Below are 125425 nucleotides of genomic sequence, written 5' to 3'. Positions count from 1 at the left end.
ATCCCTTTGAATTTGCTAAAAAAAGGATTTCAAGAGTTTTGTGTTGGAAGTAATAACTATATCATAATATTAAATGAATTTAGTTTTGGAATTTCAGATTGTTTTGAATTTAATTTTTTTATTAAATGATAATTATTATTTTTACTTAATTGTTTTAAGTAAATTATAAAACTATTTAGGTAATATAAGAAAATTCCGGAAAACAAAAATTTAATTGAATGTTATATTTTTTTTATCAAAGAATTGAATGTTATATTTGGGTAGGTAAGAAGAGTTTTTTTTTTTTTTTTTTTTTTTTTTTTTCCATTTTTATCTCTTTGTTCTTATTTGTCTTTTCATATGTCTTGACAAAGTCTAATAATAATTGAAAAAAGTTGGAGGTCCAAATATCAAATTTGGAGGTTCAACTAGAACCACCTGAAAATTCAAATTTTGGATTTACATGTAAATAGATATAATATCAACTTCATCTACATCCAAAAAGAGATTTTAGGTGGTTAAAAAGATGCTCGTTGGTCTACGAAAGTACAATGATTAGATCAAGACATATGATCTATATATGACGAATTATAGTGAGGAATATAATAGTCATACATCTCTTTTGAGCTACTGACTGTTTCTCTTATTGATTATATATATATATATATATATATCCATAAGAGTTATAGTCAAATTCATTGTTATCTTCATCAGATTCAATTGAAGTCCCACTGCGCTATGTGCCTAAACTGATAGAGTCAAAACTTAAAGCAAGTGAAGAAACATTAGATGAGGAGATCATTAGTTACACCACTAATCGTCATCCCATAAACAATCTTTTCTTGAACACCATGACCAGCTGTTTTAGCTCCATGGTCTTCATCTTGGGTAACATGATCAAAATTACTTTCACAGGTATATTGGTTCAGTTTTCACTCCTCACTCAGAATCCCTTCGAGGATTTCTACTCTCCTACATTCGTTTCAAGGGGATTACTCCTCACCTAAATTTTTCTTGAGGGGATATCTCCTCACCCAGATTTCCTTGAGGAGATTGCTCTTCACCCATATTGACCTTGAGGGGATATCTCCTCACCCAGATTTCCTTGAGGAGATTACTCCTCTCTCATATTGACCTTGAGAGGATTTCTCCTCACACATATTATGATTTAGAGAATTACTTTACTGCTCATTTAAATTTGCCTTGAGGGGATATCTCCTGTGATGACTTAGATTTTCGTTATTAATTCCTTGCAATTAATAATGAACCAATTTGTACAAATTATTGTTCTTATGTCTTGTTCATATGTTATTCGTGAAATAGAATTAGTTCGGACAAATATTGCTGGGAAACGGTTTGCTTTCGGGAGCTTAAAGGTTGACTTTTTAATTCATTATTATTTTGTAGAAACTTCCTTCATGAAAATTGTAGAGCGCATCGATACGAGTTCGTGGACATACTGCACGTGAAAATCGTAGTTCGTATGAAAAAGTAATGTTAGCGGAAGTTATTTCGTTTTTTAGAAATTTTTGTCTAAATATGGAATTTCCTGATTTGTTTGCACACAAAACAAAACTTTCCTTTTTTGCCAGATTTCCAAAAATTTCGAGAATCCTAACTCTCTCCAGAAACCCGGTGACCTGATCCGACTTGTCGATATCTTCGTCGTCAGGCGTCCTCCGCCAACGCCACCAACCCAAAAGTGTTCGCCTCATCCTTGCCGTCCTCCCTACCGGTGTAGTTGCCTCCGATTCATACCGTACATGGTGGATCTACAATAGCTTTATGGTTTGTCAACAATAACTTTTCGAAAGATGTCAATAGTTTTTGAAAATTTTATCGTTAATGATAGTAGTGTTTTTTTTTGGAAGAGGACAGTAACATTTTAGTTTGTCGGCAATAGCTTTCTGGTGTGGGACAATAACTTTGTTGAATGATAGTAACTTTTTGGTTATTATGCAGTAGCTTTTTCTTTCGTCGGTAGTGCTTTTCAGTTTATCAGTAATTTTTTTTTTTTTCAGTTAATAACTACCTATTTGGATGCAGTGACATCTTCATAAATAAATAAAAAATTTGAAAATGCAGTGACATTTTTGTAAGTATTTATATTTCTTATATTTAGGTCTCTTTATGAGAGGGAAAGACGAGAAGTTTTAAATACACATCCCTAATTACTTAATACACAGTCCCTACTCAATTCACCAGTCATTTAAATTTCCCATTTTAATATTTTACTAAATACACAACCCAAAGTATCTAAAAAAATAAATCCTCAAATACTCTAAAAGTCGACCTTTTCTCTCTGCTAGAGTTTTTTTTCTAGCGGGGAAACTGATTGAGCTCTGATTTAATGGTGGCGAAGGAGACTATAGTGCATCTCGTTGGAGGTGAGGATGCAATCCAAGATCCTTTCTTCTATATATGTGGCTGCTTGCTCTCTCGGATACGGGTGTTGCTTCCGTTGTTCTCTGCAGTGATTTCAGGCATCTGGGGGTTAAAAGAGCGAGTTCTGATTCGTAAAGAGGAAGGAGGGTTCCTTGTTTTCCAATTCAATGAGTAGGAGACGAAGGATCACATCCTAAATGGAGGATCGTAGTTCTTTAACAATTCGATGCTTCTCTTGGCGGATTATGACCGCATCCATGATCTGGCGGAGGTTCCGCTGAATTCAATTGAGGTTTGGGTGGCAGTGAAAGGGTTGCGCATGGCTATGCCCAATGCTCATGCCCCGACCTTTCTTGGGAATGCCTTGGGGTGCTTTGTAAGGTATGACCAAGCTGCGTTGCAGAAGAAAGATCTCGTTCAAAGGATTCAGGTTGCGCATGACATACACCATTGTGTATGGGCTCGACCTACATACTCGTTTTTAGCATAGGTGGCGATGGACTTGGAGTTGAGGTACTAGAAATGCCATGGAATTTTTCGGGGCTGTGGCTTCTTCGACCAAGGCCTGGGTAGTTGTGACAACGTGTTGACGGCGGCGGCATCGGGAGCACTGCTCCAACGTTGGCAGCAGTGTTGCGGGCGATTGACGAGTCCGGAGATGGGTTGCTCGGTCAGTCTGAGGTGCGGCCAGCGGTAGGTTTAGTTCCGGAGTTGTGAATGGAGGAGGTTAGGGCTGCTGGGTCGGCGTCTTCAAATCCTGGGATGAAGCATGCGGCCGATCCAAATTTCTCAGTGGGAAACCCTATTTTGAAAATAGGGTTTTCTGCTGGGCCGGGTAACAGTGAGCTTGAAGGTGGGTCTGGGGGACTGAATTTGGACTTGGGTGGTGAGTTGGATGGGCTGGTGGATGAGAATTTTGGAGGTGGCCCTAATCTTTTAAATTGAATTACTATCTATACTCGAGTAGAAATGACACTCCCTCCATGCTTCATCTGTCAGATTTTCTCATAAGCATCATGAAAGCTTAATTCTTTGCTCATGGGTAGATTAGAGTGTGATGTAGATTTCTACTATTAAGTGTAACGTCCCGAACCTAAATTCACCTGTTTACTAGTCATTTGGACGGTAAACGACAATTACTTTCACTTTTTATTCTGTTTCGATACTTTTAGTGGCCCTAAAAGTTGACTTTTTGTTCGGGTCAAAATTTGAGAAAATGTTCTTCATGGAAGTTGTAGAGGACGTTAAACCAAGCGCGTGCATATGTGGTACGTAAAAATCGGAGCTCGTATGCAAAAGTTATAAGCGAAAATGTGAAAATTACTGTTCATGGTAAGTTGTATATATATATGGAAATTTACTGTTGGTAGATTTCTATATTTGGAAACCTACCCAACCGGGTAAGTTCCCTCTTTCTCTCTCCCCGACTCTTTCTCCCCTCTCGGCCGGTTTCTTTCCCCCTCCCGTTTCTTCCTCCTCCGGCCGACCCAGGACACAATCCGGCCACCCCCAAGCTCGGTTTCTTCCCCTTGTCACGTCTGTGGAGGTATTTCACGACGATTTGCCCGGAAAACCTCGATTTGGAGCAGAGGAAGCTACGGTGGCAGTTGGGTGCTTTTGCCGATTTCCGGCGATTCCGGCCACCTCCGGTCCTCATTCCGGCGTCGAAGGTTCGGTTTTCATCACTGATCATTTCCCCTATGGCCTTATATCACGATTTGTTGTGTAGATGCCGAATCGACGAATTGAAATTCTAGGGTTCTTGAGGATTTCTGGGTTTTTGTTCATTGATCGATTTCGGCCGTTTTTAATTGTTATTTGGGAATGTTGTAGTTGAGAAGTTGAATCAGTGTGTTGAGAAGGTGCTACTGTCAAATTTTGGTGGCCATCGGAGATGGTGGCGGCGGCGCCGCCACTGTGGGCGGCGGTAGCGGCGGCTAGGGTAGTTTATAAATTTTAATTTTTAGCTAGTTAAATTCTATAATTATCATAGAGCTTATATATGAAGTTTGGTGAATTTTGGAGGAGTTTGGAATTGTTTGTGAATTTTCGAAGTTTGGAGTTTTGTGGTGGAATTATGGGAAATCCGGCCGTCGGATTTCCCTCGTTTTCATTATGGAATATGTAAATTGAGGAATTAGAATTGTGGAAGAGATTTGGGTTGAATTTGAGAAGTATTGGAGATAGGGATTTTCGGATTTCGTTTAAGTTCGTAATTATTTTATCGGATTGCCATTTATGGAAATATAATTGTGTACAGGGCAATGTCGCGAGCTACGGTTAGATGAAGGAACTCGTCTGCGTGGTTGCCCAATAGTACTGTGAGTGGACGTTTGTTTTTAAATAAGTGATGCATGCATTTATTTATTAAAGCATGTTTTATTTTATCAACATATTATTTTCCGAGCATATAAAGTTGATTGCAAATGATCTTATGGATTTGCTTTTAAATAATAATTCTCATGAATAAGTATGATTTATACCGGTTGTGAGTTTTGGTTATGAAGATGTTATGCTCGGATCCGAATTTATAAATGATGTTGATTTTCGACGAATTGATTTTCGATGTGATTTTCGAGATTTATACTGTTTATATTATCTTTATAATCGTCGATTTGAGATTTCTGAAAGATTTTCGAAATGGGATTTCGATGGAATAAATTCTTGTTTATTTATTCGATTTTTTTGGCATTGGGAATGCCTCATTGACAATCTACTTATTTCTTTAGCGTGTGGGACACGCTGTTAATTTATACGACTTTACGAGAATTTCCGGGTGCGGTTGGGAATCGTACCCGTGTTGTCTTTATACGTGGACATGGGGAAGCTTTATTGATTTATCGGTTTTTAACCACCATACCCAGGGTCGTTATATATATATTATATTACTGGCTAGCCTATTAGTACTCCTCCCTACTTACTATGTGTTCGTAGGCGAGTAGAGGAGAGCATGGGATGCTCTAGAGTGTGGGACACTCCGACCCGAGCCAATAAGGCTCCCTTCTTTTGTATGGTGAAACTTCTTCCCCATATATTATCGTTGCTTGACTAGCGGGGCTAGTCCGATTTTCACTGTAGCCAGCGGGGCTGGTCGTATTTTCTTGAGAAATGAGATTTCGGTTTTACGATATAGTTTTCGAATGTGGTGACTAGCGAGGCTGGTCGATTTATCGTTTTGGAATTCTTGGATTTAAAGCTAAATGTATTTTTTTCTAATTGTTGCGTGCATCGGTTGTTAAAGAGAATAAATGTGGGAAAGTATGAAATCCTTTTTCCTTTAAATTGTTTATTTTTGTCCACTCACGCTAACGTTCTTTGTCTACTTTCCCCTGGGCCTTTCGGTTTCTAATGCCCAGTTTGCAGGCAAATTAGTGGAGGTCGGGCGTACATGACATTTGAGGCATAGTTGTCACTACTTCCGCAGTGTAGGATCGCTTGATCCTTTACTCTTCTTTTATATCCCTGTGTATAGTAGTATTGCTCTGCATAACCTTGGGATTAGTATTTTTGAGTTTGTGTTTTGTGAAAGTGGAGTTGTTGGTAATTGGGAGCAGGGTGGCTCCAGGAGTATAAGGTTGATTTGCTTGAAGTGTTTAGTGTGTTTTACAGGTTTTTGGGTAGTCCATTTTAGAGGTGACTCTGCCAAATTTTTGGTAGAGTTATCCCTAACGTGGGCCCCACAGGGCCACCTCGGATTTCAGGGTGAAAGTCGGGGCGGGTCCTGTCATTAAGTCACTCATCAGATGGGATGAGCGCACTTAATTGACATGTAGGCATTAAAGAACAATACTTTCAAATCAAGTACTCAACCATAAATTGAACCAAAATTGACATGCTCAGCAGACCAGACCCCAAATAAAGTATATTTTTGCAGGAAAAAAATTAGCAAAGTCAGATTATCTCTAAAATTAAATTAAAAATTCTTAACCAAAAAAAAAATTGAACAAAGAAATGGAGAAAATGAAATTCCTTTTCCATGTTTTATGATGAACAAAAATTAAAAACAAGAAATACAACCTTGAAGTAGTAGAATAGGCTCCTTTGAATCTCAAATTCCTTTTCCATGAAAAAAAGAAGAAGAAAAAACTCATACCAACACCAAAATAGAGATCAGGTACAGAGAAAGTAGAGACCGTGAAGCAAGACGTTGGTTGAAGAGTGGAAGCCCAACATGTTGGGTAACGGTACCCATTGATCAGTGGGCTTAGCAGTCTTTCTCTTTTGACACCATCAATAGACCCATCAACATGTTGGCCTGTTGGGTAACAGCGGAATAAACAAATTATATCAACTAATAACCACTAATAGACACTGAAAAGAAAAAACAACCCACCAAAATTTCATAAAGGTGTATCAGATCTGCAAAGCTACCGATAAATTGTGGCGGACTGGTGGGTAGAAAACAGATGGCATTGGGGAAATTTCTAGTAGTGGGTGAAGGTTCTGGAGTACTCATTTCTAGTATGAAAACTATTCCATGCACTTGCTTAAGCACTCCGTTGTTACCTTTTCTACTTAATATTATGTCATTGATGTGCTCGTTTCTACCTAACATTCCCTATGTAGACGAGGCACTAAAACAAGTATATAGTTCTTAGCCCCTAGATCCACCAGTTGAGCTTTTTTCATCTCCAATGGCAAATCCAAATCCAGTGAAAGTAGTTGAAGTTTGCAGGGTAGCGCCACAACCGGCCTCAGCGGCCCCAAGTCACTTCCTAGGACTATATACCTGCAATTGAAGTTTGTAGAGAGGCCTCTAACCTTCTTTGATCTACATTGGCTGAGGTTTGCACCCTTCCAACGCCTTTTCTTTTATGAAGCCTCTAAAACAGCACTCTTCTTCGACTCCACACTTCCAAGGCTCAAAAGCTCTCTATCACTCACTCTTCACCACTTTTCACCTCTAGCTGGATACCTCACCTGGCCTGAAGACTCCCCCAAGCCGATTCTCAGCTATGTCAAAGGTGACAGCGTCTCGCTCACAATGGCCGAGTACTATTTTGATGATGAGGATGCTAGTCATGATCATTTTCACCGTCTTTCAAGTAGTGACTTCGTTGGAGCCAAAGAATACTATCCTTTTGTGCCCCAACTAGATGTGTCTCACGATCGAGCCGCGGCACTGGCACTACAAATCACCCTCTTTCCAAATCGTGGCTTTTCGATTGGACAGCCATGCACCATGCAGTCCTTGATGGCAATTCTTCAACCTTATTTTTCAAATTGTGGGCTCACATATGCATGCATCATGAGCAACTCACAAACTCTTCGTCTTTGTTAGCGGATGACCTAAAACCGTGTTACACTGACAGATTGATCATCCAAGATCTGTTAGGGCTTGAAGAAATCTACTCGAACCAATGGCTCGACATGGGCGGGCCTAATAATCGAAGCTTAAAGGTTTGGGAAATTAAATCTCCATCTTGCTCGATTAGAGCTACCTTTGAATTCACAAAAGCAAAAATACAAACAATTAGGTAGCATGTGAAGACTGTACTGAATTCTGATTCACTTCATTTGTCAGCGTTTGCTCTAACATGCGTGTATACTTGCGTTTGCTTAGTCAAGACAGTAGAAATCAAATGTGAGAAAGTATTTATATTCCTCAACGCCGACTACAGGTCTCGCTTAGATCCTCCTATATCTGCTAATTACTTTGGAAATTGCATCGTGGGATGTGAAGCAGTTGCAGAAACAAAAGGGCTACTAGGAGAAGATGGGTCGGTCGTGGCTATAAAGGCAATTAGTAAGGCTATTATGGGTTTGAAAAATGAGGGGTTACTTTTCGATGGGGCTGAGAGCTGGGTTTCAAGATTGTGTACTGTGCAAGGTAGTGATCATAGGGTTTTTTTTTTTTTTTTTTCCACCGCTGGCTCGCCTTGGTTTGGGCTTTATGAGACTGATTTTGGATGGGGAAGACCAAAGATGTAACGTCCCGAACCTAAATTTACCAGTTTACGAGTCTTTCGATGGGTAAACGATATTTACATTTACTTTTTGGCTATGTTTCGATATTTTAGGGGGCCCTAAAAGTTGACTTTTTATTCGGGTCAAAATTTGAGAGAATATTCTTCATGAAAGTTGTAGAGGACATTAAACCGAGCGCGTGCATATGTGGTACGTAAAAATCGGAGTTCATATGCGAAAGTTATAACCGAAAAGGTAAAGTTACTGTTCATGGTAATTTTCTATAAACAGCCAAGTTACTGTGGTAAGTTTCCATTTTTGGAAACCTACCGGCTTTTCTGTCTCCTTCCCCCCGACCCTTTCTTCCTCTTCGGTCATGTTTCTTCTTCCTCCAATTTCTCCCTTCTCCCCCACGACGGAATCCGGGCACTGGCAAGTTCGCCTCCTCCTCCTTGTCACACCTGTGGTAGTGTTTTGCGGTGGCTCGGCCGGAGGAGCTTGGAATTGAGCCGCAAAGATTATTGTAGCCGAACGGAGGTTTCGTCGATTTCCGGCGATTCCGGCCATCTCCGGCCACCAAACCGGCGTCGAAGGTACGGTTTTTGCCAAGGATCATGTTGCCCCTAGCCTTGAGCTACGATTTGCAGTGTGGAGATCGAATCGAAGATTTGAAATTCTGGGTTACTATTCACAATTCGGGTTCAAACTTCTCCTTAATTGTTGAGGTACTTCTAGTCGTTTTCTGGATTTGTTGTTGTGAAAGATGCTTAGAATGTTGAGATGATCTGTGGATGAAATTTGGTAGCCATCGTAGGTGGTGACCGGCGGCACGTGGGGCCCACGCGCTGCCACTGTAGATGGCTCGTGGAGACGCATAGAGCAGGTTTTTAATTCTTGTTTTTAGCCAATTAAATCCTATAAATATTGTAGAGCTTGTTTATGTGTTTTTGGTGGACATTGGAGAAGTTTTGTATCGATTGTGAATTTTTCCAAATTTTAGAATTTCGGTTAACGATTTACGAGAATCCGACAGCCGGATTTCTCTTGGTTCTGCCCTAGAACCTTTAAATTAATGAATTGGTATTAATGGTGAAGTTTGGGTTAAATTGGAGAAGAAATGAAAATGTTGATTTATGAGAATAGGACATTAGAATCATATTTAAATTCCGGATTGTTATTCACGAATTATAATTGTATACAGGGCGACGTGCCGAGCTACTGCTCGACGTAGGAAACCGGTAGCATGGTCGCTTAAATAGAACTGTGAGTGGACATTTATTTTTAATTAAATGTGCATGCAGTATATTATTATTTTCCGATTTAGGTTTAATTTATTATTTGAATTATTGAGTATTATGATTTTATGAGCTTGATTTCTTGAGATTTATTATGCTCTATGAGTTACGGGATGTTTTAGTGGATTTCCTTCCCGAGGGCTCTCAATAGATTTTTCAAGCTATTTATTTATAAGTTATTGAGTTGGGAAACGATTTTCAGGAAGTGACTGATTCAGAAAATATTATGAGAATTATTGATTTCGAATATCAGTTCTTATGATGATATACGAGTACGAAGGATTTAGCAAATATTTGAGCATGATTGAATTATCGAGATTTATTGAGTTTTGAGCTCCACACTTATCAGCCTTGAGTTAGATTGAGATTTCTTTCCGAAAGCATTTATTGATTTACAGAGTATTTGATTTATGCTTTCGATGATTTATTGAGATATTGAGATTTGAGTTAGCGAGATAATCCTGAGTTATACTTTTGGTGAATTATTAATGACTTATTGAAGTAATATCGAGTTTCTTTCCGAAAGCAAGTAATTAAAAGAGGTTGTTTCCAGTTTATTGAGAAGGCTATTAGTTAGCGCATGCATGCATTACCTAGTTGGCAGTCCCTTCTAGGTAATAGTCTGGTTGGCAGTCCCTTCCAGACTACATCCAGGTTGGCAGTCCCTTCTGATGCGTCACCTGGTTGGCAGTCCCTTCCAGATGACATGAGGTAGTTAGTTGGCAGTCCCTTCTAACTACCTGTGGTTAGTTGGCAGTCCCTTCTACCCACTGCCTCCTATTCCGGTTGGCAGTCCCTTCCGATGTGTCACCTGGTTGGCAGTCCCTTCCAGATGACATGAGGTAGTTAGTTGGCAGTCCCTTCTGATGTGTCACCTGGTTGGCAGTCCCTTCTAGATGACATGAGGTAGTTAGTTGGCGGTCCCTTCTAACTACCTGTGGTTAGTTGGCGGTCCCTTCTAACTACCTGTGGTTAGTTGGCAGTCCATTCTATCCACCGCCTCCTAATCCAGTTGGCAGTCCCTTTCGATGCGTCATCTGGGTGGCAGTCCCTCCCAGATGGCATGAGATGACTAGACAACAATCATTTCTAGTCATCAAAAGAACCTCTTGAAAAGGATGTTTTAAAAAGGATTGAGGATGAGATTTTAAGAGATTGCAAGATGCTCTATTTTTTTTACTTGATTAAGATTACAGTAAAGATGATGATTGAAAGTATTTCCAAGATTGTTACTGCATGCGAGGTGGTAGAGAATAACTTGGGAAAGCATTAAGTTTCACTTGTTCATTTGAAATTATTTATTTTTCGTCCACTCACTCTAACGATTTTCAAATGCTTTTCCCCTGGGCCATTCGGTTTCAAATGCCCAGTTTGCAGGCCAGTTTAGCTTGAGGTCGAGCGTACATGGGGTTGAGGCATAGCTGTCGTAGCTTCCGCATTACAAAAGTATCGGTCCTTTATCTTATATTCTATTCTTTTTGTACGCCTGTACATTAGATTGCTATGATAACCCATGAGATTAAATTATGGGAGATGTTGTGATTTTAGGGAGCATGGGGGCTCCAGAAGTTAAAGGGTGGATTATTTTAGAAGTGTAAATGTCTTTCTATAGGTTTTTGGGTAGTCCACTTTTAGAGGGAGTTCCGCCAAATTTTTTGGTAGAATTTCTTCTGAGGTGGGCCCCGCATGGCCACTTTGGATTTCAAGTTGAAATCTGGGGCGGGTCCTGTCAGTTGGTATCAAAGCATTAGGTTGTAAGATTTTGTAGACTTGTTTCGATCTAGTTACCTTATATGCTTGATGTTGCTCAGTACCTCCCGAGTGATAGCCCGACTGCAGCGGTTCCCCATCGTTTACTCTTCGGTGCTGAAGTATTCATCAAGTGTGTAAGGTACATGGTTAGTGATTTTCCTTCAGGTGCTATGCCTCTTATACGCCGACCTCATAGGGATTTCTCTGCGTATCAGATTGATTATGTGTCTTGTACCTTTTCTTGGTGATGGTGATGTTAGATTACCTTACAGGTTTGAGTTATGCTATGAAATGTGATCCGAGGGAATGTGGTGGTTATCTCTCCCTCGATGTCAACAAGTTTGTTGGGGCAAGGTTTCAGGTGCAAGACTGGAGTTTGATTTTGTGTTTGATTGTTAGAGATGATTGGGCATAGCTTTGGGCTGTCTTTGTTTGCTATAAATTGCTTTGGAAGCAGAATTGTTGATGGAAATGGAATTTGTAATATTAGTGGTTCTGACGTTGAACCAAGTTTCAGGAGTTGTATTACATGATGTGATATGTCATGTATGTGACATTTGTGATATCATTGACAGTTGTTGGAGATTACTTGGAAATCATGACCTTGGGCCTTTGACCTGACCATGATATTTGGATTTAGTTTTGTTCGGATTGGAAGAAATAGATTCTAGATACTTTGACTTATAATTGATCCTTTTGAAGTTTTGGATTGTATTGAGTAAGGAGATAGACAGAATTTAAGTTTTTGAAATAGTTTTATGTTTGAAACTTGAGTATTTAGTTGGACGCTTAGAGGTTTACAATCGAGTTACGATCTTTGGCAATATTTAATTGAGAGGATTAGAAACAACTTTTGTATATGAGATTGTACGGATGCGTGTACTTAATTGGTTATTCATTTTTGGCTGAAATGGTTATATCTAAAAATTGGAGAATAGCGGTAGTGATATCGTTGGGTATTTATAATGGTGCAAGTGGAATTACTTGTGATACAGAGTATGATTCGAGTTATAAATTGAGGAGCCTTGAAGATTAATTGTGATAGATTCTTGGTGAAGCTTTTGTTAGACAGTTGGATTGTGATTTTGTAAGAGTGGTTAGTGGAATAACTTTAAGGAAATAAGTTTCCCAGTTGGCTCCGAAAATATTTATAATTAAGGTTTGACCAGAATTCTTGTTATATGTGGGTCAAATGTAATGCGGTTTGTCTTTGCAGTGACGTATTTCAACGGTGATTAAATGCGGGAATTCGATCTACATGTGGTTGGATTAATTTCAGATCCAGGTACCGCTTCGTGTGATACGAGATGTTGGACGGGTGTCTGTTTTGCATCAAGGTTGTTGTTCGAGGAAAGACTCTGTGAACGGTGTTTCATGAGCTTATTGGCGCCATGAACGTAGCTGCAAAGCACGACAACATACTTGTGAAGAACTATAATGCTAGACCCGTGGGAACTAAGTCTATTCCGGAGTCTAACTATAGTCACGCCCCCAAGGGAGGACGCAAGGAGCAAAACCCTAAGAGTAGGGACAATTCTGGACGTTCTGGTCCATATTCTCTCCCTAAAGAAGAAGGAAATCGCCAAGAGAGGCGTGCACGGAACCGTGGAGGTCAACGTGTGAAGAGAGAGAGAGGTGGAGCCTCCGGCTATGGTGGTGACGCCACCAAGAGTAATAGTCGTCCAAATCATGCACCAAAAGCATCTCGATCAAGGGAGCCTGACCATAAAGATGTTTGTCTTCGATGTGGATCAAGTGGATATTGAGAAAAGAAGTGTACTGCATCCCAGAATGTTGCAAACGCATACAAGATGTATCGTGAAGCAAGGGAGGCAAATTACATGGAACAAGAAGATCAAGATGGCGATCTCAATCTAAGGGTGGAAGACTACAAGGATCAAGACCCAGAAACTGGCGATTTTGATTAAGTCTTTTTATTTTCCAAGAGATGTAGGCAATTGCCATATTACTTTTGTAGTAGATGCCAATGATATTAGTCTTTCTTCAAAGTAGGCATACTCAATGTAAATGTGATGTCTAGAAAAGTTTTGAGATAAGTGGTACTTAAGCGAGCTTTGCTCCACCGACATCTCTCTACTCGCCTGGTCACATTTACATTGGAATTACTGAAAGAAGTTAGACGACTACCATTGTTTTGCATTAACTAGTTTATTGGATTAGATTTTCTTTGGTTAAAGAAATGATGATGTAATTCTGTTTGGCTTATTAATAAAAGTTGAGTTCTTTTCTTTATGACTCCTTTTTAATTACGGGCTTTTCTTTTAGGAATGGATGAACTTCAATGTCTTGCGGATAGTGCGACTACGCACACCATTCTACGACATAGGCAATTATTCTTAGAGATGTTGCCTACATATTCCTCTGTGACTACGATGGCTGGGCCATCAAGTTTAGTTCAAGGGCATGGAATGGCCCAATTCCTTTTGCTCAATGGCACCTTGATTAAAGTCATTGAAGCTCTTTATGCTCCTAAGGCAAATCGAATCTTATTAAGCTTTAAAGATATAAGAGCCAACGGATTCCATGTGGAAACCCATAGTGAAAACGAATAGAATTCATTTGCATTACCTCTAATGATTGCAGACGAAAGCACATTTTAGAGAAGCTTATGTGTCAATCTAGTGGACTTTATGTCACTGCAATTCGACCAATTGAATCCAATAATGTCATAAGAGAAGATCTCTTGGATTCCGACACATATTGGCTTTGGCATGACCGACTAGGACATCCTGGTCATGATATGATGCTCCGTATACTTAAGACTTCACACGGGCATCCTTTCTTCAGAATGAGAAGAAGCAAGAATCAAAATTTGATCCCAGGACTTAACAAGATGCAAAAATTGCAGCTTCTGGCGCTGCTGCTGTCTTGGGCCGCTGAAAGGCCGCCCCTGTCCCTAGTGATGACGCCATAAATGGCGCCAACCATGAGCATGACGCCATGGTTGCTCCTCCTAGTGGCCATTACGCCACACAAACCAATTTTCATGGCTCTAAAGCCAAAATGGGAGATGTAGTCACACACTTTGCTTCTAATAGCGCTACAGACGCTCAGGCCCAACCAAAATCCTCATTGGTTGCTTCTAAGGCCCCTCGCACATTTTGCAAAGCCTGTTCCTTCGGGAAATTAGGACCGAGACCGTCCTACGCAAAGGATCCAAAAATACTCATTCCGTTCTTATAGAGAATCCAAGGGAATATCTGTGGACCAATTCAACCATCATGCTGACCTTTTAAATACTTTTTGGTATTGGTTGATGCGTTGACACGCTGGTCACATGTCGCGCTATTGTCCACTCGAAATGCTTCTTATGCTAAACTCCTCGCCCAAATTATCAGTCTACGGGCTCACTATCCTGACCATCCTATTAAGTCGATTCGACTTGATAATGCTGGGGAGTTTACATCGAAAACTTTCGATGACTATTGCATGTCACTGGGGATTGATATAGAGCATCCAGTTCCCCATGTTCATACCCAAAATGGTCTCGCAGAAGCCGCTATCAAACGACTACAGATGATAGCACGTACATTGGTTATGCTCACCAATCTCCCTGTTTCTGCTTGGGGATATGCAATATTGCATGCAGCGACGCTCATTCGTCTACGACCCACTGCAACCCAATCTTATTCTGCGTTACAGCTAGTGACTGGGTACGAGCCTAATATCTCACACTTACGCATTTTTGGGTGTGCCATTTATGTGCCTATTACGCCGCCACAGCGTACTAAGATGTGTCCACAACGACGAATGGGCATTTATGTTGGATATGAATCTCTAACCATCGTCCGCTATCTTGAACCCTTGACAGACGATCTCTTTACAGCTAGATTTGCGGATTGTCACTTTGATGAGACAATCTTCCCATCGTTAGGGGGAGATAAGAACACAGATGTTCAACAGGAACGACAGGAATTGTCGTGGTCTGTCCCCACTATGTCTCATCTCGATCCCCGTATCGCACAGTCCGAACTTGAAGTGCGAAGAATAATCGAGCTCCAGAACATAGCAGACACTCTGCCTGATGCGTTTTCTGATGTTGCCAAAGTGACAAGATCACACATACCTGCTGCAAACGTGCCTGCAAGGATTGATGTCCCCAATACTGGACATCATGCCACTCCTGTAACACCAGGAGATGGCGCCATTGCCCAACATGGCAATGATGTGGCATCTATGGCCGCAGGTCCCGCAAGGAAGCGTGGTAGACCAATTGGTTTGAAGGATACTCGCCCTAGAAAGAGAGCGAATAAGGCACAAACAAATCCTTTGATCATCGATACTCAAAATCCGTCCCATGAGAATGTTCCGGATTACGGTTATGTCCAAGAGACATCATTGGGGGACGCCCCAATGTCAAAACCTATCCATGAGAACGTAGAGATCTCTGTAAATTATACTAGTGTACATGGGACGTGGGAAAGAAACTCCATCATCATTGATGATGTATTCGCGTATTCAGTGGCGTGTGAGATTATTGAGACCGATGACATCGAACCACGCTCCGTTGATGAATGCCAACGTAGAGCTGATTGGCCAAAATGGAAAGATGCGATCCAGGCAGAACTTGATTCTCTAGCGAAAAGAAAGGTATTTGGCAAAGTTGTACCAATACCGCCCAACACCAAACCAGTTGGTCACAAATGGGTATTCGTTAGAAAGCGTAATGAGAAAAACGAGATTGTAAGATACAAAGCTCGCCTTGTGGCGCAAGGCTTCTCACAACGCCCTGGAATCGACTACGAGGAGACCTATTCTCCTGTAATGGACGTCATTACGTTCTGCTACCTTGTCAGTTTGGTAGTTTCTGAAAAACTGAACATGTAGCTTATGGATATGGTTACTGCGTATCTATATGGGAATCTAGATACGGAAATATACATGAAGATTCCAGATGGAATTCAGTTACCCAAATCAAGTGGCTCTAAACCACGGAGCGCGTTTGCGATTAGATTGAAACGCTCACTATATGGATTGAAACAATCCGGACGGATGTGGTATAACCGTCTAAGTGACTACTTGATTGGAAAGGGATATGTCAACAATGAACTATGCCCATGTGTGTTCATAAAAAGAAGAAGTTCCGGATTTGCAATAGTAGCGGTTTATGTTGATGACATGAACATAATTGGCACCCTTAAAGAGTTAAGGGAAACCGCTGAACACTTGAAATCTGAGTTTGAGATGAAAGATCTTGGGAAAACACGGTTTTGCCTCGGTTTAGAACTTGAGCACCGTAGAGACGGTATCCTGATTCATCAATCAGCTTATACCCAAAAGATGCTTAGGCGTTTCAACACTGATAAGATTAAGCCTTCAAGCACCCTAATGGTCGTCCGTAGTCTTGATCCAAAGAAGGATCCATTCCGTCCAAAAGATGATGACGAAGAAGTGCCAGAGGCAGAAGTGCCCTATCTAAGTGCAATAGGCGCATTATTGTACTTAGCACAATGCACAAGATCGGATATCTCATTCGCTGTGAACTTGTTAGCTAGATATAGCTCTACGCCAACACGACGCCATTGGACTGGTGTTAAAGATATCTTTCGATACCTAAGTGGTACGATCGATATGGGCTTGTTCTATCCCTACAGAGAGAAGATGGAGTCGGACCCATCTAGTGTCAGGGACGCAACATATGGTGGACCGCGTTCCCTCTCCCCACCCCAAAACAATGTAAGTGTTTTGGAAGGTTTTGCTGATGCTGGGTACCTCTGTGACCCACACAAAGGTCGCTTCCAAACTAGTTATGTTTTCACCATGGGAAAGATCGCGATATCTTGGAGGTCTACAAAGCAGACCTTAGTCGCTACCTCTTCGAATCATGCAGAGATTATTGCTCTTCACGAAGCAGTTCGTGAATGTATATGGCTTCGATCCATAGTTACGCTTGTTCGAAGTAATTGTGGTTTGAAGTCTACCATAGATGAGCCAACGAGCATTTATGAGGATAATGCTGCCTGCATTGAACAAATGAAGCCAGGCTACATCAAAAGCGACAACACCAAGCACATATCGCCCAAATTCTTCTATAATCAGCAACAACAGAAGCTCCTCAAGATCAAAGTGAACCAAGTTCGATCTGAGGACAATGAGGCAGACTTGTTTAGTAAGTCATTGCCCAAATCCACGTTCGAGAAACATGTGGCAAGAATTGGCTTGCGGAAATTATCTGAACTCCCATGATCGTAGTCATCAGGGGGAGGCACAGACATCAGGGGGAGATGTCTACATGTTTGTCTAGAAACGTGAAGGGTGTGTTGTGCTCTTTTTCCCCTTCGACCGAGGTTATTTTTGTCCCACTGAGTTTTTGTTACTCGGCAAGGTTTTTAACGAGGCAACGAGAGGGAGTGTTTAAGGATATCTCTATTTGTGTTTGGCCCAAACTCTAGGTTGCTTGACCTAGTGGTAATAGGGTTTAATTAGAAGAATCTAGAGATTATCTTTTCTTGTATGATTCAGACTCTATGTATTGTAATCCTCTATATAAAGAGGCCCCTATTATCAATGAGAATACACAGAAAATTTCTCTCAGTTTCTGATTCCCTAAAACAGATAAGACATTTTTCATTTTTTACATCTCTATTTGTATACGAAAAACGAAAAATTATTTCGTTACCAAATATGTTCTTTTTTTTTTTTTGTTGTAAAAATAGTATTTAGGTAACATGTTGAAAATGCTTTGATATTCTTAATGAAAATTTTTTTTTACATCATTACTTATTCAAAGTATAAGACAAAAAAGATGGACTATTCATAGTTACCAGCACCAAGAACGTAACAAGAAATTAAACTCCATTGACGATGAGTGGTTTCTACGGGGAGTTTAATTTCTACAGCAATGAGTGGGGTGGGTCGTTATGTGTAATTTCACTAATCAATGATAGGAGTTAACATTTTCTCTCAAAAAAAGAAAAACCACTTATTTATATCATAATACGTTGAATTTATTTTAATTTTAATGGTTCAGTTTTATCAGTTTATCATAAAATCTTAGCCACAAGGCTACAATGACCATGCCGTTGAGGTTTGAGAGTTTTTTCGAAGGTGGAATGACGACGATAAACTCTCTAGAGTCTAGTCTAGGTCATAGAGAAAATTTATCTCTTGATAATGTTTTCGTTTTCGGGAGAACCTTGTGAAGGCGTAAAACCTAAGTGACTAAGGGCTAGTTTGGGATTGCTGTGACTTTTAAAAAAAAAACTGTTGCTGCTGCTGCTGTATTATGAGAATAATCAGTTGTGAATTAAAATAATTTCGTGTTGTTAAAGGAAAAACATATTGTGTGCCTTCGTCAAAGCAACTGACGGAGAGGGAATCAAGGAATCAGTGATTACCATCAATCAGCACAATTATAGATCAATCAGCATTCAATGTATTTAATGTAATTAATATTTCCGTTGTAATTAATATTTCCGTTGTAATTCTATCCCTATATAAAGGGACTATGAAATGAAATGAGTAGACCAATTCCAATTGTCATTTTACTTTAACAAGTTATCAGCACGCTCAGAGCAAATAGCCAATAGAAAAAAAATCTTAATTTTCTAGTTTTCTTTCTAACGAAAAGAAACAAACCCTAGAAGAAAAAATATTTTCTTCTGTTTCTGCCACCACCACCAGCCAAAAAAAAAAAAAAATCAATTCCCAGCAGCAGATCGACCACGTCCAAGACCGGCCTTACCTCTTCCCGGCCTCTTCCTTCTGCTGCCAGACCACCTGCAGCCTGCCCATCCCCTCGCAGCTGCACCACAGTAACAACAAGCACACCAACGCACACCTGCGCGCGCTCTAGCCTCCATCAGACCTGTGCATCACCGCCTTCGATCCGACCCAGCGCTGCGCAGATCCCATCGCTGTTACTCCTCATCCCTGCCTCAGCCCCGCGCGGCCCACTCCCTTGCAGTAGCTGCGCAGCCTCCCAGCCAGACCGGACGCAGATCCCAGCGCCCTCAGTCCACAATCCCAATCTTTCCCGGCGGCCTCCACTCGATCTCAGCCCGATTCCTGCACAATTTCAGCCGGATCCCCTTCGTCTTCTCCAGGCCATCTTCTCACCTGCAGCACCAGTCCTGCCGGAAACTCCCTGTTCCGTTGGAGGAGCCCAGCTCGCCTGCATCACCGACTGGCCTCGTCCCTCGTCCCAGATCAGCAACCCATCTGAAAAAAAAAAAAAAAAAAAAAAAAAAAAGAACAGAGAACCAGAAAGAAGAAGACACGAAGGAGGAGGAAGAGTGAAAAAAAAAAAGAGAAGAGAAACATACAAAAAAGAGGTGACCGGGCTCAAAGATCAGACCCGGCCCAAAGAAGAAAAAAAACAGTGTGACCCGGCCCGAAGAAAAGGACCCGGCCCAATCAAAAAAAAGAAACAAAAAAACAAAAGAAGTAGGCCTGCGGCCCAGAAAAAAGAGAAAAAAAAAAAAGTCTTTGTGGCCCATTGCTGAAAAAATGAGAAGCGGCCCAGTTTTTCTCAAGTCCAAAAACATCGCTACGCACGCCTGCATCAACACGCGCATGTGCTAGGATTGTTTTATTTTCTCGAAATCAAGTATGTTTTCTATATTTTATTTTATGATTTTAACAAAGCATGCTTTATAATTTATTGTTTATGCTTTTATTATATTTTGTTATTAAGCATGTTTTGTTCGATAATATTAATCCTCTTACAGCATGCCTTGTTATTTATGTTTTAAATAATTATGTTTAAGCATGTTTCAATTATGCTATAGTTTATACTTTATTTTGAACATGCCATATATATTTTGTTATATATTATTTATGCAATTCTGAGCATGTTTTGTGAATTTTATTTACGCTTATATAGTTATTCCTAAGCATGCCTTTAATTATGCTATTGTTTATATTTTATCTTACGCATGCTATATTATTGCTATTATTATGTGTAGTATATAATTTGTTGTATATTTGTGAAATTTGAGCATGCCATGTAGTTTATTTTTATATGCTATATTTAAATGTGCTATGATTATTTTTAATACAACATATCAGTACCGTTTGGCCATGATAATGAAAATTCATACGCATTATACACACACTTACTGTGATAAAGTATTTTCACATAGCATCGAAAAAAAATGTGACCATTACGAATCTTGGTCTTGAAATCTAATTCATACGTTTGGAAAATAATTTACGTGGATGTCTTTATGACTGCGTAATTTATATCTTCCCTCTTGTTTTATGTAGATGGTTGATCCAACTCAACTTGAGTTTGACATTTTGAACTCAGAAGGACTTGAGTACCATCGTTGGGTTTCCGATATGGAAACTGCCTTTGTGGCAAAAGATTACACTGCCACCATTACTGACCCCAAAGATGATGAACTATCTAATAAGGTGAAAGCAGATGCCTTAATTTTTCTGAGGCGACATATTGATCCTAGCCTACGCTGAGAGTACCTTCAGTTGAAGACACCCAAAGCACTGTGGGATGCCCTTAAAGGACGTTTTGGGAACATTCACGATACTTTGCTCCCAGGACTGGCTGTTCAGTGGAATGGAATCCGCTTGCTTGACTATAAAAAGGTCAATGACTTCAACAAGGACATGTTGCGCTTAAAGGCACGTCTCAATTTCTGTGGAAGGGAAATCACAGAAGATGATATGATCTACAAGACTCTTACCACCTTTCCTAATTCAGCTTTTATACTAGCGAACCAGTATCAGTTGGAGTATGACAACAAAAGAATCACAACCTTCAATAAGTTGATAAGCCTACTGCAAGTGGCTGAGAGACAAAATGAGATTCTCTTGAATAATAATGCCAGGCCCACTGGGACAAAGAAAATTCCCGAGGCTCATTATGGAAAAATGAAAGGTGGAAATAACTCCAATGCAAGGGGGTTTAGACGTGCTGATCCCTACCCACGTGGCAACAATGCACCACGTGGAAAAGGACATGGGGATCGTGGAAACAAGATGCAAAAGGAAAGAGTTGACAATGAACCATGCTATAGGTGTGGATTCATTGGGCATTGGTACAAGAACTGCCAAGCAAACAACAGAGTAGCAGCCAGTTACAAGAGGTATAGAGAGTCTAAAGAACAAGAGGCTCACTATATGGAAGAAGAAGGTCATGACCTAGACGTCAACCTTACAATTGCAGACTTCAATGGCAAAGTGGAACTTGCTAAGTCAATGGAAGCTTTCAATCTTGACTGATCTGTTTTTATTTTGCAAAGACAGTTGTGAAGGCATAATGCCTCACTTTTAATTAGACTATTGTTTGGTCTTAAAGTTTATTTTCAACCATGAATTGATGAATAAGATTTCTGAACAAGACCTTGATTTGATTATCGTTGGCTTATTAATAAATTTTGAATTTTATTGTAATGTCCCGGACCTAAATTTTACCGTTTACTAGTCATTTGGACGGGAAACGACAATTTCTTTCACTTTTTACTTGTTTAGATACTTTTAGTGGCCCTAAAAGTTGACTTTTTGTTCGGGTCAAAATTTGAGAAAACTTTCTTCATGAAAGTTGTAGAGGACGTTAAACCGAGCGCGTACATATGTGGTGCGTAAAAATCGGAGTTCGTATACGAAATTTATGAGCGAAATAAGGAAGTTACTGTTCATGATAAATTTATATATATTGAAATTTTACTGTGGTAGGTTTCCAAAACCGGAAACCCACCCTTTCTCTCTCTTTCCCCCGATCTCTCCCTCTTTCCCTTTCGGCCTCTATCTTCCTCCTCTCAATTCCCGGCCGTCCGACCACCTGGGGACGGGTCACCGATCATCACCGGCGCGCCTACTCCCCCTCTTCACGCTAGTACCTGTGAGTCACGCCAATTTGGCCGGAGAAACGAGAATCGACGGCGAGAAGCAAACTGTAACAGATTGGGGTTTTCCGGCAATTCTTTCGTTTCCGGCCGTCCCCGGCCACCAAACCGGTGTCGAAGGCTCGGTTTTCGACGGAGATCATTTCCCCTAAGGCCTTGCATTCCAATTTGCCGTGTAGAGGCAGAATCGACAACCTAGGGTTCTTGAATTTCTGGGTTTTCTTCACCGGTTGATTTCGACTGTTTCAAGGTAAAACTAGATTGTGTTGTTGTTGAGAAAAAGATTGGGCGTGTTGAGTAGTTGTTGCTGCCGAAATTTGGTGGCCATCGGAGGTGGTGGCCGTCGGCGCGTAGGGGTTCTTTTTAATTTCAATTTTTAGCTTATTAAATTCTATAATTGTTGTAGAGGTTAAATATGTGATTTTGGTTAATTTTGGGAGAAGTTTGACATGGATTATGAATTTCCGAAGTTTGGGAGTTTCGGTTGTTGAATTGTGGGAATCCGACCTTCGGATTTCCCTTGTTCCGATATGGAATACATTAATCGACGAATGGATATTAATGGTGAAGTTTGATTGGGTGTGGAAGAGGATTGGAGAAGTTGAGGTTATGGGTTTTGGAGATTAATTATTGATTATCGTAAATATTTATCAAATTGTTGTTTACGGATTATAATTATGTACAGGACGTGATACCGACCTATCGCTCGACGAGGATCCTTACGCTTGGATACCACGTTAGCCGTATATCGTGAGTGGACTTTTATTTTTCAAAGAATGATGCATGCATTTATTTAATCGGTTTCGAAGTTATAATTTATTTATCAATTCACTTTCTCGAGCATATGGTTATTTTGGAAACGGTTTCGGTTAATTGATTTACTTGAAGATTTTATGGCGTGCGGGGTCACGTCATTGGATTACGCTTATCTTCTTTTATTTATTTATTTCCGATATGGTTTCCGGATTTATACTATTTATATTATACTTATTTTCGGCGATTTGAGATTTCTATGAGATTCGATAAAATTAATCTTTATACTTATTTATATCCTATTTATTTTGATGATGAGATTATCCTGGCGTGTGGGACACGTCGTTGGACATTCATTTACGAGAGTTGGGGAAGTTTTATGGATTTATACGGTTTTCGGATTTTCTTATGCCATACTTTGGGTGACTTATCATTGCTAGCATTGATTTTTCCGCCTTTGTGGCGCGGTGATGGGATCACCGTAGCCATTCCGCCTTTGTGGCGCAGGTTACTGTCTCTGTGACAGTAATTCTGTAGCCCGGTATCCTATCGCTACACTTAGTGGCGTAAGGGTATATTACGGGAGTATTTTTAGCCTGGGAGGCTATCACCCGAGCCTGGAAGGCTCACTCGTATGGCTATCGCCTTCCCCTACTCACTTTACTACTTAGGCTAGCGGGGCTAGCTCGATTTTCGTTTAACCAGCGGGGCTGGTCTTATTTTTTTCCTTGAGTATCAGAGTTCCAACTTTTTCTTTTAAATCGTATGTGACTAGCGGGGCTAGTTGGTTTTCATGAGCGGAACTCCTCTTATTTTATTTTTTGTTAATCATTGCATGCATCGGGAATTTTTAAAGAAATAAATGTGGGAAAGTATAAAATCCCTTTTGTTTGAAATTGTTTATTTTTGTCCACTCACGCTAACGTTTTTATGTACTTTCCCCTGGACCCTTCGGTTTCAAATGCCCAGTTCGCAGTGTAGCTGTTCGGCTTTAGGAGTTGAGGCTTAGCACCACCGCTGTCATCTATCCCTCGTAGGTTACTTGCTAACCTACTATGTATATCGTTGTTCTTTTAGTTCTAGACTGCTCTGATAACCTTGAGATTTTTGTATTAATATTGTAACCTATGACTTGGTTGTAATTTGAGTTAATTGGATAATTTGATACTCTAAATTGTGGAGTTGTGCGGTTTTGGGAGCAGGGTGGCTCCAGGAGTTTTAAGAGGGTTGTTTAGAAGTGAAATTGAAATTCTACAGATTTTGGGTTGCCCATTTTTAAGGGAGGTTATGCCGAAATTTTTGGTAAACCTTCTTTAAAGGTGGGTCCCGCGGGGCCACTTCGGATTCCAGGGTGGAATCCGGGGCGGACCCTGTCATTTATTTTGAAGCACTGAATTTATTCAAATTTATTTACTATACACATATTTACATGGTTCGACATAGCACTATAAAGATGTAAAGCAATACATCTAGAGAAAAATTATTAGAATGAAAAGAATACCATTCTACGCAAATAGAAATACTCTAAAGAATATGAGTTATATTTTCTAAATACCTCCCATTTATTTGTAGGAATGAATGGAGGAGAACTTAAGTGCTTAGATGATAGTGGGACTACCCACACAATATTAAGAAATAGACAATTATTCATTGAACTAATAGCCTATAATTCCTCTGTCACTACGATGATTGGATTATCACAACTAATAAAAGGGCGAGGAACTGCCAACAATTTTTGCTGCCTAATGGCACAACATTTAAAGTCACAGACGCTCTATATGCACCAAGAGCTAATCGAACCTTGTTAAAGTTTCAAAGCTATTTGTGCCAACGGTTATCATGTAAAAACACACCGTGAGAATGGAACTGAATACCTTGATATTACATCTAATGACTGTGGAAGGAAACACATCTTAGAGAAACTTATGAGTCAATCTAGTGGACTGTACCTCACTACGATTCGGATCATTGAGTCCTATACTGTCACCAACAATGAAATGTGGGACACTGACTCATACAGGCTTTTGCATGACCGCCTATGGCACCGAGGTCGTGACATGATGATCCTTATTTTTAAAGAACTCACACGGACATCCCTTCTTTCGAGTGAAAAATGGGAGAAAAATCCGCCACACTGCAAGGTGTCGGTTATAGTATTGCTCAAATGCAGTCATTGCCTTTTGAAGTACCGGAAGCACTACCTCCCTCCCATTATGCCTCATTGACTATTTCAAAGGCACATCACTCGTTTTGCAAAGCCTGCTCTTTAGCAAAAACATGATCGAGACCTTCCTATGCTAAAGATACAAAACAAAAAATTCCATTCTTACAAAGGATACAAAGAGATGTCTGTGGACCTATCCATCCAGAATGCGAACCATTCAAGTACTTTATGGTTCTGGTGGATGCTTCGACAATCTGGTCACATGTCGTTTTATTGTCCACAAGAAATGCTGCAATACTCCTAGCACAGATTATACGTTTAAGGGCTCACCACCCTAATCACCCTATCAAGTCTATAAGGCTTGATAATGCTGGAGAGTTTACATCAAAAGCATTTGATGATTATTGCATATCTATTTGGATAGATGTAGAGCATCCTTTACCCCATGTGCATACACAAAATGGTCTTGCAGAAGCCACCATCAAAAGGCTACAGATGGTGGCTAGGGCATTGGTTATGCGCACTAACCTGCCTATATCTGCATGGGGTTATGCAATATTGCACGCAGCTTTACTTATTTGTTTCAGACCCACAACTAGCCAACCATCTTCTGCGTACCAGTTGGTAACTGGATATGAGCTTGACATTTCACACTTACGCATATTTGGTTGAGTAGTATATGTGCCTATTGCGCTCCCACAGCGCACTACAATGGGTCCTCAGAGACGATTAAGTATTTATGTTGGATACGAATCCCCAACAATTATCCGCTATTTGGAAACCTTGAGGTGATCTATTTACCGCTAAATTTGCGGAATGTCACTTTGATGAGACAGTCTTCCGGTCGTTAGGGGGAGATAGGAAAAAGGATTTTCTAAGGGAACGACATGAATTGTCGTAGTTTGTCCCCACTCTGTCTCATTTTGATCCCCGCACTTCACAAAGTGAAAGTGAAGTGAAAAGAATAATCGATCTTCAGAATGTAGCAAATTCGATGCCTGATGCGTTTACTGATATCGTAAAAGTAACGAGATCACATATACCAGCTGCAAATGTGCCTGCAAGGTTAGAAGTCCCCAACAAGGAGCACGGTGTCGCAGATAGAGGCACTGCAACCGCACTTAGTGGAGGTGTGGTTGATGCCATGGCTCCCCAAGGAAGAGGGGGAGGTCACTTGGTTCGATTGACACTCACCTAAGGAAGAAGAGGGTGAGTAAGGCACAAACCAATCATCAATGTATAGAATCCCTCTCATGAGATTATCTCTGATTATAGTTATATCCATGAATCAATACTGGAGGACGCTCCGATGTTAAAAATGATTCCAAAGAACAAAGAAATCGCAGAGGATTATGAGAGTGCGTATGAGTTGATAGAAAGATCTTCCATACACATTGATGATATATACTGTTGCTCAAGGAATCATAGAGCACGATGATATCGAACCACGCACTGTTGCAAAATGTTAACAAAGAGCAGATTGGCCTAAATGGAAAGAAGAAATCCAGGCAGAATTAGATTCTCTGACAAAGAGATAGGTATTTGGTCAGGTAGTGCTAACCCCACCAAGTGTAAAGCCTGTAGGACATAAATGGACCTTTGTCAGAAACCGTAATGAGAAGAATGAAGTCCTAAGGTACAAGGCTCGCCTTGTGGCGCAAGGTTTCTCACAACGCTCTGGAATTGACTACGAGGAGACATTCTCTCACAAAATGGACGTTATAACGTTCCGCTACTTAGTTAGCTTACTAGTTTCCAAAGGACTGGAAATGCAGCTCATGGATGTGGTTACTGCATATCTTTATGGGGATCTAGATTCAGAGATATATGGGGCAAGTGCCTGATGGCCTTACATTACCCAAGTCAAGTGACTCTAAACCACAGAGTGCGTTTGCAATTAAGTTGAAACGCTCACTTTACGGATTGAAACAATCCGGGCGGATGTGGTATACCCGTCTAAGTGACTACTTGATTGGGAAGGGATATAAGGACGATGAATTATGCCCCTGCGTATTTATAAAGAAAACAAGTTCCGGATTTGCAATTGTAGCAGTATATGTCGATGATATGAATATAATAGGTACTCTTGCTGAAATAAGAGAAACCGCGAGCTACTTGAAATCCGAATTTGAGATGAAGGATCTTGGGAAAACTCGATTCTCTCTAGGCCTTGAACTAGAACACCGAGTTTGTGGAATACTAATCCACCAGTCTGCGTATGTCCAAAAGTCAGGCGATATAACATGGACAAAGCGCATCCTGCTAGCACTCCCATGATCGGTCGAAGTTTGGATGCAAGGAAAGATCCATTTCGTCCAAAGGAAGATGACGAAAAGGTGTTGGGAGCTAAAATTCCCTATCTAAGTGCAATAGGCGCATTATTGTACTTAGCCAAATTTACTCGACCAGACATTACATTCTCAGTGAACTTGTTAGCTAGATTTAGCTCAGCGCCAACGCAGCGTCACTGGAATGGTATCAAGAACATCTTCGATACCTAAAAGGGACCATTGACTTGGGACTGTTCTTTCCCTACAGAGAGACAAGAGGGACCGCATATGGGACTGCAATCCCTAAAGGAAATGTTGATGGCGAAAGCGCCACTCACTACACTGAAACACCAAATGATGTTTTGGTTGGTTTTGCTGATACTGGGTACCTCTATGACCCACATAAAGGTCGTTCCCAAAATGGTTATGTACTCACCATTGGGAACACGACGATACCTTGGAGATCAACCAAGCAAACCCTTGTGGTTACCTCCTCGAACCACTCAGAGATCATTGCTCTACTTGAGATGGTTCGTGAGTGTATATGGTTAAGAGCTATCATTACACAAATTCGAGGGACTAGTGGTTTGAGTTCTACCACTGAAGAGCCTACTTGCATTTATGAAGATAATGCAGCTTGCATTGAACAGATGAAGCTAAGATATATCAAGGGGATAATACAAAACACATATCGCCAAAGTTTTCCTACAATCAGCAACAACAGACCCTCCTCAAGATTCAAGTGAATCAAGTAAGGTCTGAGGAGAATGTGACAGATTTGTTCACCAAATCACTGCCTAAGGTCACAGTTGAGAAACATGTGAAAAACATAGGAATGCGAAGAATTTCCAAGCTCACTTGATTAATGTAAAGATCAGGGGGAGGTGTAGACGTCAGGGGGGGTCTAACACACACATGTCATTCTCAAATGTAGAAGGTGTGTTGTGCTCTTTTCCTTTGACCAAGGTGTATTTTTGTCCCACAGGGTTTTTATTGTTACTTGGCAAGGTTTTTAGTGAGGCAACAACTCATGCACCATTTCGTCTTTGACTTGACACAAGGGGAAGTGTTAAAGGAAAAACATATTGTGTGCCTTCGTCAAAGCAACTGACGGAGAGGGAATCAAGGAATCAGTGATTACCATCAATCAGCACAATTATAGATCAATCAGCATTCAATGTATTTAATGTAATTAATATTTCCGTTGTAATTCTATCCCTATATAAAGAGACTATGAAATGAAATGAGTAGACCAATTCCAATTGTCATTTTACTTTAACACGTGTTTGGTAAATAATATTTTTAAAAGTGCTGTCAGTACATAAAACAACTAAATAGTCTGTTTTGATCCACAACAGCTTCTAAAAGCAACCTCTGGGCTGCTTTTAAAATCTGTTACCAGTGACCTATAACTTTCAATTAAAGCTGTTTTTATTTATTTACCAAACACAATAAAATATAAAATTTTGAACAAAAACTGATTTTTTTAAAAGCGAAGTAATCCCAAACAGGACCTAAAGTTATACCCTTTAATTTTTAGAGTCATCCGTCACACTCGTTCAATTTTGATTAAATTTTCATCAATTCGGTTCGATATCGAAAGTCTCATTGCCAAAAAAACAAAAAACCATGCCACATGCACCGTTGATATTTCGGCCCAATCGTCCTTCATAAACATAAAACAAGAAAATAAAAACAAAGACTTATTTTCCAATTGTTTTGCTTTTGCCTCGTCTTCTTCTTCACAGCAGCAGCAGCGAGAAGAATCCTCAGCTAGGGTTTCTGAACCTCTCCAAGCTCGAAACGAGCCCAGAACCCATGACTGGAATCCCCCCCTACCAATGAGCCTCGCCTCCCTCTTACTTCGCAAAGGTCTGTAATTTCTATAACTCATTCCCCTATATCTACGGTTTCAATTACAGTCGTCGAGTTTCGCTTACTTTGCCGCGAAATCAGATTCTTTAATCCGTTGTGATAAAACGAAGCGATAATGCATAATCTTGGAATTAGTGGTTGTAGTTTGTTCTGAAAGTTGGAAACTTTGGTTTTCTTGAGTTATAAAGGTTTGATTTTTTTTTTTTTTTTTTTGGATGATGAGTTTGATTTGTTCTGCTTGGTTTTCACTGATGACTTGGGAGTTGAGGGTGTTAGAGACGTACTAGATTTTTAGATAAGTTGGGTTGAGTTATGTTGATGGTGGCTGTGTGAAATAGGTTGATAGAAAATTGAGCTTAGTGTTCATGTTATCCAGGTTTGAATTTTAGAGTGGTCGCGGTTGATAGTTTTGTGGAGGAAATATTTTGATTGCTGAATTGTTGAGTGAACGAAAACCATGTCTGGAAGAAATCGTGGACCACCTCATGCTGGACTACCTCCTCCCATGCATGAAGTGCCGTATGGAAGAGGACATGGGCCGATGCCCCATCCTGCATTACTTGAGGAAATGAGAGAATCCCAGCATGGTATGGGTCCCAGATCACTTCCCCCTCACCCTGCGATAATTGAGGAGCATCTCGCCGCCCAGCTTCAAGATATTCAAGGTCTTCTAGTTGATAACCAGAGGCTGGCTGCGACTCATGTTGCCCTTAAGCAGGAATTGGAAGCTGCCCAATTTGAGTTGCAACGCATGGCTTACCATGTTGATTCAATGCGGTCAGACAAGGATGTTCCAATGAGAGATTTGTATGACAAGTCTGTGCGTTTGGAAATGGATCTTCGTGGGGTTGAGGCTATGCGGGCTGAGCTTCTTCAGGTTCGCGCTGATATCAAGGAACTCACTGTTGCGAGGCAAGAGCTCTCTGGCCAGGCGCAAGCGATGACCCAAGATTTGGCTAGAATCAATGCTGACTTGCAACAGGCACCAATATTAAGAGCAGAAATTGAATCTATGAAACAAGAACTGCAACGTGCTAGGTAGCTTTTGTGTAATTCTACTGATATGTTTATTATTGAGTATAATGTTTATTTTTAATTATTGTCTCTTGCTCTGTTAATTTTATGAACTTATATTGGCATGTAGAGCTGCCATTGAGTATGAAAAGAAAGGGTATGCAGAGAATTATGAGCATGGTCAGGTAATGGAGAAGAACTTGATCTCAATGGCTAGGGAGCTGGAGAAACTTCGTGCAGAAATCGCTAATACTGAGAAGAGGGCACGTGCTTCAGCTGCAGTTGGAAATCCCAGTGGAGGTTACAATGCAAATTATGGTAATCCTGAAGCTGGATATGCAGGAAATCCTTATCCTGCCACCTATGGCATGAATCCTGTAAGTTTCATATCTTTGAGGTTTCATTATGGGAGTGTCTGCATGCTTTCTTAAACATTAAAGTTTGTTGTTGTTATGTTTCTGTGTGTTATTGCATATCTCTGTAAGCTGCAACTAGTGGCTAATATATAGGCACTATTTCTTTCTGAATATCTGGAAGTGTTAATTAGTTCCTCCCTTACTTTTCAGGTACAGGGTGGTGCTGAAAATTTTCCTCAGTATCCTATGCCTGGTTCCTGGGGTGCATACGACATGCAACGAGCTCAGGGACACCGATAAGCTAGTTCATCCGTGATCCTGAGCTACGTTCTGATGGTATCTTGGCTTCAGCTAATAGATATTTAGGTCTGTGATTGAAGTGTTATCTCATTATAGACCTTTTGGAAGATTTTCTTGTTCATTTAGTTTTTAGGAATTCTACCTAAACATTTCACAGATCATATTACCTTGTTGGTGTAGTACACTACTTATAGTATGGTTTTCTATGATGCTTTGTCTGCACCAGCTTCTCTAGATGCATTTCATAATGATATTAATGAACTTTGTTTTTATTGCATAAACTCTGTCGACTGTCATATCTAAATCGGATCCATTTATTTTCTCTCTTTCAAACAATATTATAGAAAATACAAATGTGCTATGTGTATGTGAGATTTTGATTATTCAGTAAATATATATGTATATGTCATAAACTGAATAGAAAATTTCAGTATAAGAACACTTACTACTGCTATCTTAATAATGTGAAGAATAAAATTTGTGAATTACTCAAGCTTTATTAATCATACACATATGGCTTGATCTGGAAGACCGGAAGAATTAGACATGCAAATGTAATGTTTGCAATGGATACTTGATAGTTTCCATTTTTGTTAGTCAGTAGTTTGGTTTTGTTTTAGTTTCTTCAACATCGTTAGTGATTTATGCCGCTCTTTTGGGGTCTTAGACTGCACCAATGAAGTGAGTATGTGGGTTTTGATCGAGTTATGTTGCTCCTGAAAGGATGCAGTCCATCTCTCCTCAAAATTATATTCTTCAGTGCAAGCTCTCTGCTGATTTTGAATAATTGGGAGCTGTTACCCCTTGGTTGGTTTATTATACCAAGACTTTGGGCTGAGCAGAAACTTACAACTTTTCAAGTTGACTTCTAGTTCTTCTGATTTGAGCTTTATTCCTTCCGTCAAATTTATATGTAGCGGAATAAAATAGTATGTTTGGCATGGCTGCAAAAGTCGTAGTACAGTACTTCCTGTGGACTACTCAATCCAACTTAGGTTCTATTGTCATATTGTCTTGTTCAGCTTACTATGACTGGCAAGATCTGCTCCGCGAAAACCAGAGGAGTTGACTATTTGGGATATGGGATTTTTAATTGTGAAAGGTCACCTCAGTTTTCTTATCTTGGGATGTGCACAAATTTTAGTTCAAGAGATGTTTTCAAAGGAAAGGAACAGTTTTTGATTGTGAAAAGTTCATCTCCTTTATCCTTATTGAGTTGTCAATTAGGTTTAGTTCAAGAGAATGATCTTTGATGGTGAAAAGGTCATCTCCTTTCTCCTAAATGGGTTGTCTATTGAGTTTACCAAGAGTTGTTCTTTAAAGAGGAAGTTTGTGTCTTGTTCCATTTAGAGGGTTAGCAGCCAAATATAAGAGAAGCTTAGTCATACCTGACGTATGCTGTTCACTGGGAGACACTCAACAATGGAGCTCCACGATGGTTTTCTGGTCAAGTAAGTGATTTAAATTCTTGACTTTTCACCACGTGTTATTTCTTTCTTCATTTCTTTCACTTTTAGGAAAAAGGTAAAAATAAAAAATTATGCCCATCTCTTGGTTGTGACTGTACCACCCAAAAAGAAACAAACCTAGGTTCTTTTTCATTAAAACTAGACTGATGGATTCTCCCACTCTTAGTGGCATTTTGTAGGAAAGTCCTTTTGTTCTGTGATATAGGTAGTTTGATGCTTCATTTCCTGGACTATTTCTTTTGTGTCTAATGAGCCTTAGACTTCAAATCATGGAATAGTGTTTTTGTAGTTGTGTTGATGATTTTGCAGTAGCAGCAATTAGGAGATTTGAGGATGTTCTGATTGCTTGTTATGATGTGCAAACTTAACTGGTTGGTAGATTATGCCTGTCATCTGTGTATTTTAGTTTACATGAGTTTAAATTAGGTCGGAGAAGCAGCTGAGATGTTTCTCTGTAGAACATATATATCATCAGTGAAGTGATGAGAGTTTAATTCATGACTGAATTAATCATAGGACTCTCATGAGCAGCATTTTTTATTTTTACTTTTAGCTTGGCATTTAACTTTGCCTAGCTTGGACCGCGGATGGGCCATTGAAAGGCTGTTTACTACCTACCTGTCACCACAGGAACTGGTGGTTTATTCCAAGATATATGTCAAATTTAAGCTTTTGAAACCACAAGGTTTTTCTTTTGGCTTTTCAGACCAGAAAGGAATAAAGCTTTATGTAGACTATTTGCTTAACTTATGATTCCATATCTGATGTGATGGTTAAGCTCCAAATATTTGCTGCCTGTTTTTGGTTCTCTGTGTAATAGGTTTTCTTCTAATCTTGTTGTCAGAAGTGCATTGATTTTTTAACTTTATTTTTCGTTATTTAGTGTTCTTTTATGTTGGAGTATATTTTAGGTTCAATTAATAACTTTTTGTAGACTAGTGTAATGGATGTAATAAACGTGGAAGTAAAAGTATCTCCTTTTGAGTTTCTGGTTTAACTAAATCTTAATTTATTTCTGTTCTTCTTTTATGATCATGTTTGCTGTTTGCCTTTTAAATCTGAGGAATTGAATTCCCGTATTATCTGCCTTGGTATTGTGTTTGCTTCTGTTCCTTACTAAAATATTTAGTGTTTCTTTCTCTGGTTTCTAACATGCTCTATGTATGTTTCATCTCTAGGTTTGCAACCTTTTGGCTGTGTAAATCTGCTGCATCATCATGAACTGAATTTTTATGTGATGTCCTGAGGTACGTTTAACTGTTCAACATTTTACCTTTTCTTTGGTGATGTTTATTATATGGGTTTAAAATCAAACAAGATATAACATTAGAATTGATGTGTAGCACTGGTTGGAAATTGATTGAAAGATAAGACAGAGAGATAGTATAATTAAGGCATAGAGAGGGATACAGAAGAGAGAGTAATTAACCTTCATGTTGAGAATGCCTTTTATTTATTTATAATTGGATGTGAGGTTTATCTAGTCATTTTAATATTCAGCGCTTTGTTTCATATTGGGTTTGCAGAAGTTTGAAAACATACTTTGCTACATGGAGCTAAATATAGTCTCAATTAATATTCCCCAAAATCAGAGGTATTGACAAATGGGGTTTGAAGCATAGCCCAATAGTGAATGCTTCATTCAGTAACCATGAAAAAAATCTTATTGACCAATTGTTAATGATAGGTGTGGCTAACGTATTGTATGGGTTGTGTATCGGTAGTGATTGATAGTGAAATGAAACCAAACCTGCAAATGCATTTCAGATGGATTTCGCTTTGTGTTGGTCCAAGCCTGATGTCTTATACTGAAGTATTTAGAAGGGTAGAGCCATGGAATAGTTGTGATACAGTTTAGTTAGATGATGCTTGCAGAAGCTTATGAGAAGTGTGTGATATACATCTTTGAAAAGGTAGAACAGGGGACGTAAGGGCTGAAAGAGATCCTCTAGTTCCTGTCTATGGAGTTTGGGGGAGATCGTACATTTTATACTTTTGAGCACCCGCGAATCCTCAAACCCACTTCACAGACCCAGTCTCGAAACTGGTGCTTGCTGTCTCCTGCCGAACCCTCTTATCTTTTTCTAGCGAATAGCTAGCTAGATACCATGAGGGGTTTTGAAGCCCAGGGTCTGTCCATTGAAATAGGGTAAAAAGAACCAGCTCCAGGGTGCTGGTTTGGCTGTGCAAATGGCTCTTGAGAATGGTAAAGCTGATACTTATGGTTGCAAGTAATGAAACAATATCCGGGTCAAGCATTTACGGTTCTAGTTAAATCTAGATATAGATAATTTACATAGAGCTAGAAAGAAAACCTCACCCTAATGACACTTTGATTCTTAGACATTGTGTTGTTTCATTGAATAACTCCTAATGGGTAAGTTAGAAAAAAGGAAAAGGACAAGAGAGAGGACGCTTGGGTTAGATTAGGGCTTTTGCCAACTGCATAAATTAATTAATCTTGCCTTGAAATTGGTTCATTGAATAACTCCCAATGTGTATGTTAGAAAAAAGAGAAAAAATGAATAGAGAGGAGGCTTGGGTTAAATTAGGACTTGTTCCAACTTTAGAGTAATTATATGCATGCTGTGCAAAGAAGACTGCCTATTGAGTACTGACAAACTTAAGTTTTGGCTCTGGTCTGGAAATGCATGATAACTCGTAATTTTGGACTCAGTTGATGATCCTTTTCAGCTACAGCATTTTGATTGCTTTGTATAAGCTACTCAAATTCTTGTACCGTCTTCTCTGGTCTGGAAATGCCTGTGGACACTTCCATGTAGTGTATAGCTTGCTTCAACACTCTTAGACCAAAATATGCCAATCAAATAAGCTTGGCTCTGTTTCTTATGGGTCAAAAATCTGGATAGAACAGGTTTAGATTGATATGCATTGAAGAGTTATGTTTGTATGCAATCTTACAAAGTTTAATTTTATTTTCAGTTGGTGATTTCTCACAAGCCAAGTGTTGAGTGGCGCCATCTGAATTGAACAGACGCGGAGCTTTGAACTTTTATGATGGCCCTTTGGTGGCGGTCACAATGTTAGATGACCATAAATCACTCACAGTGCATACCAGTTTCACAGCCAGCCGCTAGGCAAGATCAAGTATCTCTTGCCAAATGCAAACATTTTCACTGAAGTTGAACAAAGTTAAAAGATAAAAAGCCATTAGAGGCCCTAATGGTTTTTGGTTTTACTGCTCCTTGCCTGCATAAACCATGCAAAAAGTTATTCCAGTGAATAATGTTATACAATACGAAGAGTCGGACTTAATCACATGTTTTGGTTTTGTAAGCAAATGTTATACAAAACCATAGATAGAAATAACCATTTCACAATCTACTCTTCATCAGATCTAATGATGCGCAAATCCAGATTATAGTACGTTTCGGAGCATGGTGAGATATTAAGATATGTGTTGGATAAATGAGTTGGAAGGGCATATTCAGTACAGGAGACTTGAATACCTAATTTTCGCAAATTCATCAGACCCTAGCCTATTCAGTATGCCATGGTGAACAAACCAGCGGCCCTTTAGGCCATCTTCAATCGTGCAGGTCTAAAATAGACCATGGTTTAAAATTTTAGACCTTTGAATGGTATTATTTATCCAAATAGTGAAGTCTATAATTTTTCCAACTCCAATCGTTTGAGGTCTAAATTATAGACTTTAATATATTTTATTATTTTTATTTTGTATACTTCAAAATTATAAGTGTTTTCAGTTATATTACTAATTCAAGTATACTTAGAATTATTTTTAGAGACAAAAATATAATTTTAATGCAGTAAAGTATTATTGAAGCAAGTTCACCCGTTGGGTCACCGGGTCACTTACTATTCACTACTTTTTAGTGTATATTTTCATTCTCTGGGTCACGAAATACACTGTGCTTGTGACCCAGGGCACAAAATACACTGTGCAGGTCACCATGGTGACCTAGAACACTGTACAGGGTGACCCAGGGCACGAAATACACTGTGCTCGTGACCCAGAGGGTGAAATTAACACTAAAAAGCAGTGAATAGTGGGTGACCTGGTGACCCAATGGGCTCGTGACCCAGAGGGTGAAATTAACACTAAAAAGCAGTGAATAGTGGGTGACCTGGTGACCCAATGGGCTCGTGACCCAGAGGGTGAAATTAACACTAAAAAGCAGTGAATAGTGGGTGACCTGGTGACCCATTGGGTGAACTTGCTCTTGTAATGGCTCATTTTGTATTATACTTCATAATTATATTTAGTTGATGTATCATACCACTAATAAATAATAATAATTATAATAAACCATTAGGTCAAATTTATTTCATAAAATTAAAGATTTCATAAAATCAAATTTATTCAAAAAAAAATTTTGGATTAATTATGCAATCGTGCAACTTGAAGCTTGAAGTTGGCCAACTTTGGTGGTCTAAATGGTGGTCTATATTTAGACCAAGAAATGGACTTTAGACCACCATGGAAGATTTTTGTAATAGACCTAATGCATGATTGGAGATGGTTTTTGCTCAGCCATGGTCTAAAATATAGACTTTGAACCTTCTCTTGGAGATAGCCTTAGGATCTGTAAAAAGTCTCTCTTCCTTCTCTCTAAAACTAGAGAGAGAAAGTAGATCTCGTCCTCTCCTCCCCCTTCTCTCTGGCTTAGATCTAGATCTCTTTGGATCTTGATTGCCAGCTAGAGAGTAGGGGGAGTGTGTTCGCCGTTCGGGCAGCTAGTCCTAGTGTTTGTTTTCTTGTTTTACGGCTTGTTTCCCAACCCAACCTCAGAGATCCAGTTTGATCCATGAAGATCGTCGCCGGAATCATCACCTCAATCCTCTTTTCATCCTTTTTCTTACTTTTCTTCAACCCACCCTACCCACATCTAGAAATTGTTCCTCCTTCCTTGGCCAACTGCAACAAGTCTCATACCTTCTATTTCGCTAGAAGAAAGTCCCCGAAACTGTACGGTGCTATGGACTCTCGAATGACCTAGTCCCTTCGAGGGACAAGTGTGTGGGAGATCGACCGAGATTCCACCATGGGTGCTGGATAGAAGGCTTGCAACTTCATGCTACCGAGTAGGGGAAGGAAGACGATAAAGGATCCATCTCGACCTCTCCGACGACGGCATCTTCCCTGATGGAGAAGATGTGTTCTGTGTGGTTCTCAGTTACCACCGACTTGGACTGGGCCCTTGTATTTCTAGGTTGTTTACTGGGCCATGTTTGGACCCATTATTTCTGTTGTATGTCATTTGTTTGTATCACTTTGGGGCTGGTTATCCGTTTTAATGGATTTTCCTTCCTTTGATACAAAAAAAACAAAGTATGCCGTGGTGAATTTTCATTAGCGGGTCAATCACCATTCACCACTAACTAACCGAAGATTTGAATATCTATGTTTTTGCAAATTCATTAGATCCTATTCAATACACTGTAGTGAATCCTCACTAGCGGGTCAACCACCACCAGAACGGGTGACTCAGTTTTTTCTCCTCCCCCGCCCCACATTCATCCATGGAACCGGTTCCAAGAGAACCATCCGGTCTCATGTAGCCGCTGCTAGAGCTCCACTATCTTCTATAACCACCCACGGCGGCGTGTCGAAGAGGAAACCAAAACGAGTTGTAAGTGGGTTATTTCTGTTCCGGCCACCTCGAGATTGGTCAAATACAGAAGCATATTACTTCCCCAGAAAAAAAAAAAGAAACGAAAAGAAAAGCAGAAGCCTATTTTGCCTGGAGTGTCTGAGAAGGTCTCTCAAACTCTCAAATAGGGAGAGAAAATGCAGTTGACAGTACTTCCATACTTCCATGGCAACAGAGCCTTCAGATTCCAAGTAAACCCAAACCCCATTTCGAACCAATCACCACTCAGAGCTACTAAACCATCACCTTCCTCCTCTATTCAACTCACACCAAGATCCCACTCTCACCCACAATCGCCGTCTCTCCAAAACCCCAAATGGCCCCTCCCCTCAACTCCCTTCTCCTCCATCGCAGCCACCACAAAGAAGCCGCAGTCATCAGTGGCCCCAGTTCGTTCAGGCATTTCGTCGAACAGCTTCAGTGCCAATGGCAAAAGGAGCTTCAGGGACTGGGTTGAAGCGGTGAGTGAGGCTGTCTCCAATGCATTTCCGATATGGGTTGCTTTGGGGTGCCTCCTGGGCCTCATCAGTCCCGGTTCCTTCAACTGGGTCACACCCAAGCTCAATTTTTTCGGCTTAACCCTCACTATGCTTGGAATGGGTATGACCCTCACTTTCAATGACCTCAGGGACGCTTTGGCTATGCCCAAGGAGTTGTTCTCTGGCTTCTTTCTTCAGTACTCGGTCAGTCATTGCCTGAATTTTGGTTGCCTACATTTTGTTTATTGCATATATGATCCATTTGGTACTTATCAGTCTCTGTTTTTGCTCTTGGAAAATTGGAATCTTTGCTAGAACTTGGCAATGTTGACTCTTGTGGGTGTCTCAGAAGATGTCGATTTTTGTTTAAACTCCAAATCCTTTTAGCAAGAGTAAACATTGCTCTATTCAGTATCAAAGACCTCATTTGTTGATTAGTTCCAACTCAAGTTGTTTGTTGGAATACAGATTATACATCCTTCAATGTGTTTAGGTTCCCCATTTATTACATTTATGGTTTCAATGTGACCTTTTTTTATTTTTTATTTTTATCAGGTGATGCCTTTATTAGGATATTTTGTGAGCAAGCTTTTGAATCTGCCATCGCATTATGCAGCTGGTTTGATATTGCTTGGGTGCTGCCCGGGTGGTATGTCTGATAGTCTTTTTATACTATTTGTGTATTTATATCCTTCTTTACTTCATCCTCTTTCTATCTGGAAATAAATTTTTTGTTTGTTGACTTCTTGCAGGAACAGCAAGTAACATTGTCACTTATATTGCACGGTATATATACTCTTCTTATTTAGTTGTTTGTGTCAAAAGGTCTAGTTTTATTTTCTGTTGCTGAAAGTTTCAGTTTTCTGTCAGTAGTTTTGACACAGTCATTGTCAATTTGTGTCCATCTATCCCACCTTCCTCAGCTTTGTTAATTTGATTGGACAAGAAAGGCATCTGGCTATCTCCAACATGATCTCAATTTCGCATGCCTTTGTATTTTCTTAGGTCCAAATCGTCTATTTCAAAAAAAAAAAAAAAAAAAAAATTCTGACTGTGTAAGCAGCATGTGGTAATCATCGCACTCCTCTATGTTGCCAGCAATAAAGTTTAGGCGAATTTGATAAGTATAGTTATCTTCCTATATATTATAGGATTGAAACACTATGATTCTCGGTAACCATCTGAAATTCTTGTGGTGAATTAGGATTGGCTTACATGCATGAACTTGAGATCACATTGAAATCTTACCACTTTTTCCTTCTTACTTTTCTGTATAATATAGTCAATAGCAATAGATAGAGGGCAGGGTTGATACATATTAAACGGCAGAGGATTGATGTCCAAGTTGACACAAATTGAAACTTTCAGCGCTATCGTTATTGAAACTGAGACCAAAGGGATCAAATATATTTAGAAAAACTAGGCGGACAAAAGTGAACTTTGCCTTTTACCTTTTTCATTTCACTCTACATGGCCAAAGCATCTGATGCCCTTTATGTTTTTTCCAGTGGAAATGTGGCACTTTCAGTGTTAATGACAGCAGCGAGCACTCTATCAGCCGTGGTTGGTAAACTGACATGACTTTCTAGAAGATTAACACATCTTCTAGAAAATATTTAGATAGATAGTTTCGAAGCCCCCTTTCTAGTAACCTTTTCTGAAGTCCTCATCTTCTTTTTACCCATTCATGTTGTAGATCATGACCCCTTTTCTCACGGCCAAACTTGCTGGTCAATATGTTGCAGTAGATGCACCTGGAATGTTATTCTCAACACTGCAGGTGTCATTCTTAACTTACTGCCATTTCTTAGTTGTTGTTGTTGCTCTGATAAATTTTATGAGGCTACAATATGCTTTGAATACAGGTTGTGCTTCTTCCTGTGATGGCCGGTGCATTTCTGAATCAGTACTTCCAAGGTCTGGTTAAATTTGTCTCCCCCTTGATGCCACCCATTGCTGTGACAACAGTAGGTGTTCTTTGTGGGAACGCAATTGCCCAAAGTTCCTCCGCAATCCTCAAGTCTGGTCTACAAGTTGTGCTAGCTTCCTCCCTTCTGCATGCATCTGGATTTTTCTTTGGTTACGTGCTTTCAAGGTTACTTGGGCTTGATGTGGCATCATCAAGGACTATCTCAATTGAGGTTGGCATGCAGGTTAGCAACATTTCGCTTTCTCACGTAGAGCTGGATTTCTAAAAGAGAGTTGCTAATAATTTTGACCAGTAAATCATTCTAGCTTTCCACTCTTAATTACCGTAGAGATAATAGACATTGAACATCTGTACTCATTCGGTAACCCACATGTCTTCTTGTTTTGCTTGGTCGCAAACACTGTCCATGTAAACATTCTTGCCAGAATGTATGTCATTATATGTCTCAAAGGGTATTGGTTCGGTGAGGAAGTCAAACCATGCTATTGTGTGTTTTTGTATTGACCCAGTGTTCTTGTCGACTGTTATGTTTCAGAATTCGGTGCTTGGAATTGTCCTAGCTACTCAGCACTTTGGAAATCCTCTTACTGCAGTGCCATGCGCTGTTTCCAGCGTTTGCCAATCAATCATCGGTAGTGCCTTGGCAGGAATATGGAGGCGGAGCATGCCGAAAAAGGAAGAATGAAATGTGAATGTAGAAACTTTAGACGATCAGTGTAAAGAATTCTTCTGTTATCATATGAGCTGATAGTTGTGCCCCTTGTTGGCATTGCATAGCACTTTAGCTATGAGCACTTGGATTTGCCATTTATATTGGGTGTCTCAGTAACTATCGAAATAAACTACGGACATCGAAACAACACAACGAATACATAGAAAGAGTCGAGTAACCCACATACTGTACTGCCTCCCACTGTTCCCGGGTCATAACCCGACTCGATTCTTCGGATTTGACCCATGTACCATTAGAGCAAACGATGTCGTTTTTGTAGCAAAGTCTGCTCGTTCTCTTAAACCGCGTCAAGAATTGTGTAGCAGCTACTGTAGAGTTTTGAGTTTCTCTCTTCGTTTTTGTTTTCTGGGTTGAAACCCACCGCCGTCTCACCGGTCACAACCGTGACGTCACCGCGCGATACCGGCGGCCGTACGACCGGTCACAACGATTTCTGAAAACGTTCGGTGGGTAAAAGAAAGACTACTTTCAATTTATGGGTTACTGTTATCTGGCTTTGTTCTCTTGTTTTTCTTGTAACCTAATATGTAAAAATATATGGGATTGAAATGGTGATTACAAGTCATTTCGCTGAAATCTGGGATGAGTTACAGAAGGGAAAATCCCACTCCTTTCGTTTTGAGGTTGCTAAATTTTGAAGGGAATATGTTGTTATGGTTTGATTAGCATCACCACATTTACAACCATTTAATTTGATTGTTGTTTCCTTGTATGTATAGTTGAACCAGAATCGAGTCTTCTTGCACTTTTGGCTAGTCCTCGTGATTCTGCACCAGTGTTGATCACCTTTCAAGTCTGAAACAGGTATGGCGCAGTTGTTAGACAGTGTCTGATCCCCCCCCCTTTTTTTTTCACTATTTTATTTTAGGGAATTGTAATGTACTAAGACATGAAGTTTTTCATGTAAGTTACTCTGCTTCAGTTTCAATATATCTAAAACAGAATACTTAAATTTTTTTTATATGAAATTCTAGGTAGAATAAGCTGTTGAAGTTAAGACCATTATGCAAGTTTGATCATGTGTTTGAAAAACCATTAGGGTATAAATGGATTCGGAGTCAAAGCGTCAACAACAAGGAGTTGATAGAATTAGTGCATTGCCAGATGCACTTGTTTGCCACATACTGTCATTCCTTCCTACAATATATGCTGTGTGGACCACCCTTCTGTCTAGGAGATGGAACAATTTATGGAGGTCTCTTCCCAATTTGGACTTCAATGACGAAGACTTCCCTACCAAGAGGACTGATCGTTTTATGAAATTTGTTGGTCGTGTACTTTCCTCCCGTGGCTCATCAGACATTCGAAAAATCTGTCTTCACATCCACCATTGTGAGAACTTCAGTACTGGGGATTTCTCTCGCGTTCAGAGGTGGATTCGTGCTGCCATTAGGCATAATATTGTTGAACTTGATCTTTCTCTTTGGTTTCAGTATCGCAAGAATGATGAATTTAAAATGCCTCTAAGCCTTTTCAAATGCAAAACACTTGAGGTTTTGTCATTGCATTCAAACTGCATTACCTACCCTGCTGCTACAGGAGGGTGTTTCCCATGCCTCAAGGTCCTCTATGTATCAGATTTTGATGATGACTCAATGCAGAAACTTTTTTCTCACTTCCCTGTGCTCGAAGAGTTGACTATTGATGCACACCTTAGTTTTTACAATGTTTTGAATATCAAAATCTCTGCACCTGAATTGAAGACACTGAGAATATTGTTGGACTATCCCAGTAACAACTATAAGCGTCCCAACAACATTTTTATCAATGCCCCGAAGCTGGAGAACCTTGAAGTCACAGATGGTGTTTTAACAAATTACATTTTGGAGAGTGCAAAATGTCCAGAAAGAACTAAGATTGTATATAATGACAGATGTCTGATTGCTGATGATGTTTGCTTTCGAGATAAAGATGATGTATTTGAAGATGAAGCTCCGAGATTCACTAACCGCGCAGCTGCTTTACTTACAAAAGTTCACAATGTTAAATTTCTGTCTCTTGATGCTCGTCCTAAATGTTTGGAGGTAAGTATTGCCTGATTAATTTGTTACCTGAAACTGGTTGTTTAACGTATATATTTCAGCTATTACCTTGCCTGATTTTCTGTTCGATGAACATTTTATCTTTCATGAAGGCTTGGTGTGTACCTGCTTTGGAAAACTTGGGCAAACTGGAGCTGGCTCTTCGGGACTGCTACAACTGGGAATTGCTAACAGAGTTGCTGAAGAGATCACCTAAGATGGAATATCTTGGCTTGGAACATAGAGTATGATGCATTTCTACTTATTCTCCTTGATACCAACATGCTTTCATTAATCTTTCTCATTTCATTTAGTCTTGTAAATATAATTGTCAGAACACCAGTTTTGATGAATGGGAGATCCCAGAGTGTAAATGGAATCCACCTGAGTTTGTGCCTATTTGTTTGTCATCAAGCCTTAAGACTATCTGCGTGAAGGGATTCAAAGGAGGGCAGCATGAGATGGAAGTTGCAAAGTACTTGTTAAAATACGGTGAAGTTTTGAATACCATGATTATTTCAACCAAGAATCGGTTCAATAGGCAGGATGGTCATCCATATAAAACGGAGGAAGAGCTATGCGAGGAATTTTGTGTGTGTCAAAAGGGTTCAAAGATTTGCCAAGTTAACTTAATTTATGATGCAGGTTCATATTTCTATTGAAAAGTTCAGTTTTCAGTTCTTGAAGGATTTGGAGTTAAGAACCTTCTTTGTTGAACTTAAGATGAATCCATCTGCTGTAGTTTGTTTAAAGTTATTATCCACCTTGTTAGCTTCTTCTAAAGTGTGAATTAGGCTCCGGCCTTGCTTGATTCCTCATACAATTCTTTTTTTCTTTTTGAATCACTTCAACAACACCACTCATTGTTTCTTAGTCTCCTTATTATTCTCGGCTCATTTCAACTTCCAGATCGAGCTTTCACTTGAACAAGATTTCATCTGGTTTTTAAATTGCTGTTACTGGGAATTACTTGCATTTATTTTCTGAAATCTTAATAATTTGAAACTCCTATATTGCAAATCCGAGTCCGTTTGTATAGTTAAAGTACCGTGTGATTTTTGAAGTTCCCTAGTAACCCATTACCATATTTAATTGTGAATAATAAATTATTGAGAATGGAATGGAGAATTTGTTGGAAGTATCAAGTATGGATGAAAAATTATAGATATTTTAAATTTTTAGTTCTTATAATAGTAATTTAATAAAGAAGCTGTTAGAGATGTTTTTATTATCTAAAGTAACCTATCATATTGCGACTCAGATCAATTTTATTTTTGGTAAATTTTTTATTCACCTATTTTACAAAATGATTAAAGTCAGCAAGTCAATTAATGTAAATTCAATTTAACGGTGAATCTAGTGCTTTTAGTATTTGTTATGCATAGGGATGGCAATGGGGCGGGTTGGGGATGGGGATCACAATACCATCCCCATCCCCGAGGTCATTCTCAACCCCCATCCCCGCCCCAATCCCTAATAAAAATATATTGGGGATTCCCCGTCCCCATCCCCATTGGGGACTAAGCCTCCAAACCCGCCCCAAATCCCCAATAAGAATTTAATAAATAAAATAATTTTTTCTCATATTGCCTTTTTTAAAATCAAAATCTACAACAAATAAATTTAAAACATGATTAAATTCAGAAATCATAATTTAGTGAGTGCAAAAGTCAAAACACCATTAAAGTAAAGTTGTAGCCACTAAAGTAAAGTAATAAATGTATATATTTGTGATTTATATTATAAAAAATAAATTAAAATATATATAAGTTAAATATATGTATATATTATTGGGGCGGGTTTGGGGATGGGGATCACAATACCATCCCCGCCCCATCCCCAATCTTAGATAGCGGGGATTGGGGATCCCCATCCCCATTCCCCATTTGTCCCCGAATTCTTCCCCCATTAGGGGCGGGTATCCAATGGAGCTCCTCCCCGCTGGGGATTTTTGCCATCCCTAGTTATGCAACTAATAAACGACTACAAAAATTGTAAAAGATATACAAATAAAAAATAAAATAAAAAAGCTTTAATTTTCGAAAATGGGCTCTAGGCGCGAAGCCCAAATTTTGGCACCACAAAATTGGTCCGGGCGCTGGTTTTTAAAAAAAGTAAATCTCATCTCAAAACCCAAAATCCAAATTTTCAATTTTCAGAAATTGGGAGGTTTCAGCTCTCCCGCCAATTTCAAAACCTCAAAAACGAAATGAAAATCTCCTCCCTTTTCACTTCCCTCCATATCTCCATCAAACAACCCAAACCTGTTCCCTTCTTAACTTTCATTTCAAATCCCAATTCCCCAAATCTCAAACTCTCACAAACCCCTCAAATTATATTTCCCCAATCTCAAACACATGGATCCCCACTTCCATGGCCTACCTCCCCTCAAAAGATTCAGACTCATGCAGCAGCAACAGAGCCAGCACCGCCCCGACGTCGTTTTGCCCATTCTTCCGGCGAAGAAGAGAAAGGAGACGAGGGAAAAACCCATTCTCCCTGGCCCAACTCCCGCCGCCTTCGCCGTCTCCACCTATTCCTTGCCGGCGAAGAAGAGGGTGTGGGCGCTTCCGCCGGATTTAGTCCCCGAGAAGCCGGTTTCGGAGTTGGATTTGAATCTTGAGTACAAGCCGGATCTCGGGGAAGAGTCCGAGGCTGCAGTGGGGAAACTTGAAGAATGCACGGAAGGTGTTTGCGAAAATGCCTCAGAGAAGAGCCCGGAAGATTCTGGCGGCGAGGAAGAGTGTGAGGATGAGGATGGGATTGTTTGTGATGTTTGTAAGAGCACAGATGGAGATCCGTCGGATCCGATTGTGTTCTGTGATGGGTGTGATCTGATGGTTCATGCCACCTGCTATGGTAATCCCCTTATAAAGGGTATTCCAGAGGGGGATTGGTTCTGCTCGCAATGCTCCGGTTCTTCTGAGGCTTCACAGTCCAATGAGTCCTTCTCTTGCTGTTTGTGTCCTGGCAAAGGTGGAGCAATGAAGCCAACTGGAGATGGCCGGTGGGCACATATTGTGTGCGCGCTTTATGTTCCTGAGGTGTTCTTTAAGGACCCAGAAGGCCGAGAGGGGATTGATTGCTCAAAGGTTCCCAAGAGGAGGTGGAAAGAGAGGTGTTATGTCTGCAAGAGTGCAAGTGGGTGTGCTATTCAGTGCTCGGAGATCAAATGCCCTTTGGCGTTCCATGTGACTTGTGGGTTGAATGAGGATCTTTGCATAGAGTACAGGGAAGGAAGGAAGGGTGATATTGTAGCTGGGTTTTGCAGAACCCACACTGATTTGTGGGAAAAGGTATATTTTTGTTTATAATCACTAGTTCTCCTGCTTTTGCAGAATACTTTAGCGTAGTTTAGTCTTAAGTGTTGATGGGGTTTTGCTAAGAGTTTTGTTTCTATTTGCAGCAACAAGAATCTGGGAAGTTCAAGATTGTGGCTAGAAAAGACTGAAGCACATAAGTAGTTTAGATTGTGATGGATTAACTTTAGATCTTTGTGGGATGGTATGCATGGACCTGCTGCTTAGTGTTTGATAATTGTTTTTCGTTTTTGTGGAATTACTGGTTGCTTTAGTTCTTAGATATCTGTCAGGTGTTGCCTTGTTACTAGTGTTTTGAACTCTAGATATTTTTGGTTCCTGTTGTGAGTTGTGACTTTAGCTTTGAGCTGACCTGAATGATACTTCACTTTTATGTAGTAAGAATTTGTTCTCCCCATCAAGTGGGTCCATTGGTTTTGATTGCCCCTCCTGTAATTTATACTATTGGAGCATTGTTTGGAATGTTTATATTCATGAAATCATTAGTGTTGGTCCTGTTGGATGATCAACACTACTGTACCTTATAAAGTCGAGAAATGCTTTTGTCAGTATGATCCAATAAAGCAAGCCTCCATAACTGCTGAATCTTCCTTTTAATATGTCCTCCAAATAATTACATGTGCACTTTTGGTACTGAGCTTATACTTCAATCATTGCATTCCTCTGGCTTGGTACTCACTACTCTGTGAGATTGAATACTTGGGAATAAGCTTTGTGAATACATTTTTCAGATGGATAATAAAATCTTGATCTGGAATCTTCTGTGAAGAAATTGTTTTGGGTGTGAGTTCACGGAGTAGTAGTGTCACTAGTGAGTCTGTGAGAAGCTTATTTTGGTGTACTTATAATTTTATTTGGTTTAGGAATTTGGGAAACACTGTCCCTTTCTAGAGGCTAATTATTTCAAAATTAGGTAGTAATAAACGAAGGCATTCTTCAATTTTTTGACCAATCATTGAATTAATATTCTACCTGGTATGATTGATTATAATCATTAATATGTGACCATGATGCATAACCAAACCTTAAAGGTTGGCGGAATCCGTTGATGCATATCATTTGTATTTGAACCACATAAGGTTCTTTGGATGTAAGCAGTAAACACTGAACCATAGATATTACAAAACCAATGATAATTAAAGTTAATGTAAACATGCTATTTTTAATATACTGGAACAGGCCAAGTACATAGTTAATTAAACAGAAGAAATAAAGATTAAAACTATGTGCGCTTTCTTAATAGGACTTGATTTACCCAATTGTCCAAGTTTTTTGATGAAGAACCGTGCGGAGCAGTGGCTTCTTCAGCTAGTTTCTTCCACTGCAATGCCCTGTTTTTCAACTTCTTACCCTTGTCTTCCTCCATTAATTCTTTGACAATCTTCTCTACATCGTCTCTCTTGACATCAGTGTTGATCTCCATGCCAATTCCCCATTCGTTGCAACTGTAGTAACTGTTTGTTTGCTGGTCTGCAAAGAATGGCCAACACAGCATCGGCACTCCAGCTGTAACACTCTCAATGGTTGAATTCCAACCGCAGTGTGTTAAAAACCCTCCAACTGATGGATGGTTTAGGATTTCTTCTTGAGGGCACCAACTTGCTATTAGACCTCTGTCTTTGGTTTCAGCTTCAAACTCTGGCGGCAGGATTGCCGATTTTCCAGCAACCAAATCAGGCCTAATAACCCAGAAGAAGGGGAGCTTGGTATTTGCAAGTCCCCAACCAAACTCAAGAAGTTGTTCCGGAGTCAAAACCGCAACACTGCCAAAATTGACATAAACAATTGAGTTCGGTGCTTTGCAGTTTAGCCATTGGAGACACTCGGTTTCCTCCTTCCAAAGACTGTATCCCATAGGCTTCAAAGGATCTTCTGGTATTTGATTTAGAAGCAGTTGGAGAGGACCAATTGTATAAACAGGTGGAGAAATAGATGAGGAGAGAGCTTCCAAAACATCTTTCTCCAAAGCATCAAATGTGAGAAGAACAACAGCTGAAGCTTTATTTGCGTTTTCGACTGCTTCCATGGTGGCGTTGAAGAGGATGTCATCTGGATCTGTAGTTCGACAAAAGCTTGGTAGATCCCTTAAACGGATATCTTTCTTTTCTGGAATCCATTCTATAACATTGTCTAGAAAACCATTTGTCACACAGGTCTCATCTACAAAGCCCAAAAGACAAGATGCTAATTAATAAGTTAATAACCATAAAATTGAAACTAATCCTTTAATCATCATTTTAGTACCTTTAAGTGGTGCAAGCCCTTTCTCAAGCAAAGTACGGAATTTCCTGAATCCCATGAAGCTGCAAGCAGAAATAGTGTAGAACAATGCAATTGGGATTCCAAGTTCTTCTGCAGCTGTCATAGTAAAAGTGGACACGAAACCATCTGAAACAATGCAAGTCACTGGAGGACTAGTAGTGTTTAGTTTTATTAGGAGGTCACGAAATGGAGCCAAGAGATGATTTCTGACAGAGTCAATCAAAGTGCCAATTTGGGCGGCATCTTCATCTGATTCCGGAATGCCATCAGGGATGGCTTCAAAGTAAAAATCAGGTAAGCCATCGAGGGAGTTGGGTCCTCGAGACTTAAGAAATCGCTTGTGGTTGAATTCTGTGTTGACAAAGGTAATGTGAAAGCCTCTGTGGTGGAGGATTTTGGTTAATTTAAGCATAGCCTTTATGTGGCTTTGAGATGGAACTGGAATACAAACAGCATGAGGCTTATGATGATAAGCGGAAGCCATTTTAGATGCTTGTGTTTGCCAAAACTTTGTGTATCCTTGTTTACAGATGCTGGTTATTTATGGGGAGGGCTTCTAACTTGCTTTTGCTGTTGTTATGGAAAGAGGGTGGTAATGTCTTTGTTGTACTGTTACTGATAGTGCTTTTCTTGTAGGGACTATAAAAGGACCCAAATAATTCTTTAGGGACGCTGTAGACATTCGCTGGTTTTTATGATCAAGAAGGTGGAGATGGAGATTCTTCGACCCTAAAAGGGAGTGGAAAAAAAAGATATAGTTCTAACCAATGTTTTAAAACGCTGAAGGCGTACCCGAGGCGTTTTCGTGAGAGCCTTGCAGCCTTTAGGCATAAGGCGCATAAGGCGTAAGCCTTTCGTATAAATCACATATATTCATGTAATTTGACTAATTTCTACTCTTATACATACCACATTAAGAGTAACCAAAAGAACACTATTAATTGTCATTTACTCACCATAAATTAAGTACTAGAAGCATATGATTCAACAAAATTACCAACATAAAATGAAATCAAGGATTTAAAGTTCAAACTTCAAACACCAAAGATCAAGAACAAATGTTGAAATCTACTTCATGCTTGGAAATCATCATCCTCATCAACTAGAAAATCACAATCCAAACTATCACCACCATCACTATCATCACCATCACTATCATCATCTTGGTACTCAAAGAGAGGATTAGTATCTTCATATGGATTAATTCTAATATCATCATCCGCAATGTCTTCAAGACGCATTGATTTCCTTGGAAGCTTTCTTCTACCTATACAATAATGAGATGGACAATTAAAGATGAAGATAAGAAATTATTTGCTAGACATTACTTGCACAATTACAAGAACATAGACATTTCTTACTTGAACTTGGTGCTTGACTAGATTTCCTTTTGTATAAAACAATAGGCTCATCAAGAGAAGGAGTAGGCTCACGGGGAGGAGAAGCCTCACGAGGAGGAGAAGCCTCAAGAGGAGGTGAAGCCTCACGAGGAGTAGGCTCTCTATCTATTAGGGTACTTTGGTATGTACCGATTGGCACATTCCTTACCGCCTCATCATTCAATGTTAGATCTTCTATTCTATCCTCAAGCCAATTATGATCAGTCAATTATGATCAGTAGGAAGAACCGGATCCTCTATCTCCGTTATCCATTCATCATCGGATTCAATTTCTTCCACAACAATAGGATCGATCATTGTGGCATTTCTTTTCTTAGTCCTATCTCTTAGAGCAACATTGTATTTCACATAGACCAAAGCATGCAACCTCTTATGCTCAAGCCTATTCCTCTTTTTGGTGTGAATCTACAATCAACATACAAAATGCAACAATTCAATAGGCTAGCAACTATTAGCATTAACAATTCAACTTAGAAGTGATAGAAAACTTACCATTTCAAAAGTGCTCCAATTCCTCTCACACCCCGATGCACTACAAGTAAGGGAAAGGACTTGAATAGCAAAAGTCATCAACTCCGGTGTCTGTGTCCCATATTTTTCCCACCAAAACACTAAGAACATAAAATTAGTGTATATTAATAAATCAAAATCATATTGGCATTTAGTAAAGTTGCATTTAAAGAATTATAAGTTAAACAACTAATAGTAACTAACCGGGTGATCGCTTCTTCCTAGTAGACAAGGCCATTTCACTTCCAAACTTACCGAGTAACTAACCTCCAGCAGCACGAATAAAATTGCAGAGCATTTTCCAGCACCAGAAGAGTTTGATCCGAGCAGGTTTGAGAATGGAAAGGCCGCTCCAGCTTACTCAAATATCCCATTCGGAAGCGGTCCTCGCACTACTAGAGAAAACTCATTCAGGGACAAAATCAGTTTGTCTCTAAAAGCTGAGAATTCATCCCAAAAAAAAATTTGAGACAAAATCATTTTGTGGCTAAAGTCGTCTCCTAATGCTCGTCCCTAATTATTAAAGGCAACGGCTGATAAATTCCGTCTCCTAATGCATTTGGAGAAGAAATTAAAATTGTCCCCTATTCAACAAAATTTCATCCCTCATTCTCATTTAGGTTGGCGGGAAAATTAGCTATAAATGGCGCCAATCAGATGAATAAGGGACGAAACTCATTCCGTCGCATTTTATTTTCAAATTTTAAATTGTTTTCAAATTTAATGGTGCCTATCAGACGAATAGGAGACGATTAAAACAGGCAAATACTGAATTTGACACAGATTCAAATACAAATGAGCAAAAACAAACCCCAATTCCATTATTATAGATGGCAAAAGTTCAAACATTAATAGGACATCGACATAGTTTAAGATAAGACCGTCTAAAGCACAACACATCATCAACTGAATACAATGTTTATCTGAAATGCATATCTAACTCGAGTACAATTTTGCATCTGCATATGCAAAACTTGACGTATAATAACCATTTATTCTTGGCAATGAAGAGGCCCCACTTCTGCTCTCCAGAGTTAGTCCTAACCATCTTTGCCTTCCATCCACCATGTCATTGTAGTCCTCCTTAACATATTTTGATTGCAAAGAATCAGGATTTCATGAATGCATAGAACTTTAATAACATATCAAATGCCCAGAGAAAACGAGGAAGAAACTCACCTTATAAAAGTCCTCAATGAATGCATCCTTGTCCTTCTCAACGGCATTTAATTCCCGCTGCAGAAATTTTAATGAATGCATCCTTGTCTTTCTTTAATAACCTGCAAATACAGAAACGCCACAAATAGGAAGCTAAGTTAAGCTTTTTCTGATGTCAAATGGCCATTATAGAAAACAACTATTATAAGCGAATTCATTTTGAAATCTAAATGACACAGCAAAAATAACTTGTATAGTACCAAACTGCAGTGTAAGCTTGTCAAACAAGTATATTTAATTTGTACCAGTAATAATCAGAGTTTTACATTATTATTACCTTATTAAAGAAAGACAACTTGTAGACTCTGTTAATCCTGCATGAAGCAAACATGTATAATACTGTTAATACAAGAGAGAAAAGAGTCCACCTGAGAAAAAATAATAAAAGTAAATGCCAAGAGACCAATTTCCAGAACAGATATTATGCATATAACAATTAAAAGGGGAGTTACCCCAATTTTCTCCTCAGTTCGCAAATATTATTGAAATCTCCGATAAGAGACCAAGGTTCATTGTTTTGAGAAACAGCCTCACGATAGTCTTCAAAAAGAACTCCTGAAGACTATTAGAAATGCCAAAACATTTATAATAAACTAAAGTCTAGAACAGTACTATAGACTAGATGAAGACTGGAAGAATTCTGGAAATTTAAGAAGATGAGGTGCAAGCCATTCCCTAATATCCATGTCCATGTCCTTTCGAGTCTCGCTCTCCATCGAACTCAAGCTCCTTTCAGAAGATGAGGTGCAAGCCATTTCCCTAATATATCAAACATAATCATGAATTTATAATCATTGCACGGTTTCTTACAATCATAATCATTTTCCACATATCCACAGTTTCACGAGTGTAGTATTGTATAAATGGTTTCAAGAAGACAATGAAAACTAAGCATTCTGCATCCACAGATTTTTGATTCTTTGATTCATTAATCATTACCAAAACATTATCCCCATTATCCCAAGTACAGGACCTACTCGACTACTCCACCACAAGATAGAAGCCAATAAGAATATTTGATATCACTCATATTAGTGTATTAGACATTTATAGTATTACAGCCTAAACCTCAATTGGTATCTCTGAGAAACGTTACCACACTCAAATATTTATGCTTCAATTATTTACACTGTCGAATCGAAACAAAATGATATTCAAACAATCACCAATTCAAACAATAACATTTCATTTAATTTGAATCAGATAATCAACAAAAAGGGGGAATAATAATCAACAATTCACCATATATTCATTCAATTTGAAAAGGCCCAGAATTCAATTCACCATATTCAAGATTAAATGAACAGAAACTCCGGTAGACATATCAGAGGTTTGAGAGAAGGAGAGAGAGACTTACTTCCGAGTTTTCACCGATCGAAGGGGAGAGAGAGAGGGACAGATTGGAGGAGAGAAGAGAGAGATGTTGGGATTGGGACTGCAAAGTGCTGCCGGTGCTGGTGAGAGGAGAGACAAGAGCTACTGTCATCGTTCATGTCGTCGAGGAGAGACAGACGGCGAGAGAGAAAGAGATATTGACGTTTGTTTTACCTAAAGAGATTTCTATCCTTCTATCCTTATTACTTTTAATAAAATTTCTCAAAAAAATATTTACAAAGATCAAAATATATCTATTTTTTTATTTGTAATTTTACTTGTTTATCCTTTTTTATTAAGGTGGTTTTCCTAGTATCTATATAAGGGGTATTTACGTAAAAAATTATACTTTGGCTAACAAACATTTAATTTTTTAATAGATAAAATAATTAAAATAAAAGAATCCTAATACACTAAACTCTTTTCATATAAAAGATGATCTAGAATTCGGATTTTCAAAAAAGTTCTCTTAGATTCTTACTAGTAGTCAGCAATGCAATTGTCTTCTAGTCGAGCCTCTAACCTTACTACGATATCAACAAACAAATATTAGCAGTACAAAAACTAAAAAAGATTGAAATTATGCAACATTGAAAACCCTAATTCGAGATTTAGGGTAGTAAATGAGGAGAAGAGAAACTAAGAGAGGCGAGATAGATGAGAGGGATTGCATGACAAGAGACACTGCTGCTGGGAGGTATTGGTGTTTGGAGGCTAAGATATGGGGAAGTCGCAGAGCAGTGATCGTCGAATAGTTCGAAGAACTAAGATAAATGGATAGGCTAAATATATGTGAGATCGAAACTACATTGTTTCAATCTCAGTCAGTTGCTAGACACTATTTATTTTCGCCAAAAAGGTTTTTTTTATTTTTTTTTTGATTAAGAAGAACTTCATTAATAATGAACCGGTTATAATAAGAAGTAACTTGTCTAGATGAAAAGTTAAAAAAATAAAAAATAATAAAAAAATCTGCTAATGAAATAAGGGAGGAAATTTTTCTCCCCTAATTCTTTTCATCCAAAATTTGAAATTTGGTGCAACACTTAAATTTTACCAATTATTTGTAAAATCTCAAACGCATAAGAGACAAAATTAAATTTCATCTCCAATTAAATTTTGGGACAAATATTTTTTGTCTCTAATTGAAGCTTATTTGTCTCTAAATAGGTCAAACGGAGAGTTTTGAAAAACAAAACTTTTAGGGACAAAATAATTTTTTTTGTCTCTAATCATGTGTTTGGGGGACGAAAAATTAGTCCGTCCCGAAAAGATTTGTCTCTAAATGGGTTTTCTCTAGTAGTGTCGACTCTGTCCAGGAAAAGAATATGCTCGACTTCAACTTATGTGTTTCCTCCATCACGTCGTTACAAGATACAAATGGGAAGTGACAAATACAAAGGCCAAAATTGCAGGCGGTTTGAATCCTGTTCCAAAAGAAGGGTTTCACATTCGCATCCAACCTTACAATGAGTTGGCCTGAGTAGAAGTACTGAATGCACTGAGCTGATCCTAGATCCAAATAAACATGCTGCATGGAACTAAAGAAACTACTTATATAGTTCATAGTTCATACCACCACGTCGTATTTTCTGGATCTAATTAAATGTTATATGTGTGGGTTGTATTCGCAATATATTCACATCTACATACTACAGCTAAAGTATTTTGTGGACCACTGCCTTGGGTTAATCCCCACTCTGAGATTACTTCTCCACAAAGAAAAGAAAAAATCTCCCATTTTGATCTCTCTCCCCTGCAGCTCAAAATGAGTACTTGACTCATACACAAGAGACAATCAAAATCTCCTATCTTCCTGCTGCTATCAATTAACAATTAACAGCTAATCATATATCAATTAACACAAGAGATAATCATATATCAATTAACAATTAATCAGCTAATCATCTTCCTCAATATAGTAAACCCAGTTCAAATGGCAAATATAGACGGGATCCAGAACAGAGTCAATGGGATCACAAAATCTGTAAATATAGACGGGAAATCATGAATCATACCTTCAGAAGTTCAAATGTCTTGTTCCGAATCGACCTCCAATCAAGCTCAAATTGACTGCTGCGTAGAGAGGGGCAGAGGGCTGAAATCGGGCGGAAATCTCACTCCTAACTCGAACTCCTAACTCGAACTCTGGGTTAGGGACTTCGGGATCGAATTTGCGAACAGAGAGGGGCAGAGGGCTAAAATCGGGGCTGAAATCGAAATCGGGGTAGCAGTCGCGACCTAGACAGCTTTAAACCCATTCTGTTTCAAAACGATGTCACTTCCCATTTTTTTCTGCGCGTACGCCTTTCGCGCCTTGGAGGAAGCCTTCCACGCCTTTCACGCCTTTGAGAACGCCTCACCAGCGTCGTCGCCTAGCCCCTTACGCACACTCATTTTCAGGCCAGAATATGGCTTTTTGCGCCTCAGGCGCGTCTTGAGGCGCGCTTTTTAATTCACTGGTTCTAACGACCTGAAAATGATGAGGATCTGAGGCTCTTAAGTTTGAAGATCTGATACCAAGAAGAAAATTCACAAGAGAAGATCAAGGTAATAACTCGTGTACGTATTCACGCACGGTAAGTGACTATTTATACAACAAGTGATGAAGACCCAGCTACTACTAGACAATAGATCGCATGTGACATATGTAGGAATCCTTTTGCGTTTGTTATGTAGGATAGCAATACTGGTAGTTGGCATTGTTTTTTTTCTGCACTAATGTCACATATTATTTTTTTTTATAATTAAATTGCCGTTTTAATTGCCACATTCAAGTAAGACAGATATGGAGATTATAAAATTTACAGAATTGGTGCAAGGATTGAAATATCTGTGATATTTTCGATATATTCCCTGATATCTTCTTTTTTGGAGGAACCGATATATCTTAGGGGGGAAATATCTTATCTTCTACTGTTTCTACGAAATTTCTTCTACATCGTCAAATATCCCCGATATATTAGATATTTGGGATATATCACCGATAAAATGAAGAAATATATGTAAAGTTTGATAATAAAAAAAAACAAAAAGTAGAAAAAACTCATTAATTCTCTAAATGCAAATTTGTGTGAAGAGAGATCTTGAAGACTTCAAGGGGAATCTGGCTGAGGAGAAATCCTCTCAAGGCGAATCTAGGTGAAGAGAAATACCTTCAAGGTGATTCTACGTGAGAACTGAGAAGTAATTCTCTAAATGCAAATCTGTGTAGGAGAGATCTCCTCAAGGAGAATATGGGTGAGGAAAATAGGGCTGCACGCGGATTGGATTGGATCAGTTTTGACTCCAAACCGTCTCTATGCCAAAGTAAGCGGTTTAGACATTTAGACAACCGGTCATAAAAAAAAAAAGCTTAATCCGATCCATTTAAAGATGGTTTGGTTCGGTCGGTAAGGCGGTTTTAATCTATATAGCATTAATGTTTTGTTTACGAAAAATTCATAGTAAAATACTAAAACTCAATCTCAATAATAAAAATTTAATAATCAAAATCCAAAACTGATATTGAAAGAACAAAATCCAAAATAGTTTCAAAATGATTCACTTATTTGAGGCCTTTGGGTCTAGGATTCAATATGGTAGTATATCATTTTGAGAATCAAATTATAATTGGAGATTTAGAACTTACTTATAAAAAACTACTCACAAATATATATATATATATATATTATATAAAATTAATTTTTTTCCTATTATATTTAGTACATATCGGTCGGTTCGGGTTTCGCAGTTTAAGTAAAAGAAAAACCAAACCAAGCCAATTCATAAATGGTTTGGTTTGGTATTGAACCAGCTTTCATATTTTAACGCTAAAAAACCTGAACCAAACCATATTTATCGGTTGGTTTCAACCGGTTTGGCTGGTTTGTACCGTGTTTTGCACACCCGTAGAGGAAAAATCTCCTCAAAGTGAATTTGGATGAGGAGTGGAATTCAGGTGAGGAGAAATTCCCTGAAGACGAATCTGGACAAGTAGAATTCTTGATTAAGTAATTTCAAAAAGTAACTTATTCACTTCATCTTTCTCAATTATATGGGATTGGCCTCAATTATATTAAAGTTTCAGACAAGGAGAACAAACTATTGGATTCATCATTATTATCCCCTTATAGGGAAAAGAGTTGGCAGCTCTAAAGAGATATTGACAGGACCCGCCCCGGATTTCACCCTGAAATCCGAAGTGGCCCTGCGGGGCCCACCTTAGGAGGAATTCTACCAAAAATTTTGGCAGAACTTTCCCTAAAATGGGCCCTGCAGGGCCACTTCGGATTTCAGGGTGAAATCCGGGGGGGGGGGGTCCTGTCAGATATATAACTATCATGTTTATTACTACAATTCGTACTATATGGGACATATGCCTTGGTCTGATAATTGCACTTTCGTAGACCAGTTAGGGACTTTTCAACCACCTAGAGTCTTTTTTTTTAGGGCTAAATACTAGTTACTACCCTGTGGTTTAGGTCCAAAATCAATTCAGTCCCTGAACTTCTAATGTCACACCCCGAATTTCAAATAAAGATATTCGAATCAGAAATGCGATAATTAAACCAACTCTTAAAATTACAAGAAACTTTTTCAGATAATTCAGAGTAATAACTACAAGTTAATAAAGAGTCGATCACTTAAGTCGAATATCACATCAACAAGTGTATACAAAACTCGAGAGATCTAATATACAAATGTACACACTCACTAGGAGCATACCAAAAACAGTAGTACGCTAACAAAATAGGTTATGAACCTAACACTGCTGCACTCCACGCCCTCGTACTCAGCCCTGGTGGTCCTCACCTGCAGGAATAACCGCTACACCATAGAATAGTGCACCGGGATTGCAAACAACAAACCCGGTAAGCTTTTTAAGCTCGTATGAGTAAACTCAATTAAAATGACTCACGTCATTCATGCTTATAATTTCTCAATTCGTGAGATAAATTAAAGCAATAACATTTAACTCCACAACACAACCAAACATCAAGTTCATATCATATCATCTCAATGACAAATCACACTCACTTCCCCTCAATATAAAGCATTTGTCAAAACGATGACCTCACAACTCATTCACAACTCACTACAAGTCTCAAACCACAACCGCACTTAGAATTGAATTAAGTAAAATCAGTAATCCCTGCATGGAAACTTAGTTCAGGAGATCACATTAAAAACAAACAATAGAAATCATATAAATCCCTGCATGGAGTTTAGTTCAGGAATTTACATTAAAACAAACAATACAAAAAGTGGTAATCCCTGCATATAACTTAGTTCAGGAGATTACATTAAAACAAAAAATTCAAAAGACAGTAATCCCTGCATATAACTTAGTTAAGAAGATTACATAAAATTCAACAATTAGAAGGAAAAGGAAAATAAATGAAGAAGTCACACAACTCACACTAAAGTCAATGATCACCCATCAACTCCAAACTAAAGTTGATAGTCGATGTTCACCCATCGACTTTGACTAAAGTAGATGATCACCCATCAACTCCAAATACTCTTTTATTACAATTACATCAGTCACTCACATGATGAATTGTATACCGCTACACTCATACAATTACATCAATCAGATGAAAGATACTTAGCAAATTTTGTTCGTATCTTTCATCTTTATGTAATCAACTAACAACTTACAACCAAACAACATTAAGTTCATGGTCCCTACTCTCGAGTAGTCTCTCTCCACCTTAAAATTTGTGGTTGTACATTTGGTAGAGTTGTGCATCACTGCTGCATGTGATGATGTTAATCAGTTGTATCAGGGACAAACGATTCCCACATAGCACTGAATAATAATGCTACACCCCTGCACTTTCAATTTTGATCTAATAGGTCCAATTCGTTAATATTCTGTTATGAGTTCAAGTTATAGTTGGATTACTTGTTAAAAAACTATTTATTTTATAGTAGGACTCACTCCTAAATTGACTATGCAGGCCACCTCGACACTACATCATAAAACATAGGCCATATATGAGCCACGTTAACAAGTTAAATAACTTCAATTATTGGAAAACTAACAAATTTGACCTATTATATCAAAATTGAAAGTGCAGGGGTGTTTTTGATGAAATTAGAAGTTCAGGGACTGAATTGATTTTGGACCCAAACTACAGGGTAGTAATCAATATTTAGCCCTTTTTTTTATGTAGATGAAGTTGACATTCATATGTGTTTATATGTAATTCCAATAAATTGACTCTTTCAAAAAAGATATATTTTCTCGGATATCCTCGACATTTCCGATATCTCTCTTTTTCAAATTTTTGATAGATATGTATATACAGATATTTTAATCCTTAATGTGGTGATGTACAATCTTGGTGAGGTACAATCTTAGATAGTAGAATGAATTTTTTGATGAAATTAGATGTAATACCCCGGAAATTCGTTATTAATTCCTAAATGTTTCCTGAAATTAATAAAGTATTTGTTTGTATGAATTCGTGGTTCGAGGGTGGAGTGAAATTATTTTCGGACGGATAATTATTCGAAATGCACGTTTTAGGGGGGTTACGAAGTTTGAATTTTTATACGTTTGGATTCTTCCGAAACTTCCTTCACGAGAGTCGTAGAGCGTGTCTATACGAGTTCGTGGACATATGGAACGCGGAAATCGGAGTTCGTATGAGAAAGTTATGAGTGATTGAAATTTGGGGAAATTTCTATAAATATAAGAAAATTCCGGATTTTTTCATAAATCCCAAAAGTTCTGAAAATCCCATTTTCTTCCCCAAATTCGCTCCGTTCTCTCTCCTCCCTACCCTCGCGACCCGACCTGAACCTGGTGTACCGACCTGGTTCGATCTCTTCCGTCCAACGTCCGCCGACGACGAGACCACCGCAGACGGCTTCGTCTCCTCCTCCTCCTAGTCCCCTTGGTGCTCAATCACTACAGCAGCCATCAGAACTTGGGGATCAGAGCAGCCACAGACCCTAAAACGGATCCTGCCGGATTTTACCGATTCCGGTATCCCTTTGGCCTATCCATTCCATTTTTGGGATCGTCTCTTCCTCCTGATTATCCCGATATAAGCCTTGCAGTATGATTTGAAGTGTAGAGCAATAGATCAAGGTTTGAAGCTTTTGACGCCCCATGTTGAATCTGGAAACCTGATCAGAAGGCCGATATTAATTCAACTTCCAAGCTTGATCTAGGACGATCTAGATCGAATCTTGCTTAGCTCCAGGTATGAAAGTTGATCATCCCTTCATTTTGAACAAGTTTGTATTTGACGACTTTTGCATCGGAGGTGGTTGACCAGGCTTGACCGCCACCGTTGACCGCCCGCTGACCCGTCGCTTGTGGCAGTGCGTAGCAGCGCATCTGGCCTTATTTTTGTGTTTTGTTTTCATATTATTCATCTGCGCATCGATACGGTCGTTTTGATATATCATAAGGTCATTTTGGAGAAAGTTGATGCATGCTAGGGTTTCGGTTTTACGCGTTATCTTCGGTTTGCAATCCGCGAGGATTCGACCGTTCCAGTGACTTGTAGTTTTGGTATATTGATCGTATAAGTATTCCGGAGACCTTTGGTGATCTTGGATGAAGTTTCGCCTCGATTGGCGTCATTTTCGGATTCTTAGTGTGTTTCTGGAGTTTCAGAATTAAATGATTTTTGTTAATTCGTGTACTGAATCAGGGTTGTACTTGCTTTAGGTGATTGGCAGTACGTCCAGTAATTTATCTTGGCTGTTAGAGAAGACGCAGCTAGAGTTAGAGGTGAGTAAATCTCACGGTGTTTCGGTAGATAAATTAGTTATGTTTAATTTAGTAGATTTAATTGTTAGTATGCAAAATCATAATTATCAAAATAGATTATTTGTTTTAAAATATATGAACTTGATCGACAACGGTTCATGGGTAAGTTAAAACATGGTTTTGATATAAAATGATTTTCGAGTAGTTAATTTGTAAACTATAGTTGGTATTAGTGGTCATTCCTGCGTGAATGACTACGTATATATATATATATATATATATATATATATATTTACATGGAATATATATATTGGATGGTGTGACATTGGTGAAGTAATGATGGTGATTTGATTGAATTATTATTGCAAGCATTTACTCTTTTCGGGAATACAATTCATCATGTGTGTGATTGATGTAATTGTATGAGTGTAACGGTTTACAATTCATCATGTGAGTGATTGATGTAATTGTATGAGTGTAGCGGTATACAATTCATCATGTGTGTGATTGCTGTAATTGTATGAGTGTAGCGGTATACAATTCATCATGTGAGTGATTGATGTAATTGTATTAAAAGAGTATTTGGAGTTGATGGGTGATCATCTACTTTAGTCAAAGTCGATGGGTGAACATCGACTATCGACTTTAGTTTGGAGTTGATGGGTGATCATTGACTTTAGTGTGAGTTGTGTGACTTCTTCATTTATTTTCCTTTTCCTTCTAATTGTTGAATTTTATGTAATCTCCTGAACTAAGTTATATGCAGGGATTACTGTTTTTTGAATTGTTTGTTTTAATGTAATCTCCTGAACTAAGTTATATGCAGGGATTACCACTTTTTGTATTGTTTGTTTTAATGTAAATTCCTGAACTAAACTCCATGCAGGGATTTATATGATTTCTATTGTTTGTTTTTAATGTGATCTCCTGAACTAAGTTTCCATGCAGGGATTACTGATTTTACTTAATTCAATTCTAAGTGCGGTTGTGGTTTGAGACTTGTAGTGAGTTGTGAATGAGTTGTGAGGTCATCGTTTTGACAAATGCTTTATGTTGAGGGGAAGTGAGTGTGATTTGTCGTTGAGATGATATGATATGAACTTGATGTTTAGTTGTGTTGTGGAGTTAAATGTTGTTGCTTTAATTTATCTCACGAATTGAGAAATTATAAGCATGAATGACGTGAGTCATTTTAATTGAGTTTACTCATACGAGCTTAAAAAGCTTACCGGGTTTGTTGTTTGCAATCCCGGTGCACTATTCTATGGTGTAGCGGTTATTCCTGCAGGTGAGGACCACTAGGACTGAGTACGAGGGCGTGGAGTGCAGCAGTGTTAGGTTCATAACCTATTTTGTTAGCGTACTGCTGTTTTTGGTATGCTCCTAGTGAGTGTGTACATTTGTATATTAGATCTCTCGAGTTTTGTATACACTTGTTGATGTGATATTCGACTTAAGTGATCGACTCTTTATTAACTTGTAGTTATTACTCTGAATTATCTGAAAAAGTGTCACGCCCCTGATTTTACACACATGAAAATCGATATATATAACCCCATAATTATATATGCGTGAACGTCCAGTCATCAATACAAAATACCTGAAATCTTTTTCCCTTAAACTTACACACATATTGATGTCCTGAACCCTCAAAGTAAATATACACTCGCATCCAAAGAGTTATATATTACACAAGCTTACGAATTAAATTGTCAACAACAAAATAAAATGTAAACGCTGCTCAGAGTAACTATATAATGGAAGTCCTTATCAAAAGTAAAGTCACAAAGGTGGCTTCCTACCGTAAAGCGGCAAGAGCGCTGCCTCAACCTCGATTTTCCTAACCTGCAGGATTAACCCCTACACTGTTTGAATGGTGTACCGGGTTGCCACACAACAAACCCGGTAAGCTTTTGCAAGCCCGTATGAGTAACTCAAAACCACACATGCACAACTCGCCTAACGAGGAAACCCATCAACTCGTAAAAAGGAACACACACCATGTTTTCCCAAAACAGCACATTCTTTTCCCAAAAGAAACAATAAAGGTCACACCGTGACCAAATCATATAAATTGAAACTCTGACAATTAAATATGATAAACAAGTCCTCCCAGGACATTTAAAAGAAAGAATCCCCGAAACTCCCTTTTAAAACACATTCTCAAATCAACACAAGTCACCCCGTGACAAAATCATAATAATTGAAACTCTGACAATTAAATATGATACACAAGTCCTCCCAGGACATTTAAAAGAAAGAATCCCCGAAACTCCCTTTTAAAACACATTCTCAAATCAACACAAGTCACCCCGTGACAAAATCATAATAATTGAAACTCTGACAATTAAATATGATACACAAGTCCTCCCAGGACATTTAAAAGAAAGAATCCCCGAAACTCCCTTTTAAAACACATTCTCAAATCAACACAAGTCACCCCGTGACAAAATCATAATAATTGAAACTCTGACAATTAAATATGATAAACAAGTCCTCCCAGGACATTTAAAAGAAAGAATCCCCGAAACTCCCTTTTAAAAACACGTACTCATGAGCATCAGATAGCTCCCCGCTACCCCCCATGATGTACTATGGCAACAGACTAGAGCTCTAACTGATCGTATCCACAAACCCGGCCAAAGGCGTGAAGTCCCGATATATATGCCTGAGGTTACTCCCAGCAACCCCAAATCCTCAGACCTCCCAGGTCGTCAGATCAAAACCTTTCAAAATGGTCACTCAGGACCCAAAAGTTACTCAACTCACACAAAAGGAGATGTCACCCCGTGACCTCCAATCATCAGACCTCCCCGGTTATCAGATCAAAACATTAAATCAAACCAAAAGGAGAAATCACAACCTGTGACTCTCAGATCTTCCGACCCCCGGTCGTTGTTAGATCAAAACATTCAAATCACATCAAAGCAACTCACACCAAATCTTGACACTTTTCAAAACAATAGAAATTCCCAATTCCCACAAAATGTTTCCCGAAAAGTCAAGCCCCCAAACAATAGAATGAAACCCATCAATACCTATTGCTTCAATTCACTCATCAACCCACAAGAATATACATATTACACGTAAATATATATATAAGTGGTCATTCACTCAGGAAGGCCACTAATACCAACTATAGTTTGCAGTTAACTAAATAACTCTCAAAACAATAAGGTCAACCCGTTCGTGAATGAACTTCGTGAGATTACTCACCTCGAACTCCTGCTGCGTCTTCAATACAGAACCGAACCAAATCTATCACCAACAACTCGTCCAAATACTTCGTCAAGTACCTAATCACAATCGGTTTCCACTTAGTAATAATTCACAAACGATTTAAGTCCGAAACCCCTGTTTTGAACTAAAATCCCCCAAAGTGGCGCCAATTGAGGCAAAACCACATCCGAGACCTCCCAAAGTCTCCGGAATACATCCACGATCGATGTGACCAAACCACAAGTCGATCCGACGCTCAAATCCTCACAGATAGAATAAATTGATCGGTATGAAACTGCAAAAATCATAACAATTCCAAACGAACTCCAAAATTTGCATATTATATATCGAAACGCTCGTATCGACGAGTAGAAGACATATAATACCAGAAACAGTCCCATACATGGCCGGAACACCGCCGGAACGCCGCCACAGGCGGTGGCGCACCGCCGCCGGCCAAAACTCAATATTTCACAAAACTCCCAACATCAAAGTTCTTCATCTAAGCATGCTTGTGAATTCTCATAACTAGCTCGAAGTCAGAAAACAAGCTTAAGGGATCGAAAACTACCTCACAAGCCGTAAACAGTAATCCCAACTGAGTTGATCGAAGTTTCACGTGAATCGATCCAAACAACCACCAAGGATCGATCAACGAGGCTGCTCTGAGCTCAACCAAGAAGACTTGAAGCCTCGCCGACGTCGGAACAAGGATTTCCAACCGGGTCTGAAAACGCCAACCTGCATCGCCTTCTACCGCTGCCACCACCGAGAATCGGTGCTAGAGGATACCACAGGGACGACCAAACGGAGGAGACGAACTGATCTGGAAAGTTTCGTCGCCGGAGACCGCCGCAATTCGCCGGAAAAGTCGGGTCGGATTGTCCGGGTTCGGGTCGGGTCAGCCGGATAATTTCGATACTGAAGGTGCGAACGAGAGAGAAGAGAGAGAAAGGAAATAGTTTCCGGAAAAGGAAATTATGAAAATAGTAAGTTTCTCCTTCGGGAAACTTCTATTTATACCAAAATGGAAATTTCTTCCAATGGCCATAATTTTCTCATACGAACTCCAATTCTCGCGTTCCACATATCCACGAACTCGTATCGACGCGCTCTACAACTTTCGTGAAGGAAGTTTTCGGAGAATCCCTACAAATAAAAAGTCAACATTGAGCCCCTCCCCTAAAGTCATACCTTTCAAATAGAAATTCGTCCGAAACACTTCCGCTCCATCCACGAGCCACGAAACCGTCCAACAACCATAAATTAGATTCCGGAAATTCCTCGGAAAATAATTATGAATTTCCGGGGCATCAAAAAAAGTTTCTTGTAATTTTAAGAGTTGGTTTAATTATTGCATTTCTGATTCGAATATCTTTATTTGAAATTTGGGGTGTGACATTAGAAGTTCAGGGACTGAATTGATTTTGGACTTAAACCATAGGGTAGTAACTAGTATTTAGCCCTAAAAAAAAAAGACTCTAGGTGGTTGAAAATTCCCTAACTGGTCTACGAAAGTGCAATTATCAGACCAAGACATATGTCCCATATAGTACGAATTGTAGTAATAAACATTATAGTTATATATCTCTTTAGAGCTGCCGACTCTTTTCCCTATAAGGGGATAATAATGATGAATCCAATAGTTTGTTCTCCTTGTCTGAAACTTTAATATAATTGAGGCCAATCCCATATAATTGAGAAAGATGAAGTGAATGAGTTACTTTTTGAAATTACTTAATCAAGAATTCTACTTGTCCAGATTCGTCTTCAGGAAATTTCTCCTCACCTGAATTCCACTCCTCATCCAAATTCACTTTGAGGAGATTTTTCCTCTACGGGTGTGCAAAACACGGTACAAACCAGCCAAACCGGTTGAAACCAACCGATAAATATGGTATGGTTAAGGTTTTTTAGCGTTAAAATATGAAAGTTGATTCAATACCGAACCAAACCATTTATGAATTGGCTTGGTTTGGTTTTTCTTTTACTTAAACTGCGAAACCCGAACCGATCGATATGTACTAAATATAATAGGAAAAAAAATTAATTTTATATACATAATATATATATATATATATATATATTTGTGAGTAGTCTTTTATAAGTAAGTTCTAAATCTCCAATTATAATTTGATTCTCAAAATGATATACTACCATATTGAATCCTAGACCCAAAGGCCTCAAATAAGTGAATCATTTTGAAACTATTTTGGATTTTGTTCTTTGAATATCAGTTTTGGATTTTGATTATTAAATTTTAATTATTGAGATTGAGTTTTAGTATTTTACTATGAATTTTTCGTAAACAAAACGTTAATGCTATATAGATTAAAACCGCCTTACCGACCGAACCAAACCATCTTTAAATGGATTGGATTGGATCAGATTAAGCTTATTTTTTTCGATGACCGGTTGTCTAAATGTCTAAACCGCTTACTTTGGCATAGAGACGGTTTGGAGTCAAAATACCAAAAAAAGAGATTCCTCATTAGAAGGGCCCTGTATATATATTAATTTCACCTCTCTATTCCATAATATTAGTAAGAATTGAACTTATAACAACATTAGTTATTTTAAATAATCAATAGGCTACAACTAAATGGCTAAGACTCATTCAGAAGTATCTTGTTGGTTTTGATACAGAGGTCCCTAAAACTATGGATAGGGACGTGTTCATACACTACCAAGGTACAACCTCGTCTCATATAAAAAACGTCCAGCTAAGAGTATTGTCTTCAATGCGAAAAGAACCCTTTTGGCATTAGGTGTTGAAGGAAAACTAGTTGAGTACATTCCTGATTATCTTGTATGCATTATACATTGATATTAACTATTGCTTTCTTATGTTTTCCTTGTATGTGGATGAGATTTTCTCTTTTATGGAAGTAGCTAGACGTCCTGGAAGGATTTCTCAAGAAGAGACTAAGGTCGGGGTTGGTGTAGCTGTGATTATAAAAAAATAAAAATAAAAAATAAAAAAACAACTTATATTATGCTATTAGAATAATCAACTGTGAAAAAATAGCTTTAATAGTCTTCGATACAAAAAAAAAAAAGTTTTTGATATGACGTATTTATTTATGCGTTAAAAATTTGTTGGTATGAGGTTTTTATTTACACATTAAAGAAAACTAATTGAATATATCCCTTTCATTGATACATTGATATTATTACTCTCTTTGATTTTTCTTGTATGCGACATATATGTGGGTGAGATTTTCTCTTTCATGTTTCTCATTACTCAATAATAGACCGTACCTGAGTAAATGGTGACATTGCATGTAGACCTCGGATTTCACGTGAAATGCCAGCTTATGGATGTTGACCAAAAACCAGAACATGTCTGTTAACATTAGGTGCGCGTAAATTTGCCTATAAATACTCATAAAAAGGTTCATTTGCCACCCCAACAATTCTAGAGCGAGCTCTTGTCGATCACATAGTTCTTCGGTACATTTTAAACCATCTTAGTTTCCATTTCCAAAATTTCCTCAACTATATCTATGGATTGTGGTATGCACTTGCATAACCATCAAGCTGATGAGCAACATATACTGCCAGTGGCGGGTCTAGAAAATGATCTTAATTGGGGCACTTAAAAAAAAAAAAACTGAAACTTAAAATATATCAAAATTGTAATAAATATAATAAGGTTAGGGAACGATCAATATCTATTTTTGTACTAAAAAAAATCAATAGTTTTTTTAAATTACATATTTTATTAATAAAACTTATAATTTTTAGATTTTAGACAATTTTTCATAATGGAAATATAATTTATATTTGAACTTTCAAACTATATGAAAGAATATTAGTATTTTTTTCTGAGAAGAAATACTAGTATTAATCTTAGAAAAAAGAAAGAAATAAAAAAAATATTAGCACATTGCTGAGAGAAGATAATAGTGTTAATGTTAAAAAAAACAGATAAAAATCGAAAAAGATTAGCACATCGCTGTTACCAACAATTGAACCAAGGACCAGCCTAACATAAGTATGTGCCCCAATCACTACGATAAGGCAGCACTCAGTTCCTATATTGAACCAGATTATATATATACTTAAAATCTCACTGGGGCAAAGGACCCACCGTGCCCCAATGTGGCCCCGCCTCTAGATACTGCAATGGCAGACGAAATCCGAACCCCCTTCCTCGGTACATGATCAAAGACGATCTGCTAATTACAAGCCGAATATTTGGAAGTATGATTTCCTTGAATCTCTTAATAGCAAATTTGATGTGAGTTCTGACTAACTTCTTGCTGATTATTCGATCGCTATTAACTACATTAACTTATTAATTAATTAGAATATATGTAAATGCATGCAGGCAGAATGTTATCGAATTCAGATTCAGAAGCTAATAGAAGATGTTAAGGATTTGTTTGGTGAATGTAAGGAATTAGGTTTACTAGCTAAGTTGGAGCTGATTGACAGCATCCAAAAACTAGGCCTGAACAGCTACTTTGAGAAGGAAATCAAGGAAACCCTAGACACCATAGCATCTGTCAAACTAAAAAACAATAGCAATCCCTTCATTAGTTCAGAGGGTGATCTCTACGGTACGGCACTACTCTTTAAGATTCTGAGGCAGCATGGTTAAAAAGTTTCACAAGGTATAGACGCAAATGTACTAATTAATTAGTTGAACATTGCTAGGTGTATAACTTGTTTGGTACCACATGCATCCCATTTTATATGGCAGTTGATGTAGCACAATCACGTAATTTAATGAAATCATCTGATAGATTGGGTATTGCATGTGCTACATCTACAACCACATAAGATGGGATACAGGTGATACCCAAAAATGTGGTCTAATTTATCTTCTAACTAATCTAACGTACTAATCCAGTTTACTAAACTTTTCAGATGTATTTGGTGTTTTCATAGACGAAATTGGTACATCAAAGAAGAGCACATTTGGGGATGTGAAAGGAATGCTAGAACTTTTGGAGGCCTCAAACTTAGCTTTAGAAGGTGAAAACATCCTAGATGAGGCTAAAGCTTTCTTAATGGTCACTCTCAGAGATACCAATACCATGTGTGATGATATAGACCGTTGCATTTCCAAGCATGTGGCCTATGCCTTGAAGCTTTCATCACAAAGGAGAGTCCAGTGGTTTAATGTGAAATGACACATCAAAGCCTACGGGGAAGACAATATGAAGCAAGCCAACATGACCACTTTACTTGAACTGGCTAAACTTAACTTCAACATATATGGTTCAAGCCACACTCCAAAAAGATCTAAGGGAATCATCTAAGTAAGTAAACCAAAAGACCCTTAGCTTTTGAGGAATGAAAGAACCATATTGTCTTTACCAAAGATAGGCATCCTCACATTACTTATTTGGTTGATTGTGGTTTGTGGTTTCGATCAGGTGGTGGAACAATCTGGGTCTCACAAAGAACTTGGACTTTGCAAGAGATAGAATGGTGGAATGTTTCATGTGTGCTATGGGATTAGCTTTTGAGTCTCAGTACAAGTCTTTTAGAAAATCGCTGACTAAAGTTATCAATTTGATACTTATCATAGATGCCGTTTATGATGTTTATGGCTCGTTGGAAGAGCTAAATCACTTCACCAAAGCTGTTGAAAGGTAGTTTCAAAATGATGAATTAATGCATGAATATATATATTATTAGGATTATTAGTGCTTCTGTACTCTAGTAAGCACTTTTGCTAACTTAAAATTCCACCCAAGGTTGTTTCAATGATATATTGTCTTAAATTGAACAGGTGGGATGTTAGGGAAACTGAGCAGCTTCCGGAGTGTATGAAGATCTGTTTCCAAGTACTTTACAACACGACTTGTGAAACTGCTTACGAAATAGAGGAGGAGAAAGGTCGGAACCAAGTATTACATCATCTACGCAAAGTGGTACAAGCCTTGTCCCTTTCATAGATCCCATCATCCCAATTACTAAGCCTTATCTGAGAGTTGCCGCCATCTTTAACCTTCAAAACTAAAACTTGAGACAGGGCTTCAAATTTATGCGCATAGAACTTAGTGAGGTGTCCTGTCTCGATATTTCATATAAACCCCCTAAATTGTTACAGGTTAACTATGACCAGAATGATACGTTTGAATTGAACAATTTTTTCTATTTCGAACTTTCTAGTGGATAGATTTTTGTAAAGCGTTATTGGTGGAGGCAGAGTGGTACAATAAGGCCTACACACCGTCCTTTGAAGAGTACCATAGCAATGGTTGGATTTCATCATCGGCTTCGCTGATTTTCACTCATGCATTCTTCGCTAGAGCACATAAGGAGAGAATGGATCTAAGAAGCACCGAAACGGGTACGAGTTTTCAGATACGATACGATTGGAAACGTGGAAACGACAAATCTTAAATGTAATAGGAAACGGGTACGTGAAGGAAATGCCAATTAAATATATATATATATATATATAATTAGAAATAAATATATATATACATTATCACAATATCAAATATCAAATATGAATAACAAATCATACCTGTCACGCCCCGAATTCTGAAATAAGGATTCAAGCCCGGAACATGACTAATAACAATACAAATAACGTTCTGAATTTTTCTCTCAGAAACAACCACACCTTACACCTCTTAATATTACATAAACCAAATCCTCAAGCTACTTATTACAGCACACTCTCACCAAATCAAATTGTAAAACTCAAATGAGTATAATTCTCCTCACAAAAACAAATGCTGTAAATCTAATACTAATACTCTAAACCGCACGATCACTGCCCTGATTCTCCTGACCTGTGAGATTACCCGCTACACAATTTGAATAGTGTACCGGGAATTGCAACAACACAAAACCCGGTAAGCTTTTGACAGCTCGTGAGTAAACAAGAAAGAACTGTTGATTTATTAAATTACAATTATTATAACTCAAGTAAACAATCAACACACTCACAATATAACTCCAAAAATCACAGTAACATAAAAGTAGGTATTTTTCGATACTCTCTTTTAAAACTCAACCAACAAATATTGCATCATTAATATGTGAAATAACGGTAAAGCAACACATGCTTGATTTTCTTTTCACTAACACCTTCACATATTCAAAATATATCATAGATAGACATTTGATCAATTTCACTAACACCTTCACATATTCAAAATATATCATAGATAGATATTTGATCCAAATAACATAAGTACACTTCTCTTTTTTAGTGAATTTTCAGATTAACTGGTAACAAATCATAAATCCACGTGTTAGGGTCCATAATACCAAAACACGGGAAAACCAGGTTGACTGGTAACAAATCATAAATCCACGTGCTACGGTCCATAATACCAAAGCACGGGAATCCACATGCTAGGGTCCATAATACCAAAGCATGGGTAAGCCGCAGCATACCAATGACACCTCCAAAGTATGTATACTCAAAGTAACACCATTCCTAAGAGTATAATAGTGCACTATCTGAAGGGACTAGGGCCCACAGCTTAACGTCATCATAACATCAAAACACATTTACCAGTAATTCACTTAAGCACGGGGTTGTTGTAATCACCCGGCTTCACAATTGTACTTTTCAGACATAATCAAATTCACAACATACAATCTTTATAAATTTTAGATTGTATAAATGTATATGTACACCCATATAAAGAGACATATTATTTCAAGACAAATCTTTACTTCTTAAAATAATTTCCACATATTCACAATTGGGCATATAAAATAGCTTTCACAGCACATGATCAACATTTCATTATTCAACAATTAAATGGGAGATTAATAGCTTGAATAATATCCAATCAATTCTCAATCATTTCATCATACCAATCACACGTCAACCAAAATATATATTCCACGTAAATATATATATACGTAATCATCCGCTCAGGAATGACTACTAATACCAACTATAGTTCAAGCATAAAAACCGTGAAATTCATTTGTATAATAAAATCATTTTACTTACCTATGGACCGTAGTTGATCAAGTCCATATGATTTAAAACAAATATTTATTCCACAAATATTTTCACATAATTGCGATATTTTCACACAATTGCGACAAAAATAAAGTAATTAAATTTATTCGGTTCGTAATATGAACCATGTGAGGTTTACTCACCTCTAATCCAGCTGCGTCTTCTAAAAAGTCAAATATAACAATATTCCAAACGCTCGTCAACTCAAACCGTCAAGTACCTAATCAAGTACGGTCTTTGCTTAGTAAACGAAACAAGAAATAAACTTAAACGACGATCCAACAGTCAGATTCTAAAATAAAGATGATCCAACGGTCGGATTCTAAAATAAAGATGATCCAACGGTCGGATCGAAATTATACGATGATCCAACGGTCGGGTCCTCACGGATCTCCCTTAGGATCATCCTCCAAAATTATCACGAAGATCCAACGGTCAGATCTTCCTGAATCGTCCTTACAAACATCTCCTCAAAATTATACGAAAATCCGACGGTCAGATTCTCACGAATCGCCTTCCGAATCACTGTTTCACAATTATACAAAGATCCAACGGTCAGATCTTCGCCCGTGACCTCACAAAGTCATCGGGACAGTCATACGATCAACATATTAAAATTTGAAGTAAATCTGACGGTCTGATCTTCGCAGATCGTAAACCGAAGATAAAACGTAAAAATGTTAAATAGTAACGTCAAAACGTAAATCCACTATTTATCTACTTTTTCTAAAATAACCTTGTAATATATCAAAACGCTCGTATGGATGCGTAGATCATCGTCCAGATAATATAAACTCAAAATATGGTCCGACGCGCCGCCACAAGCGGTGGTCAGTGGGTGGTCAACGCGGCGGTCAATGCGGCGGTCAATGCGGCGGTCAATGCGGCGGTCAATGCGGCGGTCAACCACCTCCGATGCAAAAGTTGTCAACTACAAACTTCTTCATTTTAACATGCTGATCATTTTTCATAACTAGCACAAGATCAGAAAATTACGGGAAGAGGTCGAAAAGTACCAAAATAGTCTCGGTGGCCGGAAAATTTCCAGAATCCGGCGACAATTTGCAGAATCTGGCGAGGCTCGATTTCGACGTCAAAACTTCAATTTCAGGCTTCGATCCCTTCTGGAGAGTTGTTAAGAAATTCAAGGTGAACTCACTGGTTCAAGAATCACAGAAAAATATGGTCTGTAGCTCGAGATATATCGATCGAAAGCTTTTGGTGTTCGATCGAAAACCGGTCGAGCTCCGACGAACGTGAATCCGGTCACTCCAGGTGCGATCCTTCTGGGATGATGATCAGCAGGTTGAGGCGAGTTCATAGAGCTAAGGATCGGAAGTTTTGGTGGCCGGAGCTAGGAGAAAACCGGCGTTGACTAAAATCGAACTCAAATCGGCTCAAGCTTGCCGCCGCCGCTACAGGCCGCGCCGCTGTGAAAGGTCACCACATACAGGTGCGCAAGGACCATACGAAGCCAATGGAAGAAGTTTGGTGAGGATTGGTGGCAGGAGGAGGAAGATATGAGGAAATGAAAATCAAGGCCGATTTCCGGCCGAGAGAGAGAGTTGCAGCATTTTCGGATTTTTCTGAATTTTTTGGAAAAATCCAATATTTATACTAATTTGGGACTTTTTTCAAAAAATCATAACTAATTCATATGAGCTCCGATTTTTGCGTTCCACATATGCACGTGATCGTATCGACGAGCTCTACAACTTTCATGAAGGAAGTTTTCCCAAATTCCATATGTATAAAAAGTCACTTTTTGAGATCCCCTAAATAACGTTCGATTTCGACAATAAAATTGTTCGAACTACTTCCACAACTTCTCCAAACTTCGTACTCGCTCCTAATACCGAGAAATCAATTCTAAAAATCCACGGAATTTAATTTGGATTTTTCGGGGTATTACAATACCCGACCCAGCAGAACAACAAATATCAAATATGAATAACAAATCATACCCGACCCGGCATAACAACAAATAACAAATATCAAATAATTGATCACAAATTATCACAATACGACCAGAACTCCACAACTCACGAGCAGAAAAGGTCCGACGAAGCAGCAGAAGACCAGACGAAGCTACAAGACCAGACGAGCAGCAGAGGAACTCCGAGCAGCAACCGAAGAAGATTGGGTCTGGGTCTGCGACCGACCAGCAACCGAAGCGGCTGAGATTCTAAGATTTTTCTTCTCTCTCTCGATCTGGGTCTGCTTCTTCTACGATTTTTATTCTCTCTCTCTCTCTCGATCTGGGTCTGTCTGCTTCTTCTGATATTTGTCTTCTCTCTGTCTCGATCTGGGTCGGTCCGACTTGCGAAGAAGACCAGACGAGAATATAAGGAACCGAAGAAGACCAGCAACCGAAGCGGCGACTGCGATCTGGGTCGGTCCGACTGCGATTTTTCTTCTCTCTCTCTCTCTCTCTCTCTCTCTTTCTCGATTTGGGTCTGTCTGCTACTCTGCTTCTTCTGCGATTTGTGCCGAAGCTCTCTCTCCATCTGAGTATTTTTTTTTTCTTCTATTTTTGGGGGTAAAAAGTCGGGATTACCCCCACGTATCCGATTCTTTTACATTCTCATGTATCCGAATAGGATACGCACGTATCCGATCCGTATCCAAATCAGGATACGCATTTCCGGCCGTTTCCGAGCTTTTCCGACGCGTTTCGTACCCGTTTCCCTTTTCGATACGGGATACGCGGGCATTTTCGCGTTTCCGTGCATCCTAGGAATGGATGAATTTTTGCACAAGAATGAAGATCTCGTGTACAATATCTCTCTAATACTTCGACTCTTAAATGATCTGGGAACTTCTGTGGTAATTTTATTCTTGTTGCTTGCTCCATATTAGAGCCTATTTTGTCAATCTTCTAAGTACTATATGCTAATTGAGTGAGTAAATAACAGGCCGAGCAAGAGAGAGGCGATGTTGCTTCATCAATCCTATGCTACATGAGAGAAGTGAATGCTTCAGAAGAATAGCTCGAAAGCACATCAAATGCATGATAGACAATGCATGGAAGAAAATAAATGAAAAATGCTTCACTCAAGTTCCTGATATTTCTTCATTCTTCAACATTACCACAAATATAGCTCCAGTTGGTCACAGCCTTTATCAAGATAGAGATGGATTTGGTGATCAAGAGCAAGGGACTCGGGGAAAGATCCAAACTTTACTAGTTGAACCGCTTTCTTAATGGAGTTAAACTAGCTAGTAGTAATGATCCTAATAGTTTCTTACTATCATACTCATATTAGCAAGAAAGTTGTAGGCAATGTCAGTGTATGTCGAAAGTATAGCGGTCATAAACAATTATCTAAACTAAAGCACTAGCTAACAAACAGTACCATCCATATTGGAAGAGTTGGTTTCTCTCTCTAAGCGGAGGCCAAACTAGGGTTTCAAGGGGTTTGTGTACATTTGTCCGGCGGCGCGTCTATGGACGTTTTCGTCGGACGGGATCTATTCCTAAGCAATTAAGGTTCTTCTATTCGGGGTGATCTCGCTCCAGATCGAGGGTGGTAGTATCCGGTGGCAGGGGCGTTCGTAGTGGCGCGCGGGGGGGGGCGGGGGGGGGGGCGGGGGGGTTGATGCTCAGTTCTGGCAGGTCGGAGGGATTGTGGAGGTCGGATCCGAGGTGGCGCTCTACGGTCTGGTTGCACGAGGATGGTGGATGCGAGTTAATCCGCCTTTGTTTGGGAATGGGAGTTTTTCCAGATCCGATTGGGGTATGGTGGCTGGTAGATCAGCGTCTTGGGACAGTTGGGTTGGAGGAGCGGTGGCCGGCAGTGATCTGTTGCAGGTTCGATCCAATTGGGTGGATACTCTGAAGTTGGTAGAGGACCGTTGCAGGTAGTGGTAAGATCATGCAGGGGTGGGTCCGATGTAGGCGGGCGCGATCGGTCTCAGGCAGTGGTGACCCGGTGTAGGTGGTGGCGGCCCAATGCTTCTGCTTGTTCAGAATTGGGCTGGGCTCTAACTGTGGCTGTGATATCCTTGCCTCTTGGTCTCTAGGCCTTTTCTGGCATTTTAGTGGGCTTTGTCCCAATCTAGTTTAGTTATTTTTGCCTGCAATTGGATTTTGGTTTTTGTCAGCTTAATTCTTAGTTTATTTAGTTGTACACCAATTGAGGTCTCTAGGCGACTAGATTTACTACAAGAGAGAGTTAGGTTGCTAGGGTTTGGGTCCTTTTGTTTTTAGGCCGAATAAGTGAGCTCATTTTGTATGCAGTGAGGGTACCGGTCAATTTGTTTGGCAGCTTGTGCCATTTATGATTTTGGTATGAGACAACAATTGATATAACGTGCCTTCTGGCCGTGGATAAGTAATGAAGTTATCTATTTCTTTCAAAAAAAAAAAAAAACAGAACCATCCATATTGGTTTACTGTTCTACCCCTCTTTGTTGTTTTATTAGGGTTTAGGGTTTATCTATTTCCTACAACAGAAATCTGCTATAGATGCAACAAGCCTGGGCATAGATCTAATGTGTGTCCTGAGAGGGGACAAATTGCCCTTATGGATAATTGTGATGAAGATGATGAAGAAGTTGGAAGAGGTGATGAATATGAAGGGGTTGAGTTTGCGGTGGAGGAGTCTCCTGAAAAGGTTGATAAAAGATTTGTGTGTCCACTTACACCATTTATAAGTAAAAAAAAAAAAAAAAAAGTTTTGCCTCCGAATAATTAAAAAGTCATTTGAATCTTCGCCGGTCACCAGAGACTCTAGTCACAGGAATCCCGTTGCCAAAGGTCTCCAAATAGGTTGTCGGAGATCTTATAGGTCACCAGAGAGGTCGCTGGAGACTTCAATTACCCCCTAATAAAACCTAATAATTTTTATTGGGAGGTAATAAAAGTTTATTAAATTTTATTGGGGAGCAATAAAACCGGATGCGGGACTCCGGTTACCGCAGGTCGTCAGAGATCTTATAGGTCACCGGAGACATTTATTATCCCCAATAAAACTCAATATATTTTTATTGGGGGCAATAAAAGTTTGTCGGGTATTATTAGGGGGGCAATAAAACCTGACGTCAGACTCCGATCACAGGTCTCCGTAGGTAGTTGGAAGTCCCTAAAGAGGTCATTGGAGATCTTATAGGTCACCGGAAAGGTAGCCGGAGACTTTTATTACCCTCCAATAAAACCCAATAGATTTTTATCGGATGACAATAAAAGTTTATTAAGGAGCAATAAAACCAAACGGCGGACTCCTGTCAGCTGTCCGGAGGTCCTAAAGAGGTCTCCGGAGACTTTATTACCCCCCAATAAAACTTAATAAATTTTTATTGGGGACAATAAAAGTTTATTGGGTATTATTAGGCGGCAATAAACCAAACGCCGGACTCTGGTCACCTGGATTATGGCGAAGTCTCCGATGAATTCTCTTTCTCTCTCTAAGTGACTAAAAAAACATTTGACTGGGTACTAGGGTAAAAACTATGTAATTTCTTGAGTTAGAGGACATCTTGTAAGATGTTTAGGTAAGTGGGTTTAATGTAGCTCAAAATTGGGTAAATTGATATTTTTCCCCCTTATGTTTAATGTACCGGAGGTTCCAAATTTGCTACATATCTTTTTTCTTTATGTGATCAAGTTACAGCTTACAAACCAAACCACATTAAGATCATGATCCCGACTCTAGAGTAGTCTCTCTTCACCTCAAAATTTATGGTTGTACGTTTGGCAGAGTTGTGCATCACTATTGCATGTGATGATGTTAATCAATTGTATATAAAGATGAAAGATACGAACCAAATTTGCTAAGTATCTTTCATCTTTAAGGGAAAATGTCAATTTCCAAAATTTGAGCTATATTAACCCCACTTACCCAAACATCTTATAAGATTGCTCACTTACCCAATAAATTACATTTTTTTTTCCCTAATACCCAATTAGGTTTTTTTTAGGACAATTTTGCCCTCTCTATCTTTTTGTCACTTAGAGAGAGAAGTCATCGGAGACTTTGCCGTAATCCAGTGACCGGCCATCAGATAGTATAATGAATTCAGAATTATTATTTAGTACTATGTGGGGATCATATGTCCCTGATACAATGATTATTATCATCACATGCAGCAGTGATGCACAACTCTACCAAACGTACAACCATAAATTTTGAGGTGGAGAGAGACTACTTAGGAGTCGGGACCTTGATCTTAATGCTGTTTGGTTGTAAACTGTTACTCAATCACATAAAGATGAAAGATACATAGCAAATTTGGAACCATATTATAAAGTTGTAAGGGAGAATGTCAATTTATCCAAATTTGATCTACACTAACCCCACTTACCCAAACATCTTATAAGATTGTCCATTTACCCAATAAATTATATATTTTTTGCCCTAATACCCAATTAAGTTTTTTTATTACTTTTTATTTATTTTTGAGATAATTTTCCCCCCTCTCTCTTTGTCACTCATAGAGAGAGAAGTTATTGGAGACTTCGCCGTAATCCGGAGACCGGTCGCCTGATGGTAGAATGAACTCAGCATTATTATTCAATACTATGTGGGGATCATATGTCCCTGATACAACTGATTAACATCATCACATGCAACAGTGATGCACAACTCTGCCAAACGTACAACCATAAATTTTGAGGTGAAGAGAGACTACTCTAGAGTCGGGATCATGATTTTAATGTGGTTTGGTTTGTAAGCTGTAACTTGATCACATAAAGAAAAAAGATATGTAGCAAATTTGGAACCTCCGGTACATTAAACATAAGGGGGAAAAATATCAATTTACCCAATTTTGAGCTACATTAAACCCACTTACCTAAACATCTTACAAGATGTCCTCTAACTCAAGAAATTACATAGTTTTTACCCTAGTACCCAGTCAAATGTTTTTTAAGTCACTTAGAGAGAGAAAGAGAATTCATCGGAGACTTCGCCATAATCCAGGTGACCAGAGTCCGGCGTTTGGTTTATTGCCGCCTAATAATACCCAATAAACTTTTATTGTCCCCAATAAAAATTTATTAGGTTTTATTGGGGGGTAATAAAGTCTCCGGAGACCTCTTTAGGACCTCCGGACAGCTGACAGGAGTCCGGCGTTTGGTTTTATTGCTCCTTAATAAACTTTTATTGCCATCCGATAAAAATCTATTGGGTTTTATTGGAGGGTAATAAAAGTCTCCGGCGACCTTTCCGGTGACCTATAAGATCTCCAATGACCTCTTTAGGGACTTCCAACTACCTACGGAGACCTGTGATCGGAGTCTGACGTCAGGTTTTATTGCCCCCCTAATAATACCCGACAAACTTTTATTGCCCCCAATAAAAATATATTGAGTTTTATTGGGGATAATAAAAGTCTCCGGTGACCTATAAGATCTCCGACGACCTGTGGTAACCGGAGTCCCGCGTCCGGTTTTATTGCTCCCCAATAAAATTTAATAAACTTTTATTGCCTCCCAATAAAAATTATTAGGTTTTATTAGGGGGTAATTGAAGTCTCCAGCGACCTCTCTGGTGACCTATAAGTTCTCCGACAACCTATTTGGAAACCTTTGGAAACGGGATTCCCGTGACTAGAGTCTCTAGTGACCGGCGAAGATTCAAATGACTTTTTTATTATTCGGAGGCAAAACTTTTTTTTTTTTAACTTATAAATGGTGTAAGTGGACACACAAATCTTTTATCAACCTTTTCAGGAGACTCCTCCACCGCAAACTCAACCCCTTCATATTCATCACCTCTTCCAACTTCTTCATCATCTTCATCATAATCATCCATAAGGGCAGTTTGTCCCCTCTCAGGACACACATTAGATCTATGCCCAGGCTTGTTGCATCTATAGCAGATTTCTGTTGTAGGAAATAGATAAACCATAAACCCTAATAAAACAACAAAGAGGGGTAGAACAGTAAACCAATATGGATGGTACTCTTTTTTTTTTTTGAAAGAAATAGAAAACTTCATTACTTATCCATGGCTAGAAGGCACGTTATATCAATTGTTGTCTCATACCAAAATCATAAATGGCACAAGCTGCCAAACAAATTGACCGGTACCGTCACTGCATACAAAATGAGCTCACTTATTCGGCCTAAAAACAAAAGGACCCAAACCCTAGCAATCTAACTCTCTCTTGTAGTAAATCTAGTCGCCTAGAGACCTCAATTGGTGTACAACTAAAGAAACTAAGAATTAAGCCGACAAAAACCAAAATCCAATTGCTGGCAAAAATAACTAAACTAGATTGGGACAAAGCCCACTAAAATGCCAGAAAAGGCCTAGAGACCAAGAGGCAAGGAAATCACAGCCACAGTTAGAGCCCAACCCAATTCTGAACAAGCAGAAGCATTGGGCCGCCGCCACCTACACCGGGTCACCACCGCCTGAGACCGATCGCGCCCGCCTACATCGGACCCACCCCTGCATGATCCGACTACCACCTGCAACGGTCCTCTACCAACTTCGGAGTATCCACCCAATCGGATTGAACCTGCAACAGATCACCGTCGGCCACCGCTCCTCCAACCCAGCGGTTTGGATCTTTCCCCGAGTCCCTTGCTCTTAATCACTAAATCCATCTCCATCTTGATAAAGGCTGTGACCAACTGGAGCTATATTTGTGGTAATGTTGATGAATGAAGAAATATCTGGAACTTGAGTGAAGCATTTTTCATTTATTTTCTTCCATGCATTGTCTATCATGCATTTGATGTGCTTTCGAGCTATTCTTCTGAAGCATTCACTTCTCTCATGTAGCATAGGATTGATGAAGCAACATCGCCTCTCTCTTGCTCGGCCTGTTATTTACTCACTCAATTAGCATATAGTACTTAGAAGATTGACAAAATAGGCTCTAATATGGAGCAAGCAACAAGAATAAAATTACCACAGAAGTTCCCAGATCATTTAAGAGTCGAAGTATTAGAGAGATATTGTACACGAGATCTTCATTCTTGTGCAAAAATTCATCCATTCCTAGGATGCACGGAAATGCGAAAATGCCCGCGTATCCCGTATCGAAACGGGAAACGGGTACGAAACGCGTCGGAAAAGCTCGGAAATGGCCGGAAACACGTATCCTGATTTGGATAAGGATCGGATACTTGCATATCCTATTCGGATACATGAGAATGTAAATAAATCGGATACGTGGGGGTAATCCCGACTTTTTACCCCCAAAAATATAAAGAAAAAAAAAATACTCAGATGGAGAGAGAGCTTCGGCACAAATCGCAGAAGAAGCAGAGTAGCAGACAGACCCAGATAGAGAGAGAGAGAGAGAGAGAGAGAGAGAGAGAGAGAGAGAGAGAGAGAGAGAGAGAGAGAGAAGAAAAATCGCAGTCGGACCGACCCAGATCGCAGTCGCCGCTTCGGTTGCTGGTCTTCTTCGGTTCCTTATATTCTTGTCTGGTCTTCTTCGCAAGTCGGACTGACCCAGATTGAGACAGAGAGAAGACAAATATCAGAAGAAGCAGACATACCCAGATTGAGAGAGAGAGTAGAAAAATCGCAGAAGAAGCAGACCCAGATCGAGAGAGAGAAGAAAAATCTTAGAATCTCAGCCGTTTCTGTTGCTAGTCTCTTCTGCTGCTTCATCAGACCTTTTCTGCTCGTGAGTTGTGGAGTTGTGGTAGTATTGTGATAATTTGTGATCAATTATTTGATATTTGTTATTTGTTGTTATGTTGGGTCGGGTATGATTTGTTATTCATATTTGATATTTGATATTGTGATAATGTATATATATATATTTTTTCTAATTATATATATATATATATATATTTAATTGGCGTTTCCTTCACGTACCCGTTTCCTATTACATTTAAGATTTGTCGTTTCCACGTTTCCGATCGTATCGTATCCGAAAACTCGTACCCGTTTCGGTGCTTCTTAGATCCATTCTCTCCTCATGTGCTGTGGCGAAGAATGCATGAGTGAAAATCAGCGAAGCAGATGATGAAATCTAACCATTGCTATGGTACTCTTCAAAGGACGGTGTGTAGGCCTTATTGTACCACTCTGCCTCCACCAATAACGCTTTACAAAAATCTATCCACTAGAAAGTTCGAAATAGAAAAAATTGTTCAATTCAAACGTATCATTCTGGTCATGGTTAACCTGTAACAATTTAGGAGGTTTATATGAAATATTGAGACAGGACACCTCACTAAGTTCTATGCGCATAAATTTGAAGCCCTGTCTCAAGTTTTAGTTTTGAAGGTTAAAGATGGCGGCAACTCTCAGATAAGGCTTAGTAATTGGGATGATGGGATCTATGAAAGGGACAAGGCTCGTACCACTTTGCGTAGATGATGTAATACTTGGTTCCGACCTTTCTCCTCCTCTATTTCGTAAGCAGTTTCACAAGTTGTGTTGTAAAGTACTTGGAAACAGATCTTCATACACTCCGGAAGCTGCTCAGTTTCCCTAACATCCCACCTGTTCAATTTAAGACAATATATCATTGAAACAACCTTGGGTGGAATTTTAAGTTAGCAAAAGTGCTTACTAGAGTACAGAAGCACTTTCATAGATATAATCCTAATAATATTCATGCATTAATTCATCATTTTGAAACTACCTTTCAATAGCTTTGGTGAAGTGATTTAGCTCTTCCAACGAGCCATAAACGGCATCAATGACAAGTATCAAATTGATAACTTGAGTCAGCGATTTTCTAAAAGACTTGTACTGAGACTCAAAAGCTAATCCCATAGCACACATGAAACATTCCACCATTCTATCTCTTGCAAAGTCCAAGTTCTTTGTGAGACCCAGATTGTTCCACCACCTGATCGAAACCACAAACCACAATCAACCAAATAAGTAATGTGAGGATGCCTATCTTTGGTAAAGACAATACGGTTCTTTCATTCCTCAAAAGCTAAGGGTCTTTTGGTTTACTCACTTAGATGCTTCCCTTAGATCTTTTTGGAGTGTGGCTTGAACCATATATGTTGAAGCTAAGTTTAGCCAGTTCAAGTAAAGTGGTCATGTTGGCTTGCTTCATATTGTCTTCCCCGTAGGCTTTGATGTGTCATTTCACATTAAACCACTGGACTCTCCTTTGTGATGAAAGCTTCAAGGCATAGGCCACATGCTTGGAAATGCAACGGTCTATATCATCACACATGGTATTGGTATCTCTGAGAGTGACCATTAAGAAAGCTTTAGCCTCATCTAGGATGTTTTCACCTTCTAAAGCTAAGTTTGAGGCCTCCAAAAGTTCTAGCATTCCTTTCACATCCCAAATGTGCTCTTCTTTGATGTACCAATTTCGTCTATGAAAACACCAAATACATCTGAAAAGTTTAGTAAACTGGATTAGTACGTTAGATTAGTTAGAAGATAAATTAGACCACATTTTTGGGTATCACCTGTATCCCATCTTATGTGGTTGTAGATGTAGCACATGCAATACCCAATCTATCAGAGGATTTTATTAAATTACGTGATTGTGCTACATCAACTGCCATATAAAATTGGAAGCATGTGGTACCAAACAAGTTATACACCTAGCAATGTTCAACTAATTAATTAGTACATTTGCGTCTATACCTTGTGAAACTTTATAACCATGCTACCTCAGAATCTTAAAGAGTAGTGCCGTACCGTAGAGATCACCCTCTGAACTAATGAAGGGATTGCTATTGTTTTTCAGTTCGACAGATGCTATGGTGTCTAGGGTTTCCTTGATTTCCGTCTCAAAGTAGCTGTTCAGGCCGAGTTTTTGGATGCTGTCAATCAGCTCCAACTTAGCTAGTAAACCTAATTCCTTACATTCACCAAATAAATCCTTAACATCTTCTATTAGCTTCTGAATCTGAATTCGATAACATTCTCCCTGCATGCATTTACATATATTCTAATTAATTAATAAGTTAATGTAGTTAATAGCGATCGAATAATCAGCAAGAAGTTAGTCAGAACTCACATCAAATTTGCTATTAAGAGATTCAAGGAAATCATACTTCCAAATATTCGGCTTGTAATTAGCAGATCGTCTTTGATCATGTACCGAGGAAGGGGGTTCGGATTTCGTCTGCCATTGCAGTATCCAGAGGCGGAGCCACATTGGGGCACAGTGGGTCCTTTGCCCCAGTGAGATTTTAAGTATATATATAATCTGGTTCAATATAGGAACTGAGTGCTGCCTTATCGTAGTGATTGGGGCACATACTTATGTTTGGCTGGTCCCTGGCTCGATTGCTGGTAACAGCGATGTGCTAATATTTTTCTTATTTCTTTCTTTTTTCTAAGATTAATACTAGTATTTCTTCTCAGAAAAAAAAACATTAATAATATTTTTTCATATAGTTTCAAAGTTCAAATATAAATTATATTTCCATTATGAAAAATTTTCTAAAATCTAAAAATTATAAGTTTTATTAATAAAATATGTAATTTAAAAAAACTATTGATCTTTTTTAGTACAAAAATAGATATTGATCGTTCCCTAACCTTATTATATTTATTACAATTTTGATATATTTTAAGTTTCAGTTTTTTTTTTTTTAAGTGCCCCAGTTAAGATCATTTTCTAGCTCCGCCACTGGCAGTATATATTGCTCATCAGCTTGATGGTTATGCAAGTGCATACCACAATCCATAGATATAGTTGAGGAAATTTTGGAAATGGAAACTAAGATGGTTTAAAATGTACCGAAGAACTATGTGATCGACAAGAGCTCGCTCTAGAATTGTTGGGGTGGCAAATGAACCTTTTTATGAGTATTTATAGGCAAATTACCTAATGTTATCAGACATGTTCTGGTTTTTGGTCAACGTCCATAAGCTGGCATTTCAAGTGAAATCCGAGGTCTACATGCAATGTCACCATTTACTCAGGTACGGTCTATTATTGAGTAATGAGAAACATGAAAGAGAAAATCTCACCCACATATATGTCGCATACAAGAAAAATCAAAGAGAGTAATAATATCCATGTATCAATGAAAAGGATATATTCAATTAGTTTTCTTTAATGTGTAAATAAAAACCTCATACCAACAACTTTTTAACGCATAAATAAATACGTCATATCAAAAACTTTTTCTTTTTTGGATCGAAGACTATTAAAGCTATTTTTTCACAGTTGATTATTCTAATAGCATAATATAAGTTGTTTTTTTTTTTTTTTTTTTTTTATAATCACAGCTACACCAACCCCGACCTTAGTCTCTTCTTGAGAAATCCTTCCAGGACGTCTAGCTACTTCCATAAAAGAGAAAATCTCATCCACATACAAGGAAAACATAAGAAAGCAATAGTTAATATCAATGTATAATGCACACAAGATAATCAGGAATGTACTCAACTAGTTTTCCTTCAACACCTAATGCCAAAAAGGTTCTTTTCGCATTGAAGACAATACTCTTAGCTGGACGTTTTTCATATGAGACGTGATTGTACCTTGGTAGTGTATGAACACGTCCCTATCCATAGTTTTAGGGACCTCTGTATCAAAACCAACAAGATACTTCTGAATGAGTCTTAGCCATTTAGTTGTAGCCTATTGATTATTTAAAGGGCTAAATACTAGTTAGTACCTTGTGGTTTAGGTCCAAAATCAATTCAGTACCTAAACTTCTAATTTCATCAAAAACACCCCTGCACTTTCAATTTTGATCTAATAGGTCAAATTCATTAATATTCTGTTATGGGTTCAAGTTATAGTTTGATTATTTGTTGAAAAACTATTTATTTTTATTAGTAGGACTCACTCCTAAATTGACTATGCAGACCACCTCGACACCACATCATAAAACATAGGCCATATATGAGCCACATTAACAAGTTAAATAACTCAATTGTCGGAAAACTAACAAATTGGACCTTTTAGATCAAAATTGAAAGTACATGGGTCTTTTTGATGAAATTAGAAGTTCATGGACTGAATTGATTTTGGACCTAAACCGCAGGGTAGTAATTTGTATTTAGCCCTTATTTAAAATAACTAATGTTGTTATAAGTTCAATTCTTACTAATATTATGGAATAGAGAGGTGAAATTAATATATATACAGGGCCCTTCTAATGAGGAATCTCTTTTTTTGGTATTTTCTAGGGATAGGGTATTAGACCAATTTTTCAATCACATTTTGTCATCTCAACCGTTTAGTTTTCAGGTCCTAATGTGTAGATCACTTCTACAAATTTTCAGCTAAATCGGTGATCGTTAAGGTATCAAACTTGATTAAATCAATGGACGAACCAAATCTGTCAAACTTGAACCGTTCATACTTATAACCTTAAATCGCCATTTTGAATGCCTTAACTATAATCAATTTGGCTGAAAATTTGCAGAAATGATCTACACATTAGGACCTAAAAACTGAACGGTTGAGATGCGAAAATATGATCGAAAAGTTGGTCAAATGCCCTATCTCTAGAAAAGATAAAAAAGGGATCCCTCATTAGAGAATATAGATATACACACAGACACACACACACACACACAAATCATATTCAGAGAGAAGCTCCGCTTTGTAATTAACGTGTGAAGTTTGAGTTTTGGATCACTTTTCGGTTGCATATCCACATCTCGACCGTTCAGTTTTTAGGTACTAGTGTATAGATCATCTCAGCAAATTTTCTGCCAAAATGATGATCATTAAGGCATTGATAACTGTCTTAGTACGGTTCAGGTTGACAGATTTAGTCTGTTCATTGGTTTAAGCGAGTTAGATACCTTAACGATCATCAATTTGGTTAAAAATTTGCAGAGATGATTTATACACTAGTACTTAAAAACTGAACGGTCGAGATGTGGATATGCGACCGAAAAGTAACCCAAAACTCAAACTTCACACGTGTGTGTGTGTGTGTGTGTGTGTGTGGGGCCGTGACCACTTACCTAATTTTAGACTAAAAATTGCCCACTTACTCCAGCAAAAGTTTTTTAACCCCATTTACCCAATCTAACATCTATTGACATTTTAACCCCTATTAATTAAATTAAAACCTATCCATCTCCTCTCAGTCTCTCTCTCCTTCCCAAACTCTCTCTCTCTCTCTCTCTCTCTCTCTCTCTCTCTCTCTCTCTCTCTCTCTCTCTCCGATCGCCGCGCAGGAGATGCAGTCCAACCCTGAAGACGACGAAGAAGCTCTAGTTGGAGCTCCAGCAACTCCAACGTTCTCATCGCCGTTCGATTGATCGGCGATCCCTGTGATGCCCCAGAAATTCGTAATTATTTTCCGAGGATTTTCCGGAATTAGTTTTATAACTATTAGACGGTTTCGTGGCTCATGGATGGAGCGGAAGTGTTTCGGGCGAATAATTAATTGAAGAATATGGTTTTAGGGGGGTTGCCAAAGGTTGACTTTTTATTCGTTGGGATTCTCCAAAAACTTCCTTCACGAAAGTTGTAGAGCGCGTCGATACGAGTTCGTGGACATGTGGAACGCGAGAATCGGAGTTCGTATGAGGAAGTTATGGCTATTGGAAAAAGTTTCCATTTTAGTGTATATAGGAAAAATCAGAAAATATTTTCATTTTCCTCATTTCCTTTTCCGGAAGCCATTTTTCTCTCTCTCTTCTCTCTCGTCCGCGCCCTCTGAGTCGAAGATTTTCGACTGACCCGACCCGAACCCGGCCGACCCGACCCGGAATTTCCGGCCAACTGCGGCGGTCTCTGGCCGTGAAACTTGGTCAGCAGGTTCGCCTCCTCCGTCTGGTCGTCCCTGTGGTGCCCTCTATCGCCGATTCTCTTCCACGGCGGCGCTGCAAGGTGGTGCAGCCTAGTGTTTTCGGACCCGGCCGGAAAACTCAACTCCGGCGACTTCATGGCTTCAGGCTTCCTTAGTTGAGTTCAGAGCAAGCTCGCTGATCGATCCATGGTGTTTGTTTGGATCGATTCACGTGAAACTTCGATCAACTCAGTTGGGATCACTGTTCACGGCTTGTGAGGTAGTTTTCGATCCCTTAAGCTTGTTTTCTGACTTCGATCCAGTTATGAAAGTTCACAAGCATGCTTAGATGAAGCTTTTTGATGTTGGGAGTTTTGTGAAATAATGAGTTTTTGGCCGGCGGCGGTGCACCACCGTCTGTGGTGGCGTTCCGGCGGTGTTCCGGCCACTTAAGGAACTGTTTTTGGTATTATATATGTTCTACTCGTTGATACGAGCGTTTCGATATATAATATGCAAATTTTGGAGTTCGTATGGAATTGTTATGATTTTTGCAGTTTCATACCGATCGATTTATTCTATCCGTGAGGATTTGAGCGTCCGATCAACTTGTGGTTTGGTCACATCGATCGTGGACGTATTCTAGAGACTTTGGAAGGTCTCGGATGTGGTTTTGCCTCGATTGGCGCCACTTTGGGGATTTTAGTTCAAAACAAGGGTTTCGGACTTAAATCAAATGTGAATCGTTACTGATTTTGATCATTGGTGATTAGGTGCTTCTAAAGGTGAATTGGACGAGTTGTTGGTGATAGTGTTAGTTCGGTTCTGTATAGAAGACGCAGCGGGAGTTTCGAGGTGAGTAATCTCACGAAGTTCATTTCACGAACGGGAATACCCTTATTGTTTTGAGAGTTATTTAGTTAACTGCAAACTATAGATGGTATTAATGGCACTTTAGAGTAGATGATTACGTGTGTATATATATATTATGGGATGTATATATATACATACGTATTCATGTATTAGTAGATATATGTTTACGTGAAATATATATGTTTTGGGTGGTTTGTGGATTTATGAAAACAATATGCATGAAATGATGCTTTTTATTGTTTTGGGGTGTGGCTTTTGGAAAACAAATGATTTGTGGAAATGATTGATTTCAATTTGTTTTGAAAAGCGTTGAGATTTGAGAAAAGTGTTGAGATTTGGGTATGAAAACAATAGGCATGAATTGATGCTTTTTATTGTTTTGTGTTATGGCTTTTTCGGAAAACAATGATTATGGAAATGTTGATTTCGATTGTTTTCAAAAGCGTTGCGATTTGTGTAACATTTTGGGTCCAATGCGACTCCTTTAATGATTTGCTCCGAGGGACATTGCGGCCCGAGGATCGAAGGTCTATGACCTTGGGCAGAATCTCAGGTGACCACGTCTTTGGCCGGACGAGTGGTTACGTTTTCAGTTAGAGCTCTAATCTGTCTGCCATATAGGTAATTCATGGGGTAACGGGAATTGGTTATTTACAACTCATGACATTACGTATTTTTAGGGAACAAGGTGTGAGTTGCTTCCTTATTAATGGTTTTTAAGGGGACAAGGTGTGAGTTGTTTTCCTTATTAACGTTTTGATAGAAATCAAGGTGTGAGTTACTTTCTATGGTACGATTATGGTACATTTGATAGGAAACAAGGTGTGAGTTGTTTTCTATGTTTTACTGTTAGAAATCAAGGAGTGAATTGCTTTCTATGTTTTATTGATAGAAATCAAGGTGTGAGTTGCTTTCTATGTTTTATTGATAGAATTCAAGTGCGGGTTGTTTTCTATGTTTCGTTTTAAAAGGAAACAAGGTGTGAGTTGCTTTCTTTTATTTCGATTTGAAAGGAAATTAAAGTGTGAGTTATTCTCCTTCATTTCGTGTTTTAAGGAATCAAAGCGTGAGTTGTTTTCCTTATTTTTGGCGTGAGTTGTGTGTGGTTTGAGTTACTCATACGGGCTTGCAAAAGCTTACCGGGTTTGTTGTGTGGCAACCCGGTGCACTATTCAAACGGTGTAGGGGTTAATCCTGCAGGTTAGGATAATCGGGGCTGAAGCTGAGGTAGCGCCTTTGCAGCTTTACGGTAGGAAGCCTTTTTTTTTTAACTTTACCGTCGATAAGGACTTCTGTTGTATAGTTAACTCTGAGCTGTATTTACGTTTTATTTTGTTGTTGACAATTTAATTCGTATGCTTGTGTAATATAACTCTATGGACGAGTGTATATTAACTTTGAGGGTTCAGGGCATCAATATCTGTGTAAGTTAAAGGGAAAAAGATTCCAGGTATTTTGTATTGATGACTGGATGTTCACGCATATATAATTATGGGGTTATATATATCGATTTTCATGTGTGTAAAATCAGGGGCGTGACAATCCCGAACCTCCACGGCCTCACCATTGTAGCTGTTATTGTTCCGGCATTGGTTGTTCCAGTCCCCGAGGATTTTCGAGGAGTTGCCCACCACCACCATCATCTTCGTCTCTCGCCCCGACACTGATAATATCAACCCCATGCTTCTCTCGTACACAATCGAGTTCCAATACAACCAAGCACAATCACCTATCTCTCTCTTACACCAGCACAGGCGAGAAATCACGATCAGCTTTAGACGTGGGTGCCCATAGCAATTTCAGGGTGGCCAGAGCACCTTTTTTTTTTTTTTTCGGTATCCTGAGATTTTTTTTTTTTTTTTTGTATCTGTAATGTATTCATTTTGGCTCACTTGAGAGCAACAATATGATTATTGAGGCAAATAATAGGATTATTAGGAGGCAATAATATGAGTATTGGGGGGCAATAATATAATTAGTGGGGGGCAATAATATGATCAATTGTGCCATGTAGTGTATTCAATTTGGTTTTGGGAGTTTATACAATTCACTGGACGAAAATAATATGAATTTGGGAGGCAATAATATGATTATTGGGAGGCAATAATATGATTATTGGAAGGCAATAATATGAATATTGTGGGGCAATAATATGATTACTAGGAGACAATAATATGGTTACTAGGTATTATTAGGGGGCAATAAAATCAGACGCCGAAATCCATACACTAATCCGGTAGCCAGATTCCCGATTCCGGTGACCGGTTGCCAGAATCCGGTCACTGGAGTCGGCACCCGGCCACTGGTCACCGGAGGCTGGCAAGGTGGAGGATGACTTTTCCCTCTAAGTGAAAAAGAAGGAGAGGGTAAAAAAGTCCCAAAAAAGAATAAAAAAGAATTAGTTGGGTATTAGGGAAATAATCCATTAGAGTGTTTTGGGTAAATAGGGGGTTAAAAAATATTTGGTGGAACAAGTGGGCAATTTTTAAACTAAAATTGGGTAAATAATCATTTTGCCTATATATATACAGATCCTATCCAGAGCGGAGCTCCGCTTTGAAAATTAACGTGTGAAGTTCGATTTTTTGGTCACTTTTCGGTCTCATATCCACATCTCGACCGTTCAGTTTTTAGGTACCAGTGTATAGATTGTCTCTGCAAATTTTCAGCCAAAATGATGATCCTTAAGGCATTGATAACTACCTTAAAGCTAGTACGGTTCAGGTTGACAGATTCAGTCCGTCCATTGGTTTAAGCGAGTTAGATACCTTAACGATCATCAATTTGGCTGAAAATTTGCAGAGACGATCTATACACTAGTACCTAAAAACTGAACGGTTGAGATGTGGATATGCGACCGAAAAGTGACCCAAAACTCGAACTTCACAGGTTAATTTCAAAGCGGAGCTCCGCTCTGGATAGGAACTGTATATATATATATATATATATAAAATAAGTGGGCATTTTAGGCCAAATTTGGACGTTTGATAATAGCCCAAATTGTAACTTAAAAGTTAAAAGTCAGAGAAGCATATTCCAGTTAGTTCAGCTAACAAAACACAAAATTGAAATCTTGTTGTAGAATGATAAAATTTCGACAAGAGTCGTAGAATCTAAATCTATAGGAAAGGGTATATAAACACATTAGGAGAGGGTGTAGGCGCTTCCGCCGGATTTAGTCCCCGAGAAGCTGGTTTCGGAGTTGGATTTGAATCTTGAGTACAAGCCGCATCTCGGGGAAGAGTTAAGAGGCTTTGGTGGAGAAACTTGAAGAATGCACGGGAAGTGTTTGTGAAAATGCATCAGAGAAAAGCCCGGAAGATTCGGGCCGCGAGGAAGAGTTTGAGGATGAAGATGGGATTGTTTGTGCTGTTTGTAAGAGTACGGATGGAGACCCGTCGGATTCGATTGTGTTCTGTGATGGGTGTGATCTGATGGTTCATTCTACCTGCTATGGCAATCCCCTTGTAAAGGGTATTCCAGAGGGGGATTGGTTCTGCTCGCAATGCTCCGGTTCTTCTGAGGCTTCACAGTCCAATGAGTCTTTCTCTTGCTGTCTGTGTCCTGGCAAAGGTGGAGCAATGAAGCCAAGTGGAGATGGCCGGTGGGCACATATTGTGTGCGCGCTTTATGTTCCTGAGGTGTTCTTTAAGGACCCGGAAGGCCGAGAGGGGATTGATTGCTCAAAGGTTCCGAAGAGGAGGTGGAAAGAGAGGTGTTACGTTTGCAAGAGTGCAAGTGGGTGTGCAATTCAGTGCTCGGAAATCAAATGTCCTTTAGCGTTCCAGGTGACTTGTGGTTTCAACGAGGATCTTTGCATAGAGTACAGGGAAGGAAGGAAGGGTGATTTTATAGCTGGGTTTTGCAGAACCCACACTGATTTGTGGGAAAAGGTATACTTTTTGTTTGTAATCACTACTTGTTCTCCTGCTTTTGCAGTTGATTTTAGCTTAGTTTAGTTATTAAGTGTTGATGGGGTTTTCCTAAATGAGTTTTGTTTCTATTTGCAGCGACAAGAATCTGGGAAGTTCAAGATCGTGGCTAGAAAAGACTGAAGCACATAAGTAGTAGTTAGATTATGATGGATTAACAATAGATCTTTGTGGGATGGTCTGCATGGACCTGCTGGTTAGTGTTTGATAATTGTTTTTCGTTTTTATGGAATTACTGGTTGCTTTAGTTTTTAGATATCTGTTAGGTGTTGCCTTGTTACCAGTGTCTTGATATTTTTGGTTCCTGTAGTGACTTTAGCTTTGAGCTCACCTGAATGATACTCCACCTGTAATTTAAACTATTGGAGCATTGTTTGGAATGCTCATATTCATGAAATCATTAGTGTTGGTCCTGTTGGATGATCAACATTACTGTACCTTATAAAGTTGAGAAATGCTTTTGTCATTACGATCCAATAAAGCAAGCCTCCAGACACTGATTAGTGTTCTAGCTAGAATGATGATCATCATTTCGGGAATGAACTCAGAACAGCCACCGGTGACAACAGCCGCGTCGGCATCAGAAACATACCAAAACAAGATTGATCCAAACTCGATCGAACTCGAAGCATGATAATACAATGACATAGACTACGACAAGAGGAGTATTTTTCCTACCTCATGCAACTCAACACGTCGCCAGAGCTGCCGAAAAGCAGAAGAATCGCCGGAGAACCCCACCGTCCCCACACTTTCTAATTTTGATTCTTCTTCCTCATCCGACGAATGGATGATCCAAGACCACCAGGAGGTCGACGATGAAGGTAGGAGCCGAAAGGTACTGGTTTGCCGCCTTTTCGTCGCCGGAAAGAGAAGTTGCGGAGGGGTCGTCTTCTCGGGTTGCCGGGTCGCCAAAACGGGTCGCTGAGAGTTGATCGTGTGTCTGATCTGGCTTTTATATAGGTCCTCATCTAAATGGTTTTTGACTGCTCCGATGAAGTGGTGGTTAATTTCAAAGGCCAGATTGCACCGCAATAATCTTTTTTAAAAAAATGAATTTCTATAATTTTAAATTTCAGAAATTCATAATAAATGTCTTGGGTGTCCAAATAATTCCTTAAAAATTTCTACAAACTTTTCGTGTCACGTACTTAATTATGCCATCCTTAAATTGAGGATTCCACTGTGTAAATATTTTTTAAAATTTTTCTCGAATATCTTATTGATTTTCGAAATCCCGAATTAGCTGGATAAATTTTTTTCCCAAAATTTGTAGGCTAATTTAGAACTGACAACATTAGTGCAGTGAGTAAGGCAATGTAGGCGAGGGTGAGCCCTTTTTTTGTTAATTAATTAATTAATTTTTTTGTTACCTCAAATTTTGTTGGTTGCTCAGAAAAACTTGTTGGTTATTGTTCTAAACGGAACATAACATAAAAAGAAATGGAAAATGAATTGTTCAATTAATTTTTTTAAATGGATGTTGACTTGTTCATTATTTTTGTTCTAATTTATTAGTTTAATTTTTAGAACAACTAACCGCGAAAATCTTGGCTTGCGGGTTTTTGTACATGCATAATTGAGTTGGACCCTATAAGAATGGTGAATGATCATAAAAAGTGCACCAATATTGAAAAATTTTGTTTTAGTGCTAGTGATTTTAAATTCACTATGGTTGACTTATTGGAAGTGTTTGGCTCCAAAATCAGTCTGCGTGCAAACTGTCTCTTTTTGAATGTCTGAGCGTGCCAACACCTTGCGGTGTAGTCGTCGGGGTATCTCTTGACCTGACTTATGAATCAAACGTTATGGACGAGGAGAGCACCAACCTCATTACCAGATTCTTTTCTTTGCCTTTCGAAAAAGGACTCCTTGCTTTACTGATAAGGACTTGTGGTGTGATCGCATAAAATCCTTACATGCCTACTATTGTGGTCTAACTTGTTTATTAGTTGTATTCCAAAAAGTATACCTTCCATGAGGAACAAGGTGGAGGAAATTGAATTTATCAAAATCGACCGTTGGATGTTATCATGATAATAAGAAAAGGTTATGGTCAAAATTTCAGCTATTTTCGTCTTTGTCTGGGTCTTGATCTACGAGGTCAACCCTAAACCCTAAATACCATATAAAACTAATATGCACATAACCGCTCACTCGCAACTTCTTTTTTCAATCTGTTAGCTCTCACACTCTCATGGGTATTAGCTGTATCAATCAATGTAAAAATTTCAGAAAGTTTATGTCCTTATAGTTCAGCTGCTCTTAGGAAGTATAAGTATATAGAGGATTAATTGCCTTGTTTGATGTGAAATGACGACGGATCTGGTTAATTTTGATATATAGTACATATTAATACTCTATAAATAGATGGGTGATGTCAATTTTATTGATTTCCAGTTTCGATTTTTTGAATCGCACAAAATCCTTATATGCCTACTAATGTGGTGTAATTTGTTTATTAGTTGTATAAAAAAATATACCTTCCATAAGCAACAAGGTGGACGAAATAGATTTTATCAAAATCGACCCTTGAATGTTATCATGATAAGAAAAAATGGTTATGGTCAAAATTTCAGCTATTTTTGTCGTCGTTTGGGTCTTGATCTATATACTATGTCAACCCTAAACCCCACATAAAACTAACATGTATATAACCGCTCACTCGCAACTTCTTTTTTCGATCTGTCAGCTCTCACACTCTCATGTGTATGAGCTATATTAACCAATGTAAAAATTTTAGAAAGTTTATGTCTTCGTGGTTCAGATCTCCTTAGGGAGGTATAAGCGTATAAATGGTTGACCGCTTTGTTTGATGTCAAAATAACAGCGTACTAGGTTATTTTGTTTACACAATACCTGTTAATGCCCTATAAGTAGATGGGTGATGTCAAATTTATCGATTTTCAGTTTCGATTTTTTAAATCACACAAAATTCTTATTTGCCTACTAATGTGGTGTAATTTATTTATTAGTTGTATTAAAAAATATACCTTCCATAAGCAACAAGGTGGGAGAAATAGATTTTATCAAAATCGACCGTTAGAAGTTATCATGATAAGAAGAAATGGTTATGGTGAAAATTTCAGCTATTTTCGTCGTCGTTTGGGTCTTGATCTACTAGGTCAATCCTAAACCCTAAATACCACATAAAACTAATATGCACATAATTGCTCACCCGCAACTTCTTTTTCCGAGCTGTCAGCTCTCACACTCTCGTGGGTATCACCTATATTAACCAATGTAATAATTTAGGAAATTTTATCCCCTTGTGTTTCAGCTTCTCTTAGGGAAGCATAAGCGTATAATCGGTTGACCAAATGGATGGAAGGCAAAGCAATAACGAAATTTGTGATTTTTTTGCAATAGGTATAAAATATTCTAATCGTCTCATCCTACGGTCGGTTTTCCCAGTTTTATGTCTTAATGGGGTTGCCCTTTGAGGAATTATATATATATATATATATATATATATATATATATGTATAGGGTATAAACGTAACTATATTTGACCTAGTGGATAGAAGTCGAAATGAATAAGAAATTGATTGAGTTTTTTTTATAAAAACCATGAAATATTCCAATCTTCCCATCCAACGGTCGGTTTCTCTAAATTCATTTTCCAACTTCATATCGCTTTTGAAAGATCCACATCACTTCATATATGCAATATACACATTGTTGGTTTTGAAAGGTATACTCGTGTATTTGTCGCATAGTAATATATACTGTATAAATTAATTAGGTTAATATGATCAAGCCTAAAAAAATTAATTTACTGATTTATATTTTCAAATATTTTCTTTTCAATTGATATTTTGGTAACTAATGTGGTGTATTTAGAACAAAAAAAAAAACAATTCTGAGGTAACAAATAGAGTTGATTAAAAATCGAAGCAAACTGTTTTAGGGAAATGGTAATTGAGAGGAATTTGATGTATATTCTCATTGATAATAGGGGCTTTATATAGAGGATTACAATGCATAGAGTTAGAATCATATAAGGAAAGATAATCTCTAGATTCTTCTAATTAAACTCTATTACCACTAGGTCAAGTAACCTAGAGTTTGGGCCAAACACAAATAGAGATATCCTTAAACACTCCCCCTTGTGTTGTCCAAACGTGGTGCTTTTCTCGTTGCCTCGTTAAAAACCTTGCCGAGTAACAAAAACCCAGTGGGAAAAAAATAACCTCGGTCGAAGGGGAAAAAGAGCACAACACACCCTTCACGATTCGAGACGAACATGTAGACATCTCCCCTTGATGTCTGTGCCTCCCCCTGATGACTACTAGCATGGGAGTTCAGATAATTTCCGCAAGCCAATTCTTGCCACATGTTTCTCGAACGTGGATTTGGGAAATGACTTAGTAAACAAGTCTGCCTCATTGTCCTCAGATCGAACTTGGTTCACTTTGATCTTGAGGAGCTTCTATTGTTGCTGATTGTAGAAGAATTTAGGCGATATGTGCTTGGTGTTGTCGCCTATAATGTAGTCTTGCTTCATTTGTTCAATGCAAGCAGCATTATCCTCATAAATGCTCGTTGGCTCATCTGTGGTAGACTTCAAACCACAATTGCTTCGAACATGCGTAACTATGGATCGAAGCCATATGCATTCACGAACTGCTTCGTGAAGAGCAATAATCTCTACATGATTCGAAGAGGTAGCGACTAAGGTATGCTTTGTAGACCTCCAAGATATCGCAGTCTTTCCCATGGTGAAGACATAACCAGTTTGGGAGCGACCTTTGTGTGGGTCAGAGAGGTACCCAGCATTAGCAAAAACCTTCCAAAACACTTGTATCGTTTTGGGTTGGGGAGGGGGAACGGTGTCCACCATGTGTGGCGTCCCTGGCACTTGATGGGTCCGAATCCATCTTCTCTCTATAGGGATAGAACAAGCCCATATCGCTCGTACCACTTAGGTATCGAAAGATATCTTTAACACCAGTCCAATGGCGTCGTGTTGGCGCAGAGCTATATCTAGCTAGAAAGTTCACAGCGAATGAGATATCCGGTCTTGTACATTATGCTAAGTACAACAATGCGCCTATTGCACTTAGATAGGGCACTTCTGCCTCTAGCACTTCTTCGTCGTCATCTTTTGGACGGAATGGATCCTTCTTTAGATCAAGACTACGGACGACCATTGGGGTGCTTGAAGGCTTAATCTTATCAGTGTTGAAACGCCTAAGCATCTTTTGGGTATAAGATGATTGATGAATCAGGATACCATCTCTACGGTGCTCAAGTTCTAAACTGAGGCAAACCGTGTTTTCCTGAGATCTTTCATCTCAAACTCGGATTTCAATTGTTCAGCGGTTTCCCTTAACTCTTTAAGGGTGCCAATTATGTTCATGTCATCAACATAAACCGCTACTATTGCAAATCCGGAACTTGTCCTTTTTATGAACACACATGGGCATAGTTCATTGTTGACATATCCCTTTCCAATCAAGTAGTCACTTAGACGGTTATACCACATCCGTCCGGATTGTTTCAATCCATATAGTGAACGTTTCAATCTAATCGCAAATGCGCTCCGTGGTTTAGAGCTACTTGATTTTGGTAACTGAATTCTATCTGGAATCTTCATGTATATTTCCGTATCTAGATCCCCATATAGATACGCAGTAACCACATCTATAAGCTGCATGTTCATTTTTTCGGAAACTACCAAACTGACAAGGTAGTGGAACGTAATGACGTCCATTACATGAGAATAGGTCTCCTCGTAGTCGATTCCAGGGCGTTGTGAGAAGCCTTGCGCCACAAGGCGTGCTTTGTATCTTACAATCTCGTTTTTCTCATTATGCTTTCTAACGAATACCCATTTGTGACCAACTGGTTTGGTGTTGGGCGATATTGGTACAACTTTACCAAATACCTTTCTTTTCGCTAGAGAATCAAGTTCTGCCTGGATCGCATCTTTCCATTTTGGCCAATCAGCTCTACGTTGGCATTCATGAACGGAGCGTGGTTCGATGTCATCGGTCTCAATAATCTCACGCACCACTGAATACGCGAATACATCATCAATGATGATGGAGTTTCTTTCCCACGTCCCATGTACACTAGTGTAGTTTACAGAGATCTCAACGTTCTCAGGGATAGGTTCTAACATTGAGGCGTCCCCCAATGATGTGTCTTGGACATAACCATAATACGGAACATTCTCATGGGACGGATTTTGAGTATCGATGATCAAAGGATTTGTTTGTGCATCATTCGCTCTCTTTCTAGGGCGAGTATCCTTCGAACCAATTGGTCTACCGCGCTTCCTTGGGGGACCTGCGGCTATAGACGCCACATCATTGCCATGCTGGGCAATGGCGCCATCTCCTGGTGTCATCGGAGTGGCGTGATGTCCAGTATTCGGAACATTGATCCTTGCAGGAAAGTTTGCAGCAGGTATGTGTGATCTCGTCACTTTGGCAACATCAGAAAAAGCATCAGGCAGAGTATCTGCTACGTTCTGGAGCTCGATTATTCGTCGTACTTCAAGTTCAGACTGTGCGGTACGGGGATCGAGATGAGACATAGTGGGGACAGACCACGACAATTCCTGTAGTTCCTGTGGAACATCTGTGTTCTTATCTCCCCCTAACGATGGGAAGACTGTCTCATCAAAGTGACAATACGCAAATCTAGCGGTAAAGAGATCACCTGTTAAGGGTTCAAGAGAGCGGACAATAGTTGGAGATTCATAGCCAACAAAGATGCCCATTCGTCGTTGTGGACCCATCTTAGTACACTGTGGCGGCGTAATAGGCTCATAGATGGCACACCCAAAAATGCGTAAATGCTAGATATCAGGCTCGTATCCAGTCACTAGCTGTAAAGAAGAGTAAGATTGGGTTGCAGTGGGTCGTAGACGAATCAGCGTTGCTGCATGCAATATTGCATATCCCCAAGTAGAAACAGGGAGATTGGTGCGCATAACCAATGTCCGCGCTATCATTTGTAGTCGCTTGATAGCGGCTTCTGCGAGACCATTTTGGGTATGAACATGGGGAACTGAATGCTCTACATCAATAACCAGTGACATGCAATAGTCATCGAACGTTTTCGATGTAAACTCCCCAGCATTATCAAGTCGAATGGACTTAATAGGATGGTCAGGGTAGTGAGCCAGTAGACGGATAAGCTGGGTGAGGAGTTTAGCATAAGCAGCATTTCGAGTGGACAACATCGCGACATGTGTGTCGACGCATCAACCAATACCATAAAGTATTTAAAAGGTCCGCATAATGGTTGAATTGGTCCACAGCTATCTCCTTGGATTCTCTGTAAGAACGGAATGAGTATTTTAGGATCCTTTGCCTAGGATGGTCTCGGTCCTAATTTCCCTAAGGAACAGGCTTTGCAAAATGAGCGAGGGGCCTTGGAGGCAACCAAAGAGGATTTTGGTCTGGCCTGAGCGTATGTGGGCTATTAGAAGTAAAGTGTGTGACTACATCTCCCATTATGGCGTTAGAGCCATGGAAATTGGTTTGTGTGGCGTCATGGCCACTAGGAGGAGCAACCATGGTGTCATGCTCATGGTTGGCGCCATATATAGTGTCATCACTAGGGACAGAGGCGGCCCAAGACTGCAGCAGCGCCAAAAGCTGCAATTTTTGCGGTCTTGCTAAGTCTTGGAATCAATTTTTGATTCTTGCTTCTTCTCACTCTGAAGAAAGGATGCCCGTGTGAAGTCTTAAGTATACGGAGCATCATATCACGACCAGGATGTCCTAGTCGGTTATGCCAAAGCCAATATGTGTCAGAATCAAAGAGATCTTCTCTGATGACATTATTAGATTCAATAGGTCGAATTGTAGTGACATAAAGTCCACTAGATTGACACATAAGTTTCTCTAAGATGCGCTTCTGTCCGCAATCATTAGAGGTAATGCAAAGGAATTCTATTCCGTTCTCACTATGCGTTTCCTCATGGAATCCGTTGGCTCTTATATCTTTAAAGCTCAATAAGGTTCGATTTGCCTTAGGAGCGTAGAGAGCTTCAGTGACTTTAATCAAGGTGCCATTGGGCAAAAGGAATTGGGCCATTCCATGTCCTTGAACTAAACTGGATGGCCCAGCCATCGTAGTCACAGAGGAATATGTAGGCAACATCTCTACGAATAATTGCCTATGTCGTAGAATGGTGTGCATAGTCGCACTATCCGGAAGACATTGTAGTTCATCCATTCCTAAAAGAAAAGCTCGTAATTAAAAAGGAGTCATAATGAAGAGAACTCAACTTTTATTAATAAGCCAAACGAAATTACATCATCGTTTGTTTAACCAAAGGAAATCTAATCCAATAAACTAGTTAATGCAAAACAATGGTAGTCGTCTAACTCCTTTAAGTAATTCCAATGTAAATGTGACCAGGTGAGTAGAGAGATGTCGATGGAGCAAAGCTCGCTTAAGTACCACTTATCTCAAAACCTTCCTAGACATCACACTTACATTGAGTACGCCTACTTTGAAGAAAGACTAATATCATTGGCATTTACTACAAAAGTAATATGGCAATTGCCTACATCTCTTGGAAAATAAAAAGACTTAATCAAAATCGCCAGTTTCTCGGTCTTGATCCTTGTAATCTTCCACCCTTAGATCGAGATCGCCATCTTGATCTTCTTGTTCCATGTAATTTACCTCCCTTGCTTCACGATACGTCTTGTATGCGTTTGCAACATTCTGGGATGCAGTACACTTCTTTGCCCAATGTCCACTTGATTCACATCGAAGACAAACATCTTTATGGTCAGGCTCCCTTGATCGAGATGCTTTTGATGCATGATTTGGACGACTTCTCTCTCTCTTCACACGTTGACCCCATGGTTCAGTGCACGCCTCTTTTGGCGATTTTCTTCCTCTTTAGGGCGAGAATATGGACCAGAACGTCCAGAATTGTTCATACTCTTAGGCTTTCACTCCTTGTGTCCTCCCTTGGGGGCGCGACTATAGTTAGACTCCGGAATAGACTTAGTTCCCACGGGTCTAGCATTATAGTTCTTCACAAGTATGTTGTCGTGCTTTTCAGCTACGTTCATGGCTCTAATAAGCTCATGAAACCTCGTGATACGTCCTGCTTTCACATCAATCCTATAATTCTTTGAAATCATCAGGGCAGAGACGGGGAAGGTAGAGAGAGTCTTCTTCTCGATCAACATCGTATCAGTTATGGTTTGGCCACAAAACTCCATCAGAGACTTGATACGAAGAGCTTCCGAGCTATAATCAAGCACAGACTTGAAATCACAGAAGCGGAGGCTATGCCATCGCACTTCTAAATCACGAAGCAGGGAGTCACGAACGTTGCCAAATCGCTGCTCAAGTTCAACCCATAGCTTTCTTGGGTCTTCCTCATTGAGGTATTCACTTTGGAGCGCGTCATTCATGTGCCTTGTCATGAGAATGATGGCTTTAGCTTGATTTGCTTCAAAAGCAGTAGCTTGCTCAATGGAGAGCACGTTCTGACTAGGCTCTTGGATGGCTTCCAGAAGTCCATCAGCCTTAAGATGTTGGCGCACATCTCGGACCTACCTATGGTTTCCTGCACCAGTTGTCTCTAGTGGAACAAAGTTCAACTTGTTCAGGTAACTCATCCTAAAAAACAACACAATATTATGGTTAGTTTCGGAGCGAAAAAGGCTACCACGAAAAACTATTAAATTTCTGAGCGTAGTCGCTTCCAAGAAATTAGAGATTTTCTGAGCGTAGTGGCTTCCAAGAAAATCTGATTCCAAGAGGGGTTTTGGATTAGATCGAAACAACGATGTATGTGGTCGATCGTTTTCTTCTCAACAAACTCTAAGTTTGGAGGACTCTCCAAGCTCCAAGCTTGGAGTGAGCACGAACTCCCACAGTTCGGCTTTTGGTCTCCCCTATAAAGAAGAAAAGGGGGTAGAAGAAGGGATGTTGGAAGTCCCCGAGAAAAAGAAGAAATTGAAAAACTTCATAAACGGGAACTTTTAGAAAAGTTTACCTTGGAAAGTTGCCAGAAATCTTGACCGGAAAAGTTGTTGGCTGGGTTGTGCAGGAATGCTGTAGGGTCGCTGCGAGGATGCTGTGGAGATGCCGCGAGGACTGTTGAGGGGCCATTGCGGGGATGCCGCGAGCATTGCAGATGTGTCGCTGTGTCACAGGGTCGCGAGAATTCAGAGCCGCGAGAATGAGGGGCCGCGAGGATGTGGAGCCACAAGGATGCGGAGCCGCGAAGAAGCGGAGTTGCGAGGGCAGGCGAGCGTTCGCCGGAGAAGCGAGCGCACGCGAGGGTACTAGTCTGATATCTCGAGGAAGTGTCGCGGTGTCTTGTGCATCGCGGGAGTGTCGCGGTGTCGCAGGGTCGCGTGAGGAGGCGAGCGTTCGTAGGAAAAGCAAACGCGCGCAAAGGCAGAAAACAAGCAGGGCTTGCAGGCGCTGCAGGGGCAGCGAGACTAACCTGGTAAGGTTAGCGTTGAGTTGTGATGCGGGGACTGCGGGGGCAGTAGTAGCACAGGTGAGGCTAATCCGATTTTAGGCTTATAGCTAGGGTCAGGGCTCGTGCTGATAACGTGTTTTAGGGAAACGGTAATTGAGAGGAATTTGATGTATATTCTCATTGATAATAGGGGCCTCTTTATATAGAGAATTACAATGGTTAGAGTTAGAATCATACAAGGAAATATAATCTCTAGATTCTTCTAATTAAACTCTATTACCACTAGGTCAAGTAACCTAGAGTTTGGGCCAAACACAAATAGAGATATCCTTAAACAGAAACAACATTATAATTTAGATAAATAACAATGGTCAAGTCAATGTCACTTGTAAAATAAATTTAGTAATTTTTTTTGGGTCTTTCTAAATGTACTCAGCAAATATCTAAATAGACCCAGCATTTATAGAATTATCCTGAACTTTCCAACTATACCCTTATGTTAAAAAGACTTCTAAACACACCCAGCATTGATTTGTCTTTTTGCTTCCACTCCTACCCCGTTTGCAATCTTCAACATTAGCGATATGAAATATGAAATATGAAATCTGAGGGATATGAGCAGCAAACCCATGCTTGGTAGCAAGGCTGCAGCGGAACCAATCAACTTTATTGGCTTATGCATGAAAATGATGCAATCATACCCCACAGGTCTGTTATTCATGTTTTCAGTTATTTAATAGTTCCAATCATATATTTTAGTTAATTGGATAATATTTGCAACTAGTTCAGAAGAAAGGATAAGCAAGAATGTATACATATTGGAGGGATTCAAACAATAGTTAATCAGCAAACCCACTGTTCGAGAAGCGGCCAAAGAAATTTGGTATCGGAGGGGAGTTACTTCCCTAGAGGGATTTGACCCGATTCATTAAATTCCAAGGCTGTTCAGATTAAGAGGAAGAAAATGATCCTCAAGCAAAGGTTGAAGTTTCCTCTAGCTTTGAATCAGTTCACCAAGCAGAGGTTGAAGTTTCCTCTAGCTTTGAATTAGTTCACCAAGACCCTTGACAAAAACCTCGCTACAAGCCTATTCCATATGCTTTTGAAGTACAGGCCTGAGGACAAAGTAGAGAAGAGCGTCTTTTGAAAAGTCCCTTATTTTCCTTCCTAGGGGACTGTCGTACTATAAGGTCGAGTGGTTGACGGCGAAATCTGATGTGGAGTTAGAGAATGCTGGGTGCTTTGAAATATAGGGGCAGACTTGGAAATTTATGGATAAAAAGTGAATGCTAGGTCTAGGTGTGTTTAGATTTTTGTTGGGTCTATTTAGAAAGAGCCTTTTTTTTTTCAATTAACTTTTGAGGTGACAAATGAAATTTATTCCAAAATGGGACAGAAAATATAAATAAAATAAACATATATGCAAAAAGATTTTTTTTTTCAATTAACTTTTGAGGTAACAAGTGAAATTTATTTAAAAATGGGACAGAAAACGAATAAATAAAATAACATAAAAAAAAACGAATAAATAAAATAGGGTCTTTCTAAATGTACCCAACAAAATTCTAAGTGTACCCAGCTAATTATTTGTATTGAATAATATTTAGTTTAACGCAGCAAAATTTCCCAAAATACCCTCACCTTTCAAAATAATGTCCTAAAAAACACACCCAGCATTCCAGCAACATCTTTCTCTTCTGATCAGTTAGAACCCATACCAATTATGGGTTTCGAGATACATGATTCTGGTAGGAATGGGTGATTGGAGCAATTCGACATGCTAATTGTTTTTGGTTAAACTGATTTTCAATTAATTTAAAGTTAAAGCAAAAGAACTTTTTCAAGAGTTAAGAAATGTGGAAATCAGTTACTCTGCACTGCACTTGTTTTACTCCTATTTAATAAGTCTCATCTCATGGAATTGATTTGTTGTCCCTATCCAAAATCAAGAACTAATATTCAATGAATATTAGTAGCCCATAGAGAGAAGAAGAAACTAACTACCCAGAATTGTATTGATTCTGGGTTTCGTTTTTGTTGATCAAATTTGAGCTTTAAGCACAATGCTTGGAAATGAGGTTGTTGGGACTTGGGATCGTCTTGGTGGCTGTGGACAAGTGGAAAAGAAGAACACCATTGACCCCATTTCACTGTGCTCTGCTGCCTCACAGTGGCAGTGACAAAACTAACATACTTCTCTCCCCACTCAAAACAACCTAGAACAGTTTATGACATGACGTTTTTGGAAAAAAAAAAATTCTGGGTAATTTAAAAGAAGTTGCTGGGTATACTTAGATTTTTGTTGAGTACATTTAGAAACACCCACAAAATAACATCAAAGCTTATTAAAAAATATATATATATATATAGACACACACACATGAGTGAAAAGGACAACCGTTTGAGGTGGTTCGAACCTGAGAAGAGGAGGACATTTGCTTTATGGCTTTAGCGACACTGCACCAACCATGATTTAGTTGAAGTTGTTTGATTGTTCCATATAAAGCTAAGCATAAACTAGTTTCTCTTAGCTGGGAATCTGAGATACGGGATACCCAGTTCGATAATTGCTCGTTCTTTATGGATGGAGCTTCTCCAGAAGCTGGGTTTTGAATGGTTAGTTCAGAATCTTGATACAAATTATGGGAAAACCCAGCCCTGTTGCCAATCTTGATACATACGAATTTGATCATGGTGATGAAAGGTATAGATGTTGCCATGTTGGTGTTGGTCATGGTTTCGGCAGAGGGAGAAGGAGAGGATGGAGACGAGTCCTGCTTTGTCTCAAGGCCATATGAAAACTGAGTTTGAACCAAATACAGAGAAAGCCACGACATGAGGCGGTTCCATTGGGCAGTTTCATTGTGTTTCGGCAAAGGAGAAGGATGGATAGTCACTCTCTCATATCTGTTTCTACCTCTCTAACATCGGTCGCACTTTTTTTTTTTCACAAACCCACTAAGGTTAACGACAAACTCCCAGTAACAGGAAATGAAAGGCCAACATTGTTCGGGACCCACTCAGGCAGAGATCAACGGTAGATAGCCCCAGGCTGATATCCACCCTGGGTGGATAGCAGAATTTTCCTAATTAGACATGGGATCTGCACTTTTGGTACAGAGCTTATACTTCAATCATTGCATTCCTCTGGCTTGGTACTCGGTGTGAGATTGAATACTTGGGAATAAGCTTTGTGAATACATTTTTCAGATGGATGATAAAATCCTGTTCTGGAATCTTCTGTCGTGTGACCGTGTGAGTTCACATAGTAGTGTGAGTGTGAGAAGCTTCTTTTGGTGTACTTATAATTTAGTTGGTTTAGGACTGTCCCTTTCTAGAGGCTAATTAGTTTAAAATTAGGTAGTAATAAAAGACCATTGAATTATTTGACCATGATGCGTAACCAATTTTTTGACTAATCATTGAATTATTATTGTACCTGGTATGATTGATTATAATCATTAATATGTGACCATGATGCGTAACCAAACCTTAAAGGTTGGTGGAACCCGTTGATGCATATCATTTGTATTTGAATCACATAAGGTTCTTTGGATATAAGCAGTAAACACTGAACCCCATAGATATTACAAAACCAATGATAATATTAAAGTTAATGTAAATATGTTATTTTTAATATATTGGAACATGCCAAGTACATCGTTTTAGTTAATTAAACAGAGGAAATAAAGATTAAAACTAAGTGCGCTTTCTTAATAGGACTTGCTTTACCAAATTGTCCAAGTTTTTTGATGAAGAACCATGCGGAGCAGTGGCTTCTTCAGCTAGTTTCTTCCACTGCAATGCCCTGTTTTTCATCTTCTTACCCTTGTCGTCCCCCATTAATTCTTTGACAATCTTCTCTACATCGTCTCTCTTGACATCATTAGTAATCTCCGTCCCAATGCCCCAATCGTTGCAAGTGTAGTAACTGTTTGTTGGCTGGTCTGCAGAGAATGGCCAACACAGCATTGGCACTCCAGCGGTAATACTCTCAATGGTTGAATTCCAACCGCTGTGTGTTAAAAACCCTCCAACTGATGGATGGTTTAGGACTTCTTCTTGAGGACACCAACTTGCTATTAGACCTCTGTCTTTGGTTTCAGCTTCAAACTCTGGCGGCAAGATTGCCAATTTTCCAGCAACCAAATCAGGCCTAATAACCCAGAAGAAGGGGAGCTTGGTATTTGCAAGTCCCCAACCAAACTCGAGAAGCTGTTCCGGTGTCAAAACCGCAATACTTCCAAAATTGACATAAACAATTGAGTTCGGTGCTTTGCAGTTTAGCCATTGGAGACAGTCCGTTTCCTCCTTCCAAAGACTGTATCCCAGAGGCTTCAAAGGGTCTTCCGGTATTTGATTTAGAAGCAATTGGAGAGGACCAATTGTATAAACAGGTGGAGAAATAGATGAGGAGAGAGCTTCCAAAACCTCTTTCTCCAAAGCATCAAATGTGAGAAGAACAACAGCTGAAGCTTTATTTGCGTTTTCGACTGCTTCCATGGCGGTGTTGAAGCGGATGTCATCTGGATCTGTAGTTCGACAATAGCTTGGTAGATCCCTTAAACGGATATCTTTCTTTTCTGGAATCCATTCTATAACGTTGTCCAGAAAACCATTTGTCACACAGGTCTCATCTACAAAGCCCAAAAGACAAGATACTTATTAATAACCATAAAATTGAAACTAATTCTTCAGTCATCATGTTAGTACCTTTAAGTGGTGCAAGCCCTTTCTGAAGCAAAGTACGGAAATTCCTGAATCCCATGAAGCTGCAGGCAGAAATAGTGTAGAACAATGCGATAGGGATTCCAAGTTCTTCTGCAGCTGTTATAGTAAAAGCGGACATGAAACCATCTGAAACAATGCAAGTCACTGGAGGACTAGTACTGTTGAGTTTTATCAGGAGGTCACGAAATGGAGCCAAGAGATGATTTCTGATGGAGTCAAGAATCAAAGTGCCTTTTTGGGTGGCATCTTCACCTGATTCTGGAATGCCATCAGGGATGGCTTCAAAGTAAAAATCAGGTAAGCCATCGAGGGATTTGAGTCCTCGAGACTTGAGAAATCGTTTGTGGTTGAATTCTGTGTTGACAAAGGTGATGTGAAAGCCCCTGTGGTGGAGGATTTTGGTTAATTTAAGCATAGCCTTTATGTGGCTTTGAGCTGGAACTGGAATACAAACAGCATGAGGCTTGTGATGATAAGCGGAAGCCATTTTAGATGCTTGTGTTTTCTAAAACTATGTGTATATCCTTGTTTACAGATGCTGGTTATTTATAGGGAGGGCTACTAGCTTGCTTTTGCTGTTGTTATGGGTCCAACACCCTGAGTTCAAGATCACAAAAATCGCTTCTAAAAATTTCTAAATTTTACACAAATTAAGTACCTAGATGTTCAATATCATCAAACAATGATCGAACCCAAAATTCCAGTATCGAGTAGTATGACATCAGTCGAGACGGCCGGAGCTCATCACCTCCAGATTCCAGAAGCAGACCTTCGACTTGGAAGCTGGTTTTGGAATTTGAGAAACTGGGGATGGAGAGAGAGAAAAGGTTGTGGCTTTGATAGGGTTGCTGCGCTAGGAAGAGCAGCCATTAATCAAAACCTCTAGATCTAGCAGGAGAGGCGAGCTCTAGGTGCCCAGATCCCCGACGTGTCTCCGGCGACGCGGATCCTCTTGGTCGGCGACGTTAGAAGCGTGGCTAATGTGAAGGAGATCAAGATGCGTTGGGGAAAGAAGCCGCTGTGCACTAGAACTGAGTAGAGGAACTAGTGGGGAGGAGGAGGAAGTGAGGAACTGAGGGAGAGGGAAATGAGGAACTGCCGCACTGAGGGAAGAGGCAGATGAGGAAGAAGACAGAGAAAAAGAAGTATTCGGGCCCATAGACAATAAATTATAGATATTTGATATTTTAATAACACATAATTGTACACAATTTTTTACACTCCTTATAAGTCATTAAATTTTAAAATATTAAATTTAGATTAAGTATGAGAATGACATGACATTATATTTATTTTCTACCATAAATAAATAAAAGTAGATTAAACTATTTTTTATAAAGAGTATAATATAAAAATAAATAATACTGGAATTAAAAGAATGGAATTAAAAGAATAGATTCCTTCTAACGATTAAAGAAACAGAGCACCAAGAACCCCAAAAGAAAAGAAAAAATCCATTGTTGTTCTTTGACCTATATCTAGACTCTTACATGGTAAGTAGGATTATAATATCTCCTTCAATTGAGATTAAATCATGGTAACTGTGTTTCTCTTATTGAATTAATCCTCAGATATTTGTTCTCTAATATTCAAATGTACCTGATATTCATTGAATATGATAGAATAAAATCACAAGACATTAAATTTTGTTGATGCTTCCCATAATCCTCCCTCAGCTTGTACGGGGTTGGAAATATGGGATTTCTGTCCCTTGTTGTTTTCTTCTTTGTTTGGTGTTAGTGAAGTAATAGACGTATATAAAGAGACAAAAAAAAAAAAAAAAAAAGTGCGCAGAGGCAATTCACAGATCATCATGAATCTCAACTCCAATATTTGGAGTTTGAGGAAGGTGATGGCGATGAGCTTAGGAAAGGGGATCTGGTTTTCTAGTTCTTGTTATTTTGTTCTTACTTCTTTTTAATATTCTTTTTTATCGTGCTCTGATTCTAGTGTTCTTTATTTTTGTATTTTATTTTTCTTCAGAAAAGAATAATTTATTTATTTATGTTAGGGAATAAACATAATGTCATGTCATTCTCATACTTAATCTAAACCGTTTAATATTTTAAAATCTAAGGGCTCATAAGGAGTGTAAAAAATTGTGTATAATTATGTGTCTCTTGATCTGGACCCTAAAATATATATATACATATATGATATTTTTATGAAGTATTCGGGCCCAACGGGCTTTTATATATTTCAAAATCCAGAACTGAGATCGACCCGAAATTTATAGATATGGGCCCGAGACCGTAAAAACTTACAATTTTTTTTAAAAAAACCCAGACCGAACCGGCTGGGCCGGGCCGGTTATTCGGGCTTACGGGCTATTTTGCCCACCCTTAAAGGGAGGGTGAGAGCGAAATCTAGGAACTTTGAATAAAAACTAGGAAAAGGTTAGTGATGTTCAAGTAAATCCAGAATATGTATTTGGCTTAAACTCTAAGTTACTTGACCTAGTTGTAATACGGTTTTGAATTAGAGATATTCTCGGAAATATTCATAGATATCCGATTAATTGTACGATTATCTTTCCTTGTACAACTCTGATTCTATGTTTTGTAATCCTCAATATAAAGAGGCTCCTATTATCAATGAAAGTATGACTCAATTCTCTCCTAATTTCAGTTTTTCTTAAACACGTTATTAGCACGAAGCCCTAATCTTAAAACCCTAAAATCGTAGTCTTCTAACCCTAGCAACCACTGACCCCCACCTTGAAGCTCTCGATCCCAGGAACTAGGATCCAAGAAGGCAGAGAAAAAAGGAAGGAGGAAGAAAGCATTTGCCCTGCCCACATTAGCAAAAGGAAGTAGAAGAAAAAGGGGACGCGGCCTCACTGTCAGCAGAAGAAAAGGAAGAGAAGAAAAGAAAGAAAAACAAAGGGAACAGCCCCACTGCCAGAGAGAAGAAAAGAAGAAGAAAGAAAGAAGAAAGAAGCGGGCCTAGAGAGAAGACGCGGACTGGAAGAAGAAGAAAAGAGAAAGAAGAAAGAAAAAAAAGGGCCTTGCAGCCCACTGACGCCACCTGGCCACCTCCGGTGACAGATCACCTTTGGCGACTTTTTTCGGTCAAATTTTCCAGCAACCTATTTTGAGATAATTTTTACTAAAAGTTTCCGTTTTTGAGTTTTTATTCAATTTCTCTTCTTTTTTTCTCAGGGACTTGCAACCTCCCTTCTTCTATCCCCCCTTTCTTCTTCATAGGGGAGACCAAAAGCCGAACTGTGGGGATTCGTGCTCACTCCAAGTTTGAAGCTTGTTGAGATCTCCAAACTTAGAGTTTGTAGAGAATTTATGATCGACCACTTTCATCATTGATTCGATCTAATCCAATACCTCTAGGAATCGGATTTCTTGGAAGCGACTACACTCAGAAATCTCTGATTTCTTGGAAGCGATATGCTAAAAAATCTCTAATTTATTGGAAGCAATGACGATCTGAAATTCATAATTTCTTGGGTATGACTACGCTCAGAAATTTTATATGTTTTCGTGGTAGCTTTTTCCCCTCCGAAACTAACCCTTTTTCTTGTTCTCTTTCAGGATGAGTAACCTGAATAAACTGGACTTCGCTCCATTAGAAACAACTGGCTCTGGATATCACAAGTGAGTTTGTGATGTCCGCTAGCATCTCAAGACTGATGGAATCCTGAATATGATTCTCGAGTCTAGCCAGGACGTGCCAATGTTAGCATTGAAGCCACCCTCAAGTGCAAGAGGTACAAGTTATAGAATAAGGGATTAAGTAAGAATGTCAAACCCACGAGGATTGGTAAATCCTTTCCCAGCTAGGGAAAACCTAAGGAAAAACTAGAAGAATATGCAAATATACAGTCACAAACAAAGGCTCACAAGTAAACTAATGTTCATGGTGAGTATGTGCAAGATGGTGTGTAGAGATTTGATTTTGATTTTGATTTTGAGATCGGTTTCTATTCAAATTGAAACAATAAAAGCAAGTAATATACACTAAGCTAAACTAAACAAGTTGTTATCAAATGGATGGGAGTTAGGGCATTGGGTTTCACCTTTTCCCTCTCTTGCAAGCATTAAAACAATTGAATATGAATGATGCAAAGCTAATTATCCAACTACCCTCTTAGCATCCGGATAGGACTACTAAGGCTTAAACCCCTTTCATTTTATTAACTCTAACCGGATAAGTCTAGAGCTAACTGCCTAGAGACAAATTCAATTACCGGATAGGTCTTATTCCTTTGCCCCTAAATGCATAAAGCTTAGAGTTTAGGTAACCAAGCAAGCAAATCAATCCTATCTCTAGGTGATTTTAGCTCAATACCCTCACATGCACACATGGTGTGCTTTCATGCTCCCTATTTGCCTAAAGGTAATCAATCTCTAGGAAAAACTTCATGTCATGGCAAACACATAACTCAAATTGATTAGGTCTAAGTAATGCATTCAACTATTGACTTAGCATGTGAGAATGACAACATGATTTTGCATAAATTTATAAACAAAAGCATCAATACAAGCAAGTTTGGTTAGGGCTTTCAACCCTAGCCTCAACTAGTTCACTACTCACACATAGCTAGATACACAAGCTTCAACATTCTATTAAACATCAAATACATAAAGAGATAGGGAGTGAATGGTGACTATTGATGATGCCGGAAGAGGTGGTGGAGATGGGTCTCCAAGAACATGATGTGGTAGTAGTCACCTCCTTCTCCTTGCTCTAAGCTCTTGATATTGGTAAGAATAGTGAACTTTGGAATCTCTAAGGTGAGTTGTGGTGTTGAGTGGTGGAGGAAATGGAGGTTGTAGTGGTGGATTTCAGTGGTGAAATGGTGGTGTCTTCTCTAGAGAGAAAAATAGATCTTAGATAGGATGAAGATGATTGAATGGAGTCAAGAATGCTGAATAATTAGCCTTTGGCCTCTCTTTGATCGGCTATGTGTGTCCTCTATGGTCCCAAAGTGTGCAAGAGATGCTTTTACACCATTGTCCCCCAAATAGTCCCAAATTGGCAAGGTGACAAAAAGGACAAGGTGTAGGGAGATATTTGAATTTCAAGTGATAGGAGATTCTCACCACCATGATCCTCCTTTACTGGAGAAAATACCCTCCATGAGTGGCGGCTCGCTGGAAAAGTTTGCCGGAAAAGTCACCAGAAAAGTTCGTTGGAAAAGTCGATTTGCAATTTTCTTCCAATCTCCGTGTCTTCTTCCCTTAGCTTCAAATCTCTACATTTCAAGCCTCAAATAGTCATTTTATTCTCTATGCAAGGTTTCCTACAAATAAAATGAAATAGATTAAAAAGGGTAAATAGCATGGAAGACAAATCAATTTTCATAATTATGGGGCACAATTGCATAAGTAAATTGTGGCTTAACAGCTAACTATTGAGCAAGCTCCAGTTTTGGAAGCAAATAGAGCAGCTTTGGAGGCAAATAAGGTGAAAGTCATCATCTTAATGACTCGTCATATGGATGATTCGCTCCAGTACGAGTATTTGAACGAAGAAGACCCCAAAAGGCTGTGGGTCTCACTCGAAGAAAGATTTGGCAACATCTGTGACTCCCTGCCTCCTGAACTGGAAGTGAAATGGCATAGCCTCCGTGTAGATCCTAGAAGGAGCCTAGAGGGGGTGGGGGTGAATAGGCTCACAGCTAATTTTTCGTTCAAAAAACTTTCTCAAGGATTGCAACAGGGTGATCAATCCTGAGAACTGATATTGAACAGAAAGTATTGTAAATTCAACAAACCAACTAAAGCAATAAAGAACACATGTTTTGTTGACACAGTAAAACCCTATCAAGTGAAAACATCTGCGTGGCCTTTACACTTGAAAGACCAAAACCAAATCAATAATGAAAAACAGATTACAAGTTTACACCACAGGGATTGAACTGACCGCGGCAATCCTTCCTAGACTGACTCACTAGGCTGTGTGTAATCACTACTTGCTAATTGTTTGTACAAGTGATACAACTCAGAAATCTTACTAAGACACAAGTTATGAACGCAGCTAGTTCTTCTTGAAGATTTTACCTTTGAAGGTTGCAATTCCCAACTGAACTCATGGGATGCAAGAGATGAATATGCATGAATGGTTTTGTGTTTTTCAAATTGTTTTCAACATGGAACAAAACACTTTGAAAAGTAGAAAACCAAAGAGATAAACTCTTGATAAACAAAGGGACTGAAAAGCACAAGTGTTTTCAATACCCGAATAGGAACAGAGAACCAATATATATAGAGGAGGAAGAGAAAGAACATTTCACTCAAAGAACCCTTAAACTCAATTGGAGTAGGTAAACCCATACCCTTAATTTCATATTGCACGTGTAAACCCATGCTCCTAATTTCAATTGGCAACACCAATTCTAGAAGCCAAACACTCCAACTCCTTAATCAAAACTGACACCCAAATGGAACCCATGAAAAACCATTGACTTTTGTGAAAGAGATGTCATGCATGAGCTTACCTATGCCATGAGGAAGGGGTGACTTCTTCTTATCTGCAAGGTTGAAGCTTGATCTTGGACAAGACAACAAGGCACCAACTAAGATAGGATGGGAAAGGGCGACAACAAGGCAGCAAAGCAGCAAACTGAGATGAGGTAGCAAGTTGCAATTGAACTATTCTTCAAAGATGGTCTTTGGCTTTCGACAACAAGAGAAAAAGAGGCAAGTTGCAATCATGCTAAGATGGGGAAGCTGACAGCAAGGCAGCAAACTGATCTTCAAGTCTTCAAGTGAGTCTTTGACAGCAAGACAACCACAACAATTGTAATTAAACAATTATGCTGAGATGGGGAAGCTGACAGCAAAACAACCACAAGGATAAGCATGACTTGGGCTCTCACACTTTGGGCTTAATTACTAAACACATGACTTGGGCTTCTTCATGAGTAGTGTTTTGTTAAAAGAGGGAATGCCAATTATACACTTATATCAACACTCTGCTTCTGTGATTTCAAGTCAATTATTGACTACAACTCGAAAGCATTTCGCATTAAGTCCTTTATGGAATTCTGTGGAAAAGATATCATATATGCGATGTTGATTGAGCTGACTCTTTCTACCTTCCCTATCTCTGCATTGATGGTTGCTAAGAACTATCAAATCGATGTTATTGCAGGACGGATCACAAGGTTTCATTAGCTCATTGGAGCTATGAGTGTTGCTGAAAAGCATGACAACATCCTTGTGAAGAACTATAATTCGAGACCCATGGGACTAGAACATATTCCAGAGTCCAATTATAGTTGCGCCCCTGAGGGAGGGCGCTAAGAGCGAATTCCTAAATCTAGGACAATTTTGGACATTCTGGTCCATATTCTCTCTCTAATGAGGAAGGTAACAGCCAAAATAGGAGGACACGGAGCCGAAGATGTCAACGTGGAAAGAGAGAGAGAGGCAACGCCTCTGGCCATGTTGGTGGTGCCACCAACACTAAGAGTCATCCTAATGACGCTTTCAAAGCGCCTCAATCAATAGAGTCTAAGCACAAAGATGTATGTTCCCGATGTGGAGCGTCCAATCAATGGGCACACATTTGTAGATCTCATGGAAATATTGTCACCGCTTACAAAGCATATTGTGAAGCAAGAGAAGCTTACTATGTGGAACCAGAAAATCAAGAAGATGATGTAGAGTGAAGGGTTGAAGACTTCAAATTTGGCTGGGATCAATAGATTGCCAATTCTATTTAAGTCTTTATTTTTTCAAGAGATGTAATAGGTAATTGTCATATACTTTGTAGTAAATGCCATTGGTTTAGATTTTCTTCACATAAGCTCATCCAAAATGAGTATGATGTCTAGCAAGGTTTTGAGATAAGTGGTACTTAAGCGAGCCTTGCTCCACCAACATCTCTCTACTTTCCTTGTCATATTTATTTTGGAGTTACCAAAAGAAGTCAAACAACTACATTTGTTTTGCATTAGCTAGCATTTGGATTAGATTCTCCTAATGGTTAAGAGACAATAATGTACTCTGTTGGCTTATGAATAAAATTTCGAGTTCTTTTCATTATGACTCCATTTTGATTCTGAGCATATTACTTTGTGACTACAATGGCTGGGCCATCAGTATTAAGTGTAGGACATGGAATAGCTCAAGTTCCCCTTGCCAAATGACACCTTGATTACTGTCACAAAACTCACTACGCTCCTAGGGCAAATCGCACCTATGAATTGCCAACGGATTCCATGCAGAAATGCATGTAGAGAACGAAAAAAGAGTTCTTTTGCAATACCTCTAATAATTGCTTCTTAGAGAAGTTTATGTGTCTATCTAATGGACTCTATGTCACTATTCCAGTTATTAAATCTAATAAAGTTATGAGAGAAGATCTCTTGGATTTAGACACATATTGTCTTTGTCACGCCATGATAGATCATCCTGGTCATGTTATGATGATCTATCTACTAAAGACTCCACACGGACATCCATTCTCTCGAGCAAAATGAAGCATGAATCAAAAGTTGATTCCTGAATTAAGTGTGACTGCCGCTGCCGTCCACCACCAGCCTAGGGCTGACACAGTCCCTATCCATGACACCCACCCATGGATGGCGTCCATCATGGTGATGGCAGCCTAGGTGATGTTGCAATCACCAACTTTGCTTCAAATAGCGTTTCAGACACTCAAACCTAACCAAAATCCTCATTGGTTGCTTCTAAAGTAGCTCGATCGTTTTACAAAGCCTGTTCCTTAGGAAAATTACGATTGAGACTGTCTATGCAAAGGATATGAAAATACTCATTATGTTCTTACATAGAATCCATGGGGATTCTATGGATTGATTCAATCAATTGGCGGACGCTTAAATATTTCATGATGTTGGTTGACACGCAAACACGATGGTCACGTGTTGTGCCATTGTCCACCCGTAAATGCTGCCGCTGCCGTCCACCACCAGCCTAGGGCTGACACAGTCCCTATCCATGACACCCACCTATGGATGGCGTCCATCATGGTGATGGCAGCCTAGGTGATGTTGCAATCACCAACTTTGCTTCAAATAGCGTTTCAGACACTCAAACCTAACCAAAATCCTCATTGGTTGCTTCTAAAGCCACTCGATTGTTTTACAAAGCATGTTCCTTAGGAAAATTACGATTGAGACTGTCTATGCAAAGGATATGAAAATACTCATTATGTTCTTACATAGAATCCATTGGGATTCTATGGATTCAATCAATTGGAGGACGCTTAAATATTTCATGATGTTGGTTGACACGCAAACACGATGGTCACGTGTTGTGCCATTGTCCACCCGTAAATGCTGCTTATACCACACTCCTAGCAAATATCATATGACAATTGGCTCACTTCCCGGATCATCCTGTTCAGTCAATTGGATTTGACATTGTTAGAAAGTTTACATCGAAGATTTTCGATGGTTATTACATATCACTGGGACTGATGTTGGACATCATATTCTCATGTACACACCCAAATGGTCTTGCGGAAACTCTACGATGGTAGCCCGGAATTTAGTATGCGCACCAATATCCTTATATCCACTTGGGGTGATGCAAATATCGCATTCAGCTATGCTAATTCGTCTACGACCCACCTCCACTCAATCTACCTCTGCGATACGGCTAGTGACTAGATACCATCTCGTACTTATGCAAATTTGAGTGTGTCATTTATGTGCCAATTGCGCCGCCAAAACGCACTATGATGGATTCTTACAGACGAATGGTCAACTTCGTTGGATTTGAGATTTCAACAATCGTCCGCCAGTTAATGCCTTTGCTAGGCGATCTCTTTACCGCATGTCTTGCGGATTGTCACTTTGATGAGATAGTCTTTTTGTCGTTAGGGGGAGATAATTCTTTTCGTCGTTAGGGGGAGATAAGAACACGAATGTTAAGCAGGAACGACAGGGATTGTTGTGGTCTGTTCCCACTATGTCTCATCTCGATCCTTGCAGGAACATGAATGTTCAGTAGGAACCACACGAGGTCACACATATATACTACACATATGCCTGCAAGGAAGGACGTCCCTATGAAAGTACATAGCCCCACTCTACACAGAGGTAGGCATGGCGCCAACGCCAAAGAGAGTAGCACTCTGGCGTTATAGGCCATGGCTCCAGCTAGGATGCGTGAGAGACCTGTGGGTTCGAAGGATATTTTGGCACATTCCAATCCTTTGATCATCAACACTCAAAATCTATCTCATGAGAATCTTCTGGATTATGGTTATCATTGGGGGACGCCTCAACGTCAAAACCTATTCTTGAAAATATAGAACTCTATGAAAATTAGTGTATATGAGACGTGGGATAGAAACTCCATCATGATTGATGATGTATTTGTGCACATCATAAAGCATGAGTTTATTGAGTCTGATAATACCGAACCACACTTCGTTGATGAATGAATGCCAGCGTAGAGAAATTTGGCATAAATGGAAAGATGTGATCCAGGTTAAGTTGGATTCTCTAACGAAGAGAAAGATTTTTGAGCCAGTGATGCCAACACCTCCTGACATAAAACCTGTTATCTAATAGGTCTTTGTTAGAAAGCGTGATGAGACAAAGAGATAGTAATCTCGCCTTATGACGCAAGGTTTCTCACAAAACGCCTTGGAATCAACTACGATGAGACATATTCTCTCGTAATGGTTGTCATTGCACTCCACTACCCTGTCAGTTTGGTAGTTTCTGAATAACTGAACATGCAGCTTACGAATATGGTCACTACGTATCTCTATGGGGATCTAGATATTGAATATACATAAAGGTTCATGGTGAACTTCATTTACCCAAGTCAAGTGGCTCTAGACCAAGGAGCGCGTTTTACAAAGAGGTTGAAATGCTCACTAAAGTGACTACTTCATTGGGAAGGGATATGCCCACGTGTCTCCATAACAAGTTTTGGATTCCATCACAGTTCATGTTGGACATGATCTTTATTGGAAGCTCTTAAAGAGTTAAGGGAAACCGCTAAACACTTGAAATCCAATTTTGAGATACTGGATTTTGGGAGAACATGATTATGTCTCAATTTGGAGCTTGAGCATCGTGTTGATAGATGCTTAGGCATTTTGACTAGGTCAAACCTTCAAGCACCCCCATGATCGTTCGTAGTCTTGATCCTGAAAATGATCATTTTCATCCAAAGGATGATGACGAAGATGTGCTAGAGGCAGAAGTGCCTTACTTAAATACAATAGGCGTATTATTGTACTTAGCTCAATGCACAAGACCGGACATCTCATTTGTCGTGAACTTTTTAGATAGATATAGATTTGCGCCAATGCGACGCCATTAGATTGGTGTAAAAGAAATCTTTCGGTACTTGAGATGTATGATTGATATGAGTTTGTTCTATCCCTACAGATAAACGATGGATTCGGACCCATCACACACTAGGAAAGTCGCCAACATTGGCCTACGTCTTCTATCCCCATCCCAAAATGACATGTGTTTTGGAAGGTTTGCAGATGTTGGGTATCTCTCTGACCTACACAAAAGCCATTCTCAAACTGGTTAAGTGTTCACCATGGGTAAGACTGCGATATCTTGGAGGTCTATAGAACAGACCTTAGTCACTATATTTTCGAACAATACAGAGATTATTGCTCTTCACGAAGTGGTTCATGAATATATATGGATTGGATCTATAATTACGCATGTTCGAACAATTGTGGTTTAAAGTCTACCATAGATGAGCCTATGAACATTTAGGATAATACTGCTTGTTTTGAAAGAATGAAGCAAAGCTACATCAAAAGCGACAACACCAAGCATAATCAGCAACAACAGACTCTCCTTAAGATCAAAGTGAACTAGGTTTGATCTGAGGAAAATGTGATAGACTTGCTCACTAAGTCATTGCCTAAATTCCACTTTCAAGAAACATGTTGGTAGCATCATTTGCCTAAGTAATCTGAACTCCCATGACCGTAGTCATCAGGGGGAGATGCAGACATAAGGGGGAGATGTCTACATGTATGGTCTCGAAATGTGAAGGGTGTCTTGTGTTCTTTTTCCCCTTAGACTGAGGTTATTTTTGTCCTACAGGGTTTTTATTACTCGGCAAGATTTTTAATGAGGCAACGAGAAGAGCACCACATTTGGGCAACACAAGAGAGAGTGTTCAAGTAAATCCAGAATATGTGTCTGGCCCAACCTCTAAGTTACTTGACCTAGTTGTAATAGGGTTTTGAATTAGAGATATTCTCGGAGATATTCGATTAATTGTATGATTATCTTTCCTTATACAACTCTGATTTTATGTCTTGTAATCCTCTGTATAAAGAGACCCTATTATCAATGAAAGTACGACTCAATTCTCTCCCAATTTCAGTTTTCCTTAAACAAGTGGTGTTTTAACTGTTGGGCTAAATACTGGTTACTACCCTGTGGTTTAGGTCCAAAATCAATTCAGTCCCTGGACTTCTAATTTCATCAAAAACACCCATGCAGTTTCAATTTTGATCTAATAGGTACAATATGTTAATTTTCCAATAATTGAGTCATTTAACTTGTTGACATGACTCATATATGGCCTATGTTTTATAATGTGGTGTTGAGATAGCATGCATAGTCAATGTAGAAGTGAGTCTCACTATTAGAAATTTATCAAATAAAAAGTTTTTCATCAAATAATCTAACTATAAGTTGAACCCATAGCAGAATATTAATGAATTGGACATATTAGATCAAAATTAAAAGTACAAGGGTGTTTTTGATGAAATTAGAAGTCTAGGGATTGAATTAATTTTGGACCTAAACCACAGGATAGTAATAAGTATTTAGCCCTTAACTGTTTATGATCAAGATGGTGGAGATGGAGATTCCTAAACCCCAAATGGTGTGGAAAAGAAGATATAGTTCTAACGAGCTGAAAATTATGAGGATCTGAGGCTCTTAAGCTTGAAGCTATGATAGCAAGAAGAAACCTGACAAGAGAATATCAAGGTAATAACTCGTGTACGTATTCATGCAGCGTAAGTGACCATTTATACAACAAGTGATGAAGACCCAGCTACTACTAGATGGTAGATCGCATGTGATATTTGTAGGAATCCTTTTGCGTTTGTTATGTAGGATAGCAATACTGGTTGTTGGCATTGTTTTTTCTGCACTGCTATGTAACATTATTTTTTAAAAATTTTTTATTCTTAATTAATGCCGTTTTAATTGCGAATGGGGATTATAAAATTTACAGAATTCCAATATCAGCTATGTAAGGCAAGGATTGAAATATTTATGATATTTATGATATATCCCATGATATCTCCATTTTTGGAGGAACCAATGTATCTTAGGAGGAAAATATCTTATCTTCTACTGTTTTTGCGAAATTTCTCCGACATAGTCAAATATCTCCGATATATTAGATATCTGGAATATAATCTTGATAAAATGAAGAAATATCTATAAAATCTGATAAAAAAATAAAAAATAGAAAAAATTAAATAATTTTGTAAATGCAAATCTGTGTGAGGGGAGATCTCTTCAAGGCGAATTTGGTTGAGAAGAAATCTCCTCAAGGCGAATCTAGGTGAGGAGAAATACCTTCAAGGTGATTCTGGGTGACAAGTAACTCTCTAAATACAAATATGTGTGAGGAGAGATCTCTTCAAGGCGATTATGGGTGAGGAAAAATATCCTCAAAACAAATTTGGGTGAGAAGTATTCCCTTCGAAGGAAAACCGAGTGAGGAGTGGAATCCAGGTGAAGAGAAATTCCCTGAACATGAATATGGACAAGTAGCATTCTTGATGAAGCAATTTCAAAAAGTAACTAATTCACTTCATCTTTCTCAATTATATGGGATTGTTCTCAATTATATTATAGTTTTAGTTAAAGAGAACAGACTATTGGATTCATCCTTATTATCCCCTTCTTGGGAAAACATGCAGTTGGCAGCTCTAAAAAGATCTATAACTATCATGTTCATCACTACAATTTGTACTATATGGGTCATATATCTTGGTCTGATTATTGCACTTTCGTAATGAGAGATTTTTCAACCACTTAAAGTCTATTTTTAGATGTAAATAAAGTTGACATTCATATGTAAATATATGTAATTTCAATAAATTGATTTTTACAAATATTTTTTTTTCCCAGATATCCCTGATATTTCCGGTATCTTTTTTTTCATTTTTTTTTTCAAAGTTCTGAATTCTGATAGATATGTAGATACATATATTTTAATCCTTGCTGTGGCGAGGCACGATTTTAGATAGCAGAATGAATTCAGCATTAATATTCAGTACTATGTGGGAATCGTATGTCCTTGATACAACTGATTAACACCATCACATGCAGCAGTGATGCACAACTCTACCAAATGTACATCCACAAATTTTGAGGTGAAGAGAGACTACTCAGGAATCGATCGGGACCATGAATTTAATGTTGTTTGGTTGTACGCTGTTAGTATCGATCACATAAAGATGAAAGATACATAGTAGATTCGGAACCAAATTTGCTACGTATCTTTCATCATTAAGGGAGAATGTCCATTTCCCAAATTTGAGCTACACTAACTCTACTTACCCTAACATCTAATAGGATTGCTCACTTACCCAATGAATAACATAGTTTTTGCCTAATTAGATTTTTTTGTTTTTTTATTTTTAGGACAAGTTTCCTCTCTCTCTCTCTCTCTCTCTCTCTCTCTCTCTCTCTCTCTCTCTCTCTCACACACACACACACACACACACACTTAGAGAGAGAAGTTATCGGAGATTCGGCAGTAATCCGGTGACTGGCCTCCCGATAGTAGAATGAAGAATGAATTCAGCATTATTATTTAGTACTATGTGGGGATCGAATGTCCCTGATACAATTGATTATTATCATAACATGCAGCAGTGATGCACAACTCTACCAAGTGTACAACAATAAATTTTGAGGTGGAGAGAGACTACTCGGGAGTCGGAACCATGATCTCTAATGCTGTTTGGTTGTAAGCCGTTATTCGATCACATAAAGATGAATACGTAGCAAATCTGGAACCATACTATAGAGTTGTAAGGGAAAATGTCCATTTATCCAAATTTGAGCTACAATACTAACCCTACTTACCCAAACATCTTTATTTTTATTTTTGTTCGTTTGCCCAAATTTGAGCTATACTAACCTCACTTACCCAAACATCTTATAAGATTGCCTACTTATCCAATAAATTACATATTTTTTACCCTAGTACCATATTAAGTTTTTTTTTTTTTTCTTAGACAATTTTTGCCTCTCTCTCTCTATGTCAGAGAGAGAGAGAGAGAGAGAGAGAGAGAAGTCATTGGAGACTTCGCCTTAATCAGGGTGACCAGAGTCCGGCATCCGGTTTGTTGCCACATAATAATACCCAATGAACTTTTATTGCCCCTAATAGAAATTTATTGGGTTTTATTAGGGGATAATAAAGTCTTCGGCACCTCTTGGAGGACCTCCAGACCGGTGACATGAGTCTTGCATCTGGTTTTATTGCTTTTCAATAAACTTTTATTGTCCTCAAATAAAAATTTATTGGGTTTTATTGGAGGGTAATAAAAGTCTCTGGCAGCCTCTCTGGTGACCTATAAGATCTCCAACGATCTCTTTGGGGACTTCCAGCGACCTCTGGTGACTAGTGATCAGAGTCCGTCGTCAGGTTTTATTGCCCCCGATAATACCCGACAAATTTTTATTGCTCCAAATAAATATTTATTGAGTTTTATTGGGGATAATAAAAGTCTCCGGCAACCGCTCCAGTGAATTATAAGATCTTTGAGGACCTCCGGTGACTGAAGTTCACCTTCCGATTTTATTGCTCCTCAATAAAGTTTAATAAACTTTTATTGCCCCCGATAAAAATTATTGGGTTTTATTGGGGAGTAATAGAAGTCTCCAGCGACCTCTCTGGTGACCTATAAGATTTCCCATGATCTCTTTGGAGACCTCCAACAGCTGAATTTCGGTGACCGGAGTCTCCAGTGACCGACGAAGACTCAAATGACATTTTAATTATGTAGAGGCCAAATTTGGGCATTTGATAAGAGCCCAAATTGTAACTTAGAACTCAGAGAAGCATAATTCGGGATAAGTGGACACACAAATCTTTTAGTAGAGTAAGTGGGTATTTGTTAGGCCAATTTTTGGCATTTGATAAGAGCCTAAATTGTAACTTAAAACTCAGAGAAGCATTATTCTAGTTAGTTCAGCCAACAAAACACAAAATTGGAATCTTGTTGTAGAATGAGAAAATTTCGACAAGAAGAGTCTAAATCTAATACAATAAGGAACCCTATTCAGAATATGAGTAAGAAATCTATGATTAAATATACTTTCCCTATCACATAAGGATTCATAATTCTATTTGGACCAGTCACACCAAAACTAAGTTAACTGCAGCACTCCATCTTGTGACATCCAAACGTGACGTTATATAATGTCAATGACGCTTTTCACGTTGATTGTTGAGTAACAAAAGAACCTTTTGGAATAAAAATAACGTTGGTCGAAAGAGAAAAAAGAAAAAGAGGACGTCCAAACGTGACGTTATATAATGTCAATGACGCTTTTCACGTTGATTGTTGAGTAACAAAAGAACCTTTTGGAATATAAGGGAAAATGATCATTTACCCGATTTTAGGCTAAAAATTGCCCACTTGCTCCACTAACAGTTTTTTAACCTCATTTACCCAAAACACTCTAAAAGATTATTTCCCTAATACCCAATTTCTTTTTTTATTCTTTTTATTTATTTTTGGGAATGTTTTGCCCTCTCCTTATTTCTCTCTTAGAGAGAGAAGTCAACCTCCACCTTGCTATGCTCCAGTGACCACTAGCCTGCCGTGGTCTCTGGCGACCGATGACTGGACTCCGGCGACCTGTCACCGGAATCCTGAATCCGGCTCCCGGACTGGTGACCGGATTCCAGCGTTTGAGTTTATTACCCCCCAATAATCATATTATTGCCCCCAGTAACAAGTTCATTGGGGATCAATAATTAGTGAAAAATGAATGTGTTTTTAATTTTGAATGTTTTAGTAGGTTTATCCAAATAAATAATCTTATTATTGCCCCCCAATAATCTTATTATTGCCCTAATAAACATTTTATTGCCCCCCAGTAATATTATTATTGCCTCCCAATAATCATATTATTGCCCCTCAAGTGAAATGCATAAACTCCCAAAACCAAAATGAAACAGACACAATTGATCAATTTATATGTTCAATTGTATAAGTTCACTTTTTTTTTCTTCCCCATTCTCGGAACTCAAAGTATACCAAAAAAAAAAAATTGCTCTAGGCACCCAGAAATTGATCTGGGCACCAGATCGGATTGACCGGGATGAAGTCACCGGTGATTGCTCTGGCCCAAAACCACAGAGCCGCTTCACCGGACGAAGACACCAGTGCCGAGATCCGTGATCATTATGAACCTCGACAACCGACCTTCGCTTCACGATCTGCAGAAGCTAGGCTCTTAGATCTACCATGGTTTTTTTCGACAAAGCTCAGATCTACCATGGTTGTGAACGAGGCTACCAAGAGAGCCAGGAGGAAGGTCGCCGCCGATATGCCTGACTTGTTCACCTTCCCTCCTCCGCCGGAGTCGCCGGAAGCCTTCCTCGGTTTCCTCACTCTTCCCCTCCCTGCTAACCTGGCAGATCGCCCCCTGGGTTGACCCCGCCGTCGTCCTTCCCTTGGATATCATCGAGGAGGACGTCAGGCGCTCCAGGCGATCCATCTACTGTGACCAGTGCCGAGTCATGGGTGAGAGAGAGAGAGAGAGAGAGAGAGATATATAT

General features: G+C 39.1%; 6 protein-coding genes, 1 long non-coding RNA gene and 3 pseudogenes across 15 annotated transcripts; 5 read left to right on the top strand and 5 right to left on the bottom strand.

Moving 5' to 3' along the window:
• The first annotated feature begins 29019 nt into the window (after positions 1-29019).
• LOC112166076 (protein FLX-like 1) lies at positions 29020-35700 on the top strand. 3 transcript variants are annotated; one of them, XR_005800264.1, is made up of 7 exons: positions 29020-29203; positions 29583-30244; positions 30351-30597; positions 30787-30942; positions 31544-32327; positions 33524-33592; positions 35289-35700. XR_005800264.1 is itself a non-coding variant. In XM_024302829.2 (4 exons), exons 2-4 carry the CDS (start codon positions 29664-29666, stop codon positions 30874-30876), a joined length of 918 nt encoding a protein of 305 aa, XP_024158597.1. In that variant the 5' UTR covers positions 29020-29203; positions 29583-29663; the 3' UTR covers positions 30877-31157. The 3 variants fall into 3 exon arrangements, 1 of the variants encoding a protein (XP_024158597.1); XR_002923115.2 differs by lacking the exon at positions 31544-32327; XM_024302829.2 differs by lacking the exons at positions 31544-32327; positions 33524-33592; positions 35289-35700 and having other exon boundaries at positions 30787-31157.
• Positions 35701-36898: 1198 nt separating this feature from the next.
• Positions 36899-43995, top strand: LOC112165716 (probable sodium/metabolite cotransporter BASS1, chloroplastic). 6 transcript variants are annotated; one of them, XM_024302340.2, is made up of 11 exons: positions 36899-38664; positions 39016-39109; positions 39213-39246; positions 39969-40023; positions 40157-40240; positions 40326-40613; positions 40926-41569; positions 41843-41927; positions 42163-43147; positions 43258-43389; positions 43480-43920. In XM_024302340.2, exons 1-7 carry the CDS (start codon positions 38119-38121, stop codon positions 41073-41075), a joined length of 1251 nt encoding a protein of 416 aa, XP_024158108.1. In that variant the 5' UTR covers positions 36899-38118; the 3' UTR covers positions 41076-41569; positions 41843-41927; positions 42163-43147; positions 43258-43389; positions 43480-43920. The 6 variants fall into 6 exon arrangements, with proteins under 6 accessions (XP_024158108.1, XP_040362397.1, XP_024158104.1 ...); XM_040506463.1 differs by lacking the exons at positions 36899-38664; positions 39016-39109; positions 39213-39246; ... (1 more) ...; positions 40157-40240; positions 40326-40613 and having other exon boundaries at positions 41074-41519; positions 41550-41569; positions 43480-43995; XM_024302336.2 differs by lacking the exons at positions 36899-38664; positions 39016-39109; positions 39213-39246; ... (1 more) ...; positions 40157-40240; positions 40326-40613 and having other exon boundaries at positions 41074-41569; positions 43480-43995.
• Positions 43996-45301: 1306 nt separating this feature from the next.
• On the top strand, positions 45302-47005 carry LOC112166536 (protein Jade-1). Its single transcript, XM_024303406.2, has 2 exons — positions 45302-46440; positions 46551-47005. Exons 1-2 carry the CDS (start codon positions 45502-45504, stop codon positions 46593-46595), a joined length of 984 nt encoding a protein of 327 aa, XP_024159174.1. The 5' UTR covers positions 45302-45501; the 3' UTR covers positions 46596-47005.
• Positions 47006-47527: 522 nt separating this feature from the next.
• On the bottom strand, positions 47528-49289 carry LOC112202573 (7-deoxyloganetin glucosyltransferase). Its single transcript, XM_024343574.2, has 2 exons — positions 48709-49289; positions 47528-48624 (listed from the first exon to the last, which is right to left on the bottom strand). The coding sequence occupies exons 1-2, from the start codon at positions 49208-49210 to the stop codon at positions 47687-47689; spliced, it is 1440 nt and encodes a 479-aa protein (XP_024199342.1). The 5' UTR covers positions 49211-49289; the 3' UTR covers positions 47528-47686.
• A 363-nt stretch (positions 49290-49652) lies between these two features.
• On the bottom strand, positions 49653-50889 carry LOC112203456. The gene is made up of 4 exons (XM_024344427.2): positions 50841-50889; positions 50619-50737; positions 50088-50531; positions 49653-49993 (listed from the first exon to the last, which is right to left on the bottom strand). The coding sequence occupies exons 1-3, from the start codon at positions 50872-50874 to the stop codon at positions 50331-50333; spliced, it is 354 nt and encodes a 117-aa protein (XP_024200195.1). The 5' UTR covers positions 50875-50889; the 3' UTR covers positions 49653-49993; positions 50088-50330.
• A 546-nt stretch (positions 50890-51435) lies between these two features.
• On the bottom strand, positions 51436-53411 carry LOC112166966. Of its 2 annotated transcripts, XR_002923514.2 has the most exons (5): positions 53212-53411; positions 52307-52613; positions 52132-52168; positions 51816-51916; positions 51436-51719 (listed from the first exon to the last, which is right to left on the bottom strand). It is a non-coding gene; the product is annotated as an uncharacterized LOC112166966 (long non-coding RNA). The 2 variants fall into 2 exon arrangements; XR_005800320.1 differs by having other exon boundaries at positions 52132-52613.
• A 14019-nt stretch (positions 53412-67430) lies between these two features.
• Positions 67431-75320, top strand: LOC112203455 (annotated as a pseudogene).
• Positions 75321-79734: 4414 nt separating this feature from the next.
• LOC112203454 lies at positions 79735-84166 on the bottom strand (annotated as a pseudogene).
• A 755-nt stretch (positions 84167-84921) lies between these two features.
• Positions 84922-93440, top strand: LOC112165005 (annotated as a pseudogene).
• A 13111-nt stretch (positions 93441-106551) lies between these two features.
• On the bottom strand, positions 106552-108823 carry LOC121049121 (7-deoxyloganetin glucosyltransferase-like). The gene is made up of 2 exons (XM_040505667.1): positions 107658-108823; positions 106552-107581 (listed from the first exon to the last, which is right to left on the bottom strand). Exons 1-2 carry the CDS (start codon positions 108160-108162, stop codon positions 106644-106646), a joined length of 1443 nt encoding a protein of 480 aa, XP_040361601.1. The 5' UTR covers positions 108163-108823; the 3' UTR covers positions 106552-106643.
• Between the last annotated feature and the right edge of the window lie 16602 nt (positions 108824-125425).

Source organism: Rosa chinensis, chromosome 5 (genome assembly GCF_002994745.2).
Source record: "Rosa chinensis cultivar Old Blush chromosome 5, RchiOBHm-V2, whole genome shotgun sequence".
In the NCBI taxonomy this organism is placed as follows: domain Eukaryota; kingdom Viridiplantae; phylum Streptophyta; class Magnoliopsida; order Rosales; family Rosaceae; genus Rosa; species Rosa chinensis.
Note: the sequence above shows the minus strand (reverse complement) of the source record. Positions and strands in the feature narration are given on the sequence as shown.

Coding starts and splice junctions, on each gene's coding strand:
- LOC112166076 (XM_024302829.2), top strand. CDS start 29,664: ATGTCTGGAAGAAATCGTGGACCACCTCATGCTGGACTACCTCCTCCC. Junction 30,245..30,350: donor CAAGAACTGCAACGTGCTAG/GTAGCTTTTGTG, acceptor ATTGGCATGTAG/AGCTGCCATTGAGTATGAAA. Junction 30,598..30,786: donor CCACCTATGGCATGAATCCT/GTAAGTTTCATA, acceptor CTTACTTTTCAG/GTACAGGGTGGTGCTGAAAA.
- LOC112165716 (XM_040506463.1), top strand. CDS start 42,170: ATGGATTCGGAGTCAAAGCGTCAACAACAAGGAGTTGATAGAATTAGT. Junction 43,148..43,257: donor CTCGTCCTAAATGTTTGGAG/GTAAGTATTGCC, acceptor TCTTTCATGAAG/GCTTGGTGTGTACCTGCTTT. Junction 43,390..43,479: donor ATCTTGGCTTGGAACATAGA/GTATGATGCATT, acceptor TATAATTGTCAG/AACACCAGTTTTGATGAATG.
- LOC112166536 (XM_024303406.2), top strand. CDS start 45,502: ATGGATCCCCACTTCCATGGCCTACCTCCCCTCAAAAGATTCAGACTC. Junction 46,441..46,550: donor ACACTGATTTGTGGGAAAAG/GTATATTTTTGT, acceptor TTCTATTTGCAG/CAACAAGAATCTGGGAAGTT.
- LOC112202573 (XM_024343574.2), bottom strand. CDS start 49,210: ATGGCTTCCGCTTATCATCATAAGCCTCATGCTGTTTGTATTCCAGTT. Junction 48,625..48,708: donor AGGGCTTGCACCACTTAAAG/GTACTAAAATGA, acceptor TGGGCTTTGTAG/ATGAGACCTGTGTGACAAAT.
- LOC112203456 (XM_024344427.2), bottom strand. CDS start 50,874: ATGGCCTTGTCTACTAGGAAGAAGCGATCACCCG. Junction 50,738..50,840: donor TAGGAAGAAGCGATCACCCG/GTTAGTTACTAT, acceptor TTATGTTCTTAG/TGTTTTGGTGGGAAAAATAT. Junction 50,532..50,618: donor ATTGGAGCACTTTTGAAATG/GTAAGTTTTCTA, acceptor TGTTGATTGTAG/ATTCACACCAAAAAGAGGAA.
- LOC121049121 (XM_040505667.1), bottom strand. CDS start 108,162: ATGGCTTCCGCTTATCATCACAAGCCTCATGCTGTTTGTATTCCAGTT. Junction 107,582..107,657: donor AGGGCTTGCACCACTTAAAG/GTACTAACATGA, acceptor TGGGCTTTGTAG/ATGAGACCTGTGTGACAAAT.